The sequence below is a fragment of the Calypte anna genome, chromosome 5 (assembly GCF_003957555.1).
Source record: "Calypte anna isolate BGI_N300 chromosome 5, bCalAnn1_v1.p, whole genome shotgun sequence".
In the NCBI taxonomy this organism is placed as follows: Eukaryota; Metazoa; Chordata; class Aves; order Apodiformes; family Trochilidae; genus Calypte; species Calypte anna.
Window position 1 is genome coordinate 7,007,254 of NC_044250.1, and position 144,179 is coordinate 7,151,432.

At 37.6% G+C, this 144,179-nt stretch overlaps 2 protein-coding genes across 2 annotated transcripts; one reads left to right on the top strand and one right to left on the bottom strand.

Annotated features, from left to right (window-relative positions):
• The first annotated feature begins 1,239 nt into the window (after positions 1-1,239).
• On the top strand, positions 1,240-51,670 carry KIAA1549L (KIAA1549 like). The gene is made up of 20 exons (XM_030451207.1): positions 1,240-1,516; positions 4,333-4,941; positions 6,500-6,612; positions 8,071-8,290; positions 9,229-9,362; positions 10,024-10,186; positions 12,451-12,510; positions 13,210-13,361; positions 14,797-14,968; positions 16,699-16,862; positions 22,467-22,657; positions 25,092-25,219; positions 33,765-33,943; positions 35,479-35,696; positions 39,209-39,338; positions 43,479-43,829; positions 47,190-47,287; positions 48,319-48,464; positions 49,295-49,446; positions 51,389-51,670. The coding sequence occupies exons 1-20, from the start codon at positions 1,276-1,278 to the stop codon at positions 51,668-51,670; spliced, it is 3,903 nt and encodes a 1,300-aa protein (XP_030307067.1). The 5' UTR covers positions 1,240-1,275.
• Positions 51,671-63,145: 11,475 nt separating this feature from the next.
• Positions 63,146-64,756, bottom strand: C5H11orf91 (chromosome 5 C11orf91 homolog). The gene is made up of 2 exons (XM_030451531.1): positions 64,402-64,756; positions 63,146-63,231 (listed from the first exon to the last, which is right to left on the bottom strand). Exons 1-2 carry the CDS (start codon positions 64,754-64,756, stop codon positions 63,146-63,148), a joined length of 441 nt encoding a protein of 146 aa, XP_030307391.1.
• Between the last annotated feature and the right edge of the window lie 79,423 nt (positions 64,757-144,179).

Below are 144,179 nucleotides of genomic sequence, written 5' to 3' on the forward strand. Positions count from 1 at the left end.
CAAGAAAGAAACTTTACTTTAAATTGATGCAGCATGACCCGTTTTCCTCTCCTGTGCTGTATGGTGTTCTGCTGCTGGCTCCTGGCTGTGTGAGCTCAGCCCCTTCAGTGCTGTTGGCTCTGGTGATCCTTGGGTTCATTGCTGGCTGGAACTAAAGCCCAGCCTGGTTTATAACCATGTATCTCAAGGTCTGCCTCTTCCATGCCATCATGGGAGGTGGCATCCATCCTTCTGTGTCTGCTCCAGCTGTGCAGGAGGGCAGGGCCTGGCTCTGTATGGGGCCTCTGTTTGCTCTGCAAGGGGCACAGCCAGGCACAGAAAGAAAAGTGCCTCTACCAAGTTTTGATCTATTAATTTTGGGGGCGTGGGGGAGGAGGGGAAATAACCCCTTAAATTTTACTCTTGAGTGAATCTTTAAATTAGTAGGAATGTGAGATTTCCCATGCTACAATTTTAGAACATCTGTAATCATTTTAAGAAAACAAAGCCTAGGAACATTGTGGTGTTGAATGTAGAGTGAAGTGGTATTTCAAATGCTGTGTTGTACATCTGCACTCAAAAAAGGAGTTTAATTTCCTAATTTGTTTTGGATCTTGCACCCATTTCCTCATGTTCATCCCTGTTTTATTTTCTTCTTTTTGTGTCTATAATTGCATGCATTATTAGAACTGGCAAGATGAGCACCTCCAGATGCATCCTACAGGAACCCAGCCAATGCCAACTCTGTTCCCATGTCAGACTGCATGCCAAGTCAGGGAAGCTTGGTTGTCAAAATCTATTCCCTTTTGACACTGCTTCTAAGCCCATCTTCTCACATAATACTTTGACACAGGGCGACTGATGATTACCTCAAGAATTTTCCCAAGCTTAAGAAGATGACTTTTAATGTGTTGAACCATCTGAGTTAGAAGTATTTTGAAATAGTATAGTTTAGGAAGCTTTCCTTATTCTTCTGTCAGATTAAATTACTTGTAAGTTTATGATCTGTCATATTATTTCGGTGTGTGTTTTTTTGTTGTTTGTTTTTTTTTTTTTAGTTTTCTCTGAATTTTGTGCTCTTTGAATAAAAAATTTGTTCACTAATTTTATTAAAAGTAATGCATTTTGTCTTGTGATTTGTTGCAACAAGAGAACAACTCCTTCCTTTTGAACAAGAATATAATAATTTTTATTTAATATTTTACAGGTATCAGGCAACAGCATATCAACATTGCTCCTTCTGCAGGATCTTCTAACTGGAGATCTATACTATCACCAACACGGCCTTCCACAGAAATGAAAACTTCCTTAGCAGCTGATATTTCTATGGGACATACTTTGGAGAATGCAAACTTGCTTCAGATGATAAAAACAACACTGACTGGCACACGTACCAGGACTTCAGATCAAAGTCATCTGTCACCCACCCTTTATCAAGGCAGTGGAAACAGTGCATCCCAGGAACCTACTGAACTTTCAGCTGAGTTGCCTCTGAGGTCATCACCTCAAGATGCAGATGAAACAGCTGCTCTATCAGGTTTGCCTCAACTTGGTATGTTTGCCACATTGTTCACTACACCACCAGTGACACACTTGAGTCCAGCTGTGCCATTTCAGCTACTACCATTACAAACACCCTCCATTTCAAAAGAAAGCACCTCAGGATCAGACATGCTTGCTGCTGTTCCATCACCATCATTCTCCTCATTGGTAATTCAGTCACCTCATACCATTAACTTTTCTAAACCAGCTCTACTGCCCTTCAAAGTGCCTTTGCCTGCAGATCCTGAAGGTTTCTTCACCACAGATTCAGTCATCTCACAGGTTAGTGAAAGCAGAAATAGTTCTCTAAGCACGGTCCCTGTAGTGCATTCCAGTACAGTGAATCACAGAATGAGTCCCGAGTTGTTTACCAGTGCCATGCCTGTCAGTCTCTTTGGATTAACAACGATGCATTTCACAGAAATAGTGGCAAAAGGGTCTCCTTCAGAGAAGACCTCTTTTCTATCAGGATACTGTGATATTCCTGTGTCAAAAACCATATCAAGTCTTCCCTGCCGGTAACTTCCAGAAGCTTGACACTTTTTCCCAATGAGAGCTTGTATAAAGTATCTTCTGCTGGAGTAAACCCAACCATTCAGCCATTTAAGCCAGTGCTGATTGACAGAATCAGTGATATCACTCCTCTGTCATCACCAGTTTTTCAGGATAAAGTGGTTTCTACATCAGTCTTCCATCCTGTGGGTACTCCACATCTAATACCCCAAACGAGTCATCCTCAGTCTTCCACAGCACAGACTAATGGCACTACAGGCTTTATCAGTGCACCTCTCATGTCACCAGCTTCTGAGAGCCTGGCTGAGGTCTCCAGCTCAAGAGAGAGCATGTCTTCCCTTTCATTGCCAAAATCACTTATTCCAGATGCAAAGCACACTCTCAGTGCTGTGCTGCCAATACCAGCATTTAGAAATGAAACAGATTTTCTCTTTAGAAATGCAACACGCTCCTCTTCAGCGAGCACAAGGTCTCCCTTGCTAAGTGAGACAAATGACACCTTTACCAGGGTAGCACGCACAAGCAGTCCCTGTGCAGCAGCATCTGATGAGGACACTTTGCAAATCCCTTCAACTGCTTCCTCGCAGCACATGGTGGTGACCCTGAATCAGACTTTTGCAGAAGACCTGACTGATGGAGCTTATCAGGAAAGCAGCCTGCAATTGCCTGCTGCTTCTGCTACTAGTATTCCAACCTCTGATGGCTTTTCTGTGGCAACAACAGCACAACAGCTTTTCACAAGAGGGGTGACAGCAGAGATATCCATGGACTTCAACAGTAATAGAATTCTGCCCTATGGATCTTGGCTTTCCAATGTTTCTCCAGATGCCCAAACCAGTAAACTCCCCAAAGGCTCAAAGACACTAGGCACTGTTTTGGGAACAGGCATGACTAGTCCTGATCTAGCTGGGGTGCTGTCAGTTATTTCCAGTACAGGCTTTTCAAAATCTGGACCTGCTGTCACAAATATATCTGCTGCTAGTGTTCTTACACATGTGCATCTTCCCCCTGGCACTGCAGAAAGTCCAGATTTAACTGCAGATAAAGACAGAAATGTGAGAGTGCCCACTGTTTTGATTCCACATGCACAGTATTCACCTCCAAGAGCTCTAAAACATTTTATCTCTGCTGAGGCTTCACGTTCAGTTGATAAAAAGCATCTTGCCTCTGTTGTGCCTCCAGCGTGGGGTATGCAGCCATCACTGGTTTCCATGACAACAGGCTCCAGGTTTTCTGGGATTTTGAGTGTGGACTCTGAAAGCAATTTAGATCCTGTCAGCTCTTCAGAAGTTACAACTTCGGCTTCTACGTGGACTGATACAGCTGGCATTGGTATTCCATCAGTAAGAACTTCAGTCAAAACTGCAATAAAAGAAGTTCCTCCAAGTACTTTTCCATTGGAATCTGAGTACCATGTGCCATACTCAGTAGTTTCAAGCCTGCAAAGGAAAATGACTGCAAATAAGCAGCCACCCTTCTCCACCTCTTCAGCAAATGATACGTATGCAGACTTCAGTAAAAATATCTCAAATTTACCCTTTGCTGAAATAAAGTTGAATGATTTTTCAGAATCCAATATAGACGTATTTGCACTGAAAACATCTCCTGTTCAATATTCATCCCTTTCTCCCACTTTTACAGTGCCTGCCCCACTGCAAAAAGAGCATGGAAACACATCTGAAAATATTGGTAATGTCTTCACTGCTGGATCCATTAGTATCAGTATGCACTATGAAGCACCTCTGCATTTGCATGTGCTTCCTGGCAAGAGTACAGGTACTTTCTCCAGCTCTTTGGAGTCACCAACAACTCATGCTGGAAAGATTAGATTACTGGAAAAAACTGTAGGCACAACACCTGTGTTTCAGCTCACTGACAACTTGACTTTTTCAGCCAACTATCAGAGCAGATCCATCCACAGCACACTGCCAACTGAGCCCCCCTTTTCTATAACCAAGCCCTCTAGCTCAACTGACTTGCATAGTTTTATTACAGAAGAAGACATTGGTTCTGGACATTTTTCAGAATTTGCTGAGGACCAGTTAGAGTCCTCTGGTTATTTGTTAATGGCTGGTAAAAATCCAGCTACATTTAGTGTGGAGGAGTGGGACAAAAGTGCAACAAGACATAGCCTAGTTCCCAGCAATCTATCTGCTAAAGCTACCAAGGGCAGCCCATTGCAACCCCCTACCACCAGTGCTCTGCAGTCAGTCATCATACCTTCTGTCCATGCATCACCAACACCACTAGCTTCACCTTTTATGTCAAAAACCAACTCTACCCATTCTGTCATTACAGTGTTATCTGGAGTATCTTCTGATGCAATACCTACAGTAGGAACTTCAGAAGCAAAACCACTAACAAGAAAATCATCTCCAGCCTCACCAGTGCCAGCTTCTTCCTTCTTTTCTCTAGGCACTGAAAACACACCTCTGCCATCTGTGATGGCTATAAGCACATTGATACTAACAAAAAATAACACTGCCACAAAACTGGCATTGGATCTAAGCTCAGTAGGAACACACACAGATTTTCCTTTTGCAACAAGCAACACAGCTGCATCACCTGTGGACACGACACCTACGCTCATTATCCCTAAAAACCGCACGGTCACAGCTTCCACACTCGCACCCAAAGCACACATACCCTGGCAGATAGAAACAGCAGTAACTGACACTCAGAAGTTCCCAAGCTCAAATATCACCAAAACGTCAACCCCGTATCCATTGACAATTACAGCAGCTTTGACATCTATTACAGCATCAGCGAAAACAGCCACGCTTCCCTCTGCTCCAGTGGAAAGCACCTCTGCTCCCCCCGAAACCACGGCAGCAGCCGCTTTCGCTAACATGACAGCAGCTCCTCCCCTGGATTGCCACCTCTCCAGGAACCTTATGGTTAAAACAGGTATGTGGAGCCATGGAATTTGCTGAAAGGATCTTGCTTGTCTCTGAGGGGCTGGTGATGAGTGGGAAATACGTTCAAGTGTCAAAAAATGTGGGGGTCTTGGGGTATAATCTAGGGATGAGGCTGTTCTAGTACAGGGGTGGCAATGGATTGATTTGTAGCCTGAATTTTACAGTGATGTGTCAAGTGAAGTAGTGAGATGGGGGGGGTGCCCTGAAGTTCACTGGGTCACTACAGCTGAACCTCCTGTGTGGAAGGACAGCCCAGTAGGACATGATGATTTGGTCTCTGCTTTGCAGTAACGAGTCTGTACCACTGAAGAATACAGTGCAGTAACCTCCCTTAGTCTTTGGCCCTTTTTTACAAATAAATACCTCATTCTTTTTATTTTTTTTATATGAACACCTGATTCTATCATTAAAGATTCATTTGCAAAACTCAAATTCCTCCCATTTTGAAGAGTGCAACTGTAAATACTAAACATTATTTTTCAGTGAGCAGTACCACTTCTGCCTTTAGCTGGTTTTTACAGGCATCTTGCCCCTAGCTGTAAGAACTCAGAACTCAAGGGGTCTGGAAAGGTTCCTTGCCCAAGCTTCATATGGACTCCTTATGCTAGCACAGTACAGCACTAGAAGATGTATGTATTTTGGAGATCTCAGCAAAGAAGAATATCTGCATAAAAGGGCTTTGTGTAGAACTGAATCATAAAATGGTTTGTGTCGGAAGGGACCTTAACGATCATTTAGTTCCAACACCCCATTTAGTTCATCATGATCATTTAGTTCCACTGGCAGGATACTTTCCATTACATGAGGCTTCTCAGATCTCCATCCAGCCTGGCCTTGAGCATCTCCAGGGAAGGGGCATCCACAGGTTCTCTAGGTAATGATACTGGGTACAATGAACTAAACAGCTTTTGGACCTAATGTATGTTTAGTAGTTGCTAAATATCTACATCTGTAGTATGATGAGTACAACTATTCCTGAGGATAGAAGTAGCTTGCCTTAATTAAAAGTGCTTAAGTACAGCTATGAAAACCTTTCTCCAAATTGTAAGAGAAAAATAAAAAGCAAGTGATAATGTTAAGATAGGAAGTGTACAGACACTTCTTAAATGGAAAATAATTGTAGCAAAATTACTAATTGTGCTAATTAAAACCATTAGTGGAGTAACACATTTCTTTGTTTATTTAACTCTGGCTCTGAAGGTATGAAGCACACATCCTTTACAGAGTTCACCAGCTCAGCTCCCTGGGCATGCCACACCAGTCTGTCCCCTGGCAATCGAGTGGCACCATATCTCACTTAGAATGGCAAAAGCTTTTTGTTGTTAAAGAAACTGTGTTTATTAGACCTCACTCTGGTAACAATGGGCTGTTGCCAAGGAGTGAAGAGGCACCTCAGGAATGCTGCAGTTTTTGCACCCATTGCAGCTTCTGGAAGTCCTTGCTGCTTCGTGTGTGTCCACCCACCTAGCAAAACATAAAAGAGTGTGAGAAAGTAAACAGTAGCATTGTGAAGTTTCACAACAAGGTGTGCTTTTGTTCTCATACAGTTCTGTTTCTGAGCACGAGGAGAATGCTGATCAGCACTCACTTCAAGGAGAACGTGAGAAAAGGACTCAATCAAGTGCTGAGACAAGCTTTCAACCAAAATGTCAGTGCTCAGGTAAGCATGCTCACCAAAACAGCTCTCCCACCAACAGAATCCCAGCTGTCTGCAGCTCCAGTGACATCTCTGGATGTGAGAAGCATCTTGGAGGGAACCACTGAGCTTTTCTATGTAAAGCAGGCATAGGTAGCACCCACTCTGGAATCTAAAAATATAAGTACTGTCCCAAAGCTTTTCCTATTTTATTACATGAAGTAGAAGGAAGAAATGTAATTATTTTGGGTATATTCTGGGATATGACTGCCAACTGTAGGTTCCTTCCCCTCCCCATGCAGCTCAGGAATGACTCTGGTTCCCATTCAGCCAAGTGCCTGGATCAATCACAAGAGCAGAGCTGGTAAATAGGATGTCAGGGCTGTCAGTACACTCCCTGCTTTGAAAACCCAGTACCTGAAAAGTGCAGCTCCACAGGGATGAAAATCCTGAGCAGAGAGAAAAGAGTGTTTTAATGAAAATGAGTGAGGGCGGTGTATTCATCACTTTGCAGCTGAATTGTGTGAGCATCTCCATTGCTGGGTGTTGGGTACATGGCTGGGGAACTCTGCCACACAGGTTCCCACACAATTGGGCTGGGTTTGTGCCGAGTCCAAGGCTTTTATGACTTACACTCATGCCACTGGGAAGCAAAAGGTCATTTTTCTCAAAATAGAAGGCATCAGGTTGACTTTTGCCCCCATGCTCTATTGCTGCAAGTTCGGATGATATTTGCTGGTTTGGGAATTGTGCATTTCTGAGTTTTAGCAGCAGCAATAAAGACTGTCACACTTACTCTTCTACCTTATAAACCTGAGAGAAACTGTGTTTTTCTGACAGAGGAAACCAGCTAAACCTTACTGTGGAAGATTATTTCCAGAACTTAAACGTCTTTGAAAACACAGAATTTTGAGGTGAAATTCAATTTGTGTTTTGACACAAATTTCTTGTGGTTTGGTATTTCTACTCAGGTGATAGCTGAACCATCTGGTACAGTATAGGGCAAATATTATAGAAGATACAGTTGAGGTTTAAGAAATAAATATCAGAAACTTTTGTCTTTCACAAATCTATTTGCAAACCTGCAATGACATGCCCAAAGTCAGTGAACTTCAGGTATGAAGTAGGAGCTGGATGTTCTCTGGTTTCTCTGTATTTTTATATTCATAAGTGAAATGTATCCATGAGTGAAGCTCCATTCTAAATGAGAGGTACATCAGCTGTGGTAGCAGCACTGCACTGCTTCAATTCGAAGCACGTTTTCCATAGCCTGGGTGTAAAGCTGCATGAGCAGTTCTGCTAATACTATGTCTGATGTGACATTAACAGACCCTATAGGGTTTTTAGGGGATTACAGGATAAGAACTCAGCAAGGGGGCTGTATTCAGGACCAGAAATACCATCAAATACTGGTTGAACTGCATTCAAAATTAAAAAAAAAAAAGAAAAAAAGAAAAAAAAAAGTCTCCTTGTGTGTTTTAGGTTGAAATTCTGGAGCAATCAAGTAATGTAACAGTTGGTTACTACGTTACACGGGGCAGACTGGTTTTTATACCAGCTGCTGTAATTGAGAGGCTTCTTGCCTATGGCATCAGCAACGCCACAGCAGACATGAAGCAGCACATCCCACATCTTCAGTCTGTGGCAGCTCTGGCTTTGCCATGGAAGCCTCTTCCTGCCTACCACTTCCAGCTGAAAACAGGTGAGTGAGGTCCTGCCCGTCTGCTCCTGAGGTGCTGTCTGTGTTACCAGTTCCCTGTGTAGGGACCTGGTTCCTCCTTGTCCCCTTTGCTAAGCTCTGCTTTGGTCTCATGTGCTGATGTTCCTGGTGCAGGCAGCACAGATGGGGTGCACGTCCCCATCCTGCCAGGGCTTTGCTGTCACCCCTGCCTGCACGGATGAGTCATGTCAAGATGCTTGGCTGAGACTTGGTGTTTGATTAAAATGGACTTTAATTGATGGGTTGTGCAGCCAACTGTGCATTTCTTTTGGGAACAATCAGATTAGAATCATGACTATATGATGTGGTCATATATTTTTCTGGCTGGACCCATTGGATCTGACTGAGGTCCCAGATGTCTGACCCAGGGCTGCTGTGTAACCCCCTGTACAGCAAGCAGCAAGCATCAGTGCAGCAGAAATGTGTAAGCTATAGAGAAGGCCAAGAGTGCTGTAAAATACTTTTGTGTGCTTATGTGTTTATATACATGTACTTATTGCAACTACCCAGTTCAGTGTATTTTTCCTAGCACAGAGTGAGGATCAATACTGTGATTGATTTATGTCTTGCAAGAACACGACCTGCAAGATTTAAGATTATAACTTGTGTTTTAGAATGATTTCACTTACTGCCTGAGTAAATATTTGTACAATGAACTGCTCTTACCATTCTGTGTATCACTGCAGAAACAGTCTTCATTTGTTTGTAGAGATTATCAGCTTTAATAATGCAATTTCATCCTTAAATTTTGTCTTAATTAAAGGTAGTTCAGTGCAATGCTTGAATGACATAAACTGCTCTTCTATGGCACTATTTTCACTAGCTTAATTTGCAAATTGGTCATCTTGCTGCCAGAGATTACTGGAATTATGCCACCAAGAATATTATGTCCACATACCAATCTGTTGCTCCTTTTCCAGAGTTGCAGTTTGTGGGCCAAACAGACAATATACAGTCATGCAAATTTGTTCAGACAATGGAGCAACGGTTACAAAGAGCATTTCAGGATGCTGAAAGAAAGGTCTTAAACACCAGCAACAACTTAACAGTTCAGGTACAAAGTTTCTTGCTTTGCTAATGCCTGTAGCCAAACTCTCTGAGTTATTCTTCCCTATGTGTATCCTTGTATAGTTTTATTTACTGTTCTTCTGACACATTAGTTGATCTTAGTGAGACTATTCAGGTATAAAGGTAGTGTCATATGTACTTGTTTGTAAGACCAAAGCTAATGAAATGTATCTCCTTCTTTTGTGTGCATCCCAGTTCTACATGTGCAGACTCAAAATTGCTACTAAGGGCTTTTGCAGGGATTTTTTGCAGAACGTTGTGTTTAGTGGCCCAGCACCCTTATGCACTTTGTCATACTTCAGGAATATAAATAGATTATCCTTATGAAATGTATTTGGTGTGTGATGAAGCTCTGCGCATGTAGCTTACCAGGAGGGGGAAACCAGTAACTCTCCTCCAGTAACTCTGCATGTGCTGAACAGGGATTAAAGTCTCTCACAAAATAAGCACATTGAGTGAGCTGTATCAAATCCATTATTTCAGTTGGCTTCTTCCCAGTTTGTTCACACTTGTTTGTGGTTGTGTGTTTTTTGTTTTGTTTTGCTTTTTGTTTGGTTTTGGGTTTTGTTTCTCTTATTTTGTTGTTGTCTTTTTTCTCCAACTGCACCAAAACACAGCTACATGTTATTTCTTTACCTCTGTTTCAGATTTTGAACACCTCCAATGTCTCTCAAGCTGTCACTCTGTTTTACGTAGTGAACAACCAAAGCACAACTCTCAATGGCACTGTTTCCAGCAACCTTCTTAATCAGCTGTCAGCTGAGCTGGTGGGTTTCTATCTAACCTACCCACCCCTCACCATTGCTGAATGTAAGTATACATTTCACAGTTCCCATCACCTTCAGATTAGCCAGTGCTGGGCTTTTGCTTTGCAAGCACCATAAGCTTTGTCATCCAGCTCACAGATTATAAGTGTTTCTGCTGACTGCTTTTTAGACTTTATTAAAAAAAAAAATTAAAAAAAGGACAAAAAAAATAAAGGGAGGATTAGGTGGAAGGATTTCTGGGTTTAGTGTTGACTTTAGATGGTAGAAACACTGGCAGATAATTAAGAAAAACTCATGTATGATGTTATTACTAAAAAAATGCCTGTGCCAGGTACCAAACAAAACAAAATTCTAGTTTAATATTAGGAATCCTGCAGAATCTCCCCAACTCCCCATTTCAGGAAACCTTGGAGCAGCACATAAAGCTCACATTCAGCATAACCCTTTACTCCAGTGGAAGACTCAGCCCTGGGGCTGGCTTTGGTTGTGGGCTGTGTAGAATGCTTTGAGTAAATGTTTGGGTAGTGGGTGAGTTTCAGCTGCGCTTCTTCATTTAAAAAGTTGTTGGTGTATTTGCTGAATTTATCCTCAGTTTAAAACATGGTCTGTGCTTTAGCATAAATAATGCTTTAGCATAAATAATTTGCTGGCATTTTAGTTGACAGGACGGGTGAGAGGTACAGAGAGGGAGAGCAAGCTGTGTGTCAGGCCAGAAAGTGTGGTATATACTCTGCATGTTAATTTCTCTAAAATGAATTAAGGATGAAGATGGGTGTTCACAGGAAGGGAGAGGAAACAGGGGCATGCTGGGTATATCTGTGCAGGTTTCATCTGATCCACCACTGTGTGCCTAGGGTTTGCATTTTCATCAGGTCCTTCCACAGACAAGGGGAGGTGGAAGGAGGCTGTTGACACAAGGTGTGCTTGTAGACCTAGAATGGGACCTAGACCATTCATCATGAGAATCATGGCTGGTGGTTGAGCTTGTCTGGAGTGCCCTGTGTGCAGGACTTGTCTTCACAGGGCACCCAGAAGCACAAGGAGAAAGCCCAAAAAAGGTTTTGATAATGGCTTCCCTTGATTCAAGTGTTTGGCCTCCAAAATAGGCCAAAAAATGTCTTTAGCTGGTTCTCCTTTAAATACTAATGGTTAATATTTCATTTTGGAGGTCTTGATTTTGTTCCCAGCACAGCAAGTGTATTGCAAACTCATGAACTTAATGCTCACATACTGTCTTCAGACTGACAGCATGTCTTGTGGAAATCTTTACTTTGAAAAGAGTTTGATGCTTATTCATGTGGCAGTGCAGTTGTTTTGGTTTATAGAGCAAATACTGCTCCTGCTCTTGCAGTGTGTTATTTCCCAGTGGACTCCAGCAGCTCCTCCAGAGCCTTTGCAGTCTGTGGTGGAAATGCAGAGCTCAGGAAAACACTGTGAAATCCTTCCTCAAAAGCAGTTACTGATTCTAATCAGATGTGTTGCAATATTTACTATTTCAAGCCAGTTTGGTTTTTAAAATCAAGGCAATGCAGTAGCAGTGTTTCAATGTGCAAGGCTTGGATATTTTCTGAATTAAGTTCCAAGTATTAATGCTTTCCACATTGCATAAATCTATCAAAAAATGCTAAGATCTATAATGAATTATAAGCACATTGAACTTTACTAATGCTCTTTGGAGATGGAATAGATAATAAAAGGCATCAAATCTGCAAATATAATTTTCTCAAGGATGTAAACACATGGTAGTAATGCCTCAAATGGTGCAGAGGGAGAATACCACACTCCAAGGAGCATTCATGTTTTCATAAATCTCATTTGTAATTCACGTGTAACTGCACTCTGTGTTTGGTGGAATCTGATCCTGGTTTATCTTAATATTGTTTTAGGTTAAAATGGTGGCCTGGGTGCAGTAAGGATTAAGTAAGGATACCACAGAATGTAATCTTTTTTTTTTTTTTTTTTCTGGGGAAAGTACTCACAGAGAGAAAGTGACAGAGATGTATATAATCCAGAAATGTTTGTATTACATATGACTTTTTAGTAATGGGCAGTTCTGGGCTTTGCCCCAGGCAATGTACCAGCCAATATTTTGGCAACAGAAGATGGATGTTCTTTGTCTGCTCTGTTTGCACTTGATGTTCTTTTTCAGACAGAAGAAATTACACTCCTGTAAATTATACCTCTAGATCTCTTCCTGGGCCATAGTTTATTTTTATTTGTCAGTATCTGGTTAACCTAATAGTGTCAGAACATATAACATGTAGTATGCTGGAATATTATGGCATAATTTCAACTTTTATTTTAAAGCTTTGGAGTATCCAAACCTTGATGTCTCAGAATCAACTAGAGACTACTGGGTAATAACAGGTACTTTTTAATCTACTTTCTTCTTATTTGTTCACTGGCTGTAGTGGAGTGTTGTTGAAATTACAATGGAGACAGTGTTTTCAAAAAAGTCATGATGGTCCCAAAAGATTTTTTAAAATAATATTGAAATGCCATACATTTGTATGAATAAGCAGTGATATCACTTATTTGAGCGTTATGCAAATACAGTGTCTTTTTAATTTTACATTAATTTTTTTTAGAAAACATTTATTCAGTTTTCAGTGCTCTCAACCATATAGTATTTTGTTTCAGACTGAGCTGTACAAAATTCTGGCTTCAGAATTCAAAATTGCAGGATGAAAAACTGTCATTTAGTTAACAGGAGAGTCTGGTGACAAGTATAAAATCTGGCAGCTCTCACATAGCTTCTCACTTATTTTTTACATTGAAGTTCATAGATTAAGTCCTTTGGGAGCCATTTTGGTAAACTGAAGGCCTAAGAATGTTTTTGGAGGATATTATTCTCTGATGCACTGTTGATGTTATCTGAGAAGAACAGTACAGGAGCTGGAAGAAGCACAGCACATACTCATCAGGAGTTACTGATGGGGTGGGATGGCATCCAGTCATTTTTCTTCTAAGCTGATTAATCCATCCCTGTCCCCAGCTGCCATGTAGGCTGTGGGTTACTTTGTCCATCTAAAATGTGCTGATATGTGGTTTTCTCCATTCCTGCAGTTATTCAAGGGGTTGATATTGCATTACTGGGACTGAACAACCAGAGCTTTGCCAGACTGATGGAGCAGCGTTTGGCTCCCCTCTTCATGATGTCCCAGCAACAAGGGAGACGCTTCCGACGCGCCACCACCGTGGGCAGCTACACCGTGCAGGTGGGCAGTGTGGCTCTGGTTGTGCCTGGATGTGTGTTGGCAAAAAGGGCTTTGTTTTCATGTGTCCTGTCTCAGTTTGTGTCTCAGTTAAAAAACCCCATCTGTTTAGCTGAGTTTAGATTTCTTCTCTTTTGTCCGGAACACCAAGGCCACTCAAGCACCAACAGGTTTCTTTTTCTGAAGTCAGCTGTGCTTGCGTGCCCCCCATCTTCTCGAAACTGTCACTAATTAATTAGTGTTAATAAACATTTTCTCTTTGGTTTCTGTGAGGATTTCTTTAGTGTAAGCTCTCGTATTCAGCATAATGAAGAGTTCCAGGCTTTTGTTCTTAAATTAAAAATGTTTCTTTGGTCTTTCTTTCCTAGATAACTCAATATAGCTAGAACTTCGTATTTCTTTTTGTTGACAAAAAAAAGTATGAAGAAATCTTTATACAGGATTAGTCATCAAATCATAGGGCCACAGATCACATTATGAAGCAGAGATTGCAGTCACGTGGAATTTATTAATAATCTCCTTCTTTTTTAGCAAAATTTCCCTTTCAGTGTTTTGAAATGTTCATATTTTGTTTTCTCAGTAATTTATCCAACTGTTGCTAGTTGTGGGGGAATCAAGAAGGATCTGCCTTCAAAAACTGCATGACCAGTTGTTGCTTTTTTTCAATTACATGTTGTTTTTCAAGAGATGCTTGTTGTGAGATATAAAACACATTTTTCTTTTCTTCTTTGCCCATAATTCTGTGCATTTTCCCACTGAAAGAATATAAAAGACAGAATATGTTTTTCCTTTCTAAAAGTGTGAACCTTGGTAAAATTTTCCATGACAACATAACATATTTTTGTTCATAACATAATGGAGAAGCATCACAATTCTTATTTCCTCTCATCATTAAAGGTGTTCAACACTTCCTCCACTCTCAGGAGAGCTAGAGGTGCAACGTAAAAACTCGCCTGGGGTTCTGTGGAATAAAATGGAAAAAAGCATGGTTCTCATTATTGTCAGCCTGGGTTCAAAAATAATTCTTAAAGAGTTAAAATGTGAGGGAATTTTTCAACTACAACATGCCAGTAAGGTATAATTTTCAATATTAGGGCACATTTTATGATTTCCTTCTTTACAGAGGACTGTAATGTCCAAACATTTGATCCTTTCCTCCTTTTTACTGCATGGTTTTCTTAGTATATGGTTTTACCTGAGAATTATGTTTAAAAAAATTTAAAGTGGCAATCAGTCCTCATTAATCTTAATAGCCTGAGCTATGAAGGGAAGAATCTTTGATCCTCTGAGAATATGTGCATGGATCTTTGGATCTTATATGGGAAGGAGTTTTCTGTGTGCACTGCCCTCAAGTAGCTCCTGGCAGATATTGCAGTGCTTTAATACAAAGAGAGTATTCTCTCATCTTTTTCTTTTTTTTTTTTTTTTCTCCTAAAAGATGGTAAAAATCCAGCGTATCCCAGGACCTAAGGAGCCAGCTGAACTGACATACTATGCTTTATACAATGGAAAACCTTTGCTGGGCACTGCAGCTGCCAAAATCCTGAGTACAGTTGACTCTCAGCGGATGGCCTTGACACTGGGTTATGTTATTCAAGTTCAAGCTGATCGTAAGAGTTCTTATAAAAATTCTGTCATTCAGTCCTTTATTTCTCCTTTTTAATTTTTTTCCTACTGCCATAAACCCATTTACATTCTGAGCAACTTTGTTTTCCCTGAGAGTATCTCTTTAATGTATTTTTTACTAAAGCAGCTATACATAACTCATAGCAGTTTCCCAGCACTTCAGGCAATTCCATGATTTATATGGTTATTTAGGAAACTATAGGCTACTGCTTATGATCTGACTTTGTACTTCTATGATCAGAAAGGCAGCCTCATTCATTTGTAGATTTTCATACAAGTTAAATATGCACAGAGTACTGTAAAAAGTGAATATATAGAAATTGAATTATAACTCCCAGGTAACTGAGATTCTGAAGCTTCAATATTTTAAATGTAGGAGGCAGAATCATGGAATGATCATGGTTGGAAAGTAATTCTGTCTTTATGCCATATTACAGAAAGAAATCAATTTCTTCCATTTTGGTCATGGTATTTGTATTCTGTCTTTGTATTCCCAAAGAAATACTTACTATAATTTCTTTTATATCAGAATGAAAAGTTCTGTACCAAAATGTGGTAAGAAAATAAATCTACCCTCAGGAGCCCAGAGTCTGGTTAGATCAGACAGACTAAAAGTAACAAAAAATATGGATGGCTCAAGCTTCAGACAGACTTTCAGCTGCCTTTTGTAGCTGCTGCTGAACAACATGGGCTGTGTTTGAAGCCTGATCCTGAAAGATGCTGAGTGCCTCTGACAGCTAATAAACTCAATGACATTTGAAAACTCTAGTCCCCTAGGAAATGGGAAAGGATGCTTTATGCTGGTATTCTTACAATTGTCTATCCACACCAGCAAGCAGTGAATAGGAAAATTAATAAAGATAGCACAGTGAAGCCCACAAATTATTTTAGTAAAGCAAAATTCAGTATCATGAAATTATCTCTTGTTTTTCCAGAACAAAATGAAATTAAAAAACAGGGGATGTGTTACAGGGGGTTTTCTTATATGCATACAAGTTGAAGGTTCATACTAAGACACTTTATTCTGATAAAAAGTAATGTAAAGCATTTTAACATTACTGCATTTCTGAAATGTACCTGTCCTGGAACAGTTATAAACATAGCTGCAAGTATTTCTCTCCAACCCAGCATGGGTTCATTTAGACTTTTACCATGGCATAATATTTCTAGAGTAAAGAGAAGCATTTTCTTATTGCCCTGTTAATGTCAATAACATCTATTAGTGTGCTCAGCTTCATTGCTTTTTATACAATTTTCCCAGTTAACGCTTGCTGAGCCAGTAAGTTTTTGACACCAGGTATGGACTCTGTGCATATATTTTTAATACATTACCTTTCTATATGCTGTTCTTGTGTTTGAAAAATAATTAATGATACATTACTTCCACTTTTGTTTGTTTCTTTATTGTGTAAATGAACCACTGGAGTGATATCTTACGTGGCATCTGGTTGGATCTGGTAGTTGATGGCTGCTTTTCCAGCTGGCAAAAACTGAGAGAAGGGTGCCAAGGGATTTGTGAAATGAACATTGTTGCTGATTCTTTTTTTTAAAAATTTATTTTATTATTTTAGGAATAAAAAGGAAGAGCTAGATTACTAGTGATCCTTTTATACTAGTTATTATATGGAGATAGATGAAGGCTGTGTTGGAAAGCAATCTAAATTTTGTGTTTGCACAGTAGAACTTATCAATGTTGCTTTGCAATTGTCTGTAGCTGTGGTGAAGAACCCCCCAAACAACCTATGGATCATTGCAGCAGTGCTGGCTCCCATTGCTGTGGTTACAGTCATCATCATCATCATCACTGCAGTTCTGTGCAGAAAGAACAAGAATGACTTCAAACCAGACACCATGATGAACCTGCCTCAGAGAGCAAAAGTGAGTGACAGACCTCCAGATCCAAGATTTCCATTTGCTTTCTGATGTTTTTAACTGTTTCTCTGCTTGATGTTTTTGAAGGATGTTTGGAATTGAAATGGCCATCACTCACAGGTTAGATCTTTGCATTTCTTCTCTGTTCTGGATACTTCTGGTCACAGCAATTACCCTTTGGTTTTACTTTTGTTTACTGCTTCCTTTGCAGCCTTTCCCTTGGTGCACAGGTAGCAGTGACAGAATGGCTCTTCTGCACTGATATAATGCACTGAGCCATTAGGACTCACCAGAGTGGTTGTTTCCTTCATAAAGTTGAGGAAATGGGCTATGACCCTTAGGTCTTGTCTGCCACACATCTCCTATGGGACCCCACTCTCAAACCCATGGCCTGAGCTGCTCCTGCCTGCTGTGAGTGGCTGTGGCTGAAGATCTGGGCTTTGGCAGCCTTTCAGACCTGGTTCTAACCCCAACCGCTAATTCAGAAAATACATTCTTGGAATATTTTTTCAGAAATATTTTCCACCAATGTTTTTTCTTTTAGAGTTCTTTTAGAACTTTGTTTTATTAGAAATTGTTGTATGGTTTCAGGAAATTATATTTTCCATAAATGTAGTAATTCATACCAATTGCAAGATATTTTTTAAAAAATCAAATGTCTTCCAAATGCCACAGAATATGGATTTGTCTCTCTAGTGAAAAGTCTGCATTCTCAATGCTGCTCTTAAATGGCTTTTAAAACAGGGCCACCCAATGTTAGGAGTTGTTAGCCTACAAAGTGTGTATGTGAGTTGTACTGTTCCTGCACCCTTTTAGCTGGCTTTGTTCCTCTCCATTGGCATGGCAATGAAATGATAATTTTTTTTCTTTGGTTTCTTAATGCTACAGACAGCAGAGTGATTTATTTCAACTCTGTTGCTTCTGCTGAAAAATGTAGATTGGAGGGAGAGCTGAAGGAAGGCATGATGCATGTCATCTCTTTTCTCCTCATCTTTGGTTAGCTGCAGATGAGTGCAGCTGGTACCAGTGGGAAAAAGACATTTGTATAAAAAATGATACATAATAGACATTTCCATTTCACTTCCAGTACGCTCATCTCTTTATCAAACAGTGTTATCAAACTACTGTTAAGAATAGATCTGCAGAAGTGAAACAAGCAATATCACAAACACAAACAAAAATTAATACCACTGCAGTGACATCATATAAAGTCCCACTGAAGCCTCTAACTTGCAAATTGTACTTTATTAGAGGCAATAAATATTATTTGTTTGCAAATATTATGCACTACTTGACTCTTATTCTATGCAATCTTAGTCCCAGATAAGGGGCAAAGTAAGAATAAATTTAGACAGTGTTTTGAGCTAGACATCATTATGGGATGCTATTTTGAAAAACCCAAGATTGATGGCTGAAGCTACAGGTTAGAGAAACTTGAAAGTATTTAAATGTTTTTCTCTATAGTTGTCAGTCCAAAAGGAAAGCTGAATTTTTACTACTCCTGAGAAATCAGGTTTAATTGGGCTATAAGCTACTTGGTCAAGTTAAAACCTTTTCAGTCAGGTTACCTTTGCCTCAGCAGTCCGTGAGGTCAGACAGGAGCTGGATCTGCAGAACAAAACAAGTGTTGCTGAGCTCCCAGCATCTAAAAGACATTTGTTTCAGGAGATTTTCCTTTAGACATTCTCATATTTGCAGCTGGAGTGCAGCAGCCCTAGAGTGCATTTCCCCTTTTTGGTGTATTTTAAGACTCCATAAAATGTAATTTAATTTATGACATGAAACGTGATGCATTTCAAAATGAAAACTAAATGGCTTTCCGTTTAGCTTCACAGTCATGGCTCCATCACAAAGGTTGAGCCAGGTCTAGTTTAGAGTATAGGCTGGTACATGGTCTGTGGAAGATAAATTCTGCAGTGGGATTGGGAATGGACTGGTTTTATCCTTCCCAGTTTCAGGTTCTTTACTTACAGTAAGGCTAAGAAACTGATTTGGGGAAGATAGTGAAATAAAGTAATGTTTTAAAGAATATTTTTATTTTTAATTTCAGCATTAGGGATATCAGGAATAGTGGTAATTGCTTGACCTGTAATTGCTGCTTTCATACCATTTGGCAATAGGAAAAGCTGATGAGCAGGTATCTGTATCGCATTTTAAATTAATATATTATATTTTGTGACTTGGGAAAGTGCCTGAGACTGATTAATGCTGAATCTCTTCTGTAGTGGAGTCACAGCAGAGTGATTTTTAGTTTAAGAAGCAGCCTTAATATTTTGTTTCTGTGCTATTTAGTCACTGGTGCCATTTTTTGATACCTTTTGAGTATCCGGCAAGCAGCATAGAGAGGGAAAGAAAACATTAAGGGGTGCTCAGAGCCTCAGATTTCAGCTGGCTTTGTTTTCAGTGGTGCCATGTGATGTGTTCTGATTTCCGAGGTCCCGTAGCCAGGGGGCTGGGGGGAACTGAGCTCGGGGTCATCTCTGCGGAGCGGAGCTGCTGCCAGGGGGATGGGATGCACCCACACAGCACGGGGGTAACCAAACGTTTTAGTCTTAAATACCCTTCTGTAGTCGTGGGAGGTGATGTAAGGTAACAGCAGGAATGCTGCCTGTGCCTGGTAATTAAGGAATGACTTTGTTGTGGCAAACTGAAGGCTGAATAAATGAAGCCTAAAAAATGACCTCTCATACCTAGTGTAGCAAAGCATTTTTTTTTTTTTTTTTTTGGAGCTGCATTGCTGTTCTGAATTGCCTTAGCAGTCAGGGATGTCTGGACTAAGCTGCAGGGAACAAACAGGGGCTCTTAAATATTTTTCAGTTGACTCTCCAGTTGTAAAATTTAAAGTATAGATTCAAATTGGTACAATTAGGAATCAATTTTATTTCAATGTTCCTTCAATGCTGTTTTTATTTTGAGGTTTTGCATAGGTGCTAGTTTTTTACCTCCCTTGCTTTCTGATTCACAGCATGATTTTTTTGAAGGCTGTAATCTGATCTGTCACCCTTCCTTTCTTTTAGAGCATGAAAGAATAAGCTTGCAGGTAAACAGAGATAAGATCTGCAGTGTAAGACCACAAGCAAAGGCAAATACTGTGGGCCATGAGAAAACAACCACTATCAATTTGATAAAGGGCATGGAAATAAAGATTAGAAAAACTGCCTGTGTACATGGGTAAATATATAGAGGGGAGGGGCCAATCACCTTTTTTTTTTTTACTTCCTGTCTTTTTTTTTTTTTTTTTTTTTTTTTTTTTTTTTTTTTTTTAATATCACAGTCTTTGTCATGATCATTGCAAGGAAAAAAGTCCCAGAAACAACTCCTTATGTTCAGTCTGTTCTTTGCCAGGCAATGTAATTTAATGGTCCCATAATTAATTTATTGTTTGAAAAGCAGTATTCAAACCCCAGACCTTTGGTCTTTCTCAGTATTGTGGCTGTGTTGGGCATCTATGCTTGCAGTGCTTCAGCAGTGCCTGATCGTGATTAAGTCTTGCCAGTTCCCTTCAGGGGTGGCAAAGCCATCTGCTCCTGTGGGTTTTACAGAGCAGGGTTCCAAGACCAAATTTTATTTAACGCAATATTTCTGCTGATGAGGATGGCTTTTTCAGCTCTTCCTTTAATGCAGTTGGTTACTAGACATGGTGGTAAGTAGAACTCAGATTAAAATAATCCTTCATTTTCTTCCCTTGGCAGATTGGAGCTGGGACTCTGCAGAATTCTTTTGTAATTCTCATGTTCTGCTTGCTTCTTCTGTTATTTGTGTGGTTTTGTGTGGTTGTTTTGCTTTGTTGTTATTTATTTATTTATTAAAAAATAGCATATGAAGTATAAGTTGTAAGAACTTCTCTTTAAAAGGGATGGGGGGAGAAATAATGGATTTAATCAGCTGCTTTTTTTAATGTCTAGGAGAGTCTTGACTATCATCTAGTACAGATAATGATGTTGAAAAACATTATTTTAGTTCAAATTAGTGTTGACTAGAATGTTATACAGTATTTCTTCCTGGCTGCCCTTCTCACAGCCTCTACTTCCCATTTCTTCATTCCCTCCCCATTCTTAGTTTCCCCCCTTTGTAGCTAATGAGGTGGCTGCTTTGGTTGTTCCCTGCCTTCAGCAGAGGGCAAGGAGAAGGGTCTGGCAGGGATGATACTGTCATGACTTGCTATGGGGTGGAGATGGTGAATTGGCATTTCTCTGACACATTGCAGTTTCCATTGTGGCAGTGTGGGGAGATGTCTGCTGCCCTGGATCAGCATTAGCCCAGGTAGCATCTCCCTAATGTACTGGAGACACTTATCAGAGGAACACTGCAGTATGTGAGCACATGAGAAATCGTCAGCCTCAGTTCAAACAGGAGATAGGGAATGTGAGATGTAGATCCCCATAAGCACAAACCATGTTTTATCTTGTTTTATAAAAGAGAAGACAGCCCCATTTTTTCGACTTAGAAGGTCTATGATATTTATATTTATAGCTATAGCACAGATTTACTAAGGCATGGAACAAGAGAAAATGTTTTTTTCAGAGCTCATCCTTCTTGTCTGCCATCAGCAGTTTTTTTTAATCCATCTGATTTTCCTCTGGAATAAAAGTATTAGGTGACAACAGAGCAAGAACCTGAGAGACTGTAGAGCTCTGATGTGTTTCCTAAAGTATGTTTGAGGGTTAAAATCATTGTTATTCATCTTTGAAGTGATTTATGATGCTTTTTTAGCATTCTGTCTTTGTACTACAGCATGAATATCCTTCCAGGTTTTGGTAAATTGATTCAATTCAATTTAGCAAGAGCATTTTAATGTATTACAATTTTTTTTTTTTTTTAAATTTTCCTTTTTTTTTTTTTTTTTTCCAATAGAAAATGCAGTTTGGAAAATCAAGACTTGCTCAAATGCTTTAATTTTTCTGTTAAGAGAATCCACCTTTTGGTGACTGCTTTGCCCAGAAGGCACGTGGCAGTTCTGCATGTTCCTTGTAGAGGCAGCAGGGAGAACGTGTCTGGGCTTTGGGGCAGGAGGGGCTGGGGACATGGCCCCCAGCTGCTTTGCTCCAAGGTTTTTCTGAATGCCACTTCCTGAGAGGAACCAGTGAAGTCAGTAACAAACTTCCCAGTAGGCAACTGGCAAGCTAGAGGAAATGCAGTTTCACTGATCTGAAAAGGATCATTTTCTGGAAAATGTCACCTATGAAATGTTTGTGTGCCTTTTTTTACTTGGTTTGAAATAAATAACTCCCCACCCCCTTTGCAAACACAAGATTTTTTTCATAGAGAAAGTTTTTTATTTTAAATATGGCCTGATTTTTCTCCCTCCTAATTTTTTCATCCATGTGTTCATTCTTCCATTGTCTGTTAAAGTAATTTCTGGAGGTGTTATAGAAGGTTACCCAAGGTCGGGTTTGTGCTAATTAATCATCTATAGAATATGCAGAATGGAGATCTTATCAGAAAATTACTTTGTTTTAGGGCTTTCAGGTAGAAATTTACATAATTTCACCTGCTGATTATGGACTTAGAAGTGTTAAGGGAATATTTTATATCAAAATGGAAATTTTATATTAACATATGATGCATACTGGAAATTTCTTTTTTCTCACATTTTTTTTTTTCCTTCAGCCAGTACAAGGGTTTGACTACGCCAAGCAACACTTAGGTCAGCAGGGAGCTGAAGATGAGGTTTTACCTGTAACTCAGGAGACTGTCGTGCTTCCACTTCCAGTTAGAGATACTCCTGCCTCCCAGGAAAGAGAAATTACTCAGGATGGGAGCACCATCAAAACTGCCAAATCCAATGAAACAAGGAAAAGGTAGGGACCAGCATGTTTCCACAGAGGGGTGGAATGGGGTACATGATGCTTGTTGCTTAGGAAAAAACTGTAAGGTTTGGCACTCAGGCTCTGTGCATGGCAGGTGGTTCCTCCAAAATACATCTTGACATAATGCCAATTTGCACTGAAAGTGCAAGATTGCTGCAAAATATAAAATAAAGTGGAGATTTCACAGATTGTACATGCATAGAGGAGGAAATGACAAATGGAAGATGACCATGACACTGGCTGTAGCTGCTGGTGCTGGGCCACCACAGGCTAAAGTCTTTGCAGGAACTGTTCTTTAAAATGTTTTGAAGCTTCTCCAAGCCATGTGTAAATATACACAAAAAATGTAAGCCCAGCCCTATTAATTAATCCTCTAACAAAAGAGATTAAGTACTTCACTCAGTCCTTTGAATGAGTGCAAACCCCCCTCTGCTTAATCTGCACATTTTTAAACAAACATTGATAAGCATACTCGATCCAGGAATTCATTGGAAAGTCACTCTGATTATGAAATATGTCAAGCTCTGGTGCCTTTCTAAGCAAATAACTAAGTTATCTCACCTCCTTCAGGGTGACTACTTGAGTAAGTGAGAACATGCAGAATTTTAGCCTTTTTTCATCCCCAGGAGCTGTGTCTGGGGATGGAATTTAATGGTGTCTGAAATGAAGAAATATTTCTTGACCTTTACATATTTGCTTTTTCGTCCAGAATACTTTGCAGCCTGGAAAGGTCAATTTAAATCAGATTGCTCTGAAGTGGCTGGTAACTGATCAGAATATCTTCCCTGATATTACCACTGAAGGAAACTTCACAGTTAATAATACAACAGCCACTTAAAAAGGAAGAATATTTAGATTAGTGGCAGCAGAGGCTGTTGTGCAAGCTAACCTTGCTTGTTTCTTTTCCTTGTTCCCAAGTGGAGCATGTTTTCTTAAAGTGTGGATCTGTCCCTGGACAATTTTTTGTTTTTTTTACAGGACTGGGATTATTCATTAACAGTAACACACATATTTAAAAAGAAGAAATGCTACTTTTCAAGAAAGTTTATTCTCAGTAGAGCTTCATAAAATTCCCCAGGCTGGGCTGGGCTGAGCTGGCTTGGATGCTGGTTTCTCCTGAAGTCCTTTAGCTGGAAAGAGCATATTTCAATTTATAGGTATTTCTACCTAGGTTATCTTCAACAGCAAGTTTCTAGAAATTACTTTTCTCATATTTGTCCATTCCAATTCTGACCATAGCAAATGCTCTTTGCTTACATGAGACAGGAAAGTCAGTGCTGTAGGTAAATGAATGTTTCAAGCTGGCAGTACAGTATTGGCAATGATTTACAGGATGTTTTTTACAGTTGCTTTGTTTCAGTACCATTTTCTGGATGTAAAGCCATTTTGACAGCAATAGAATTTGATTTGATTTTTTTCTTTTCCTCTGGAAATGAAAATCCTGGTGGCTGAGTCCATTTTTGTTTCTCATTCAAACTCTTCACATTACCTTGTTGCTGGCCATGACAATTCAGTGACAGATTGCAGATAGGTCCATGAGTCACTATACAGGCCCTGTGGATTGTTTTAATTTCTGTTGTGGCAAGGTTCATGCATAGAAACAGTGTGACAATGTGTCTGGATGTGTAGTAGCAACAAATACAACATTTTCTCTTTTGGGCTGACTTCCCCGACATGTACATTAAGATCTGATTAATTTTCCCACCCCAAAAAGAAAATGGATGCTAAGAGCTTGCTCCCAGATTTATGTTGTTCACTTTAGTTCTTGCTTCTTGTTTGGAACTAAACATTCACTGTGGTTCTGCTCTGCCCTCCCTCCTTGCCCTGTGCAGGTACCAATCTCAGGGCAAGGATATGCAATAACTGAGAAAACCAAACATTTTCTTAAGGAGTTACAGCAAATAATGGTACTGGTTAAACCAGGTTATGCAGAAAAACAGTAAGAAAGGAACATTTTCTTATCACACTCTGTGTATGTACATATAAAGTGAGCGAGGGCATTTTCTATTGTGGCTGACAGAGTAGCTGAGTGTCAATGCAGGCTAAATAATAAAGGAATTAGTTTAGCCATATATAGGAAAACAAAGGTCTGCTTTATTTTAGCTGTATAAATGACACTGAATTGATAATAGGAATTTTTGTCCTCTGCAATGTTGTTCCTGTCATTGTGGGTGTTATGCATGAGGAGTGTTTACTTTCCATGCCTCTAAGATGCCATCAGTCCTGAGCTAATGGAGAAGCTGTGTTCACCAGGGCTCTATTTCAGCCTTTGTGGTGTTTCTGTGTGCAGTTTATATGCTGTCTCCTTTTGGTGCAAAATCAGACTTGAAAACTCAGTGATGCAAACTGTGCAAATGAAATAACCTTGAAATGAGATTCATAAGGAAGAGCTCACAGCCTCCCTTGTTGCTATGGTTACTTGCAGCCGGTCCCCAAGTCAGAGTGGCTCCATCATCAGCAATGGGTCAGGAAAGCCCAGCTCAGGACGGAGCTCCCTCCAGAAAGTGATGGCACCACAAAAAGTGACAAAAGAAGAAGGAAGGAAAAGAAATGGTGAGAAGTGTTTCCTAGTAAAAACTGCTCACAGTTACCCTTGTAGCTGTATCTGCACAGGCATTACCTACACTGAAACCACCTTGATTTTCCTTCAGCAGTACTTAGGCATTTTCCCTTCTGCTTGCTTTTTTTTTTTTTTTTTTCTTTTATTGCTGTAATTGTTCCTCAATCTCACAGAAAACAGTATGACACTTACACTTTCTGTGTGGGCCTTTGCAAGTTTTCTTTCTTTCTCTCTTACTTTCTTTCAATACCAGAAAACTAATGAAGACAAGATAAACTGATGAAGACATGATGTTATGTAGTAGGTGGACAGGATTTACAGGTTTTTTGTTTTTGTTTTTTTTTTCCCCTGTATAGAACCCTAAGATAATAATTTCTATTAGAACCCTAAGATAATAATTTCTATTATTGCAGTTGCTGAGCTGGCCCAGATTTGGTGAAGATGAATTAATTAGGTAAAAATTATTTTGAGACTGTGAGATAGCCAGAGCTTTAACTTCCTGCATCTTATCATCTTCATCATACATTTTTGTTATTGACACTGACAGCTTTACTTGATGCACCTAGGATGTTACACTGGATGTTTTTTGCAAGCTTTTGGTTTATGATGGTGACCTTGTGATTTGAGATATATCAGGAACATATGATGAGAGTAGAATGCAATTACATTTTCCCTTTTCCCTGCCCTCCTGCTTATTTCTCTTGAGTTATAGCTTTTCTTCCACAGCTATATTTTCCTTCTTAATAGAAAACACAGTGGTTGAGCCAACTGAACATTTCCCTGTAAAGGGAAGGAATTAAACTGGGTAAACTCAGCAGATTCTGTCATGAACACAAGTCTGTAATACTTCATTGTTAAGAATGTAAGTGTGGAAATGAGGAATTGGATAAAGAGAAAATCTTAGTGTAGATCTCTACTCCTTTCTTAAGTAAATCACTTCTGTGGCTGCTTAGGTGTTGTGGTGATTACTATCAAATCATAGCATCCCTTGATAGCTGTTATACCTTGTACTAAAGAGTCATGACAAAGCTTTCCTGCCTTAGCAGAAATACAGTGTGATAGAGACACATACATAGCACCAGAGATGGCCTTGGTTCTGTACACCAGAATCATACCATATTTTTTAAGTGTCCTCTGTTCTTTCCATACACACACCACATAGTACTGCCTCTCGTGGTGGTCATACAATTGATACAGCTGTGCTATGTTTTTAAATCAGCTTCACTGAGATTTATGAACATTTGCACATTCACACAGAGAAGTTAATTTTCTTTTGTTACGTGTTTGTCATCTGCACTGCTTTGTTCTGACAGACCTGTGACTTTACTAATTGCTCGAGACCTGTAATGAGAGGCATTCTGACTGGTCTTTCTCAAAAAGGTCTTTTTTTATTCATACACAGCAAAAAATATTTAATGGTTTCAAGGGTTGTATTATTTTTTCACTGTTTGAAGTGTAGCTTATTTTACAAGATAACACTGGAAACGCTAAATGTTCTTAAAAGCTGTAGTTTATACTGGTTTTTCAATATTTAATGTCAGGTGATCTTTACACATATAGGCAAAATAACTTAGTGAAGGTAATTTTTCTTTTGTTTTGTTAGATTTTAAGTCTTCAGGGAAGCTGCTTTTCTCCTATTTTTTTGTCTGAACTCTCTCCAGTTCTCTTGCCTGGACGATGCCTTTAGCGCGCATGACGGCAGAAGCAGCAGCACATTTCCTCTGAAAAGCAGCATCTAAAAACTGGAATGAATCCCTTGATGGTCACATGTTTGATTTGGGGACTCCAAGTTAGAATGGCTCATTAGTTGCCATAGTTACAGACCAATTTTAGATCCTATTTCTTGCTGACATTTAGTTACACAGAAAAATGACAGCACTGGATGTTACTTTGGTACACAAACTCTGTAAGGCTTGTGTCAAATCGACTCCAAATGGAGTGAGTCAAAACTGAGAGTAAATGTTAGGGACCATCTGACCCTTGGTGGTTGAACTTCCTTCTTGCGACTCCAAAAAATTTAAGTTACTTTGAACCATGACAATGAACAATGTGAAACCAGTATAAATGGAGAGACTCAGATTAAGGACCTGATGTTTTGCAGGATCAGAACTCTTTAGCTGAGCCTTATTTCTGCAGAAAGCACAAATTAAATATCTATTTGTATTAGAATAACTATAAGTTTCAGGAAGATAATATCATTGCTTTCCCTTTTGTTTTTTAAGTGTCTTTGTTTCTTGGAAAAAAATTATTAATATTCTGGTAGGAAGTCTCCTTTTTGTAAGCTGATGAGTTAGCCTTTAATTTACTTTGGGCACTTAAAAAAAAAAAGGGAGCGTTTAAGCCTTTTTTTTATCACGTGCACAATTGCAGAGATGAATCAACAGGAATACTGGCAATTTCTGAGAGGTTTGTATGGGAACATGGAAGAGAACAACAGGATATTAGCACTTTCACTTATCATTTTATCAGGGGGAAGCAATTGGCTGCCACACAATAAAAAAGTCTTCTTTCACCAGCTCCTCACAAAATGAAGCCACTAAAGTATACAGCTCTTCTTCCAAAGTTTGAGTGCTTGATTTTACAGCCTTCCTGTTAGCATCTTTGTGAGGCTGTGGTTGCTTGTTCTGAGAAAGATGCAATCTTTAGTTTGCTGGCAGTTCTTTATGAAGGATATGACTCCATACCTTTTGGGCTGTATACTTTAGCCCAGTTTTGTACTTGGACCTCATCTCATAAAAGGAAAACATCACAGGTGAATGTTTGCAAAGAGCCAAAACTTCTGCAAGAAATCTTTGTTTTCTTTTCCTAACAGTCCCAGCTGGAGCACTTCTCATCTTCCAAGCATTTGGACATTGTCTTTAAAACTAGATGCAAGTTTTCAGAAGCAGTTCAGTCAGGGGCCTTACTCTTTTTTAAAATATATTGGTCTCTAAGACTAATTGTTTCTGTCCAGGCAAAAGCTGTCATAAGAATCTTTAATTATTTTTCCTTCTGTACTTTGTAGGGATATCTGAAAATCAAATGTCTGCAGGAACAAAGTACTGGGGAGGAAAACTTGGCTGCATTGTTGGCTTAGCTAAAATCAAAAGGATTTTTGGATGTAACTTTGGATGTAAGCTATGATACACTTCCTCCTGTATTCTATGGAAGTGGGAAGCACCAGTTTTCTCAGTGTCAGATGTGACAGCTCAGTGTCAGAGCCAGCTTTTCTGAATTTCTGAGCAGTTGCCTCTAGTGACTCAAATGAAAATGAAATATGGCAACAGCAACTGAATGCAGTAGCAGGGATGTAGCAATCTGCTTTGAAACAGTCAGCTGGAGGATCTGCTGTATCTGAACAAACATCCAGCACCCTTCATCTGCCTTTGTTGTGCTGGGTGGGGTGAAATACAAGTGAGGGTGGAAAGGGCTTCATCTTACCAAATTTTGGCTGTTTACAGTTGGCTTTCTAACTAGACAGACTCTCTGGTGACTCTGGCGGATCATTGCTAATTGGGACAGATCACCTTCCTCTGGAGGTACTGGCCTTTCTCTTCCAGCATGGAAAGAGCTCAGGCAGCTGCATTAGAGCATAAGCACAGATTTAAAGTGATAAAATTACCTTGCATGACTGATGCCTGTCTCTCTGAAGGGCTGAGAAACCAGGGAGCTGGGAAGGATTTATGGTTTATGATCTCTTCAGTTTCCTGGCATTTAATAATTGAAGTGTCAAAAAAAAAAAAAAAAAAGCCACTTGTTGAGCTGAAGCCCCTTATATTGGCAGACGTCTCTGTTCACCTTGAGGTTCCCGGAATCTTTCAACCTATGTGACATAGCCTAATATTTCACTTTACTGTCTCCATTTCTTTAGCTGTATTTTTTTGGTATTCATTTTAAATATAGAGTGCTGTTACCCTGCCAGCATCCTGCTGGGGACAGTGATCACTTTGTTTCTGCAGACATAACCAGTACCATTTCCTGCTGCTTTCTCCACTTGGTTTTGGTTTGCAAGATGCAACCAAGTGTTGTAATCTATTCTGTGAACTTCTGAGTCCCAGGCGTAGTAGAACTTGCATAGATTAAGTGGACATACTTTTTGTTTGGACCCTTTTAGGTCAGCGTGGATAACCCAGCTTGGGTTTTTTGTTGCTGTTTTGTTTTGGTTTTTTTGAGCCAGTCTTTTTCATTGCAGTTCTCTTGACAAGAAAATACCTTAACCCATCTTACTAAGGTACTGCAGCAAAGCTCTGAAGGAACAGGGATCTGCTGGTGCTTGCAAGTATTAAGTATTTCTTAACTCACATCTGCCTTCTCCTCCAGATGAGCTTTACTCTGCCACTTGATTGAGTCTGACAGCAGTTCTCATCAAGATGTTGATGTTCATGCCATCAGATTCAGTGGCTGTCTGGGTGGCTGTGATCTTCCACTAATATGCCAGAAGATGACAAATGCAGGGTTTATTGTGCAAACAAAAATCTATTTCCACAAGACTTTTTAAAGCTCATAGAGCATTACCTTCTTAAAGAAATGTCTCCTGCTCTAAGCTCTCATGCCTTTCCTTTCTTCTTCATGCAGCTGTCATCATTGTCAGCTAAATATGTCCAGGATGGTGTTACAAAAGAGTCAGCCAAGAAAAGGGTCTGATGTATTTTGTACAAACATTATGAAACACTCACTCTTTTTGCAAGACTTGCATAAATAGATGGGGCAGATATGGTTGGAAGAGAAGATGTAATCACAGGAAAAATATCCTTATGCTTATAAGATGCTTATAAGGATGAGAAATGTTCATAGAACATAGAACACAGTCTTTTTTCTAATTAAGTAGTTCTGTGGCATAGTTTGCTCTTTGTCCAACTATAAGTATATGCTATAGATATGGTTACAATCTTTGTGTTCCCTTAATACAGAATTAATCTTTGAACGTTTTTGATGCTTTATTGAATGACCTAAGAAAGGGCAGAGCACACCTACCTGCTTGCAAGTGTTTCCTATATTTTGGCTTTATGCATTTTTTCCATTGGTGTCAGCTTCTGATGACTTTGAAAAGCAGTTGTGTGTTTGCTTCTGAGCAGGCAAGCACATAAATTTGCTGCAAGGTTACCTGATCCACAGGCAGATATTTCAGTCTTTTTTTTTTTTCTCCCTATATATTTTGATTTTGGATGGGGAGAAGAAAGGCAAGGTGGAGGGAAAGAGAGAGAAGAAATCTGGCAGTGGCCTTTATAGTGAAATCTTTAGGCTGAAAAAATTCTGAATTTCTTTTTTTTTAAAATATAGATTAATAGCTAGAGAAAAACAGAATATTCCACATGTCTAATTGTTTTCTAACTGTTCAGAGCTACAGTTCCTCAGCCCCTTTTCCCGAGTTACAAGTGGGCAGCACCACCTGCTGGTATTGCTGGCTTGAAATGGTGAGGAGCTGCTCTCGAATGGCAGACAAACGTAACTGGAGCAGCTTTAGTCTTGCAAGCCTTGTACACTATTAGCTCCAGTAGTGTGGAGATAAAGGTTCAGCCATGGTCCTGATCTTCAAAAACTAGTGCCATGATAATCTTCACAGCAATTGGCACTCAACCTGAATAAATGATTGCTTTGGATACATCTTCGTGTACTTCAGTTACAGGAAGATTAAGAAGAGTAATTCAGTCTCAATGGATCATGTGGCATGAGATATCTAGCAGAAGATGTTTCAGAAATGAAAAATTAGGAGAGAGAGAGAGAGAGATGAGAGAGCAGGAGAGCATTTTTTTGCCCTTTTCTGCTGCTGAAGTTTCAGTGTGTGCACACAGTGCAAGTGAGAGGAGAACAATAAAATCATAAAAATGTTAGTGTGCATCTGTTTAAGAACAGAAATGAAAAGCATCACTTTAAATCTGTGTTGTTAATAATAGTGGTCAAGTGTGCTTATTGTGAGTGGACTATAAAGAAGAACTGGGCAGTTTTCTGAAGTTTCCTGCACCTGTCAGCTGCTCACCCAGCTGAGGTGCTGGCATTGGGGAGTGGTGTGGGGCAGGCAAAACCAAACACTCCAGGACTTCCATTTTTCTCCAAGCTCCCTTTGGTTTCCTGTTTAAAGTTTAGAAGTTGCTGAGGTTCAGTTGTGTTAGAAACACTTGCTGTAAATCCTCTAGTAAAGGGATGGATAGCAGCAAATATTAAAATTCCCACAGTCCTTTCTTATGATTCCCAGCCAATATGCTCATCAGTGATAAAAAGGACAATGGAAGAAGAACTACTTTCATGTTAGAAATGCCAATTAATGCATAAATGTTAAGCCCAGGTGGAGCAGACTTCCAATTTCTAGTGCCATTTGGCTACTGTTTCCATGCCAATAGCACTGCAGTAGATGCAGATGTGCTCACAAGTGAGGGCTGGTGGTAGTAAGGGTACTCTTTCATTTTAATGTACCACATCAGAAGTAGCTGTCGCCTGTGATTCCTGAATCTCTTTATCCTTAATTTTTCTTTCCTTTAATGAGTCTTTGAACCAGAGAAATTATATTTAATTAAGAAACCGTCTTGGTTTCTGATTCTGAAGTCTGAGGAGAAAACCCACACATCTGCAGCTAGTCATGCTCTCTGCGGGTGCCTGAAGAGGACTGCTGAGGCCTTGGCAAGCACAGTCCTTAGGAAACACTGGGATGGAAGTGCAGCTGCACTTCTTGGTGCTTTCTACTTGAAGTAGGGTACACAAGGATATTCGGAAATAATAATGTTTTGCAATTTTATGGTTTGCTAGGGTTTTTGGGCCTGCCTGGTTCAGGCAAATGCTGACTCAGACAGCCAAGGAGAAGAGATTTCACAAGTTGGGTCACTGATGAGATACTGTCAAAGCTGCCCTGAGCTGTTATCATCATGAGAGACCATCTTTGAGGTGAAAAATACTATTCAGGCAAACTTGATCTCTCTTGGATGTAGTGGTGCCACAGAGGAGGTACCTTGTTTAGAGTGGTGTGGAAGTTTCAGCAGTGAATTATAGAAAAGACCCAACTTCCAGAGCTTCATCTGGTGGCTTTCATGAGAGCTGAACTGATTCAAAATGCCCCCAGGGAAGAACATCCATGCTTCACTTCTACACTCACTGCAATGTAGATGCCCTCCTGTTTGAGTGCAGCCTGTGACAAGCAGGTATCTCTTCAGTCATCTGGTTTTGCTGCTGTGGTGTCCTGGTGGCGTGGCCAGCAGTGAGAGTGGGGTGGTTCGTTTCAGTGAGCCAGGCTTGCCATCCCCTCGCTCTGGGGAGTGTACAAATTCAGTGGAATCCTGGAAGGATGAGGGAATTCCAGACCCACTAAAGATTCCCCTCTCATATTGGACAGTTCTGTGGAGCTAGAGGGACAAGATTTAATGACAGAGTGATTTAACCCATATATTTCTCAAAAGCTCAAGTAGTGTGAGCTCCAGTCCACACTGAGTATGGGCAAAAGGATAATAAGCCTACTCAGTAGGTTCATATTTCGTGATTCCAGTGTCAAATATTTTCCTACAAAAATCACTGGCTGTCTAAACTGCTGAGTTTATATAAGTCCATTGTAATTTGTGCAGTGATTAAATATTAAACCAGTGTATTTTCACAGGAAATAAATTTAGAGCAGGCCACTTTGTTCTTTAGCAGAGGATCTCTGCTCCTGTCAGTTAGGAGATGGAGGAAACATTCTTCCCTCTAATAGCATAATTATTCAAAAATGCTTCCAAGAACCTCTTTGTAGAATTTGTGCTCATGCTTTAGACTCATTCTTTTATTCCAAAATGAGGATAAAAGCTATAAGATTCAAGACTTGACAAGGTGATGCAGGTTTACAAACAAAATCTGGAGGAGAAGGGACTTATCCATTTATATAGAAATCTAAAAGTAAAGATACTTTACCATGCCATTTAGTTTTAAAGAATTTGAGAAGCCTTCTCCTATCTCTGAAAAAAATTTAATACTTTAACTTTATACCAACCTGAGGTACTGCTTTACAAAGCAAAAAAACAACAAATTTGGTTACCATCATTTTCTTAAGCATATTGTAAGAGGCAGCAGTAATGCTTTCTTTTTAACAGATGACATTTTTAGCATTAGTAGTTTTTGCTAAAGTCAGTAGGCTTATTTTTCAAACTTCAAAAATGTCCATGCTCTTACATTATAAGACACAAAAAAGCTGCACTCTTGGGTCAGATCATGTGCAACTACTGATGAGTTGTCATGTGGAGATTTCTCTGTGTGTGTGCATACAACATCTTTCCATCTGAAATCTAGGAGATGTGCTTTAACTTTCATGTCAATTTCATAGGGTTTCCCGTGTCATTCTTTTTCTCCTTTTTTTTTCTCCATCTTATTAGTGCATATTGGAAACCAGGCTTCTTGAGGGGAGTGACAGCTAATCCTTGGAACACAATGTTATCTGTAAGATAGAGGGGTCTTTTTTCAGTGCAAAGGTCTTCTGGGTCTGCTGTTTTGGGTGTACTGAGCACATTATTAGTCTAAACCAGTCTAATTCAGTTTGCTGAATTTCACCTTGAGCATGCAGTAGAAATGCCTGTCTTTATGCTGAATAAATTTGATGTGCTTTAGTGCCCATAAGTGATGAAGAGGAAGGAGGCATTCTCTTTGATAACCTTGCCAAGTCTACCATTGACCCCTTTGACACCTCCTCGGGCTCAGTGCAGCTGATTGCTATCAAACCCGTGGCACTGCCCGCTGCCCACGCTGCCTCGGAGAGGAGCCAGGAATCAGCCATCATTAATGGGGAGGTAAGGACTGTCCAACAAGCTCTTTGCATGCCTATGGCCAGAGCTGGAATAATCTTTAGTCTGTCATGTTGAGGACAGGTAGGAGCTTTTCACCCTGATGTTGTGTAAAGTCTGAGTAGCCTTGTGGGCTCTGACATCTGAAAAGTTAAGATCTGTTTTTTCATAATGCAACTGTGAATGCCCATGAGCTTGGAAGAGGCAGCTTCCTGTATTAATTTAAAGAAAATGGTTAAAGAGGGCAGAAAGCAGAGTGAAATTTTTGTCTATATGAATTCTGTGGCTGAACAAATGAATCAAATGGGTCTCAAGCTGATCTCTATATGGAACAATGCATCAGTTCAAGGCAAGAAAGGATGCAACAGGACCATGGCTTTGAGCAGTATGCACTCCAGCTTGTCCGTAGAGGGTGCTGCTTTTCCTGGGAACAAAGTGGGATGGCACAAGCATCTGATCCAGGTGCTGGTGGCTGCAACAGTTGCATGATTATTAACGTTTTTTTTTCTGTAGATTTAATTTAATTTACAAATGAATGAGGCTGTTATAGGTTTGGTAAACATGATGGGGACACTTAATGTCTTGCTTGCAGACTCACACTGCAACAGTCATTTAAAGATGAGCCGGAATCACCCTGATGCTGTTTGAAAGCAACAAGGAGGCCTGCTGCCAGAGATATAGAAAATGATAATGTCATTAGGCTTCCCATGTAGGCCTGGATTACAGCAGTCTGTCAGGATCCATTTTGTATTTGTATGTTAAGGCCTGATATGCCACATAAAAGATTATTTAGATTTTGGATTCTGTTTTCTCTAAGTCAACAGGACGATACCCCCAGTGCTGTGTGCTTTCTTGTACATAAATGTCTTGAAGTTTGTGAGAGGACTGTTGTATTTGAGTCTAGAAGTACAAAAGCCCAAATAAACTGCTCATTTTCATGTACCTGACAAATTGAAGCAGAGGGGAAAGTTTTTCAATACTTAGGAGCTTTCACAGGACCTGACTTTTATCAGGTCTGATCAAACACCTTTTTATTTAAGAATCCTGTGTCTGACAGGGGCATGTAAGAGACTTTCAAGGAAGCATATAAATTGGAGGAGCATATGATGGTGTTTCACCAGAAATCTTCCCCAGCAAACAGTGATTACTTGTGTAAGGTTTTGTGTAGTCAGGGGTGATGTCCCTATACTTATTGACCCCTAGAAGAGTTTTCATTGGTGAGTTCCCCCAGGGTGCCCAAAAGCAAGCACAGTGCTGGGTCATGACAATTGGCTAACAACATTGGTGTTTTTCTTCAGTGGGTGTATCTGAGTCACTGTTGTGATGGTACATAGTTTTTAAGCTAAAATTATTTAACCATCTGCCAAGCCATAAAAATGCAGTGACTCTGTTCACTTGCAGTTCCTTGCTGCTTACAGATGGCACAGTGTGGTACAAGAAGCTCTGGTAAATGACACATGCAGCGCATCAAACACCCTCTGACTATGCCATTTGGAAATAGCCAGCCCAGTATAATTTTTAAACATCTTTTTGCCTTTTAGGTGAACAAAGCTTTGAAGCAGAAGTCTGATATAGAACATTACCGCAACAAACTGCGCTTGAAAGCCAAGAGGAAGGGGTACTACGATTTCCCACAGGTTGATAACAACAAGGGGCTGACAGACAGAAAGAGGATGTATGAAAAAAACCAGAAAGAACTTGACCACATCTTGGATCCGGATGCAGATGTCTCATCTCCATTTGCTGAGCCTAAGAACAGGTGAGACTTTTTATATGTAGTTCTTCATCTGGGTGTAAAGTTGGTGTCCATGGGTTGCAGAAAATCAAAGGGGCTGTTCTCAATGAAACAATTGTTTGCTCTGTGGTCAGCTGGTCCCTCCTACTTTATAAATAAAATCCGTATCACCCATGATTATTTTCAAAAACATGTTATCTGGTAACCCTTGATGGGCCTTGCATTAGTCAGTGAAGAAAATGATGCTGACTTAATTGTATAGTGTAGCATTGCTGGAGGGTCTGGGGCATCATTTCCTTGTGCAGTTTTCCAGTGGAGGGGAGGTATTATTGCTCTAAGTGCATTGGAAAGGTAAGATACTGAACCCTCAGCACACAGGAGCCTTGCTGTCTGTGTAGCCTGTCTAGAAGATACAGATGAAACAGTAGAAGCATTGATATGGACATGTGCTATATATAAAGTGAAAGACTGAGGCTTTACTTTGGTTATTTATTATGTGTCATATGCCACACAGGAAATATTTAAAACATTACACGCAAATCTTTAATGCTATCCATGTGCTTTTTGTTAAAATATGCTAATGTTTCTTTGTTCATGTGCCAGTGTGCTGAAAGGTCCTGGAATAATTTTTCTGTGTGTTTTCCATTGTGTTGTGTAAACCTGTCAGAGGCTGTTTGAGATAGTGATCACTGGCAAGATATAAACTGCATGAAGGCAGGTATAGTGCTGTATAGGAATTATTTTGTTGTGCAGCTGAACCATAAATAGCTGCCTGCTGGATTTATGTTTGAAATATATAACCTGTATCCTGACGTAGGATGACAGAAGAGCCATCTGTGTCTTCTGCACTTCTGAAAAAGACATAAAACATTTAGAGGGCTCCACAGATGTTGCAGATATTTGTGAACAAACCAATTCCAAAGTCAATGCTAAAATTTCTATACTAAGATTTGGAACTGCACTTGATATGCTGCAATGCCTATCACAGCATTATTGTAATTTTCATTAACTAAAACTAAGATGGGTAAAATGGCATACTACTTGAGGAAAACCTTGAATAATACCACAAGGTAATATGGGGTTTGATTCCTGGTAAATGAATCAGTAGGATTTTATTTCTGTGATGAAATAAAATTGCTTCTAAAGTAATCTGGATTGGCATGAAATGGAAATGATTTGATTTCTCACTTTTTCTGCTTAGTATCGTTGTTTGTATCATTACAATTGTAGCAATTAAAAATTGAAAAAATGATTATTTTAATTTTTTTTTAATAATACCACTTGGAGTAAGTCAAAGATTTCAGAGTCTGTAGGGAAAAAAACTTTTCCAGTATTTTCTGAATATTCCACTAACTTAAATCACATTATTACAGCATTTCCAAAATAGATGAGAATAAAAAGATGCAGGTGATTATTTTATCCATGGTCATCTTTACATTTTGAGTTTGTTTTAAAAGTGATTTACAAAACATCTCCACTAAGTAGCTCGATTTGCTCAAGAACAGTGTTGTACTTTTAGTACCTCTGAGTCTTCTGTACTATAAAATTCCCAGTTGTGTTCCCAGAAGGCACTGGCTAACCCATTTGAATACCATTTGCTAGTGTTCATACCTCCTTTCTCATTAGTAAAACTTTCATAAATGAGCTAATTGGCAATCTCAAGGCAGTTTTTGAGAGTCTAATGATGGCATACACTATTCTGGGTTTTACTTTATTGGTTTGCAATCAGGTCAAGAATCTGCATGTGCTAGAGAGCTGTATCTTCGAATCTGTTAGAAATTACATCACAACTGCATCAACCAAGTATTTATGGACATATTGTAAATCATCCATGAAATTTTGGACACTTTTAATGTAGGAACATAAAGATTGCTATAACTGATAAGCCTAGCATGGCCTAGTTCTGCATGTTTTGTTGGTAACACTGACAGTGTAGTCTCGGAAGAAACAAGATAAGGCAGTTTAATTTATTCAATGTCATATTTATAGGGGAAATTTATTCCAAAACCCCCACTTGTGTTTTGCTTTGGCAGTGCCTTTGGGACTTTCAAACATATACATGGAGATTTGTGATTAAAAGTCACACAGAAGTTTTTGACAGTCACCCTAAAGTTAAGTCCATGCTTGTGTACTTAGTTTAATCAGAAGTGTGAAATGGATATCTCTTTGTCCAACCTTTTATCCTGTCTGATCATGTAAATGTCTATCTTTCTGGATTTCTGCAAACCACCTTCTGCTGCTCTAATCTGTCAAGGCAAAAAGTTGTGTTAACCAGCTCTGCAACATCTGAAGAATTATTTCTTCTTAGCAGTGAATCAATTTGATCTGTGTTGTGTTTTCATTTCATTGATTGCTCTTGAGAGATTACACCATGAAGCGTTTGTAACTGATGAGTGGAACAGCCTTACAGACACTGAAGGAGCAGCTCACTTCAAAAACTGTGCTGTTAGTATTCTGCATGGAACACTTGCACAAAGCAGAAAAAGAGCATGACACCTCCCAGATAGCTTCATATTAGGCTTTGACAGCAGTGTAATTACTGTGTAAATAAATGCAAGTGGCATGCCATTTTTTGGTTTGTCACTGATCTCCAATGGGAAGATCATGTCTCTAAGGCATGCAAGAAAATGACTCGTGGCCAGATTTGTTATCAGAACAGCATCTCCTGAACTTCTTTGGGTTAGATGTAGCCATCTCAAAAGATGCAGCTTGATGAAGTATGAAATTCCTATATCACAGTTTGGCAAGCACTTTTGCAGAACTTATATACAGGTATTTTCTGTATATTATGAAGAAATGCTCTGTTTATTTTTGTAATACCAATTTCAAGAAAATAAACATTTGTTTTGGAAAGTTTAGACTATTTAGGGTACATGCTTTTCTTTTCTAGCACCTTTGCTTCCCCTTGCTGCTGAGTGCACAGTGGTGAAAACTCAGTGCTTAGGGATGACTCTGCCCTAGTGCTGCTCAGAGCCATGCTGGAAGTAGTTTAAGCCCAGGGAGTACAGCTTGGATGAAGATGTGGCCAGTTACCAAACTGGTTATTTGAAATCAGGATCTTTCAAGTAACCCTTTCCCACTCCTGTCTCCCCTGTCACTTTGCTAGGTGATTGTTTCACTGGAGAGTTACTCCCCCTCTCTCTCATTGCCTCAGGATCAGCAACCAAGATCTCTGCTCCCCACCTGGGTGTGAGCAAGGTCTTATTTTTTTTTATTTATTGTAACACATATTTATTTTTATTAATTCAATCTATCAGCTGAAGTGAAGAGTTCTCATATTGTCTTTGGACATTTCGTTTCATAACCTTCCCCATATAATGTCCAGGTCTTTTATGTTGCTTTATTTTCTTTCATAATGTTCATAACATTTCTGATTTCTAAGACTTCCATATACATAAAAAATGGCATATCATAAACATCATTATTTTAAAATAAAGGTATTGAAAGCTGCTGCCTGATTTTTTGTTGTTTTGTTTGGTTTTGGTTTGTTTTTTTGTTTTGTTTTATTTACTCTTTTCTTGTTTCATATTTTCTAGGCAACCCCTGAAGAACTCTGTATACAGAAGCAGGCAGTCTCTGAACAGCCCTAGCCCAGGAGAAACTGAGATGGATCTTCTGGTGACCCGAGAAAGGCCCAGACGTGGAATCCGCAACAGTGGATATGATGTAAGTTTATCAGAAATATACAATCACATTTGTATAGCAAAGTCTTCACTTACTCCTAAAGCCAGCAAACTGCTGAAAATCTTACAAGCCAGAATGTCATTGTGTATTTTATATGCACTCAGCATCCTGAAAATGCTCAGAATACTCAGAGCACGGACCTTTTGACATCATTTACTGCTGTACATCATTTTACAGTCTAAAATGTAAACAAAACACTTGCCCTGAAACTTGTTATTTGCAAAGGATTATATTTTGAATTTAGATACTTCATTTAAGTATGCGGCCACTTAAGTGGTACTGAACTTATTTTAATTGCAATTAAAATTCTCTGTTCTGTGCCCCTGATGCTACTCTCCAGATTCAGAAGAATGGACAACCAACTTGGAATTTTTACTTAAATCTAGATCCCAGTCATTTGTGAAAATCCCCTAGGAACAGATACTACCCTCTTACTACATCAGAACTGGGAGAGTTTTGAATAGGTAAATGTCAAAAACAGCCCCAGGAGATGCTGGTTTATGGTCCAAGGAACTCATGTGACCAACACAAACTTGCACAGTCTGATCATACACTGGATGCAAGTTGACACTGTGTGCAACCAGAATGAAGATAAAATTAGGCCCTGTGCTAGGGTGATGTAGAATTTTTTAGTTCTTTGCCATGTGTACAAAATGCTGCAGCTCAGCCATCCCTGAAGATCAGTCCCTGGAAAAGGTCTAAACCATTCTGATAAGTTAGGACGTTCATCTCGTGGTAGCTCCTCCTCTAAACTCAGCAGATGTCAGGAATTCTGTGGGGGGCTCAATTGTCAACTCTCTGGGATGCCAGGGATGTGCTTTTATCAAGGGGAAGGAATGTATCAAGGTCAGGGGATGTCTTCAGGGGAGTTTAAATCTTTTTCAGAATTCTTCAGACCATGTTGTAGGTGTCAGATTTCTTAAATGACTTCCTGCATGTGGACATTTCCCATCAGATCGGATGAGTCGTTTTATGCCTTGTAAGGGGGCTGGCTGGTTCACTGCTTTCTGAGGCATTAGAATACATTGCTCTAGCCTGGAAAAAAAGAAGGGTGTAACCAGTTAATATAGGCTTTACCTTTTGCAAAAAGTTGTGGGTTTTGTGTTTTTTTTAACCACATTTAAATGTTTTCTTTATTATTGGAGCTTTCTTGGATGACAAAAACATTGTTAAGACAGCCTTCCCTAAGTATCCTGAAAGAAAGAATCTTTCAAGAAAGAAAGATTTTTTAATTTTTTTTTTTTAATATGCTAATAGAAGATAGTTTTCCTATATGGTATCTTCCTGAAATAACTTTTGAGAACATTCTGGGAGTAGGAATGGTCTCTTGCTATTAGTTCCAAATTAATATGCCATAAATACATAGAAGAAGATTTTAAAAATATATTTTAATATATTGTTTATACTATATGTAATTTGTAATGTCAAGAAAAAATGCTAAAATCCTTGAAAGTAGTTTAATGAGCTTATGTAGATTCTGAAATATCCTGACAGTAATAACAACTCTGAGCTCTGTGCACATCCCACACAAATTTACCTTTGTCTTTCTTTTAAGGTTGCAGTTAGGTGAGCTGTCCATGGCACAGTCTTTTTTTACTGATCAGTTATGTAAAATTCCTTTTGCCCAATGTGCTGCAAATTCATTGCAGTGCACTTCTTCTAACTGAATATATTTCCTCCCTAAAAGCAGAAAAATGCCAGGGGAAAATGTGGAAGGATGTTGAGATTTTGTTCCCAAGCCTCGGTCTGCAGCGTGGGTTGGTTTCCCTCGCTCCTGTTTGAGGTTCCTCGGAGCCCGTGTCTGACAGGCTTGGTCTCCAAGGACACCCACGGGTGGGCACTTACATTTATGTTTATGCAGGGATTTCATATGGAGCTCAGCAGCAGCACAACTGAACACTTCTGTAAATCTGACCTCTGAAAATGTGTGAAAAACAGCTCTGAGAATGGGCTGGTTTGTGTGCTGAAGCTTATGTCCAGTCTCTTGTTATCTAATCACAGCTTGTATGGTTTTTCTGATATCCACTTTGCTGTTCTAAAGGTTCCAGCCTTCCCAGACTACTGCTAACATCTTCCTCTCAGTATGGTATTTAGCAGCAAGTCCTGCCAACAAGTGGTGAAATGTCTTTTATAAACAGATGCTGAAATTCATGAATCACAAAGCCCCCATATTATGTGAAAGTCATGAGAGCTATTACCCTGTTTTTTTTGGTTTTTTTTTAAAGAACAGAGACTAAGATTCCCCAGATTTTGGGGGAAAAAAAAGAAAAAAAGAAGAAAAGAAAAAACAAAAAAAGAAAAGCCTCCTTTAAAAATTGCTAGACTCATATGGTCAACTTATCCTCTTTCTAAGATTTCAACTGTGGTTTTCTAAAAATAGTTAATTCCTGGTAAATTAATAATAAATTAATGCAAAAAGCTTATAGATTAATGTTCACATGAAGAATTTTACTGATATAATTACAGCAGCAAAGTTATACCAAAAGTTTATAAACTCTATCTCTTGAGTACAGGATTTTGTTCTCCTTCTTCATGTAATTCCAACTCCTTGTATTATACAGTAACTGTGTATAAGCAAGATCTGGATTTTGATAATGGTAATCTTAATGTATAATGGCATTATCTACTTATGATATTTACATGTTTCAAATGATATAAAAGAAAATTATATACATCCAAAAATGATACATTGAAATAATTTTTTAAAATGTGGATAGTACACTATAGCCATATAAATTACATTTAAATTCGAATATGCAAATGATTATTGTTGTTAGTTTCCATTTTTATGGCTGTCTTTTAAGTAGCAAGCATAGATATATTTAGAAAGATAAGAGATAAAATAAATAAAGATCTTTTATTTAAATGTATTGCCAGTTTTTAGGCTAATCATATATCTCTTATCTGGATGGCTGATAACAGAAGAAGAAAGTTTGATATTCTCCTCTGCCAATGAAGAAATATCTACTGTAACTGTCCTGTGGTACATATGACCTTATATAACTTGCAGAAGTTTGGGAGCATGGTTGCTTATCTCGTCAGATATAGGAAAGGACTATAACATGGGGGAAAAAAATATGTCACAGTAGGAGCTACAGAGCCCTCATAAATTATCAGGATAGTGCTGGAATTTTTAATAAGAACATCCTGTGGTATCCTTTTATTTGCAGCTGTATAAATGCTAACACAATTCTAACCACATGCTATATATAGAAGGCAGTACATATCCTATTCTTAGTTCCAGTTATCCTTGCATCTGAGGTGCATTTCACTGATGGTTAAAGAATTGCTTACTTTTTCAGGTTGTGGTTTAAAACTATTTCCCGTTAAACTAATCTTACAGAAGAGAGATGAAGTCAGTTATTTCACTGGCAGGTTCTTAAAATGAGATGGTATTTTTTCTGTCTTGGAGTTACAGGAAAAAAAATCAGGGGGATGATTTCTGTTGGTAGTTAGCTATACAGAAGGAATTAAACTAGAAGTCACTATTCCAGCGAAGCTGCACAAGTACCAGCTGCTTGCTGGTGTATGTGCTTCATTTGCTGTTCCCATCTTAGGTTTGGATAAATTTTTGTTTAACTACTACTTGTTGGCTAGGTGAGATGACTTGAGTTTGTGTCATTGTCTTTAGAGGTCCTCAGTAGGTTAGAAAGTTCAGAGAATCTCCTAAACTTTAGTTCTTCTGAAAACTTAATATGTGAGAAGGGACAAAAGAATTTCAGTCCCTGTAGCTGTAACAAGTGGCCTCTTGTGAAGAGTCCTTCACAGAGATGGTACTATTTAGGAATCTGTATTCCTCCTGGCACAGTTGTACTCCCATTGATAAAAAAAGCTAAGAAAATGACTAAGACTAATTCTAATTGTATTTAAGTGAATAATTGACAATTTAATCTGCTGCAGAATATCCTTGCTATTTTTTTGTAGCAAACAACGTAGGATATAAAAGGCTATTATGCTTGCTAGCATCATAACACTCTTTTCCAATATTCATCATGTGTCTACATTGTCACAGTTCCGACTTTGTATTTGTTAGATCTGTGTTTGATGATATTTTTTGTGCAGCAGTGTAAATCCTGTCCTGTAAAGCTTACCCCGTGTACGTGCTTTTATTCCACCCGACAGACTGAGCCTGAACTTATAGAAGAAACAAACGTTGACCGTGTCAATGAGCCTCGGAGTTACACCAGGTCCCGTCAGGCCAAAGGCCACTCAGAGACCTCAACTTTGAGCTCCCAGCCCTCCATTGATGAGGTTCGGCAGCAGATGCACATGCTCTTGGAAGAGGCTTTCAGCCTGGCCTCTGCAGGCCATGGGGCACAGAGCAGGCAGGAAGCCTACAGCTCAGCACCACACTTGCCCTACTCGGAGGTTGTGACCAGTGCTCCTGGTACCATGACCCGGCCTAGAGGAGGGGGGGTACAGTGGGTACCCACATACAGACCAGAAGTGTATCAGTACAGTTTACCAAGACCAGTAAGTGAAATTTCTCTTAAGTATTCTTTACATTATTAAGATTTACATTATTAAGATATTTCTACTAGACATATTTTTAAAGACATAGCCCTGTTTATATGCTTAAAACCAGACGTAAAGCTATGCTTACCTAAATAAGTATGGGTAGGGGGTTGTACATATGTACACTTACCCATACCCATCTCTTGCAAGCAGACTGGGCATCTAGTTTAGCAGCAAGGCTGTCTTGTCTAAATTATGCTTGAAAGAATGGGCTGCACTAAGCTCCAGGGTGTTCTACAGATCAATAACTTGCTAGTGTGTCTCCTCCTATGCACTAAAAGCAAATTAGGAAGCAGTCTGGCTTTGTAAGACAGCTCTTTATGTAGCTGCATTTAACTTTAAGCTTTAGTTATTGTGTGCTGGTTTCATTTTCCTTTCCTGCATCTTGATAGGTGTTATTGTAGACTTCTGTGGGTTGTAGAATACACTGGTGCAGGTGTCTGCTGGTGTCTGCAAGGTGGTGTTGTATGTTTCCTGGGTCCAAAGGTGAAGTTACTCTGCTAAACTGCGCTTCACACTTTTCAAAATTCTTTACTGGTTTGCTTTTGAAATAGTTGTGTTTTAGCCTCAATAAACTCCTTCACTGGCATTTCTTCCTGAGAGTGGTGCGGAGTCTGCAGTCTAGCACCTCTGCAGTCTATACTGGATCTCAGCTTTGATTACTTCTGCCAAAGTAGAAGTTATTCTTATAAACTTTCTATTATACAAGTCCCCATTTTCCAACAAAATATAGTTTGGAATCCATGCAGAATGCTTCTCTTATTGTTTCATTTTGGGGCTTTTTTGATGAACAACAAAAGTGCTTAACATTTTTTAAAAGGATAAACTAATTTTAAGAATAAAATTAGGAAAAATTTCTGTGAAATCTGCTGGGGTTATCTGGTTTTTGTTGTTGTTGGCTTTTTTCTGTTGGTTTTTTTTTTGTTTGTTTGTTTGTTTCTGTTTTTTTCTGATTTGATTTACAGCAGTGTACTAATTTCAGTTAAGTGATCTTATTTCCACAATGATACCAGTTACTCTGGAACCTACTGGCTGACTAAATCTAGAGCAGGTAGGCCTCTATAGTAAATTAGTTCAATTTAGCCTTTGAACATTTTTTGTCTAGTTAGGTGTAGCACACAGGAAAACACTGATGTCCCAACCCACTGGAGGTATTGTAGAGATTTTATCAGAGCTGCCACTCATAACTATTTTGGTGTTTGTGGAAGCTCAGCATAAAGAGCACTGACTGCTTTGCCCTAGGACAGACTGTTCTGCAGCAGGAGGCAGCAGATCTCCTCAAAAGGATTCCCTTTGCCCAGCCACCAGCAAAATATTCCACTCACTCAAAATCGCTCACCTCCCATGTAAGCAGCAAGGAAAGTGCTTTGGTTTCTCTATCTGACTTTTTAACCTAAATTTTTCAGTGGAAGTCACCGCACATTTGTGAACCTCTCTTTATGGTCCCTTAAAAATGCCTTGTTTGATGTCCCTATTCCAAAGCCCATCCATGACACACAAGAGAAAGCCTAAGTCTCTGCCTTCTGCAACAGTATCTGGTGTCACCAACCACTCTGATACATCAGCTCATGTGCTGTTCCTTTAAAATAGAGGTGAAAAAAGAATTTAATACTTGGTAGAAATGCATGCTGAGAGCAAGAAGTGGGATGAAAGGCTTGTGGAGCCAGAAGGAAGCGCTTGGTTCAGCCTGGGAGAGCAGTGCCAGCTTTTCAGATGCAGAAGAGGCATTGCAGATCATTTCAAGACTGGCATTATTAGCAGAAAACTAATTGAGGATTTCTTTGATGTCAATAGCACTGTTGTTTTTTTTTTTTCTGTACAGTTCTTTCATTAAATATAAGTATTTCCAACCCCTGGCTAGGAAATGTACAATTATCTTTCTGGATTTTTTCCCACATAATAGTAGAAGTACCATTGTAGCAGTGTGAAAGCAAATATTAGGAAACTTTGTAGGTGGAATGAAAGGAAAAAGGATTTTCACAGACATGCCTTTAAGGGACTTTACCCTGCTTTAAAAAGGGTGCCAGTGAGGTGGGAAAAAGATGTTTGGTCTGTATTGCTTTTTCCTTAGAGACACTGGCATAAAAAAAATCAGTATTTGACAAGTTACCTTTCCTCTGTGTTAACACAGTTTTGCAGCTATTTCAGAAAAAAGGGCTTGGAACACTGTCTAAACGTTTATGTTTTAAAGAGGGTTACTTAAAACATAGTGAGTTTTGCTGTTTAGTATGTATTTAGGCTGCCAAATTAAAACAGAAAAATGAAGTTATGAAGCCTGAGCTAATCATGTAAGTCCTGTAGGATTTTTTTACAGCCAGGAGACTGAGAGTGACTCATCCCAAGGTAGGGGGTTTTTAGCTTTTTCTGCTGTTTGTGGAGGGAGTCCACCACTGGACTTTGGACTCTTTTTTTTTGTCAGAATGCCTATTTCTTGATACTGGACAGCCACCTTGTAATTTGTCATTTGCTGTTCCTGTAATTATGTCTTTAACCCTTTGCATTGCTCTGAATCACTGTCAATAAAAGCAGATTTAAAAAACTAAACATATAGTGTGTTGAAGTGTCTGTGAAGTCTCAGACACATCATCCTCCTGTATTTAAGCATGTTTATCAAAAGTATTACCTTAAGCTATAGTAATCCAAATAATTTAGAAGATAAATTGTTCATGTCACTTCTTGGCTGCCAAGAGTCTCATGTACAATGAATACAATTCATGTGTATTAATGATGAAACTGCTACTGGCAAGATCCTTAATTTTGTGACTTAGTTGGCTGCTCCTGTGTTCCTCAAGATTATTTCTCTCATTCAGAACCATGAGACCTTTGCTACAGAGCTTGGGGTTTTTGTGAAGATTTTTATTTTCGTGTCTTCAAGGCTGAAAGGAAGAGCTTGAAATATGCATTGCTCACAGGCAGCTAAACTTCACTAGATGATGCTCTGAGGATGCTTTCTGAATGTTTAAAATATTTTCTTTCTGGAGGAAGTGAAAATACCAAGATCTTTCTTCCAAAAGTGTCTGTTTAGCCTCATAACAATAACAGATCTACTTTCCAAGCAAGGTTACAAATATCACAGAGACAGTGTTAAATAAATTTTATTTTTATTAGACTTTGTCTTGGCTCTGAACTCAGTTGTTTTTCTTTCACATCTTAAAATAACCCAAGCACTGTAAATTCTCAGATGCAGATACTATTGATGCCAGAAAAAGTTAGCTTCCTGTTGGCCAGCTCTTGAAGTAGGTATTAAATTTCTGAGGTTCTTTCGGTCTTTAATGATCTAACGGTGTTTCAGATAATATTTCTTTTTCTCCTTTACAGGCTTACAGATTTTCTCAGCTTCCCGAGATGGTAATGGGTTCTCCTCCTCCTCCTGTCCCTCCCAGAACAGGTCCTGTGGCTGTTGCCTCTCTCCGGAGGTATTTGTTTGTTCTTTGTTTTGGGTATGATCTTTAAAGACCACTGTAATCAGAACTGGGAAAACACTGAAGTGGCACTTACAAACCACTTACAAAGACACATTCATGAAATTACAAACATGGGTCTTTTTTTTTTTCATTTTAAGACAAAGAAGAAAGGAGTAACAATGAGTTTTCTATTAGCTAATCAGAAAATGCAGGTCCAGGAATTTCTTCCTGGTTCTCAGATATCTCATATCTGAGTTTCTGAAGAAAAATCTGTGCAAAAGCCCTTAGCCCAGAGCATACATACTGCAAGGAAGCATACTTTCTTGCAGTAAAACACTCTACAAAATGCATTTCAATGAATGTTCACTCTTCTGTGGTGGATGAATTCATTTAGCCTTCCCTGTTGTGCTGTTAGGCGCTGCCGGGTGCCAGCTGCAATTCAAGGCACCACAGACCTGCTGAGAGCTGCTGTGGAGCCAAAGGAAACTTTTCTGAGTGGCTGCTAATGACACTGGAACTGCATCCAAATATTCAGGATACAGATACTGTCTGTTGACCTGTTCTTGTTTAGGCATTACATCTTTGCTCTAATGCAACTGAAGCACATAAGCTTTTGATCCTAGGACTTCCCAAGTGCAGTTAATGTTACTTACTGTTAGTAAGTCTCCTACTACATGATACCATGTCAGGTATACTCTAGTAACATGATATTGTCTGCAGTCTTGTTTTGATGAACTAAGGTAAAGCTCTTTTTTTTTTCTGTTGCATGTCAGAGGCATTTGAATCAGTAAGCAAAGGCCCTGTGCAATGGCAGCACATACTTTGGCAAAGTGGTGGCCGTGCTAAAAATGTTCTTCTCAGACTTCTCCAGATTTACTATTCACCAGTTGTTCTCCAAACTTCTGTCATGCCAGAGAGAAATCAGATAGCTCATTCCTGTCTGGCTTCTCATACTGTAGCTGAGAGGCACACATGTGGCTATGAATCTCATCCCTCAGTTGAAATGACAAAAGTTTCTTTTTTCTTTCTTTCTTAACATATAGGTCTACATCAGATATTGGCAGCAAAGTAAGAATACCTGAGTCCAGTGTGGCAGATCAGGCCCAGCATCATGAGCAAGCATCTTTTGCACCTGGTTCAAGAGCTCCGATGTCTGTTGGTCCACTTGATCAATCAGCTTTTCACTCAGGTGAAATATTAGTGCAGACTTAATTTATAGCTAATAGAGTGTTATAATTTATTTTGCATATCAGTGAATATACAGAATATGGCAAATACAGATGATTATTTGGAGAAAGACAGCATTAGGTGGCTTTTTTTCTGGTGCAACTGAAGGAGACCTACAAAGGATTTCCCCTTTGTAAGTACAGTACTAGCTGCATTGTAAGATACTACTCATTCTGCAGAAGCACCACAAAATGGAAATTTCTGAAGGTAAGATGCAGCAGTAATGTCCCAGGTGGTCGTTGTTCAAGTATGACTATTTGCTGGCTCTCCAATCAGGTCTGTGAATTGTTAAAGCCCAGTAGAACTGTCCATCTGAACCACAAAATCCAGTGGAATTCTTAGGGATGGCACAGAAGCTGCTGTCTGGCAAAAGCACAAGCTGAAGCATTTGGACTGCTGTGTAACTCACATGTTGTGTTGTTCCATGTCCAGAAACAACCAGGAGAAAGAAGGAAGGCAAGAATTGTAAGAAACTTGAAATTGTAGTGCTAACAAGGATTTTTAATGTTCTGGTTGCCTTATGATTCCAAATTTTGGTGAACATCAGTTGTTACAGGGATCAAGTCCTAAGGACTGAGTCCACAGACAACTGCAAAGCTGGCCTTCTCCAGTATTCTCCAGCATCAGAGAGATGCTCTAGTATTCAACTGGTGGTGATCACATTCTCATTAAAAAAGATCTAAACTGAAGCAAACAAAATCTTGACTGAAGGCTGTTACTTTGCAAGCACTACCTTCTAATTTATAACTGAAACTGTCAGCTATGAATTTTATCTACTGTCTTTCTCAATAGGAAATACAGTACCAGCAGTGTTTGCTATCCCAGCAGCAAACCGCCCGGGCTTCACAGGTTACTTTATCCCAACGCCGCCCAGCGCCTACAGGAACCAAGCCTGGATGCCCTATGCTGGAGAGAGTGAATTACCTGGGCAGTGGGCAGACTCAGTAAGCATCCTTGCTTTTCTAACTGCATATACTTCCTGGGGATGCTGGAGAGCATCTTTCCCTCCTAGAGTGTTCTCTCAAGACAGCCCAGCTTCCCAGTCTTAGTTTCCAGCTCTGCCACAGCCCTTGCAGGCTGGAGTGACAGGTAGTAATTTTAAATCATTAATTGTAAAATTCTAGTCTGGGACAGATGTCATTTTTAGCCTAAATCACATCTACATTTCAAAGAAATAAACTACTCCAATTCTTTTAGGATGTTTCAACTTTATCATGTTTCAAATGGTTTCTAAAACGTAGGGCATTTTTGTACTAGGAAAAAAGAAAAAAGAAAAATTCTGCTGCTTGAGATCACATCAAGTATTTGTACACCAAGTAATTGTATTTATTTGAAAATCATTATTGGAGGAACTAGGAATAGTGCTAGCAACATAATATAATCAGAAAGACTGAATAAAGTTGAAAAGTTGAAAAAAAAATCCAATGTAATACCATGAGTATGAGCTTCTGGATGCTTTCTGGTTCCTTAGCCTCTAGATCACAGCTTGATTATGCTTCCAAGGTTTTTGTGACAGTTCAGAAAAACAGAGGCTTAATGTCTGAAAGATGAAAACTGAAATCTATTTTTCATGCATTTCCACTCGCTAGACCATAAACAAGAGCACACAGAGAACAGGAGATTTGACAACAAAAGAGTTATTTTATAATATATATTTACTGTAATGTATTAATTTCTCAGTTAAGTGGTAAGTATTGAAGCACTAAGTTTTGTGGGAGAAGGGTACTGGTATTTGACAAAACATTTTCCAAATCGCTCCTGCTGCTGCTTAGTGAAGGTAGCAACCCAGTGACCTCTAGTGGCGTGTTCACGTGTACTGAACTGTTTTTTGAACACTCGTTCAGTGGGGTAGAAAATTATCAGTTACCTTAGTCTGAGTATAGTGTAGATACGTGTGGTTTTCCAGAGTCACCCAGTTCATAAAAAGCATCATTGAACTTTCCTTAGCTGTCATTGGCATGGACTTGCATGGTCAGCTGGCAAGCTTTTCCTCAAGGAGAAGTTACCCAGTCCTAGATACTAACCAGGTTAGGGATTGCCTTCTGTAGCCACATAAAACCTTCTTCAAAATGAAGGGCTGTAGACTTCTGTTTTATAGACTTTTTAAAAAACATGAATACTATATACATTTGATAGGTTAAAAACTTCTAAGAACTGGTGTCATGTTTCATAGATTTGTGAAGGAAATTTAATATCTCACGGTGACTACTAGGCCTACTTTAGTTTTGCTTCAGCCAGTTTAACTTGAGGCTGAAATCAGTGAAACTGCAACAGAGTAAATTTGTGAATCCCCCACATAATTCTTTTAAATGTGGCCAGAAATCCTGGTATTTCTGAGAAGCCAAACCTCAGTGCCTAGTTTCCAGGTTGGCATATCTGAGTTTATCCACGTGGTCTGAATCTTACTGATTTTTTGTTAGGAACAGTAAGACCACAGACTTGTCTGACTTGGATTAGGTAATGGCTGCAAAACAGCAAACACATTTTTTTTTTGTTATAGGCTTTTCAGTGTCCTGAAACATAGTGGTGGTGTCTGTTAAAAACTAAAATCTTAAGGAGGAATAGTAACCAGAGGACACATGTTCAGAAAAGCTTTCTTCTTTTTCTTTTTCTTTTTTTTTTTGCAGTGATGAAAAATTAGGACAGGCAATGTTTCCCTTGCTGGGTGGTTCTGTTGCCACAGCCTGGGGAGCTGAGTACCCAGTGATACATGCACATAAATGGCACATGCCTGACATCTGTAAACAGATGTTAAAGGACATGAGATTTACGTCCTCTTCATATCTCTTACATTTTATTCTGCCCTGGGGAGTTGTGTGTTACCTGGCAGGTGGCATTATGGATCAGCTGTACTGGATAATCTTGTATAATTATAATACTTCTCAGGTGCCACTACCTGGATACATCGAGGCTTATCCAAGGCCCCGCTACCAACACAATTCTCCTTCACGACTTCCTCGCCAGTACAGCCAGCAAGGGAGCATCCATCCCAGCCTGGAACAAGCTCCTTTGCCCTCCACCACAGCTTCTCAGCAAAGCCTGACAGAAAATGACCCATCTGATGCTCCTCTCACCAACATTTCCACAGCTGCCCTTGTAAAGGCAATAAGAGAAGAAGTTGCTAAGCTGGCCAAGAAGCAAACAGATATGTTTGAGTTCCAGGTGTAAACCTTTTGTGCCAAAGGGATGGCATTTTTCTCTTTTTGAAAAGTCAACACTTTGAAATGACATGTGACAAGTGACAAGTAGAGCAACAAGACTCTAAAGATATATAATACTGCTTGCCAGCTAAGGAAATGCTGCAAGGTAACTGTTTGGTACAGTTTGGTTATATGCAACTGTTTGTCACTTAGCTCTTGTCCTATGATCCATAATCACTAGAGATGCTGCTGTGAATATGTCTGTGCCACATGATGTTTCATTTGCAGGCCCAAAGGTAAAGCCATTGAAAAGAACCTCTGCATGTCAAAATTTTGATTAAAGAAGAAAATGCAGTAGAAGATGGTTAGCTAAAGGCCACAGGAAGTGTGGTGATGGCCATGGTAATTGTTTGCTGTGGGACATTGTATGAGGGATACTGATTTCAGCAATGCAAAGTCATTCAGCCTTTTCATTCCAGAGACAGTATTCAAGCCAAAATAATTTGAGAAAAGTAACATAAATAAATGTCCTGTAAATAGCCCTGATTCTCCATACCCTATTAACAGTACAAAGAAGTGAAAGAAGAGAAGACTGTGAAGAAGGTCAATGATATTTTGATAATCAGTGGCTACCACATGCCCCTGAATGCCACCGATGAGTAATGGAGGAGATTTTTTTCAGCATGAGAAAACACAATGCACAAAGAGCCAACAAAGGATATTGGTGCTAGAAGCTTCCAGGAGAAATGAAAAAAGGTTATTGGCATTTGCTCTGTAATCAGGCTTTTCACTCTGGATGCATGTGAAGCTGGTAAGCCTGAGAACTTTGAGCAAGTCTTTCCAGCCTGGAATAATGAATACACCTGTTTGGACAAGAAAACCTCTGTTTAACACAGTGCATTTTTCTCTTTCTTAAACAATGATATCTTTTAAAGTGATGCCAGAAAGTGCTACCTGAAGCTGCAGTTGATTTTGATTACACTGAAACAGTGAATGCACACCTAGGAAGTTCTGAATGTAGAGGACCTGATTACTGTATTAACTTGTAAATAAGTAAATGGTTACATGGATTAACAAAAATACTAATGTTCTGTGAAAAAGAGAGCATTTCCAGAAATTATGCTGACTTTATATTGTGCAAGATAAAAGTCACTAATTATTAAACTGCATTGTTGTATGAATCCGATTCCAAAAGAAAATCAAAACAGTTGAATGGGACTATAGTTCGTCTTTTGCAGTCGTAAACACTAGTTGGAGACCATGAACAGTTGTTTTCAGTTCCTTTGGCAATTATCTCTGGGAACTGGAGTTGTTGCAAAACACATTGTGTTGGGTACGTTTGATGTCAACTGGAGTTAAAGGTAATGTCCTTCATTTCATTAAGTTATTTAGTCATCCTCAGTTGCTTATTCTATTTTGTCTGATCATTTCATTTATCTGAGTTTCTTTGGTCTTTACTGAAGTGAGAAAGGGAACTTGGTTTAGCTTTTTGACCATCAGTTAAAAGAGAGGAGGAGAGAGATTAGAGTAGGGGATAGAACAAGTTGATGAAGCACAAGCTTTTAAGCAGAGCTATTTTCCCCCTAAATAATTATACTATAAACCCTTACTGAGGTTGTGATACATAGTTATCCTAGAATATACAGGTATCTTCTGCTCCAATACTTTAGATATTGCAGAAGCTTTTGGAATGCTAGCTAATCTTTAAACAAATTTGAAATTTCACTTTTATTATTTAAAAAACAAATATAAATAAAATGTATTTTTGTAATTTCTATGTATATATGGCTGTATATTTATAGGTGACTACTCTGCTATAGTCAGAAAATTTCCATAAACCAAGTGGAAACCCCCACCCCCAAAACGAACTCCTCCTCGCCCCCCCACTAATTTAATGATCAATGTAAACATGGTATGTGCAGAGTACACAAATATACATTTGGGTGACTTGGATACAAAACAACCAAAGAAACTCTCTTCATGTAAATACAAGTCCAGTAAAGACAGACTGCTGTCTGTTGGCTGTCAGCTAACTAATCCTGATCTCACCAGTGTAATACAATGCATCCAAATGTCTATTTGTGTTGAATTAATAGATGCCTAAGAATGCCACACACTAAAATAACAACTCAAAAATACTGGGATAAACACAGTGTGCCATAAAAAGAACTAGTTCTGCTTGGCTTCAGTAGGAATTTCACTCACTGAGAGTGAGGCCGAGTTTTTCTATTAGGATTCGTCTAGACATGCAAGTTTCACTAGAATGTCACTTGAATAACATTCTGCTTTTTTTTTTTTTTTTTTTTTTTAATAATTTAAATCACTGTAGCATAATACAAACATAACTGAAGAATTAGTTGCTTTTATTTAGCCTAAGCTGGTTTGTAACTAGCTTAACTTGGTAAGTGAAAGCTACACTAAATTGTGCTAGCCCCTTTTTGCATTAGCTTTATTACTTCATTAATGATTCCTCTATTTAGCCCAGTGATTTTGCAAGTAGCTAAGCCCTTCTATACCATGGGAATGAAATGTGCTGCAAAAGAAATTTCTGAGTCCAGTTTTGCACAGTTATCCTAAAGCTGTAAATATTGGAAGCAGCAGCAGTTACGTGGATTGGAGTCCTGAAGCCATAAAGCTGGGAAGAGTTATGTGACAACTGTTCCTGAAATAGTCACAGGAGGTAAGACATACCAGATTTAAACAGCATTTTTGGAACACTTAGCTTTGGTTTTAAATCTTAAATTATCCAATTCTTGAAGGGATTTAGCAGTTCTATTGAAAAAACCCAACAAAACAACAACAAAAAACCCCCAATCAGAAAATAACTCAAATGAAAACCCCAACAACCCTCTAGGATAAATCGAAGCATCTATCTTATAATACTGGAAATTAAAAAGTTTGGAAATTACATAGATATACAAGGTTTGAATGTCTAAATTAAAACAAAATGAACAAATAGAAAAAACCCCAAATGAAAATGTTTAAATAGCCTTCTAGAAAGACAAGCCATTTCAGTAAAGTTAAACGAAGTACTCTTCATACCTGTTAGACTCTAAAAATTAAATTTTTTGGTATTGTACCAATGATGTGCAGTCTATTGAATATTCCCTCAACCATCACTCTGAAATCATTGTGGTGCACTTTATTCACAAAGACATTTCACATTCTTCATTTATAATGACTCTTTATCTTGTTTTTAATATGTTTCTGTATTTTTTTTAACTATAAAGTAAGATTATATCAAGGGAGCAAGGACATTCCTGGGAAAGAAAAATCATGCTGTAATATTTATACTGTCTGAGCACAAAGCAATGATAAAGTGAAAATATAGTGTACAAATAATTTGTAATATAATAAACATTTTGTATGGCTACAATTGCAATATAGTTTTTCAATATTGATTTCAAAGAAGAAAGTATACCTATTTAAAGTTATAACCCTATTAGAATATTTTCATGCCATTTTTACTGAAAAACCTTAAGTTTTTATCATTAAGCTTTATCGTTTAAGCTTTTCTACTGGATTCCCCAATTTCCTTTGAAATTATGTTGAATGTTTAGGTGGAAGTATTGCTTTCTGTGTACAAAAATGTTAATGTTCTGACCACTATTTGTCTTCAGATTTGTAAATGATCAGTGGAAACACCTGCAAATGAAATGCATGTAAAATTATTTTTCAGTATGTGTGTGATGTCCACTCACATCAGGCATCTTGTGTGTGACATTTTTAACATCAGTACAGCAGTAACTTTAAGATGATAAGAGGGTACTCTTAGACAGATTTTTCTGAGAAAAACCTGACCTGGAATTGAGAGATGTTCTAACAGTGTAGAAATATAAATAACATTTCTGTCTAATTATACGGATAGAGCTTGATAGAAGTGTATGTAGATCTCATCTGTAGGAATGGGGAAATTATTCTATGTAACGAGAATTTCTTTTTCAAACTTTGAGAATATAAGAAATGTAAGGTAGTGTAAGATAATATGGAGCAAGTAGGAAAAGTAACATTGGATTGAGTGGCAGAACTGTCTTGTTTAAGGGATGTCACATGCAAAGCTAACTACAGTTTTCATTGTATTTCCAGATGTCTGACTGCTAAAGAATTAATTAAATTTAATGTACTTTTTTTTTTTTCCTGCATTGCAAATATAAGAGCTAAATGCCAGCTTCTAAAAGCCTGGGGGAGCTTGAAAGCAGCTGGTTTTCTGAGCTAATAGAAGTCAATTAATCTTGGTGACCTTGTTCTTCCCATTCATGGGTGTCCAAGGATGCTGTAAACCCATCATGGTTCTGACCATGCATTTCTTGTACATATAACAGCAGATCTCAGTGGCTTCCCATGCCTCATTGACATGAAATAGGACAGGAAGAGAACAAGTGTCAAATAATATGAACTGACAGATCAGGAGTACTTTAAAGTAAAATTTTTTAAACTAATTCTTTATCCATTTGTCTTCATACTGTTCAGTTTCCTTAAAGTGTAAAGAGGCAGTTATGAAGACTGAGTTCCCAGAGTTTTTTCTGCAATGAAACCAATGAAAGATGAGAAATGGGTTTTAAACAGTTAGGTGGTTAAATGTATAGCTGATGTCTCAAAGAGTTATAAAGACCATGAAGGGGATGTTTCAGGAATTAGATTTTTTTTTGCATTTGTTAAAAATACTTCTTGTTTTAAGAAGTGCCTGACTTTTTGTGAATTTCCATGTTAGATTCATTCCCAAGGAGTAGCTTGTAACTATATTACATTCTGTAAATAACTTTGTAATTTTATAAACACACTTTTGCATAGTAGGGAATAATGTGTGTCCAAAGGACTAAATTATAGAAGAAGTTGATTCCATTGAGTGGAGTATTTAGAGAGAAGGTGAGTTGTTCTTCTGAAGTTCATCCCTCTTCATTGCAGCTAAGTGCATTCCTGTGCTCTGTAAACCTGTGTATAATCACATAACATACACTGGCATCAGGTAAAATCTCAAATGTCTGGCAAGGAGCACTGAGTTTTGCAGCCTCCAATGCGACCTTGTAAAGAGTGCCTGTGTATATGATTAATTTTTTAAACTATTAAAACAGAAATTTGTTGATCTTTAACTCTGGTATTTTTCAAGGAATTGGTGGCTTTAAGTTCCTGCACCACCAGCAAACTTAACCAATAGATACCTTGAGTAGTGATGCGGCAGAATAGAGCAGCCTATGCCAGGGATCCACCAGCATCTGAAAAAGGGACTGTAGTACAAGTGTAAGTGGTAAATCTTTATTTCAGCTGTGGATGGACACTAAATAACAGTGAGTTGATTCCTATAACAGGTCAAAAATCTTGAAGTTAACTGCTTGGAATCATATTTGGATAGCTTTTGACTTCTTTATTTGTTAGAACAGTGCAAAAATAACAACATTAACAGCGTATTCTGTTTCAGAGTTCTAAACATGGGAGATCTGATTGTAAGTAAACGTGAGGTTTATTCTTTCTTCTTGCCTTTATCTACTGCTTTCAACACTGCAACTAGGAAAAACCCCACTTTACCCTCTGCCAAAATAATACTAATATTTCAGTCTATGTCAGTGAGTCTGGGAAACATTTTTTCATTTCATGTCAATATTGGGTTCCTCAAACTGTATTTGAAGTTTTATTCAACAGAAAAAATGACAATGAAGCCAAAATTTTGGAAAATAAGATAGAACCTATCTTAATGCAAGCTGCACTTTGGTTTAGCAACCAAGAAAGAGCTCAGAGCCAACAAAGGCTGGTTCTGAGCAATTTTGGATCTTTTTAAATTTTTTTTTTTTTTTAGACAGGATGTGTATACCACAGATACTCCTATTCTATGATTTTTCATTTTTATTTTATGTCTGTCTTGCTGTTGCTGTGTATTTTGACTTCTCCATTGGTGTACACGAAGAGGTACTCTTTTTAGCTCATTGATACAGGGCTGGTGTGAAAGAAGTAGTAACAAATGTGTGATATAATTTTTAATCAGCTATGGAACTATGTAGTTTTGGCACATGTTCTGCTTTCCCATACAGAGAGAACTTATATTAGTATTAAAGTGCCATGAATATAGATAATGTCTTCCATTGAAGTTACTGGCAAAACACCTGCCAACTTCAAGGAGGGCAGGACTGGTCTGGTATTCATTCTCTCAGTGAATTAACTATCAGAAGGATCTCTAAATTGAACAAAGATAGGAAGGAAGCTATCTAGGTATGGGTAGCTGGAAATGGTGAGATAAGAGGTTGATTGTCCCTTCTTCATAATTTTGGATTGGTCCTTATCAAGGCAATTAAACTGCTTACACCTCAGTGTTCCTGTCCATAGAGCAGCATGAAGGGACTGCCTCATCTCACATCCCTGGTGAGAGATTGAACTAATTGATAATATTAGAAAAACTGAAACTCTTTGAGTGGAAGTGGATACTTTAATATGAAGCACTATTTATTATTTTATGGAGCTTGATAATTGTTCAAGACTAAATTCCTTGTTCCTCTGATAGCATTTTTATATACATGAATTTACAAGAAAAAAAACCCAAACAACAAAACACCTCCTGGTACTATTTCTGTATGTTCTAGGAACCTTTCCAATAACAGCTCCTACACCTATTTACAGAGATGTTATATCAATAAATTGACTCTCTTCCCATGAAACAGATCTCACTTTCTGATGAACTTACATCTTTGAATTAAGGAAAGAACTGGCTCTGCATCCTTACAAATACCCGTGTTGATACTTTGTTGTTCACAGCTTGATTCAACTGTCATGGCTGTGGCTGTGAAAATTGCTCAAAATTTGTAAGTATTTCAGCTGTAAATGGAAAAATTAGTTTTCTGACACCAGTTAGACCTGTAAAATTGAGTGTGATTTGTAAAGCCAAGTCTACAGATTAAACTGAGGAAAGAGGAAGAAAATAATTAAAATTTTATACTATGCAATCAGAAGGGTAATCTTGCCAACAGCTGGTTCCTTTTGAGATTAATTTCAGGCATAAAAGCATACCAGTAGTAGAATTTTACATATCACTGAAAATGAGGCATTTAAAATGTTCTGGATCATTGCCAGATGGCTGTGTTTTTACTCTAAACCACAGGGTAACTCTAGAAATGAAGCTTATGAGTACGTAGAATAGTTTCTTTCCTGTTAGTGGCTATAGTTTAGTTGAAGTTGTACCTGTTTTTTCTTGGCAATTTTGCACATTTAATAAAATATGTCTTAAAATCTATGTTGCTACTTACTGGTTCTTCCTGCTGTGTCCTTTTCTGCAGATCAGCTTCTTTAAAGCATGAGCATTCCTTTCCTTTGGAGGTTCCAGGCTTCTGGGATGTACAGAGGTCTTTCTTGCTGCTCATGCTCTTGAGGCAGAACCTGGCAAACGACAGGAAAGGAGTTTTAAGAACTCCACAAGTTAAAACAATGCATTTCAGCAGTGATGTTCCTTCTGGAGACAAAGAGTTGTCTGTCTTACAGAGGTGAGCAGAGCAGTAACCAGGAAAGTCCATGGCTTTTGAAGGACATCTTGTGAGCTCATGTTTACTTGGTAAATTTTTGTTCTCTTTCACATTCTCTATGCCCTTCACATTCAGCCAGATAATATGGTTTGTATTGGTATTTACTCAGGCCTAACATTGCTGCTGTCAGTCTCAAGTGAAAAGAAAAAGGAAAATGCAGGTTTGTGCTTTTGACAGTAATGCTTTTGTGTAATTTGTGATGTAAGAAATTTGGAAAAGTTCATTTTACTACAAGGAAAACATCTAACCCTTCCTCCCTCTGTTTGTAGTTTCAGAACAAAAAAAGAGGGAAAGAATCTTCCCAAAATAGAGCATAAATGAAGTTCCTAGTGTGCATAGGAGTTACTACTACAGAGTAGTTTCTAAGTGTGCACTACTAAGTTTCTGGACAGATATTATATCTAAGATATAGTTATATAGGTATAACTTGTGAGTGTGAGGGCTTTAACTGCCTCAAGGGGGTTTTCTGGCTTTTTTCAAGATACATCAAAATCTCCACTTATGTTGCAAATGTATGTTTTTTAGTGCATAACATGAAACAAATGACTATTGTTAATAATAATTATATATTTCCTTAGAAAGGCCAAATGCACCACTCATCAACTGCTTCCCCATTAGTGCCTCTTATGGCACCTCTTTGATTCAGTATCAATGATCTTAAGAAACACTTCCTCCCAAACAAACAAAAGAGGACAAGTTTCCTAGAATTAGGTACTCTTCATTTCCTTACTTTTTGTTGAGATATTTGCTCTGAATTTTCAGGAAAGGGGAACCTTTCACACAACATTCACTGCTGAAAACAGAAAAATAATTTTATGATAGCTTAGTGCTTTTGGATTTCCTCTGTAATCTGTCCCTGAGCTAATTAAGGCAGCTTTTCTTGAAGATTAATTTACATTCTAATGATCCATTGTAATAAGGCTCAGTGTCTATTTGGAGAATTTTAATGTAGCAAACGTTAAAATAAGGCAGTCTGAAATTTGAGGAATCCAACTGTTTTGATTAAAATACTTTAAAGCTTAAATGCAATCTTGCTTTAAATGGCTTTGGAACGAACTTTTCCCACCATAAAGCAGCCAAGAGGGCTTCAGGTTTCAGAAGTGAAAGACCTGAGGACACTCCTTGGGGAGCACAGGACTATCACAGTAGGTGCAGACATAGCTCTTCCACTCAGAGAGCTGTCATTGCTCAGCCCTCAGGTTGGCTGAGGTGACATTCTGCTTTTTAAGGAGCCTTCTTTGTTAAGAATTTGAAATGAGAGCATCCTACTAATGGCTGAGAGTTCTGCCCATGAATCAAAGTTGTAGCCAGTTGTTTATTTCTTGAATGATGGATTTGTTGAGTCACAAGAGACAATGTATGAAAGAAATCTGACTTAAATGTCAGGTTTAGCCTCCCTAAACAGTCTAAAAGAACAGAAACTGTTGAAAAATAGATGATATATTCTTTGTGAAAAAATATAATGCAGTAGGAATGCTCATTCTGTTTCATTTAATGTATATTAAATTTTTAATATTTTTTTATTTAACTGAACAGTTTTAAGATGCACTGAGTTGAAAGGTGAAGGTAAACATGAAGTGCTGTTTTAGCATGAAGGCCGTATGACAGAAACTGAACAACAGATGGAAAAAAATTTAAACTGTGCTGAGAACCAAAGCTCTGCTTAAGCCAAGGAAACCTGAGTGAATAACATCTGATGAGAGCTGGACGCAAAATACAAGAGTTGGTAAAAGGTGAGGGAAACTAAGTTAGGAAGCAGTGATCATATGCAGTGGAAATCCTTGTAGGCCATTTTGTTAATCATGGGAAAGTAGTTTGGAAGTAAAATTATAATTCCTTTATAATTCATAAAGATAGTTCCTCTACTACCTAATCTGATTTACAAGCTCTTCTGTGCAAAGCCTTTGAAGTCTCCTGTATTGTCCCTTTTTGTGCTAAGTTTGTCTTGTGGTATTTAGTTCAGCCAGTAACACAATTCCCATTTTCACACCAATTAACCATTACAGCACCTGTTCACAGCTTTAGCCTCAAAACTCTTTGTGAGAGACCTTTTTAACTGCATTCTGTGAAGGAGCTTTATAATACCAAAGGGCAGATTTCCAAGGTATTTTGTTAAAAGATTTTATAATTATTACGGCCCAAGTGTGTATATTCTAACCCAAGATGGGTTAGAAAGTGAAGTAATTTGTGGTTCTGTGAAAATTTCCCATCAAGTGTAAGAATATCTCTTTTAAGAAGCTCACTTTAGAAGTTGCTTGCGATACTCTGTCTGAGGTAAAATAGATAAAACTCTGCCAGCCAGTGAAAACAGAATGCTTTAGCCAGAAGCAGTGTCATTAATTAGGCTCTAAACAGCCTAGCAGCAACTAAATGCTGCCAGGGTGGATCTAAAGAGTAGATTTAAGGCACTGATAATATTGGAGTGAATGCTGCATTTGTCAGGTAAAGAGAGAAGCTCGGCATTGCTCCAATTGCCCTGTGTGAACGCAGCCCAGTGTGCAGGCGCCTTTCTGGGCCTTGGGCCCGCCTTGAGGTGTTCTGACCAGGCCCCCTCAGGCCCCCCCAGGCCCTGCTCTCTCTCTGCCTCACAGGCCCGGGAGCCCCGTTTCAGCTCAAGGCCCGGCTCCCGCCCTGCTCTGGGCTCAGTTTCAGGCGTACCTCAGAGGGTTTCCTTCAGGTTTTTGGGCTGCCTTCCTGTATGGTGCCTCATCCTCTACCTTGCCCTGCCTGGGACACACTGGGGTTCCAGGACAAAACCTGGCCTTGCCGTGCTCTCCCTGGCCCTGCTCAGGCTTTGTTTAATTACAAAAAAACAATCCCTTAGCAGATGAAATTATGAATTTCCATTATGGCGGAGACACCCAGCAGACAGCAGCAGTCGTGAATGGTAAGGTCCTGTTTAAGATCACCTACTTGCTTATTTTAGTTTGCCGATTGACAAACAGCTCTAAGCTAGATATTTTTTTAATGTAAACTCTTTGTAAGGTAAATCAAGATCTGTCTGGAAAGTTTCACAATAGTGAAAGAGTGAATGCTTCAGTAGGCCGTAATAGGGCATAAAAATTTGGTATCACCTGGTGTTAAAATGCTATACAGTCAAGCAACTTGAATGCTGTTTAAAAAATAACCCACACAGATTAAAATATCACTCTTTTTAAAAAGAAGCTATTTGCCAAAATATGATCGCTTCAGGGTTGGTAACTTCATTAGTTAGTGCTGCCACCTACTGCTCCGCAATGAAACCAGGAAAAAGCCAAGGTATCTCTTTATCAGCCTGATGAGCCTCTTTGCTACTTAGTTTCCCCTCAAGGCCCTGCATGGCATTCAGGACTCTCTCCTGGTAGTTCCAGTCTGTCACGATGGAAGCACAAGCCTTCCAAACATAAAGACCTCTTCAGTCCAAAAGTTACCCCAGGTTTTAGCCTCGAAACTATTAGTCCTAAAAGAATATGAAAACATTAGTCAAAACACAGCGTTATGTGGCTGTTATGTAAACACTACCTCAGGCCACAACTTCCATAATTGGTAAGGTACACTAAGAAAAGTAAAACAGTGCACTGTGATTGTAACATTTTATGCTTGTTTACGTTATGTTTGTAACATTTAAGCTTGTTTACAGGATTTTTGAGGATATCTATTTACTCTGTTATACTTAACATGCTTAGAATTAAAAGAAAAACCGACATGTATTTTATATCGGAATTGCTGTGTTGCCCTGCTAAATATATCTTGAACAGCATCAATGCTAGGAATCCTAACATCAATAATATTAATTTCTTAGTGTTTATGAGGAAAACATCCATCCTGTTTGCCTGGAGTAACTGTAGAAAAGAAGTTAAAATACCTAATAGTAGCAGAAAATAATATGCAAAATAAGTCAGAAAATATACCATATATTTTTATTTGGTAGGAGAACAGCTGTAGTAAGTAGAAAAATAATATTGAAGATGCATTAAAATACTCTATAGTGATAAAGTGACAATATCCAGCTGAAATAATCCTCATGATATTGGTGGCCATTTCTTCAGCTTCTGCCATGCTTTCATGCTTTGTATCTTTTGTTCCTTCAGTGCCTCCAGAAGTTTATCTAAACAGGAACAAAATGTAATTTGCCATTAATTTTGTCTTTGTACAATACTTTCAAGAAAGTCAAATAATGATATAAGCAAACTAGTAATGTTCCTTAAAATTTATTGTCTAGCAAATATCTGAAAACTAAAGTTTCTCACATATATTGAAGATAGCAGGTATTAAAATGGAAAAAGGTATGTATTGCCATGACAATGAAAAAAAACCCCCATTAATTTCTTGTTCTAAAAAGAACAAGAAAAGCAGGCATTCTAGTTACTTCGAGATCTTTCTTTGAATATGTGTTTCTGATTGACATTTTTTCTGTGTTCTTGCAACCTTTGCACTCCTTGAAAGTTTCCTGACTGGCACCCTGTGGCCTTGAAGGAAATGATGAGGGTGTTGGCCTCCTTATTCGAGGAGGCCTCTATCTGCACAACTATTTTATTTCCTGTATTTCCTTTATGGCTAGTAGGGTTTTAAATTAAAATTGCAACGTGATTTTATTTTTTAGTTATTTTTGTTTAGAGCCTCCAACTCTCCGTGGTCATCAGTGGCCTTAATTTTACATCAGTGAGTAACAACCACAGGATGTCAGTAGTAGTGGATACATTTTGCACATAGAAACCGCCTCTGCTTTTAGCAGTGTCTGATTTAGGTTTTTTGCTAACTCTTAATGACTTTAGGAGTTTTATCAGTTTGGGGATTATGTAACCACACCTCTAATTCCGTCATTTAATTTGCGTCCCTCGCCAGTTGCCTGTGGCCTGTGGTGGATGGGGGCAGATGATGCCAGGCAATGGCTTTACTCTCTGCACCCCAAAGCACCTGTGGCTGGGAGCTGTAGGGTGCTGGGTACCAAACCCGGGGCTCCTCATCCTAACCTTGCAGGAGCACCGCTTTGTCACCTCGGTTGATGTACGGCAGCGGGTGCAGCCATACCCACGATCGCCCCTGCACATCAGGTTTGGGGGGTTACCGATGGCGGAACCTGCGGGCTTTGAGGCAGGGCTGCGCTCGGAGGCCGAGCGGGGGCTCCCAGCACGCTGCCCGCGGAGCGCAGCTCCACAGGCCGGTTCAGCCAGCGGTGCCCGCCGCCGGTCCTTCTGAGACGGCCCCGGAGCATGGAGAGCCGCGGCCCTCCCCGAGCCCGTGCCTGCCCCCCCGGCCCTGGGCGAGGGGGACGCACACTGCCGGGCGTCGAAGCCTTCGCCGATGAGCGCCAGCAGCTCCAGCTCCTTGAGGCGGATGCCCAGCTCGCAGATCTCGTCCTCCAGCTGCGGCTGCTCCTCAAGCCGCCTCGCCGCCCCCACGCCAGCTGCTGCCGGCGGCGGCCCGAAGAAACGCAGCGGCTCGTAGGCGATGGGCGCCAGCCCCGCAGCCCAGCGCGGCACCGCGACGGCAGCCGGCGGGGGCGGCCGCGGCCAGCAGAAGGCCGAGAAGGGCGTCCAGAGACCGCAGCCGTCGGCCGGGGGCAGGACGGGCTCGGCGCGGTCGTGGAAGTGGGGGAAGTAGGGGAGGCGCGGCGGGCGCTGCTCGGCCATGGCGCCGGCCAAGCTGCCCCTGTCCGGTAACGGCAGCTGCCCGGGACACGGGGACGACCTCGAGTACGGGCTCGGGACCCGCCATGCCGGGGGCAGAGGGCCCGAGGAAGCCCTGATGGAGGCGAGCCCGTTCGCTTCCTCCCATCTCCCCGCCAGGTGCCCTGGGAAGCTATAGGAGCAGAGAGGTAGTGGCTGGAGTCCCTCAAGTATTTTACTGTTCTGAGCCCTGTCCAAGGAATGTGGCTTTTTTTGTGTAGCTAAGCTGACCATTAGTGATATAAAAATCAGAGTTTTGAAGCAAAAAATCTATATACTTGTAGTGCATATGCTACTCTGCATTTTGGCCAGCAATTGCAACATGGGTAATTGCTATACAGATTTGATCCAGTAGAGGGAGTAATATGTCTACGGTTGGTAGCATGTTTTATTTGATAAATTTAGCACATTCATCTCTGTATTTAATTGTTGAAATTTGAAGTGCTTATTAAAATGTTACTTCTGGAGAAGTAAATGTTTTATTTATCTAGCCAACAAAGACAATAGTAACAGAACCCAGCTACCAGTGCTCTACAGTAGTTAAAATCTTTTATAGAGGCTTTTCTAAGAGAAGTTAGTTAAAGCCATGTAGTCTGAGGGCATCTAAACCCTTCTCATGTTAGTGGCAGCAGACAGTGCAGCCTGGAGTGTCAGTGAGAACATAAACATTTGAAATGGTGGGAATGGTAAACTGTGTTGTGAACTGCCTGGGTCCCCATGTAAGCTGTATAGAGTTCTTATGCACATTCAGTTGTATTGACATTCAGTGATACCAAGGAGGTATCTTGCATTGGCTTGGTATTTAAAATTTAAATATTACAGCTGCTGGCAACATGCAGTTTAAATACTGATTCTCAGAAGTGTCCAGTGTGCATGTCCGTGAATTCTGTTCTCACAGAGATTGCTTGAAGAGTCTCTAAAAGCCAGAGACATTACAGCTTTTCTGCTTTTACAATGGATTTTGTATGGCATTAAAAAAAAAAAAATCAAAAAACCAACAGATTTTCATCACTGAGATACTGTTAAAAGTTATGTCAAAAATATGGATTTAACATATCCACTTGGTTGAAACTTGATTTTCCCCAAGTCCAGTGTGTTTCAACAGACTGTGGTAACTGTTGAGTGATTTCCCCATACTTATCTTGGCCCATGAGCCTTTAATCATATTTTCCCTCCATTGTCCAGTTGAGGAGGAAGACGAGTGATAGAGGTGTGCACCTGGTGACTAACCAAGGTCGACCTGCCATGATTAATCTGTATTATTTGTTATAAAAAAATGTAATTATTTTTACTGTTCATAGTGGTTTCAGTTTAAAATCCTTAAGATTTATTAGTGAAATTGTTTTCAGAAACATGCCATTCCCTTCCCTCATGCATGTGTCTGATCTGCTAGTTTTGTCACAGCAACACTAACCAATATGCAGAGGACTATTTATAAAATCTCAAAGGACATGCCAGAAAACTTATAATTGTTAATTAGTTGCTCACTTAATTTTACAACTTGGAAGAAGTGCTAATTAAAAAGTTTTTAAGAAATAAATTTTCAATTGAAATACAAAATTAGTCAGACACTTAGTGCTTTAAATAGAAATTTGGACTGATTACCAAAATTGCAGAAAGCACTAGCTGTCTAAGAAACAAATTTTTAATTTTCTCTTCAGGTAAGTCTCTGCCAGTCTCTAGGATGAGAAGAAGATACACTGATTTGGGTAGAAAGTGTAGATCAAATTATACTTTTCATTGTTGGTGTTGTAGTCTTACCCATGTTTGCTGTGTGTTTGACCACAGAAGTTGAAGATTTTCATAGAGGCTGTGATTCTCTGCATCTCTGCTACTGAGTTCAAAATGCCTGCCTTATTCCAAGAACACAAATTGAGGTAAGAAACAAGAAGATTACATTTGTCTGAAAGGCTTCAAGCTGCTTGTTTAGAGGCATTCAAGTCTGGTAACTTGGGGGAGCTTTATATGTATGTTTGGGTTTTTTTCTCCTCTTTGCCATTATGTCCTCTTCTATAGAATGTCAAGAATGGGAGTCCAGTGGCTTCAGAAGTGGTTTAGGTGGTACATTTTCACCAGGCAAAGTGATAAAGGGTGCATAAATAGAATAAATGCAGATAAAAAACCAATTACTTGAAGACTTTCTGAAAAGTTGCCTCAAAGTCGCCTACTTTTCTATGTTGTATCTTATGGATGAGTATCTTTAGGGGTGATAGAGAATGAATGAGATTATTTTTATAAAGCACAGTAGTGCCTGTGTATTAATTCATGAAATAAGTACTTTGATTACCTCTGTTTTCTTCTGAGCTCATGATAGTTGCTTTTTCTTTAAATATGACTCTCTGTCACATCCAACTTTTTGCCACCAAATATATCTCTAGGATGACCTAATTTTTTAAATGCTGCTTTTGATAGTCTGTCTCTTTTCTGGAAATAATTGTTTTAGCAGGACATTTGTCAATCTAAGGGAAGTAATGAGACCTCCTGTGGAGTGAGAAAGCAGAACTCCTCTGAGCATTAAACTAGAGATCTGGGTGTGGTGCTGTCTCACCAGTGTATGAAGAGTCATCACATCAGATAAAGTTGCACAAAAAAGGCAGAATTCTTCACATAAAAAGTTAAAGACAGCCAAACCATGCTAGTTTTAAACTCGTGAATAATCCTGAAGGCAGTTTTGTGCCTTGCTTCTGGCTGTTCCTATGGCACAGTCCAAGCACCTGTAAAATTCCTATTGTAGAGATATTTTGTGTTGGATAAAAAATGCTCATAGGTTTGGCAGTAATACAGTTTAATAGTACTGGAATGGGTTGCATATTTTGTTTTTTTCTTGCTGTGAAATGTAAGAGGTTAGAAGAGAATATAAACATTACCCAAATATATTTCTTTGGGTATTGGGAGTTGGCAGCATCATAAATCTGATCCCTCTCTGATAATGATGTAGTCTATAGATCTCAAAATTTATTTGGGAGATTTTAGGGAAATCTCTAAAGTTCAAATGGATTTTACTCTGAAATGCATATGCCCATAACTTAATGTATTAACAGAAAAAAAATTTGTATGGATAGGTAAGATTTACTCTGTATTAGCTTACACAATACTCACAGCCTATACACACTGCTAAAAAGGTGTGACCAGTGTGGTCACATACAAAGTGAGTATATATATATATATATATTTATGTATATATTTAGCAATGCTTACTGTAACAAAGTAAGCTGCAGTTATACTTGTTTTTAGGATTGCTGTAGTTCGGGGATGTAGATGATTTCTAATTTTAGCAGTATTGGAATGTGAATGGTCTCTGACTGAGTAATAATATTCTTCAAACCTGCAGCCCATCTTATCAAGGAATGTGAAATCATATCAGGAAGTGCAATCAGGTCTACTTACATTAACTACTTAGAATAACGGAAATAATGGAGACTGACTCATGCCAAACATAAAAGTACAATGATTGCAGTGAAACTGTATTATAATGGTACATTGAGTTTCATTAAGAGGCATTTTCATCTTGCAGAGTAGCTGATTCAGAGCAAAGATGTTATTCAGTCCAATTTGCCTTTGCTCACTAGTACTAGTGCCATGCATTGATGAACAGAAATAATGAAAAAGGTGGCATTTTCTTTGAAGCAACTTAAGGCTGATTTTTAAAAATGTGCAAACAAAACATATATTTCATTAACAGGAATAGCAGCTGGCATATGCTGACTGATTATTTAAATTTCCCCTTTTATTTTAAACAGTTTAAATTAGATTAATCCTAAACAGATTTACAGTTTAGACACTATTTGTTCTTGGGAAAAATCATCATCTGTTTTAGCTATGTTTCAGACTTTTTGGATGATCATGGCCTTGTTGAGTTTCTTTTTGCTTGCAAGATCCATCAATTTAAGTATCTGGAGGACTTATGGACTGTATCAATAGTATATCATGGTTTAAATAGAGTCTGTGTGGTTCCATCTTCATCTGATGTGACCTCATTCTTTCTGCTAGGAGATAACTTTATGGCTAGCAGTGCTTTTGGCAGTTCTGTATTTATCTTTCTGGAGTTTATCATGACAAACCAAATGATCCAGCAGAGAGATTAACCCTGTGTGTAAGGAATCTGTAGGAAAAAACAGAGCAAATTGAATCAATAAAACAAACAACTGCCTTGAAGCATCCACACACTGAAACATGCAGATTATGTTAAGGGATGAGTATTCCTCTCAGAAATACTAATTCTAGTGGGTAGCCTATTGTCGTGTAAAATGGTTACTTCTGACAAAAAACTGTTGGATAGGTCTGGTTCCTGTAGTAATGCTGTTGATGTGGGTTGTGGGGCATGGAAAGAACTGGAGTAAAGCTATAGAAATAGCTTTATTCAGTCGAGTAGCCCAAAAGGCATTAATGCATCTCCTAAAACAAGAAGTAGTACTGGACATTTTAGGATAAGACTATAAAGGAAGCCTAGGAGGAATCTTGCATTTATATCCATAGGAGTGATTTTTAAATTATGTAGTTGAAATTATTAAAACAATTTGAAACAAGTTTAAAGCTTCTAAAGGGAAATGATTGGGGATTTACCACCCCCCCTCCCCTTTCATAAACTTTGTTTAAAATATGTTTTTCCTGAAGCATTAATATTCTCTCTAGGGTTTCTTACTTTTTAGACAGCTACTGTCCATTTTCTGCTGCCTCTTGGAAAATGGTTTTCCTTTCTCTTCAACTCCTTGTTTGAACAATAGCTCAAATGCCCAAATGCAGAGGAAGATGAACTTCCAATGAATTCTGAGGAGCCTCTGCTCTTTTTTTACTTTAATGACTAAACTGTAGAAAGAATGCAAAAAGGGCATCTAATTTAAGCAAACATTTGTGGGTAGGAGGAGGGCAAATACAGTGAAGACTTGCTGGCTGTTGCCACCTTGTCAAAAAAATATCAAAAGAGGCAACTGCCTGTGAAAATGACCTAAATGGAGAAAAAAGGTGGGGAGCAGGAGGGGACAAGGAGGAAGAAGCATATGAACAAATGCAGTACCAGTACTGATTGATTCTGTGCCTTTAAAACATTCTGTGCTGGGCAGTCATCAATATTTTGACACCTGCAACACATTTTCTTCCTTGGCTCTTGACAAAGTTCAAAATATGAATACTAAAACATGACTTAAAATAAACCAGGCTAACAAAGCTGTGGCTGTCATTTTTTGACACTGGTTAAGAAGGTTTTTCCTTTATAGCCCACATGGAAATTGTCTAAAAATAATCTTTGCCCTGGTTATAGTGAAATATCTTCAGTACTGGAAAGCTGGCTGTAGTCTCACCTCACTGGTGTTGTGCTCATGTTTGTCCTTCCTCTGGCTTCACTGCCATTGCTGTGGAAGCTGTTATCATCAGTTTGGTCATTTATTATTAATTGATACATATTAATTACTTATTGAATGGCATCCTTCTGATTGATTTGTTAAAACTATTGTGTCTACAACATACCTTGCACTCAGCTGATATGCTGAAGCTTCAAAACAGAGGTATGATCTTTGTGGTAAATAAATGCCTCTTGTATTGTCCTGCATCTCACTGACATTTGAGAGGCAGTTTAATGTAGCAGATCATACCCAACATAAACAGATGAAATGCATTATGAAGCAGGATGTATCTGGAAACGGTGTAATGAAAGTAAAAGTATGATTTCAACAGACTGGTATTACTGATTAGCCCCGTAGAGTTCATTTTGACTGGTAAGTATGTATCTGCATAATGAAGTGTTCAGTGCTTTCGTGGTAGCTCAGGGTCAGTGCTGTTTCCTCTCACTCCAGCAGATGTCTCTCTTGAATATTGCTTTGCCTCACATTTGGTACCCTGAACTCTGCTTTAAGATCCGTGGGTGGGTCGTTAAGTACCTCTTTCTAACTGGTTCCCAATTAACTGAATATCTCTACTGCTCTGTGCATCAGTGTGGTTTTGCACACAAGTATCTAGAAATATAATCAGTTAGTGGTATCCATAACAGGAATGCATAAATGTTGTCCAAGTGAGCTTCATTGCCATAAAAAATAATAAGGGGATGATACACTGCAGGAAAGACTATTTGAAAAAAAGTCTTGCTTGATTTTTCTGGTGAAGATTACAGAAAAGTGAGGGCTCAGACAAGGTTTGAGTAATATCGCAGAAAAAATCTGGTACCTTAAGCTCAGAGAAAACCTCTTTGGTATAATAATGAAGTTACTTATATGCCATTGTAGATCCTATTCCCTAATTCATATTCTGAGATGAAATAAGAAAGTCTAAGCAGGGATGGCAAGTCCATAGCATAACCTTTTCTATTTTACCCTTACTAGTACCAAAGTAAGATTTTGAATGAAAAAGTGGCATTTGAGGAGAAGTTTGAGGAGAGTAGGATTTGAGTAAGTCCAGTGTACAGTATATGGGAAAGACTTACAGGGGGAAGCAGTAAACTTGTTGAATTTTGGGGGCAGGAAATGGAAAGTTGTGGAGATGTTGAAAAGTTGAAAACAAGACCTAAGTTGTCATGTTATCAGTAGAGGGACAGATTGGAGATGCAAGGTGTTTGACATAGCAGCTGCTGTGTTGAGTGGCAGAAATTCTGGCATGTTGAAAAGGAGTGGTACATACTGTAGAAGTCCACAGAGAAGGGGAAGTCACAGTGGAGGTTCACTCATTATGGAACTCTTTTGGCAACTAGATGTGGAAATTAATTAATAAGCATATGTAGCAGAAGAAGTGGTCTGAAAATGAGGTTTAGACCAGACATGGATTCACTAGGGACATTCTCTTGTTAGCATAGACTGGTGCTTCAGTGTGCTTCTTAGATAAAGGTTCACAAGAAAGATAAGAAACTTAAATGGAAGGTATTACTGAGTAATGAAAACAGGATAATGGAAAGGTTCCAATTTTAACATGCTGAGTATAAATGGAGGTGATGTATCCAAGCAGCTTTCTCGTGAAAATACATGTCATTGAAATGCAAATCCATTTTACACACTGTTTACTCAATAGTGATTGAGATGAGGGAGGCCTGTAAGGGCAGAGATTAATTTGTTTACCAGTTGAGCCAAGTAATTTTTCCCACTGAATACTCCTCAGGAGCAACATGAGAGGAGTGCTAGAGAGGAGGATCTTGTCTGCTACCTTGCATTCGTTTGTAGTGTAGCAGGAGTTTTTTCTATTAAAATATACACTTATAGAAAAATCAGTTAGAAATTAAGTCTGATAGATTCCCTAAAGAAACCTGCTGTGGATTTTAAAAGTGGTTTTTAAAACAAACCCTTCAGGAAACTTTCATACATCTCCAAAAGGACAGATACTTCAAAAACACACTGCTAGAAAGAAATTCTTTTATTGTGTTTTGTGTTACTTTTCAAGTTTTTTTAGTTTCTTTTACAAAAAGCTATTTCTCTTTTGCTGTGAGAGTATTTCTGTGAGAAAATATGTATCTGATATCAACAGATTCCTCATAGGGTTGTTTCAGGAATATGTGTAGTTTCTGAGGGCATAATTTCTATTCTAAAGAAAATGAAAGCTCTCTTTTTTTAAAGAACTGCACGATGTAAGAACAAAGAGGCCCTTGATAACTTTGTAACAAAGAGAAGGGGAGAGAGTCTTGTTTCCAAGCCTGTAAGCAGCAATTTTGTGATGGTAGAATTCTAGATATGCAGGAGGAAGAAATATACCTGGATGGGAAATTACCTTTAAAATGAATGCAGAATGGATATCCATTTTCCTAGCTGGCTTTGCAAATACCAACCAGGGAGTTCTCCTTAGGAATCTAACCTTTAAGAGAGGCTGCTTAGAGCTGCTGTCCTGCTACATCCTGCTGCTCCACATACTCCAGGAGATAGTGAAATGTCTCTCTCTAGATTAATGTACATTTGTTGGAGGTTATATTGCTGCACAGCTGGTCAGTCTCATAAAATTTTCCCTCTCTGAATGGAAGTAATGAAGAACATACAGTCTGTGTTCACTATTGGCACATGTTGATTTCTGCTGTGGGTTTTAAGATACAGGAAGTGATTTCTGGGCTTTAAAAGAGAAATGCAGTTCACAAAGATGGAAAAATTATTACCAAATAATGTTCAGAATCTCTGCTGGTTGTCTTTAAATGGCAAACAAAAGGAATTTTTTCCCTCTTATTTAGTGCTGCAAAACATGAACTGCACATAAATCTTTTGTTTCATTCTCTGACTCATTCAGTATTGGCTTTATCTGATGCACATACTTGTGACTCTGTGCACCCTACTCTGTGCAGACAGTTGGCCTCTGGTGATCTCTTCCCACCTAAATTGTTCTGTGGTAAAAAACTTCCTGTACCATTTCAAGTGATGAAAGCTACTGAAACAAGTTATGCAACATTGGTGGTCCTTTGCTACCTCATTTGTTAAAAAATAAAAATTAAACTTGAAAACCAACTTAGATAATCAGTCCAAAAATATTCTATTTTCTATGGACCTTTTGAAGTGAATGAGAATATTTTTATTGGGAGCAATAAGGATTAGGCCAGACTTCTTTACACATAAATCTTCACTTACTGTAAACGGTCAGATTTTCATGTAATTGCATGTAATTTTCATTCATGTAATTTTCATGTAATTTTCATGTAATTCCTTTTCTAGAATTTCATTTTAAGGTAAAAAAAGGCAACTGGAAAATAGTATAAAAACACATTTAGTGTGAAATGTCTAATTAATAGTTTAAGTTATTAATACTGGTTGATATTAGAAGTCAGTATGGTTTTCACCCTAAATGATTTTGTTTTCATTTTATATTTCATCTGTGAAGTTAAAGTAGGTACCTGTATGAGTATAAACACTGTTTTATTACTTTTACACTTCACAATACATTTTTCTTCAGTTTTGCAGGAAAGTATCAAGTTAAAATAAGCCTTATTTAAACGCCTTATACTGTAATTCATATAAGTGGTGTCATTGCAAAATCAGAAATAATTTTTGGAATGTTTTGTTAAACCTATTATGTAATATAAAAAAAAAATGCCTTGGAATTATTTCACTGTATGATTTCTAAATGATAGCAAAAGCATGATCCAAAACAAAAAGAGCCAAGAAATTCCTAACTAAGGATGCCATTATTCAGGGTTTCATTCACATTAAGATGAAACAAGGTGACTATTATTTCTTTGACCTTCATTGTTCTGTGTTCTATTGGTAATAGACTATTTTAATATAACTTTTGTCAGTATATGTGAACTTAATGTGATACTGTATTCCAGTAATTGCCTTAATAATTCTGCAAATTTTAATAAGTATGTACTGCAGTCATAGTTTATCCTGGTTCATAATTATTCAGATGAATTTTCTTCATCATTTCATCAATATTCAAAGCTCCTTTTTAGAAATTTTTAAGGTGGCTATGAAAATTGATTTAGTAACTGAAAAACTGAGTGAAATGAACACAATTACTCAAGATGCTTGAATATACTGTTAATGCAACACTTAGAATTTACAGCAATTATGAAGATCAAAGCAAACAGCCTGGTTATTTTTGTAGTTATAATTTTATATTCTACAGGGAAGTGTATTTTAAGCTTGTTGCTTCTCATATGAAAATCATAGTAGTTCTAATCAAGTCTTTCCAGGAAAAAAACTAAAATCCTTGTAGTTAATGTTGTGTTTTCCTTTCTGGAAATACCCAGTCCACAGCACAAGTCATGTATGTCTTTTAAAATGCTACAGGAGCAGTGAAGAGGCATTGGGAGCTGTATGTTTTGAAGGAACATGACTGGTAGACAGCCCAGGCTTGATCTCTTCCCTCAGGCAGGGGCTGGATGGGAAAGAGCTGCCCAAGATAAGAAAAAAGTAGTCTTACTTTCTAAAAACAGCAGTAAGATATGATAGGAATAACCTTGCAATATAGGAATTTTGATTCAGATTTAGAGCTTATTTTTCTGCTTTACTGTAAAATGATCCTTAATACAGAGATGTGCAGACACTTCATTTTCTGATGCTCTCCTGTGGGGCAGTCACAGCCTTTTTGGACCAGTTTAGCTGTAGCTACCCTTTCTCACAGCAAAATGTTACTTCTGTTGTGCTTGAGAATACGAAAGTTAGAAATGACTTCAAATTTTCAGTTATAACCAAGAAAAGCTTCTGTTGCTTCATATGTGTTGCTGGTACTTCATAGTATTTGTCCTGTCTCCCAGGCTGTTGCTAGATGTAATTTAGGAAGTTTATTTTGTTTTGTTTTTGTTTTATTTTTTTTTAGTGTTATTAATGTGAGGAGCCATTTGTCTTTTTTTTTTTACAGCAACTAGGATCAATTGAGGCAACTGAATTTATCTGCTCAAAGTATGGAGGAAACCCAATACTGTTCTGTTCTGATGTGACATAAAGCATATTTCATTTGAAAATCAATTGTTAAAATGTGTTAAATTTTCAAGAGCAGAGGCAAGGTCCATCCTTGCAGCTACCTTGGCTTCTTGCCTGGCTAGAGCTGAAATCTATAGTCATTTCACAGTATGTCAAGTTACTAAATCAGGATTTAACCTAAGAGGCATTTACAAGAATCTAAAGCAAAGGATGGGACAGCTACTGCTCCCCATATGAAAAAAAACTGCATATAAATCTGTAGAAAAGTATGAAAAAATCTGAAAGAGACTAAATTCTTTCTCTGTGCTACGTATTCTCCCTTTCACTCTGCTGCAGCCTTTGCACATGCTGTTGTTTCAGCTGAATGGAAATGTACATCAAAATACAGAATACAGTCATTGTCATCCAAGATCTTCCTTTCCTTCAAGCGTGGTTCAGTTCTTCCTGTGGAGGACTGAGCTCCAATTGATACCCTGATGGGTATTGTATCCACTGTGCTGTGGACCACAGATGCCTTTTGTGTGCTTTCCTAGGCTGTGACCTCCAGGGTCATGGAGCCTTTGCACGTCTGGTAGTGGGGTCCATGTGTAGCTGGGGACTGAGATGCTGTCCAAATGTTGGAAATTATCTGCAGCCTTTCTTGGTCTGACTTCCTTCCCCAAAAGCATTTCTGCAGTCTCACTGGGATCTGAAGCTACTCTGTGTTTTGTGAGGATCACCTTGGATTTAAGGCAGATTTATTTTCCAGCTTGTTTCCAGGAGGGGGCTGCTAGTCTGTCTTTGTGATAGGAGAGTTTTTCAATCTGCTTTGCAGTATGATTGACTTCTTGAACAGGGAGTATCTCTGATTCATGGCAGAAGATTCTGGTAAGCAAGGAGAGTAACCTCTCTCATTTAATCTCACAGCAGTTTTTGTCTTTGCCCAGCAGTGCCATCCTGGTCTCTTCTTGTCCAAATTCATCTTTCCCTGGAGAGCTTTTGTGTGCCAATGAAGCTTCTAAAAAAGTGACAACACCTCAGTGCAGTCAGGTTTGACCTGTGCTGGAATGCATCAAGTTATGCACCTACCTAATTTTCTGTTTCAGCTTCCTGTGCATGATGCACAGTTGTAAGTTCTGAATAGTGAGTCACTGGCTTTTAAAAGCCCTGCGTGTGTTTTGGTACAAGAAATTCTACACAGCTGAGCAAATGGACTCCCAGCTGGGAGATCCCTTACCCCTGTCATGGACCATGTTTGCAGTGTAGATGCACTCAAGGTGGTGAAGTTGCCACTTCCCAGCTGATGAGACATGGGCAGGCAACTTAATCCTATGGTTTATTTGATGAAATTGGATGAAATTGTACAACCAAAGCTTGGGAAAAAAAAGGAAGATCTAATTGTGTAAGGACTAAAAAAGATATTTTCTTCTAGCTCAGTGAAAAGTTCACAAGCCAGCTTGGTTATGGCCTGTCCAGGCTTGAGACTGTAACCAGAGCTCTGCATGATTACAGTCTTTTTAACCAGCATTTCTTGTTCTGAATTGTAAGTTATTCTCCACTATTGAGAACTTACTGAGCTCTTTCCCTGGTCATCTTTAATCTGGGTTTGCTTAAATTATTTCTAGATGAAACTCTTACGTTGTAAGATGTCCTCAATTTTGTGTATTAATTTCTAAGATACATTCCATGGAGAATGTTTTCTGCACAATCAGAACACTCTCTTAATACAGGAGAGACTAGAAATGTCAAATGAAGCTCTAATGAAAGGAGAGCTATAAAATAAAGATTCTTATTTTTTCTAAAAGAGAAATTATTTCCCCTGTCTTCTATCAAAATGCTCAGTGCCTGCTTTCCACAATACAGTGAGTTTGCAGTCTCGAGCACTTCACAACTGCAGGTCCCAAAAGATCAATAATAAACATTTATAGTCAATGCTGACGGTTTCATTTTTAGAAGGAACTCTTTTGAGTGTAGAAAATGAATCTCTGCTGTTTAATTTAATATTTATTGTCTGACTGCCTGTCTCTGCTTTGGTGATTCTAAGAGCAATGAAGATTATTGCTATTATGTCTTTTCCTTTGCTTCTTGATGCTTTTAAAGCAGCACAGTATGGAAGGTGGGCACTGGGCTGTGTTAGAGATGCATTGGTTGCTACAGTCAGGTTAATTTTCATTGGGCTTAACTCAAGTGACACAGGGTGAGGAAGGGCACTTAGCCTCACAATTTTTTTATCCTGAATTGTAGAAATGGTAATAAATTGTAAATGTAAGACTTTTTTTGTTGATGTTTTCTGAATGAACATTTTTTCTTAGTGTTCACAGTAGCTGCTATAGCATAGATATTTATTGTATTGAAGTAATTTCCATTTTGAGGTATAGAACTACTATTGTACTCTGTATTTTCCTGAAAGGCTGCTGCCAGTGTCACAGTGTAATTACAGTGTGGTGGTAAAAGTCCAACATGTAATGGTGCCCAATCTTCTTTGAGGCAATGTAGTCCAGTGAATGGAGTCTGGGGATCAAATTTGTTTCAGGCTTTGCTGATGATATAGGAGACAAATCACCTAATGCATTTCCATCTCCTTTTGCTAATTTGCTTGTTCAGATCAGCAATTCTTGTAGTTTTTGTGTTTCAGCAGTGTCCAGCACAAACTGACGTTGGTATCAGAGTAGGACCATAGTATTTATTATTGCCAGCTATAATATTATGTTTAAGAATACAATTTATATAACCTCTATTTAAAGACCTTGTTTTTATTGCCTCTCAGATATGCAGACATTTTGATAAATAATAGATTATTATAAAAATTCTAGGGGCTGGAATTGCCATTATCCACGTAATGACTATAGATTTATCTAAAAATAAGTGAATTCTTAAAAAAACCCAACTTGCCAAAACAGAAATTAAGAGTGGACTGTAGCAATACTGATGATGTAGTTCTAGTTAGGACTTTATAAAAATGGGAAAGTTATATAGGTTCTTTCTGTTCATCAGAGATATTAAAGTATTAATTTTGAAGTGGGTCCCTGGTGAATTAAAATATGAAACAACAATTTTATTTGGTGCCAAGTCTGAATATGTTTCCATGACTTTAGCTGTTTGAAGTCATAGCTAGAAAAATGCTCTTCATTTTAAATACCCAAGGGATTAATGGTTTTTCTGGGCAAATACTGCACTCATGCTTATTAAGAACTACATTTGAATATGGAGATAGAGCCCATGTTGTTTGCATACCCTAGAGGATATATGTTAAATGTTGTCCTGTGTATGAATGACCTAGAGGATCCATGCTTGTTTATGAAGACTTCCAATTTTAGAATCCAGCCTTTTCAGTGATACTCTGGTGAATCATGCTTTAGAAAATGCTTAAAATATTGTCAAGAGCAGAAAATTATTTTCTTTCCAGGTGTTTATATCAAATGAATTGTGAGTCATCCTTGCTGTCACCTGATCAGAGACACTAAGGCCCCAGTAATCAGTAACTATTGCACCTGTTGTAAGAGGTGCCATGTACAAGACCAAAGGCTCATAGGATTTATTCTGCTTTATTACCCAGCTTTCTTGCTCAATATTGAAGGACAGTGATAGAGCTGTACTGAAAAGTGGGATGAAATGCTTTGTTCTGCCATTTATTTTACTGAAGGCAGGATCTGAACCTTGGCTTTTGAGAAAGGAATTAAATATTATTTGGGAAAACATTATTTTTGTTAACTTGTCCCATCCAACTCTTCTTTCTACTGCTTCTTTTGAAATTCAAATTTGTCAGTTATAGTATTAAGCACAGAATGCAGTAAGAGATTTCAAAAGGCAAAAAAGCAGCAACAGCAACAAGCAAACAATTTACAGATAGTGGCAGTGGAAAAACATCAGAGCTCTCAGTGCCCCTATGCTCTGCTAACCATGCTAAAATAAAGTAAAAGCTTGTTTTACACCAATGAAAGCAAAGGAAATTCACGTTTATGTAGAGCATCCTTCCCCTGTGTTGAAATGTGGATTTCTTAAAAGTGTATTTGGGAGAGGAACAGGGGTGTTGTGAGAGGGAGAATGAGAAATCAAGTTGCTGCCTGAACTCTGCCTGGTTAGCCAAAGCCACAGGGATATAATTTTTGACACTGTGCACAGTGGATTATAACTTCAGCTCCCATTACTTCTAATGGGATCTTTGCTTGCAATCTGCCACTGGTACAGGGATGAAAATCTGTCCCCTAATGCTAATTTACTATTCCATTTTTTTGTGTTTAACTGTATTACATTATAATTTGTTGCAGCATCTGCACGCTTCCTTTAAGAGTGCACTAGAAATGCTTATAAATTTTTATAAACACAAGCTGTGTATCACTTTAAATCTCTCATTGTTTTTGTAAACTACTTTATACTGCCTTAATACACCATCATTTTTTATCCCTTGCTGGGTAAGCACCATCTTTTACAGTGTGGCCATTTTGAAAAGCACAAGGATGCAAATGCTCAGATGCCCAAACCTCTCGTTAAGGCATTGATAACTTGTGAGAAAACACTCAGGTGTTGCAGCCTGCTCCCACTAGGGCCAAGGGGAAGAAAAAACCCCAAGACACTATTCTGTGAACCAATTCACATGTTGCTGATTTTTTCTCAGACAGACAAGCACATTTAACTGATCTGCAAAATGATGAAATTGTGAGGTATATCTAAAAGTTACTGGGTCTGAATTATTCACCAAGCTCTGTCCTTGTGCAGGCTGTCATCAGCTCTACAGCCCTGCAAAGCTGATTCACAGAGAAATAAGAAATGAGCATGATAGACCTTTTTCTGTTTTTTTCCTGCAACTTAATTTTTAAAAATCACCACTCCCTTCGCATACTGTATGTATATATAAATATTTTTGTACATATGTGTGAAGAGACACTTCTATGTCTGGAGAAAAAGCAAGATTTCTTACGCTCCTTTGAATTTGTTTTGGAGGCATTGCTTACTGGGGACACAGCATGTACTGAACAGAGTGTACTAATTAAGTACCAGAAGGCAGACAAACCCCTTTACTGAGATTTCGCCACAGATGCATTGTTTACACATGACTTTTTTTCCCCCTTTCCTTTTTGAACCATCTATGTCATATATATATATATACATATCTATTGTCTGCCAGCAAGGTGATCAGCACTGCTCTCCTACCTTGTCAAAAACAGGGAACATTCCTACTTCTTTTGGCCAAGGAATTGTTTTCCAGCTACTTTTCTTTTTGGCAGTGACTGTAGTGCCGGGGTGATGATTTGCACTAGGTGTCTGTTGTGCTGTGGGTACACAGTGTATTCAAGTTGTTCAGTGCTGAAGGGATCAGTGAGAAGTTTTCTCCATTAAGGACAATATTCTAATCTGTGCACTGATTAAAGAAGCTCTCATTCAAATGTGTAATTTTACTCTGGAATCTTCTGGAGCTGCATCCTGTGAGGTGGAATATGCTGGGGTTCTTTTCTTCTTTGGCCTTGGGGCAGTGGTGGAGGGGACTGCATTAAGCTAAATTCGTATTAGACAAGGGATGCTGGAAATTTTCAACAGCTGTGTGTGGAGTGATGTTACAACTCTTTGCTGAAACTAGGAGCAAAACTTTCATCCCTTGCCTCCAAGTGGTGACTGCCATCTGAGGCCTCCCAAGGCAGGGTGTGTGATGTGCATGGCTGTCCTACCCAGCCTCGGGCAAAACACAGTCATGGGGTTAGGGCACAGGCCAGTGTGCATCATCTTGAGTAAACTGAATCAATGTTTTTTAATGATCTGAATTGCTTGTTTAACTCCCTTGGCAAAACATGAACAGTCATGTTTTAAGGAACTATTTAAATAATGAAAAAGTGCACTCCTAAAAGTAACACTTCTAACAAGCAGAAAGGAGCAAGTTTCTTGTGGAAGAATCTGTTTTTGCTATGATTTTTATCCCAGTTTAACAGGATGGAGGGGATGGCTCCATCTGATTTCATAGTCTGTCCTTATACCTATCTAATTACATTGTTTTAACTAGGAGCACTTCTAGTTAACAGGGCACTAAGAGAACTGGGACTTGGACTGTTTGAGAGTGTGCTCAAAATAAAGGTTCTGACTTATATCTAGTGCCAAGTAATTAATTTCTTCCAAGGAGAGAAACAAAACAGAGACCTACCACACTGTATGAGTGTGTTATGATTTCTTCCCGAATTTGCTGGATACTTTCATATATCTCCCTTCAAAGAGGAAGATAACTGTATTGCTTATGACAAAAACCATTATATGTTCACTTTTAAATATGCATTAATACAATTCCGTAAAATATGCTAACACATAATGGCACCTGCTTTCAATCATAGGAAAAGAAATATTCAGTAAAATGGTAATAATTACTTTCATGCAGTTTATATATACATATTATTATTTTTGTTTATTCTGTGTATTATTTTGGGCAATATATTGCTGTTGCTTAGGCAGATGTCTGCACTACATCAACACTTTTATCACTCCTTTGCTTTGAAAGTAATTGTCTCACTTAAAAAAAAAAAATCTAGATTTCTCTGTATTGCTTACCTATCTAGATTTGAAGACTTGATTTAAAATAATTATAAGTGACATTAATAAATCTCAGTCTTCAGGAATTCGATACTTTTCTTAACAACACTCATTTTCAGTAGTTTTTGTCTGGTTCTTATCCTTAGGTTGAAAATTAATGATTAACAATATTTCAGAAATTGATGAGAATTCTGAGTCCTAATGTAGTGAGTGTGACATGATTTGACTTGATCACAAGCCCTGATAGTTTTGGTGTTCTCTGGAATACATAAATTATTGAAAGAAAACAAAGTTTAAGAAATTGCTAGCCAGTCAGAAAGGTAAGCAAATTCATGAATAGCACAGTCTAAGGAAAGGATTTTTAATTCCCTTACAGATGACTGAAGAGCTGTTTCTGCTCTTGCCTCATTGCTTTGGCTGCAGTAAACCCTGTATCTAAAATGAACTAAGATGAACTACTGAGGCCATCCCTTAAACTGATCATTTGTAATTCATATCGGAATTATTGAAGCTTTGGGGAACTGAAAGGCAGAATTTTACTAAGTGAATCTATCAATTTCTAATGAGGAAGAATTGAGAGTATATTTCTGTTGATATTTAAGGATCGGAGAATAAAAGTAGTTACATTTAAGAGGAAAATACTATCAATAATTTAAAAAGCTGTAGCTTAAAATTGAAAAAAAATAGAAGTAAGTCTTTGACCAGCAGAATAGTTTCTGGACTGCAGATGGTGAAATGCAGACCACAGATCTTGGTGTTTCTCTTCAACACCATAAAAAGACACATTTGAAGGTCTGCAAGACAACGGATATTTAATGAAATATGAGAAGTAGCATTATTGAGGAAAATAAAACAACAGGTAAGGGTAGTTTACTTCAATACAACTAAATATTTCTTAACAATTAAGGAACCAGAGAACACAGCAGGTAATTTAGTAGCTCTTTTCCAATTCAGATGTCCCTGACACTGCAGTTTCACTGTGATTAATTAATTTTTTAGACCAAAACAACAATATGAATTTGATCTTTAGTCTTTAAGATGTTTTATTTCCTGCCTATTTTATCCAGTTAACACATTTAAAGGAAGAAGAAATGCAGTGCTAGGAATGACCAATGTGATTGAAAGGAACCTGGAACAATAATTCACATAAAATCAGTGTAAAAAGTCTTATGAATCAGTCCATTATCTGTGAGCTTAATAGATCTATGCCCTGTATCATAAGACATTCTAGACTGATAACGACACATGGTAATTACTAATTAATTGTAGAGCAATATTTTATGTAGGAGCTGTTCAGACAAAATCCGATCATTCAGCCATATTAAAGACTTCTGTACTGATAGCCTATTTGCTGTGGTTAATAGTTTTGATTTTCCTGTGTCTGTTGTCAGAGAAACTGAACCTGGTTATTATCAACAGTTGGGATTTTCCTTGAACACTTGCTTCAGATTTTGTAATCGGCAATTATGGGCCAGCCACTGTCTTGGTCTGTAAATTGTGTGCTTTAGAACCCATGTGAGAATTAGATACATAGAATTAAAATAGAATGGTGTGATTTTCAGTAAGTAGATGGGAGATACAGATCGTATCTCCTTTTGGATTTCAGTCCTTGGTGTAGTTTCAAATATGCAAATAAGTGATCTAGCTATGATTGGCTTTAATGGCAATTGCTCTAGACTGATGTAGGTTGGTTGGATTTATTCTATCCTCTTGAAGTGCTCTAAGTGATGCCTGAGTGATGAGATTCACTAGCTGTCTAGGCTGTGTTGGCTTTAGAGCACAAAAAGAAAGGTGTCATGGATGAAAGATATTGAGAACACCTCACTGGCACGTTGAAGAGAAAATTTCTGGACTCATTCTTTACTGCTGTTTTTGTTTTTGGATTACTTGGGTTACCCGTGTTTGTTTCTGCTTGTGGCTGCTTGCAGTGACCACATGGGGCACAGGACTATGCCCCATAGTCTGCACTATCTCCTTTCCCTCCCCTTCTCTTTCTTGTGTGCAGCATCCTCATTGAAAACTAGGAGGGAAACTGCTCAGCTCTGCATGTAGCTGATCTGGTTACAAATTAAACAGCATCAGGATGCTGGGAGAGAGATGCATTAGAGGCATTTCAGGGCAGCCTTAGCTCAGCAGATCCTGTGTAGACCCAGAGTCAGGAGTTCAAGAAGGGAAGGGAACATTGGGAAGCAGAAAATGGATTGCAGACTGCAGCAGAGGCTTTGTAGTTGGTTTTCTTGTTGAAAGATCTGTTGCTTTCTAGTTTAGATGCTGCAAGGCTGTGCAGAAGCTCAACCTGGCAAACTCCAGCTGAGTTGGAAGTGCAGATGGAGGGAAAAGGTCTTCCATTTTTCAATGGTAGGAATGTACTTGGCTTTTGCTTTGGTGAGACTGTTGAAAACATATGATCTATCTTCTCGGTAAATAGGAACCATGCACATTTTGTCTGTTGAGTGGGAAAAAATGAAATGTGAGTTTTGTCCCCTGGAGGTGTCAGTCCTGCAATAAGGAGGAACATCCAGAGGAGGCATGAGTGTGCCTGCCTTACCTGCTGCCAAGCCCACCCTGGTTCCACCAGGTGGGGAAGCACTTATGGCTCTCTGCAGCACACACCACAAGGCTCCGAGTACAGGTGGAGAGCAAATTACACCAAAGCAATTACTTTTCACACAGTAACCTAATTCTACAGGTTACTAGGACATGCAGTCATGAGATAGCCAGAACCTGTCTGTAGCACAGAAGTGGATGTGAGGGACATTATTGTGTGTTGGACTGTCAAGGTGCTTTCCTGAGCCATGTGTTACCTGTCTTCCTCCTGCAAGCCAGAACTGGTGGCCCTGTCACCAGCTTTTTGCACAGTCACCTCAGACTCCTCTGCCTCAGGATTATAGAACAGCTGCCAGGATTTGCATGTGCATTTTAATTCCTCGGAGGAAAAATATGAGTGGAAAAAGAGAATTTTTCAAATAGATTGTCACTAATTGGATATTGCTCCTTTTTCTTTAAAAGATAAACCAGGATTAGTTCAAATAAAGTTACAAAATACACTCAATGGAGCTTTCTAGCTGATCTGATCTCTTGGACGGAGTCCACTGCATTAGGATAACCTGCTTTCCTCATTCCTCATTAGGATTCTTCATTTGCCTCATCACACTGGCACATTCTCTAGCAAGGGTCAGGTTCCTTTAGGAGGTCGTGATCTTTTTCCACTACCGTGCTATTTTCTTCTCCATCATGGAAACTTCGAGCATGGTCGAAGCAGGCTGAAAATAGACCCTTTCTGCCCTGCAAAAGTATGTTTGCATCCTTCTGTCCTTGTCCAAAGCATATAGTGCTTTATCTTATCTTTCTGTCAGTTCCTGTGTTGTCCCCTTTGCTTCTGTAGCTTGCTGCTGATAAACATCCCTGCCCTGCATTTTTGGGTCTCTTCTCTTATCACCCTCCTCTACTTCCAGTAGACAAAAAGTCTCTGTCCTACAGTGCCGAATATCTGTAGTGATGATCTGAACACTGAAAATAATCACCCTTGGAATGGTCTTTTGTAGGAACTCTTAATTCTGATGTATTGATAAGATTTCCACAAAATTTGAGTTTAAAAAGTTAGCTGCTTGCCTCAATAAAAAAGCATTTTAAATGTGTATCAAGGTAATATACATTGTAATGTACCTTAAATATTCTTAAGATTTGCTGTTCCAAGATTATAAAAGGATTAATTCTGGAGCTTCTTTTCCTTCATTGTCTGTTTTTCTACCCACCAGTACACTTTTGGTGGCATTGCTAAGAAGTTCTAAAATTAAATGCAATAAAATTTATTGGAAAACTAACCTGAAGGGGACCTTTAGTTCAAGTGACTAAAGTATACACAGCAAATGAATACCACAACCCTTAGTAAGGAAGACTTGAAACATATGCTATTACTCTGATTCTGTATTTCTGTATATCAAAGTAATAATTCTTGATCTTGTACACAGAGTGGTCTTTAATTCTTGTCAGTGCAAACAATTACATTAGAATAATCTTGACTATTTTATCCCTGCTCTCCGTGGTGTTATGAGTTAGACTCTGTTGTAAAAATGTACAGATAAATAAATTAATTGGATTTCAATTCTTGTGAAATTTGCCATGCTGACTGCAGTGCAGAATTTCTTTTCATACTACTTAACAAAAGGCTCTGTGACCTCCAGGGGTCATCGTTGCAGTTGAGGAGTTAATTGTCACTGTCTGTGCCTACTGAAGACTAAGACTGTTAACTTGGGAACATTCAGTGGATGCTTGGTTAATGAAGAAGCCTGAAATCCCATTGTGACACTGAGTCTGTTCCCTTATGAAATTAAAGGGATAGTTGTGGATAGTTGTGTGGATCCAGATGTAGAGTAAAATTGCATTAAGGATCCCACATCCTCACTGTACACTTTTTTGGTGGTTTTACTTCAGCCTGGCTGTGAGTACCGATTTGTGGCTGGAGTGCACTTCCCAATTTAGTTTCGCTGGCAGGAGTTCAGCTCTTGTGCTCTGGAGCAGCTTGCCAAAGCAAACAGGAATGCTGAGAGAGGAGACCATCAGGAGGCTTGTTTCAAGTGTCTGTCCTCATCCAAATTGAATGCTAATGCAGATCCACCCCCTAATTCCACTTTGTGCCATGCTAATCTTTCTGAAAAGCTCTAGCCCATTGAAAATCAGTGCTGCAAGACATTAGGGTATTTCACCAATCAATATCTTGATTGCAGAAATGAAAAACTGCTGGGGAAATATGTTTTATTCAGTTGTGTCTAGGCTGCAGATAGTACCACTCCAGATAAGGTGTCTTTCAACTTCTGTTGGAAGAGATGAAATGTAGGCTTCTGTGTCACAACGTTCTTGGACAAGATCCTTACCAGTGATACAGAAAAAGTGTTGTTTATTGACCCTATGCAGCCAGGGTAGGCACACTTCCTTTACTTGCTTGATTTGGAGTCTCAGAATTTTTTACTGAGGATTTGCTTTTACTGCAATTTATACAAGAATCAGTCAGGAGACAGGATTTTGTACTTACCATACTAACTTGAATGCCAAGTGACTTCCCTCTCGCTCATCCCCATCCCCCGAGCTCTGCAAGGCACCAGCTGTGACAATGCCATTGTGGGCACCCCGGTGTGATCAATTTGGCTCACAGCTGTACTCAGTGTCAGTAGTAATTATAAGGGTTAATGTGATTAGTTTCACTTGTAGTATTGGTGGGTATCTGTTGTTACTGCCTTTGGCAATAAATTTCCCAGTATAAGTTCTCTTGTATACTGTTTTATGGTACCAATTGCGGTCATGGTAGGTAGGGAGCAGCTATGAAAAGCAAGTTGCAAATAGATGAAGAGGAGAGTGTATAGGTAAAATCTCTTTTATATGAGGTAAAAAATAGTGAGTGCTCACTGTAAGAGTATAAAGAATTCATCATATATAAGGCTTTTACCCTCTGATATTTTTTTTCATCTCAAGATAGTGGAAAATATGGTTTATTTCACTCAGATTAATTACTAACTATTGGTACAATCTGGGTAATACCAAAACTCATAAGAATATATTTGCTTGTGTTACTTTCTGTCTCTTTCAGGTGCTGGTGGCACAAAACCTCTGTCCTGTGCGGTAATTCAGAATGTATTTAAATCCATTTCATTTGCCATTTTAAAAGGAATAAGTAAGAGGTGGTAGGTGAAATGTCTCTTTTACCTCTTGCTTTTATGAACTGAGCAGGAAAGTGAGATGTATTGAAGTAAAATGTGAGAAATCTTTTCAACCTTAATTTGCCACCCAAGAATGATATAAGCACAATAAATAATGTGAGTGAAAGTGTGTTGGTGAGGGAGAGAATCAGCAATTTAAATGAGTTTATTCACACAGGGTGAGACATACAGAATTAAAAAGACTCAGTTTGTTCTGCTGTTGTAGTTTAGCAGGGATGTGTGGAGTCACTTGGATTTCTGAGGTTTTAGGGATTAGCATTACTCCTGGAAAGGAGATTTGTTCCATTGAACACTGCTTGTCATATTTCTGTTTAGCACGAAATACTACAGAGCTACTTATAGATGGTATGGTTTTTATCTTTACCTGAACCATGTGCCCACTATATGTGCACATCTGTCTCCTTTGCTTTCTGCTTTTAGTCTCCTTCCTTTCCCTTCCTCTCATCAGGTACCTGGCTCTCTCCAGTATGACCTCAGCCTTTTGCCAAGTCCTCCATCTTTGCACCAAGTATCCACATTACTGTCAAGCTGCTGAAATTGATTTAAAGCTGAAAAGATAAGAGAATTGGAGAAGAAATATTTTCAAATCACAACTGAAGATAAGAAAGGAAACCCTTTTCCTAAGATTAAGGGACCTTTGAGCTCTGACATACGGGAAATACGTATTCAGCTGTTCATATGGACATTCTGCAGAAAGGACACATATGAAAAGTGCCAGTAAAAAAAACAAAATGAAGAAGTCTTTAAACAGAAAGATAAGAAAAGTGAAGTTAGTCTATAAAATTGAGTCTTTCATTCATCTGGGTGCATGTAATTTCTATCAAACTGGCACTCTTTCTAATACAGAAATGAGAATGATGTTAGGTTTATATACAGATTTTGGATTAAACTGTTAAAAGGAGACCTGTTTTAATGCACATGTCAGAAGTTGCAGGTAACCACTTGTTTAAAGCACTTTTTAATTCTCATATCCAAACAGAGATTTTATTGGAAAGCTTATAAATAGAAACTCTGTGAGAAGAAGCCCTCTCATCCTCTTTCCCAATCCTATTTTTTTAAATTTTATGATAAAATTCTGTTCAGCTATCATAGAACAATGAATTATTGCAAGCTATTTAGCATGCTCAAGTTCTCTCCGACATCCTGATGCATATAAATTGCCATCAATAGATTCTTTTAATTTTCAAGCTAAGCAAGTGGTGGATACAAAAGGAGCTTGCCTGTGCTTTAGCACGAGTCGGTTATGCCTCACTCGGGCAGGCTGGAGCAGAGGGGGGGGGAACTAAATCTCTGTTACCCAGCAGCCAGACCTGAGTGCCTGATTCCTGCTTTGGCAGCTGGAGGAGCTGAGATGGCAGGGCTGGCCCCAGCAGGCAGAGACACAATGCTGCAGGTTTCTCTTGGCAGGATGGAGTTCATTTATCTTTATGCTTCAGCTTGCATTTCTGGGAGCTGGCGTTGCTTTTTCAAGAGTGGGAAGAGTAAAAATGATGGTTTTGGTCCCAGTTTGGCTGTAATACAAGCTTTCTGTAAAGCAAACTTTTCTGGGGCCTCACATGATGTTTCCCCCCCTCACCCACCCTATTTTTTATGTTTGGGAAAATACCATATGTTTTCAAAGGAATAGTCTTCTACCTGTGCATCTGCAGTGCTGTAATCATGAGAAAATATAGCCAAACCAGGAGTGTCCTGGGCTCCTAAAGATATTTCTCTCAAAAAACAAATGAAAGAGAAGACAATATTACCCTCCCATGTTTGCTACATTGCAATAAGACACTTTCTGTGCTGTTTTTGCATAGCTAGGTGGCTGTCAGGGCCAGTGGCTTCAGAGCTCTCCTCTGCTGAACAGGAACACAGGGCAAAAGTATTACTTCCCTGAAAAGTTTGCAGGAAAGCTTGGTTAAAACTATATGCTTTATACTTTCCCCCCTCCTAAGTAGGGGTTATTTCCCTGCAAGCAATTTTCCAAAAGTCTGTTTGCAACAAACTACTCATCTTAAAGGTTTTGCTTCTTTTTAGGAGAGTACCAAGTTATATAGCTTTAGTTGCATTTATCCAGAGCCTTAATTTCTGTATTTTCATTGTGTAGGGAACTTTCCCCCTTTGTTTTATTTACTTGCAATTTGTCCAACCTTATGCTTGCAAATGGAAATTAAAATTAAATGCACTTGAATTCTAAAATTACTTTAATGAAATTGAGTTCATAGGAACAGGTTTTTTTGTTTTTTAAGTTGGCACTTTTCACTTAAACTTAATGAACAAAGCAAATATACCAAAGCCAGCAAATGAAATGTTTCTGGTCACCGTGTTCCCAAAGTTTAAAGCTATTTTTTCAGTTCTCATTCACATTTTGAAAAGTAAGAGGCACTGTACTATTGCACTCGTGTGTATATCAGTCATGATGAAAATGGTTTTTGTTTCCATAACTTTGCTTTTTTGGCTCTTTGTCACTCTGTTGTGCTAAAGTACACACGGGATGAAGTAGCCTTTGAGGGTAAGGCATTTGGGGTCTTGGTATTGAGTTTCTTTTCTTGGTTCTAGTGATGCACAGGAACATGGCGTCCACTTGTCATTTTACATTTGTAAAACTTTTAGTTTTAACTCATTTTGTTAATGCACATGCACAATCATTTTTGGGTAAAGACATTTGCAGCATTCAGTACCCAAGCTTCTCACATGTAGAAAAGGATATGATGGTCATGTTAAGTAATTGTTCAGTTTAATGATGTCAGGCTGCTACGGAGCCCTTGACTGGGAAGCAAGTATAAAACATCCACAGAGTAGAGCCTGTAGAGATTTTAATGGGTTGTTGTGGTTGGGGGCCTCTTGACAGACAAACTTTTCTCATGATTGCTACAGAATGAGCTCCACAGCCTCATTTATGGTAGTAGATAAATATCAGGAGATATTTCAAAGCTGCCTGGTGCTATCAGTTTGCCCATGCAGTGATTCATACAGCTTGTTGTACTCGTTAAATTCAGAAATGCAGCAGGCTGAAGTTTACAGTATTGATCCAGTTTCAGTCCTGGTAAAAAGATATATGGAGAAATTATTACTTGTTATATTATTGCTCATTGTAAAGCCATGTGCAAAGGGAACAGAAAATCCCTTAAACTCTAGTATTACCTAGACTATATAAAGTGCACAAAACCAAAGGTATGTTTATGCTTAAAAGCAGGGCAGATTTTTATATTGAAAACAAACTTTACAGCACAAATAATTACATTGTAAGTCAGTTGTGATTGCTTCCTTTATATTGGGTATAAGTGATTCCAGATTTTCCACGGTAGATGCAGAGAGTAAATATGACCTGGTGGTCTATTGAAAATGGCAGGTGCAGTGAGAAGTAATGAATCTCAAAAAGAAATATTCAATTAATACCCTTTTCCATTCCTTTTCATCTGGCCTGCAAAGGTCCACATCAGCTGACTGCAACCTGACATGACATTTCTCATCTTTCACAGTCTGGGCTTGCTGTGGAGCAGCACCAGTGACTAGAAAAGGTCATTTTCTTTCCCTGAGATAGTGTCATTTCCCTTGCACAGTGTTGCTGTGTTTGGGTTGACACTGCCTGGGGCAGCCTGACTGGGATGTGCACTTCTGGGAGGTTTGACTCCCTGCTGTGCAGTTGTGCAACTTCACAGAAATCACCAAACTAATGAAACATGGGGGGATTTCAATATTTCCAGCTGACTGGCTGGGTCCTTTAGAGTTTGTACTGTTGTATACACTGTACTGTATTTCAATTATTTCTCACTGCTTGGTATGCAAAGCTGAGCATTTCTGGTTAGCATTTGATTTCCAATGAAAGAAGCAAAGTGCCTGCTATGAGGAAATAATTCCAGTGGGGCCTAAAAATATTGCTGTGAAAATTCACTTGCTCAAATACAGTATGTTGTTCTGGCAATTTCCAGTCATTTTGAAGCTAATGAAAATTGAAGCTATTACATCCATCTGTCAAAAATAGGACTTGCTTTGGAAAAAGTATCAAGAACAACGTTTGTGTATCGTAACCTGGGGAAGAATTTACAGCAGCTTGGCTGAAAGCAGGCAGTTTGGTAACTTCACCTGTGCCACGGCACACAGTGTGGGCAAGAGATGCAAGAAGGAGAAAAAGTGAAATCTGTTTTCCTCTAGATTTCATTTCTGCAGCTTTAAGAAGAGTGGGTGCTGATGTTCAGGTTTCTGCCATTCAATTAGGCTGTTTACTTCTGTGTTTTCATAAATAAAAGCCACTATTTGCAGACTGCCTAGCAACGTTCTCAAATTTGGTATTGTAACGTTAGATGTTGGAAGTCATATATTCTAGACATTATAGGCATGTTGCAGTCATGATAGAGTGCTACAATTTGCCTTTTGTTGTGAATCTTTTCCTTCTTCCATGCCAGGAGAGAATTTGCTCTCTGTATCCAGTCCCTTTATGTTTCATGCCTTAACTTTGACTGCTTTGTTGCCACGGCAACTCTGCTGCACAGCATCCTTCCATTACATTATAGCTACTCCTATAACTAAGGACTATATCAAATAAATTAAACTTTTCAATGGCATCTAAAAAAAGATTCTGAAGATGTTTTATGTTTGTTTCAAATATCATAGCAGAAAGCCAATGCACTAGTTCTGGACTCCAGTCCCTGCCTTATTTTCTTGGTTCTGATTACACATAACAGATGCACTGAACCTGGAGGGAAATACTTGGTGGCTCAAAATATAACATCCTCTGGATGTTAAAAATGCTATCACTGTTACACTTTTTTACTGGAAAATATATTTTTTAAAACAATATTCCTAATTATGGAAGTAAATTCCATAATTCATCACTCTTCAATTGTTCGTGCTTAAATTGTCATGTGAAAACAGATTGCTTAGGTGTCTGGGCCCTAATCTGAAGATCAGATATAGAACAAAGCTTCTCAGTTGCTTTCAAGTTGTGCTCTTTCTAACATTAGAAAGGCTTGCACTGGTAATTTTTGTGATTTTTATTTTGTTAACCATTGCAAGAAGGCAGATAGTTAGAATATATCTTCAGTGTTTAAACATTGTGGGATCTCCATTAGGGAAAATAGAACTATCAAACTACATCCTGAGTAATCTGTTTATAGAAGAGAATGACTCTTGAGCAGGTAATGAGTATTTTCCTTTTTATAGACTGGGCAGAGTAGTGAAGTCAGCTCTGACTGTTATTAAAGCAGTAGAAATGCAGAAATCCTCATAGATATTGAATTTCTGTCCTGCAGAGAACTTTTTCTTCATTTTGTCCTGTCACTGGGGTTTGGGTTTGCATGTGGGCTCAGTAAACCCTCCTCTAAGAACAAAACTCCACTACCTAGAAGACACCAGTTAGGCTCCTCCATCATTCAGGACAGATTTGTGAGGAAGGCAGGGTGAAATCTGAACTATTAGTTTGAAATGGTATTAATCTAATATGGCAGCAAAGTTTTTTCCTCTTACATCCCAAAGTACAATTTCAAGTGTATGTTTTGATGCAATTCATTTTGATTGCTCCTATGCTGAACTATCCTGACAGAACCATGTTAACTGTGAAATGTTTAATGTAGAACAGACACTGGTATATAACCTTCCCCTTCCCAGGGAACTCAAGAATGTCTTTTGTATTTTTGTCATTGAAATTCTCAAATAAAATGCTGTGTTAGTATCAGTTTCTGACAAAGAATAATATTCCTGCTGATCTCTAAAGCCTCTGCAGACCCTGAAGCAGGGATTATGCATTCTATTCAATACCACAGAAAGTTTATTTTAAAATAAGCTATTTTCTTTTATCAAAGGAGGTGATAAGAAATACAATAAGCTTTGTTATAGCCACTATCATAATAAGGAATCATGCTCTTGGAACTCTTTAAACCGAAGTATTATAAAAATCTTCTTCCCTCTAGACTAAACAAACAATTAACAAATACTGTGGAATAAGTGACAGCTTTGCAGGCTCTCTTGGTGCTCCTGGGAAAAGGAATTTATGTTTTCTGCAGCTCAGAGCATGTATAAAAATAATTCAAGTCAAGTAATGAAAAATATGAGAAGTTTCAGGAGAAGTTATATCAGAGCAAAAGAAGTGTGGCCAGCAGGTCGAGAGAAGTGATTCTCTCCCTCTACTCTTGTGAGAGCCCACCTGGAGTATGTCCAGTGCTGGAGCCCCCAGCACAGAAAGGGCATGGGAGGCTTGGAGTGAGTCTGGAGGAGGGCCATGAAGATGCTCAGAGGGCTGTAGCACCTCTCCTATGAGAACAGCCTGAGAAAATTGGTGTAGGAGCCTTCCAGTACCTGAAGGGGCTTACTGGAAAGCTGGAGAAGGACTTTTTACATGAGCATGTAGCAACAGGACAAGGGGAAGAGTTTCAAACTGAAAGAAAGTAGATTTAGATTAGATACTAGGAAGGAATTCTTCACTATGAGGGTGGTGAGATGCTGGAACAGGTTGCCCAGGGAAGCTGTGGCTGCCCCAGCCCTGGAAGTGTTCAAGACCAGACTGGATGGGGCTCAGAGATACCTGGTCTAGTGGAGGTTGTCCCAGCCCATGCAGAGGTGTTAGGAACTGGATGATCTTTAAGGTCACTTCCAACCCAAACCGTTCAATGAATCTCCCTTAGGAGCCATTTGAGAAGCTGAGTCAATCCATGATATAAAAATTTTAATACTATTTTGGTTCTCTTGGAGCTTTGTCTTATTTTTTTGTAAATCTGTGTTTTTGAAAAAAAGCATTAATTTTTACTTAGTGATAAGTCTGAACCATAGAAATCTGTCAAACTGCCAAATGCTCCTTTCCTATATGTTTGTGACTCGTTAATTTGTGACACTAAATCATTCATGTGGCACTTGAAATAATTCAAGAATATGCAAAAGCAGCTCCTATGGTATATAATTTATTAAGTTACACCGTGACAGCTTGCAGGCAGACATGCAGACATGTACTTGTTAAAGGTACTGTTAATCCGTTCTCTTGGTCTCTGACACAGCTTTGGCTTCAGCCCTTTGGGCAGTTCCTGGGTGTATTTTGAGAGTTAACATGAGCATCCCACAGGAATATTAGTGGGGCCTGCTTGGTGCTGGAGGTTTAGTCATTTCTTTATCTGGTTTTCATCATTAATTTCTTGTTGAGGGTCTTGTTAAGCTCTCCTATTGCCAACCAACATAAAACCTTTGCTATAGCAGAGCAACAGTCACACTCATGCAACCTACTTGGACTTAGTCTGGCTTTATGATTGTAATCTGAATGGATTACAGGTGGCAGATAAGAGCAATTTAATTTTTGTTTACTGCAGTTTCTCAGATTCTTTTGAATCTTACTCTTTTTTTGCCATGATAGTCACCACCTTAAGAAATGTTGTTGGTTTTAGTAGAAAAGGTCTTCATTGTGATAAGCAAGCAGTATGACTTCATCTAGATGATCTGTTGCAAATACAGCTCTGTCTCAGACTGCTTTTAAATGCTTACTGTTTTTGTGATGCTAATTACAATGCAATGATTTTAATGGATTTCAGGTTGAACTGCTGCTCTAATTTGAATTTAACCCCACCATCAGTTTTGTAAAATGCTGCCAAATATTAGCTACTAAGGCTAAATTTTTCATCAGCAGGTGTTTGTGTATTGAACTAATATAGCAAAATATGCAAACCATGCACAGAGAGCATCAGAATGGATGGCTGAAAGGAGCGGATTAGTGGGAAATAAAATTCATGCTGACAATCATAGTTTTTTCAGAGTTTTTTAAACTCTGGAGTTTAGCTGTGCCAGCTTTGTTCTCACTATTTTTGTGTATTATGCATAAAGTGTACTCAGGAAAGCCAGGAGTTTTGATACACTACTGAAAGGTCATCCAAGGTACGGGGACTTTCCCACTACAGATACTGTGCAGCAAAGAATTCTCAGTTACTCTCACTTGGAGCTAATTTCATCTAAATCTGTCATCAGGGAATTATGCCCAAATGTGTACATTTGCCTCTACATGGAGCCATGTGAAAAGCTGTTTTTAAAAAATTTCATTTAAATTTCTAATATCTTGAGAAGTGTTAGAATCCAAGGAAATAGTTGTGATACCTTGCAGGGGATGTCTGCCTCTCTTATGTTTGTTTGCTATTGTTTAAGTGTTTGTTACTGGAGAAATACTAAAATTCCTTATTACTCAGTGCATTAATCTTCGGGTTGCATTACACCAGTACTGCAGTGCTTAAGCTTCTTGTTTCAGATGTCAGATGATACACATTTATTTAGTTATTTATTTTAATCTGTTTAATTTGGGACTTCCGTGTCCTTGTAAAATTCCAGCTTGGATAAAAATACTAAATTGTTTCTTACATTAACCTTCCCCTGTAGTCTCTGCTGAGCACAGCATTATTTTATTCTTCTTGTCTGCTGGCAGTACCATGTATTGCTGGCAACATGCCAAATGTAAATGCAGTTTACAGTTGGTGTTTGTAAGCAGTCTTGGTTCTGTATGAGAGGAAGACATTAAATGCATTCTGGATCATTTGCTTCTCCTTCTTAAGTAGGCAGATGCAGTGGGACTCAAACATGAACTTAGGGATGTAAAATGGAAAGTAAAGGGTTGTACATATAACCGATGATACTCCTTTGAAACGGTACCTTTAAAGTGCCAAGATATCATAACAGAAGACATCTATTTCCTTAGGCAGCTTCTGCTGTAGCTACAGGGATTTTGGTGTAGCCTTCAGAGGATCCCACTATACAGCACCAGATCAGACCCTGCATGAGCTATTGGTTCATACCCTCCTTGGATTAGTGGTTGTGTTTCTTGAATAGGATCCAGAATTAGAATATGATTTAGTGACATAAATACGTGGGCAGAAATCAGCAGCTACTGGTGCTGTTATGCTTGTACTGCTGGGTGTTGGCATGCCTGTGTCTCCCCAAGCTGTGGTTCTGTAGCTAAGGCAAGATTTGACCTCAGGGCTAGAGGATCAGTGCTAGATCAGCTTTTTGTACTTTAAAAGCATATCTGAAAACATTCCTGAGAGGAATTCCTGAGGGCTCTATCATGTGCTTTCTAATTTCTAGATTCTGCTGTCCCATTAGAACATACTCAAAATCTGTTTAGGATTTTTCTGAAGCTGAAGATAAGTTGATAAGTTCTTCAAGTAAGGAGATTTAAACGGCTATCTCAAAACCTCAGGGGCTGTCATTCTTTCCTAAAACTAAGAAAAGGTTTGCAAGCATGGGGCAAAAACAAGCAAAAGGAAAAATAATTTTCCTGCTCTTTTGTACTGTTAAATAAATGTATATTTTTCCTTTTTATCCTTGCTATGTCTCCCTAATTGCATAAAAGAGGCAGGGTATTTTCTGCTCTAATCTTTGGAAGAGCATCCTGATGAAGACAATTAGGCACTGACTTTCAGTAATGCTAATCTTTATCTTTACATTTTACAGTTTGCTACAAGCTGCAAACACTGTTCTTAAGGACATGAAAACTGGACATATCAATTGCACTTTGCATGCAGAAGTCTGGTTCAGCAAAATCTCCTATGAACCTCCTTAAAATTCCAGGTATTTTCTCCACAGGCTTATTCAAATGACTACATGAAAATAAATGTGTCTGGTTTTAAAAATTGTCTAATCAAGAAACGAACTATCCACTACATTAACACTACTTAACTTCACATATTGATTGCCAAACTCAGTGCCATTGGTTGACTAATATATACGCAGGTTACAAACTGTGAAATATTATTAATTTTTAATAACAAAAGCATTAGTTCTCAATGGCAAAAAGGACATGAAAGAATCGCCTTTCATCCCCAGTATTTAGAAGTTAAGGCCTTTAAAGTAAGATATATGATTATCAAAGGTGAAAACCGTTTGACTTTTTTTTGCATAAAACATCTAAAATATTCATTCAGTGCCAGAAACGTTATCCGGCAGAAACATCAAAGGGAGCAGAGCTCATTAGAACTCTCCTGACTTTGACACATGCCTCCAACATGCTGAGGAACTTTCAGAGCATTGTGAAGGGATTTATCATCTTGACTCCCAGAAATGTCAGAATGAGCTGCACAGTTAAATCACTGCAAACCACTTTGAAATTCCCCTGCAGTTTTAGGGAAGTTTAATTGGGATGGAAATACAGTCACAGCAAACATTGGGATGACACTTTTCCTCAGTTGCTTTGTGGCACCTATATGTGACAAGCTGATTTGTTTTTTCTGATACCAAATATCTTTGATACCAGATATATCAAAGGCCACCAGTAAGTTAACCTCATTGCTAAGAGGAGGTTGTACTCATGTGCCTAGCGATCTCGTGGGTAGAATACAGATTTCTATGTACTGAGATACATTTAAAGAACTGCAGTCCAATATCTGCTTTATTTTGAGAAGTTCTAGGAAGCAGAGAAAGTCATGTTTAGTTTGGATAAATTAGTCCAAAACACATTGTCTTTCTGATTTTTCTGAGGTGCTTATCTGCTCTTTACTGTATTTGGTTCTGAACATACCATTTTTCATAACACACTTGCCATGTGGGAGTGAGTGTTGTTTTCTGCATTTTAAAGAAAAAAAAAAAGAATAGCGGATTAAGTGGGATTTTTTGTTTGTTTGTTTTTGTGTTTGCTTGTTTTGTTGGTTTTTTGTTCTTCTAAAAAGGGACACAGATTCTTATTCAGAAGTGCCTTAATAATTAAGTGGAGTCTTCTTCCCTGAAGATATTCAAAGTCATCTGGACATGGTCCATGGCAATTGGCTCTAGGTAGTCCTGATTGAGCAGGGGGCTTGGACCAGGGGATATCCAGAGGTCCTTTCCAACCTCAGCCATCCTTTGCTTCTCTGAATAAACATCCATAGACCCTGTGCTGATGGTGCCACACATTGTAATGACAGAAGATGTGGTGTGAGGTTTGCTCCTAGTGAGGTGTAGCTCATTAACTTCAGGAGTGCTAAGGTAATCAGTTGTTATTATAGGAACCTAAAGGTTTTACTGGTAATAAATGTGATAAATATACAGTATTAGCAACATAAAGCTGCCCATTTTTATGTATGTATGATTATAAAAACTGATCTGTATTAATATTACCTCAAATCCTACTGAGAAATCCTATCCTATCCTACTATTCAGGATAATAATTTTTAGTTAAAATTGTCCTCTTTTCTTTGCAAATTCTATTAAGGAGATGGGTAGGCCAGATTAGTAACTGGATGAAAAGAGTAGCTGAGCACTATCCACTACCAGAAGCCTTGATCAGTTGAGGGGAACCTTCCCTTTTGAACAATAGTTGAGTACTCTGATGCAGTAATTCCTGCATTTTGTATGCTCCATGGAACTCATATTCTTCCTGCTTGTGTCCATCAAAATGTTCTTAGCAATTTTCTCATAAAGCTAGAAGTCTACTCTTAGATTTCTGATTAAAAATGCCTGAAAGTGTAGCTGTGTTTATGCAGCCACATTGTTAATTTGGGTGAAAGCTCCTACATATATATGCAAAGCATCATTGCTCTTAAAACTGGTTGTTTACCTGCTGGATTCAGACTTCCTGTGTGTTTTTCTTTTTAAAACAGAAAACAACTTTTCTGCAAAATCTTGCAAGTGTCAGCAGTTTCCATGGAGTTAACTTTTCTCTCTTCCTGGGAGATGGCTAAAGTCACTTTCTAGAAGCCAAAGAGTAAGTAATTGTGTTTCTGTATCACAGAGCTGCTGCCAGGTCTCTGAATCCTCAAACTACAAGTACTAGAGCCAGTCAAAACTCACCTTCAGCCCTAGAGAGCTGCAAGATTTTTCTGAGTTATTTATATCAAGAAATTAATATTAGCCTTGTAACAGCCCTAATGGCACTTATTTGCCATGGATAATTTAAATGCACTTGGTAGGCAACAGTAGCTACTGGGGATGAATGTCCTGAATATATCAATGCTTCCAGGAACAGGGAGGATTCTGAAGAGCCTGACAGCAGCAGTCACAGCTCATTAGAAATATCAGATCTCTGAAATGCTTTCTGCAGCTGCATACTTCCAAGACACTCTGGAATAGCCAGGGTGACAGAGAGAAGTTTCCTAGCGAAGTGGAGATGCAAAGCCACACAACTTCTGTGGCTTTTCAACAGGCAGCTAATGGGAGCTGAGGTCTTGATATTGCTGTAACATTCCATGGCTTCTAATGCTGTTGCAGGCTGACTGGCTGCCACACATGGAAAATGAGCTTAGAGTTTCATCCCTAGCACTGCAATAGCCCCTGCCTATATGACACCCTGATGGTCATAAAAGAGTTATTAAATCATACCTTAAATGAAAAATTTGCAACTTAGTGTATGTTTTGAAAGATTTTGAAATCTGGACAATGTGTGTCCAGCTGTTAATTCATCCTGGAGCCTTCTGAATACATTCAGAAACAGGTAAGTAATGCGTTGCTTTGGTAGACCAGTTTATTCTTCACATGCAGCAGCCTGCTGCAGCTCTGCCTAGAGGAGAAATAAAATGTGTTCAGAATATCAGATGGATTGGTCTTTGGTTAGTATTTAGTGTTATTTGTTACAAAACATACATGTAGTATATAAACAGGTAAAAATAAATAAAAATTAAAGAAAAAATTGAAGTGAAAAATTATAAAATATTAAAGGAAAAGGTTTTTTTACACTGAACCTTAATTGGAAATATGCACACTGTGTGCTCATGTACTGCCTCACATACTGTCAAAAGAGAGGCTATTTCTCTAGACTAATTCAATGACCTATTAAAAACCTTTTTACTCCCCCTCAGTTTTTCTGTGACACTGCTTATAACCTTAACAGTTATTGAATATGATGAGCTCTCAAGGTACCAGACTGGTTCCTATTCTCAGGGAGATTTAGTTTAGTTCCCTAGGATTGCAGCTACTATTAGGACTCAGTCAGTAGGTCAAACAAAAGGGCCATAAGCAAAAAGAGGTGAAGTTGTTAATGTAATTTTGATAAAATTGTGATGATCTCTTATTTTTTTCACTTGCTCTTGAATAGTCTAAAACTAGTAATTTCTGAAATTTGCCCATATTTCATTGTGCTGCAGTCACATCAGCACTTGACCAGAGATAATGCTGCAGAAAATACCAAATTAGTGAAAGGCAAATGTGCACAGTACATAAAATTATATTATCAGAGACATATATATATGTATATATATATAATATAAAAAATTCTACATGTAGCAACTCTTCTCATTGCTGCTTCGCATTTTATCCTTTGTGAAATGTTTCATCTTGTTGAGGAAAAACAACATCCAGCAATTATCCCATGACCTGCACATGTTGTGAGGAAGGATCATGGCTCTTGGAGTGTTTTCAACATGGCTTTATCACTCATAGGGTCACCCAAGAAGCTCTGCACAGACACAAAACAAGGCATTGCAGAAAATATAAGTACATGATGGGAAAGAAAATGCAAACAAAATACAAGCTGTTTTCTGCAAATGATCTGTGCATTTGGAGGTTTGAAAAGTGTATTCTCTCTAGGACTGCTACAATATGTCAACCATCTTCTAAAGGGCTTTTTGTGTGATAAAAGTTGCATACATTTTTTTAAACTGGTAGTAATATTGTTCTGTGTCTGATAGGCTGCTATGTATTATGAATGATCCTAATCATCTCTTCAGATGAAATTTCAATTTGATCTGTTTCAGCTATTAAAATGGGAGATCAAACAGAATTCTGAAGGCCATGTTGACTTTTTCAAAAAATATCTTTGGCCACATGGCATATACAGATACTGTAGTAATGACTGATAGAGTTATGGATGTTTAAACTGTTAAACATACTTAGCTAAAACAATAACTTTTGTTGAGAAAAATATTCTTCCTCCAGAACTCTTACATTGTGCAGTCTACAACAGAATATAATAGAAATTGGAAAAAAGCTTTTAAGTCAATCCAGGCCATCATTCCATGGAGCCAGTGTTATTTGCAGCATTGAAGTTTTTGGCTTTAATTGGAGCTAGTTTTCAATTTCCCATACAATAGGATTTCAGTTACATCCCTTGGGAGATTGTTTCACAGTACAATAACTCTGCTGAGATGTTTTGCTGATATCTGGCCTAAATCTTCCCTCCTAATTTCATCCCATTGTTTGCTGTTATAGCCCTAGGTATCACACTAAACAATTCCCCTTCTTCCTAAGTGGTAAGCTTGTCAAATATTTCTGGACAGCTACGTTCATGCTTAGTTCAGTTGTTCCTTGGTTAGTATCTAATCTTAACATTTCTGTATAGATTTGTGCTCGGTCTCCTTAAGCTTTCTGGCATTGCTATTTTGTCACTTTTTTTTCTCTCTTTTTTCCCCCCTTCTCTCCCCTCCCCTTCCCCACTTTATTTGTGAATTACACTTTTTTACAGCTACTGAACAATAGCATCATCTGGAATGTATTACAGAACCTTACAGATTGGTGCTCTCTGACCACTCCTGGAGAACTCCATAGGTGCATACGGTTTATTTTTTTTGCCCTTCCACATTTTCATTTAAATGGAACTGCAGATACTCTTCTAAGTTTCTTTTTTCCCAAGCCTACAGCTTTCCAGATCTTTATTTTCTATTGCAGATATGTTTTGGGTTTTTTTTGGGGGGAGGGGTGTTAGGAAATTCAGGAACTACACACAACTAAATGAAAAACTGTTGAGGTTTGTCCTTTTCAGTTTTTCTGAGGACTTGTAACATGGATGAATAAATTAACATTTGTCACTTCATTCTTCAGTACGGCTAAAGTACTGTTTAGGGTTCTCATATCAGTTGAGGTGGTAAATAAATCAGTCTCCTTGTTGTGATGTGTTACTAGATAGAAAAAATATGTACTACATGGTAATGAAAACTGTCTTGAAAATATCAGAGAGGCTGCTACTTTTTTATCTTTCAAAATAACTTCCCTCTAGAAACCAGTGACTTTTGGAAAGTCTTTTTGAACTTACTGGAGTACAATTGAGTCCGTGAATGGAATTTATAGAAGTTTCACATCCCTTCTGATGTGATTGGCATTGGAATGGGCTGCGCTGGGAGGTGGCTTTGTCTGTCCCTGGATGTTTTTAAAAAGAGACTGATGTGACAGTTCCATGGGCTGGGAACCACAGTGACAGTCAGTTAAGGACTGGGCATGATGATCTCAAAAGTCCTTTCCAATCTGGCTGATTCTGTGATTCTGATTTCATATAAAATTACTCTTTAGGTTCTTTTGTTGTTGTTTTTTCATTTTGGATTGGGTGGGGTTTTTGTTTTCTTTTTTTGTTTGTTTGTTTTAGTTTGGTTTTTCTTTTATGAGTCTTGCCCTATTCCTCACTTGCTGAAGGCACTAGATGATGTAAGAATCTCAGCTTTCATTTTCAAAAGAATTGCCCTTTCAGACTTAATTGACTGCAGAAGAAACTTGAAAATATCACTCAGGAGTTTCCAAAAACCAAAACCAAAATGCAGATAAAATGAACAGAAGCCTTTTCCCCCCCCTCTTAATTTACTGATATTTAGGCAAGTTTCAAAATATTTATATTGCCCTACAGTTTTTAAAGTCTGCCATCTGAGTTCACAACTATATCAGTGTCTGTGGTCCTCTACCTGGCTTAAAATGAGTAGCTGGCTCAAGAGCTTTTATTCTGTGACCCTATTTATTGACAAAAATTGACCAAAGTTATGAAACAGGAGACGCTGTTTTGTCCCCAAGAAAGCTTCCACTCACCTTGATTCCTAGTTCCAAAGACTTAGTTGCCAAGATTCATTGCTGGTTCTTACTCAAACTCCTCAGGTTCCTTCACTGTGTCTTCCTGTAATGTTATTTCTCAGCAGCATGCTTCCAGTTGGATAGAGATAGGCAGCATTTAAAATGGCCACCACAATGGGATGACAGCAACATTTTAGGAAGGTTTGTGTCTCAGCATATCCCAAAGCTGATCCTCTCTATTCATCCTGTCCCAGGAAAGGATTTCACATTATTTTCATTTGTTCACCTAGTCCCCTTCCTCTGCTTTACCTCTGGGATGAACCTTCCCCTGACAGGGTAAGTTTTCTCTGGCACACAGATTAGGTGAATAGCAGAACAGTTTGAGAGGCTAGAAGAATATGTCTTTTTGTCTCTATATAATGCATTTGAATATATAATCTCTTTTAACAAGATTTTTTATTCTGAGTGATGAACTGAACTAAAATGTTTTCCATGTCATAAAATGAGGTGCTGGATTCTAGCATTTAATACTCCTATAAATATTCACATTCGCAACACAGATAGTACTGTGTATTCTGCACACAGACTGTAATTTGCATGCAATGCTAAGTAGATAACATATTTGTTGTATTAGGAAAAACTTATGTTGTATTTCTAGAGAAAAGTTCTTATGAACATCTACAGCAGCTCGTGTTATGTGTTGCAGTTTTCTCAGCTACTTTATGGATTTTCTGCAGCAACAACTTTTAAAGGACAATATGGCACAGTAGAGGCAATTCTCTAAGGCTGCAGTTACCAGATCACTAAATACTCAGAAGCATAAACTCTTCATAGGGCTGTCAGCTTCCACTCCTGAAGCTATGGGGCTCTCATCTAGAGACAGGAAAAAAGACATTGTTATAGTCATCACCCATTTTGAAAGACATAGGAAGCCACACATCAAAAACTGTTTTAAGGGGTGGCATGCGAATTGAAATGTCAGTAATGTTGCTTGTATAGTTTTGAAAGTAACTTCAGAAGCTTTGAGAAGATTCATTATATCATCTGTAAGCTGTAGCAGGGACCACAGAAATTAGTTTTATTCACCTTACATTTAATCATAGCTGTTTCAAACTGCCAACAGCTGCAGCTTCAAGATGAAAAGAACACGAGCTCATGATGCACCAGCAGAGAGCAGGTACCTGAGCTGTGAACACAGACATTACTGGTTACTGACTGGACAGAAGTGAAAACTAATGGGAGATTTTGATTCCAAAACCTCTTTACGGTACTTCATTTTCTTGGCTTAGTTATCATGATGTAAAATTCTGCATGCGTCAAGATACATCTGGCTTTTAATCATGGTACATTGAAAAAATTAGTTGTGTACCCCATTGGCAGGAATTTCTCTTTACTAGTTGAAATCATAAAGATATGGTATTGCGGGGTTTTATTATGTAAAAACATAGGTCTTTGCTGTAAAGATATGGCTAAAAAGAATACTTAATGTGGCTTTGGTAGTTTTTGGTGATTGAGTAGAATTAACATATTGTGCATCCATGAACTGTAGAAGTAAAATATCTAGTTTATTTCAATATAGAGAGTTCTGAATAGGCTTATTCTTGAATAGTTGAGTTCTCTGTGTGTAGGAGCATATGTTACAAATCTGTTGACATCTATAGGCAACATTTTTTCTATATCAAGGTGCTCTGTTATCAGATATGTTCATCCTTCCACAGCTGCAGTTTGTTTATTCATGGTAAGAAGCATAACAGTACAAATAGTGCAGTAACATCTGTATCAATATATCAGGCTTTCAGAGTAGTTACTGTGGGCAGCAAAGTGTTAATAAGAGGGAAAGTATGGAATGGTTAAGTAAAACACACAAAAGCAAATATCTAAATCTTAGAAAATAAACAGTTTACAGAAGATTGATAGTTCCAGAAAACAATATTTATAAATAAAACATTAATGGAGATCAAATTTGAAAATACTGTTATATGCAGTCTGTTAATCATACATGTGCTGAGTCAAGGTTCAAAACATCCTGAAGTAATCTAGATTTGGTTTTTACTGCTGCTTTTACTGCTCTCAAGATATAACTGCTGACAGTAAAATGTTCATATAAACAAGTATACTACTGCTATTACAAAACAGGATTCAAAATATTCCAACCTTAAACTTATATTTGTATTGTATAAGAGCACCGTAGGATTTAAGAACCTCATTGCTCTTGGAAAAGGTGCTGTTTGCATCTGGTATGACCACCTGCCTGGTGCAGCCTGGCATTGGCATTTCTAATACTCCTGCACTAAACAGGCCAGTCTGTTTTGGTGTTGGGACTACTGCTGATAGTTACATCAAAACTACTTGTAAACAGCTGCTTTTTTTTTTTTTTCCCCCTTGTTGTAAAGTTACTTCTGCATTACTGAGATCACCAGAATTACTTCTGTGTCTTTGGATAAAATATATGAGAAGCTGTGAAGATTCTAATTTGTATTGGCACCTGCAAAAGAGTGTGTAGGAGTAGTGACAAAACAGATTGTCTGGTTAAAACACAGGTAGTTACATGACTGTGATAATGGCTGTTACTTGTACAGATGGGAATAGCAGGAAAACAAAGCCACAAAATGAAGAAATTAAGCTGTAAATACTATGTATGAAATCCTAATGAATATTCATATAGCAACTAAAGCAACTGCTGGCACAGTGCACAAATCCTTTTGCAAACAGCAATTAGCAGTGAGGTTGTAAAATGGGTGTTAGTTTGCACACTGTATCAAGAGTCAAGAAATCTCCTGGATAAACAAAGGATTTCTTAATCTGCTGGAAAAAAACGTGCACTGTGAATTAGATTGCAAAGTAAAGAAAATCACATTCCAGTTTCTAAACTTTCTGTATTGGTATTTGGAGGAATTGTTTCTATGATGCATGCCCAAATATTTTGAATCAAATCATTTATAATTTTTAAACATAAGAATGCAGGAGCTGCATGGCTACTCTGTCTGGGTTTATCCTGACTGTGGGCATGGATCAGGTTTACAGAGCTAAATATATATATTACCAGTTGAATTGGCATTTAATATAATCCTATCAGACATTTAAGTAAATTCAGGTACCTGACTTAGAGATACTCTAGATTTTGATTAATTCATTCCTTTTAAAACACTATCTATCCAAATACATGCCTAAGTACTTTTAAGAAGTCGTACTCATGACAGTAAGTGTTATTTACTTATGGAGCTGATAGGGAAAATTAAGATAAAGCACATTGAAATGTTACATTATGAAGACACACTTTTAAGATTACAGTTGTAGATGAAACATGTAATTTGGAGAAGACTACATCCGAGGAATGTAAGAACCATCCCAAAGGGCTCTTGGTATCCTATGCAAACTGTTCCAAAAGAGAGAGAGAAATAAAAAATGTGTGAGGAAAATCAGACAGGGTGAAGTGCTTTGTTTTGTTTTGTCTTGAATAATTACCATCTAATTATCAGTTTAGTGGGCTCATCTGAACCATGCTTAATAGCCACTGAGGGACAAGATCTCTTTTCCATAATTTTATCTAATCCCTTTTTAAGCCCATTTCAGTGATATCATGTCAGTAGTAGGGCTGTCTCCCACTGACTTCCATATGCATCCAGTCTGTTAGCAATCCAGCATGCCCAGCAGTGGCTGGTGCTGGTATTTCAGTGATTTGATTGTATTCGAGTTTATTCTTTTTCCTTCATTTTCCACTGGCATTTATTGGGCAAAAAATGAGTCAAACCAGCTTAGTGATTTAAAACACTGAGGAATTGATATATTCGTGGTATTTTACTGATTCATTGCAGTGTAGTGATTCACTACAAGGAAAGAAAAAATCACATCTTTAGAGAAACACCTGTACAAGCAGATATTCTATTATCTTACCTTCTTTCCCGCCCCCCCAAAAAGAAAAAAAACATGCTAGAAGACATTTCTTTCTGATAGTTCAGTACACATGCTGATGTGATGCAGACTTTTTTAGCTACATGGAATCAGTGTAATACTGAAAAAAAACCCCAAAAACAAACAAAAAAGAAACCCCCTCCCCCCCCAAAAAACAACGAAAAAAAAACCATAAAATGGAAACAGGGAAACAGTTCTACAGTTCTGAGTGATAGTATCTAAGTATTGTTGATATAACTGCTTCTTCAGTAGTGGCTATGTAGGGAAAAAAAAAGCTGAAAAGTTTTGGCATACCAGTACAAAGTATTTTTTTAAATTACAAAAGTGAAATTTCTAAAAATTCTTTTAGGCCAGAGCTTAATCCAAGTTCCTCAATAAAATACACTGAAAATTGCAAGGCACTCCACAAACATGGTTAAACATGTAATGTTTTTTTTTGAGTAATGGGTATGGTGTTATCCTAGTGGAAATTATATGCTTTAAATCTCAGTTTGGAGAAACCATGCAGATTTTTCAGACTACCTATATAAATCAAAGTTAGAGGGAAATGGTTTGACTGACATTTTGAAATGGAAGTCACACTTGTAGTATCTTTATGATACGATTTTATGACAATTTGTGTTTTAGACTTCAACTCAGCAATGATACAAAAATCTTCCTTTCTTCTTATTCAGATGAGTAAAATTGCTTAGATTGTTTAAATGGAATTTAATGAGGAATTCCTTAATTTCTCAAGGAATGAAATTGCCTTGAGAAAGTTACTTTCAAGATATCAGTAAAATGTTTGAGTTAAATTTGCTTTGTGCTGTCAGTAGGGTTGAAGCACTGCAGAAACTTGAAGGAATGCAGTATTTCCAGAACTGATATCATAAGGAAAGCAAAGCAGACATGGAAATAATCTTTCCATCAGAAATATTATTTGCTGAGATGTATAACATTATGCAGACACAGGAAAAGATTGCTCTTGTTAAGATAAGATGATTATAAAGTTGTTGGTTACAACATAATATATCTGACAACTTCCAGGAAAACTATAAATGTGAAATATGATGTTCAAATAGCCATGCATTCATGGTTAGGATGCTGCCCCCTTTCCTGCAATGCCAAGGACATGTTTAACTTAGGTGTGTGATTAGCATAGATAAAGCACCATTAAATTATTGGGTAAAATTAGATGTAAATTCATTGGCTGAGTGAAAGTGAAAAAGGCAGATGTAAACAAGTGTTGTTACTTTCCAGAGTAATTTCAGAATGTCTGAAAATGAGGTGTGATATTCTTTACATGACCATGCAAGAAAATACATAATGTTTTGCCACGCTTTTCTTAGCTGGCTCTTTTGTGTCACTTCCAAGCATTGAAGTACACAGAACAAATGAAAAGAAGAGCAGTAGTTCTTTTGTTTATTCATTAGAAATATGTGATATATATGTTGGACAACATTAGCTAAGAACACAGAGAATAGCTGAAATGGAGCCTTGGAGTAGGAAGAAATGACTAATAGTGCTTTATTCCTGTGTGAAAAGAACAGAGAAATTTTCTTGGGTGAGGTTGTGGGTGCCACGTAGGCTGTGGCATTAAAGACCTAAACCTGCTAATGAGAGGCAAAGAGAGACTGTAAAAGGGATGGGACAAAGAGCTTGAGCAATAGGAGCTTGACTGCTGTTCTGTCTGACAGCTCAGATGACTCCTGGGTGTACATATTATGTATGTTTTAGTTATAAATAGCACAGGAACTTTATTGGGACACAGCATGGCTATGCCACAATGAGGAGCTTCATTTCCAGAAGCCCTGGAGCATACCAAGTGCAGCAGTGGTGAAGGAACTGCTGTTCTCTAGTTGGCCATTGTTCAGTTGTATTGGTTGTAGCATGAGGTTTCAGGCTTAATATATGACATCTATTTTTTCAGCATGGTTTTTGTTTTAAAGGGAAGTAATGTGTAAAGCTTATGTTCACATCTTGTCTGTTTTGCCCACTTTGGAGGGTCTGCTTACATCACAGTGATGGGAGATTGTGGTATCTGTTGCCAGATCTAATCCATACAGTACTTCAGTTCTGTAACATAATGTAGGAACATAATAGTTTGTTTTTTGGTTTTTTTTTTTAAAGATTTGGACAAGAAAATACTGTTCACCTTGATGGACTAATTATGGAACATCTTCTCTGATATTTTCTCTCTCCTCACTTTTGGTGTCTACTGTGAAATGTCTTTTTCTGATATCTATGTCTGAGCTACTAAGCTCAAGCTCTCTTTAAAGAAGGAAGAGAAACATTGATGGGTATGATTAATTTAAATGCTGCCCACAAATGGAACTTAAGAGGACTAAACTTTTTTTTTCATGTAGATTTTTTTTTATACTCTAGGTGTCCACAGTTGTCCAGAGTAATCTGAAAGAGCAAGGCACTTTTTCTAATTTGGGAGAGAAATTTTTTCCCCTTAATGATGTTAACACATAGTAATTGAACTGTTTGATGCTCTTCATATCTGATCAATTATTCATTCAGTTCTTTCAGAGGATTCTATCGCCACTGATAAAAGTATTTGGGTATTTCCTGTAGGTATTTCTTAGCTGTAGTTCTGCAGAAAGTAGTCATAAGCCCATTCAGTTCCAGTAGTATCTTTGTTAATGTCTTGAGGTAAGTGATTCATTAACTTGAGCACCCATAAGCCAATGGAGTATCTGGATGCTTTTAACACTATATCAGGAGGGGAACTGATGGAGAAGGCTCAGAGGAGAATTTCATTAAGTTTTAAATGGGTGAAAGGCAAGCCTGCAAAATAAAAAGTGAGTGTCTTGACGCAGTCATAATCACAAGAAAAGAAGCAATGATCCTTACACTGTTATGAAAGCAATTAAGAAAGTTTAGAAGTCTAATTCTCCTTAAGTGCAGGAGTTTAATGTCTACATTTATTTTTAAATTGGCTTATTAATAAAAAAGAACTAGAAACTACTGGAAGTCTGCAATAAACCCTGAGATGTGATTTAGAATATTTTCATGACTTAAAGAGCAGGGTTTTACGTTTATCTCTCTGTGAAATGACAGGAGAGAAGTGTTGGTGTTTTATGCTGTTTCATCTTCTGGCTATCTCCATTTAACTTATAAATCTGTTTAGTTTTGAATTAGTTACATATCTAATTTTTGTTTTTCAAAGATAAGGATAGATTTCTATTTTTTTGGTGTTATTATATTTACACTTTTTATTGCACTAATTTGCATTTCTTTGTCTCAGCTGCTCTTGATAATTCTGTTTCCCCAGGGCAATTGTTTTTTAGAGGTCTGTGTGGACCAGGAGTGTGATTGTTACTCTTGCCTCTTATTCATTAATAGCTATTATTTCATATTTCAACTGCACATGAAGAAATAACATTGTGAAAGATCAGCATATTTCAATATTAGTTTTAAAAGATGGCATATCCATTCCTCAAGCAATAATATTTAGCAGTTATATTTAGTAATATAGCAGAATTCCATATTTATGACTTCAGCAGGGTTGTATCCATTGTATATTACTAGCTATGAACCAACTGGGTAACCTTGCTTCATGGTTTACTTCTGGGTTTGTGATTTAATCTGTTTTATGAAGCTACTTGGTAGAAACCAGAGACATTTCTATTTAGAAACATCGAGCTAGGGATGAAGAGAGTTTTTCTTTTCTGAAGAGTGTACATTTCTCCTGACTAGAATTAAACATCTCTGCTGAGAAGGAACATCAGATTGAAAATAAAATAATAGTAATCTTCCAACTGAAACATTAGTAACTTTTTTTTTTAATGCGACATTTGATGTTCCAGAACAGGAAGTCATATAACATAACCAAGTTCAACAAACAGTACAGAAGGCAAAATGTTTATTATTAGCATCACATCACCATATGACAGTGACAGGTGGTGATCTGCAAATGCCATCACAGTCATCAGAAGCTATGTGGGGAAATGAAAGGCTTCAAAAAGTGCAATTTTATAGCAGTCTAAGCCAATTCAGATCTCTTATTGGTAGATAACTGTAAGATACATTTAAAATTTAAAATTTACTGTGTCTGAAAACACACTTCTTGAATTATTTGCTAAGTAGGATGCTGTATCCTGTATTTGCATCGATTTGCAAGAGCACTGGTTCTGTAAGCAGACCTAGCAGTCGTGTATTTTAGAGTTACCTAAAATAGCCCCACGTCCTAATTTTTCAAGATGTGACAAGAAAGAAATTTATGTGAGGGTCTCAATTAGAAAATGTAAAATTATGGTTTAAATAGAATCCTGTTTCAGATTTTTCCCACAATTTCACTAATTTTTTTATGTGCAGTTAATTGTTTTAAGTAATTTCTTTTTGAATATATGAAAATGCCTATTTAATTCATTTTATGATAAGTGAAAAAAATGCATTTGTATTGTTTTCTTCTAACATATATTATGCTGTGCATGCAGTGTTAATAAACACAAACTCCTGTGTATCATACATATACAAAATGGGTCATTAGAATTTGCCAGTTATGAACTACAGAGAAGAACAGAGTTCTAGATTTGGATGGAAGTCATTCTGTGTTGCTGATATGCTTTTCTTTCTGAGATGTTTCAAATGGGAAGATATCAAATTTTGTCCCCCCACTTTTTTTTCTTCTTTTTCTTTTTTTCTTTTTAATTTTTTTCTTTTTTAGTTTTCCTTTTTTTCCTTTTCCCCCCTATATTTTAGAAACTTAATGATAAAGATGTATCTATGTAAGCAATCACTATCACAAAGAGCTCTCTGAAAAACAAAACAATATCTGAGAACTAATTGTCCTTTCCTGCTGGTGAATACTGAGAGATGTGAAATATTTCTGCAGCTCTTAGAGTTCATCCATGAATGATTCATTAAACTCTATAAGCTGAAATGTCCCAGATTTTTAGGCTTGGTGAATTCTTGAGTATGAATGCTGGTTTCTTTGCATTTGGTTTAGTTTTTAGGTTTGTTTGTGGTGGTTTTTTAGGTTTTTTTTCATGCAGGTAGCATCTCATTGCAAGAAGCTGTCATATTCATTATGGGAGGTACTTTTTTTGCAACAAATAGCAAGACTTGTGTAAGTCTGGTGTAGGATTAGAATGAACTACAAAAAGTTATTATAATGAGTTGTCTTTTTCATTTTAAAAGGGTTTACCAGCCATGTCATATCTGAGGAGTCTCATGCCATGAGGTTTTGTGAAACTTCTGGACAAATTCTGCACAACATTCTAAGAGTAACTAATGGTCAAATGATTTTCCCTGTTCTGAAATCTTCCTGTCTCTGTCCTTAGGCATATAGCTTTATTTTTCTTACCTTTAGAGGTGATTTTTCTGGCTGGCTTTTAAGAGATTTTTATCTCCAGTAACAACCTCCATTCAGTGTTGCTGTTGAGAAGAATATTATGACAACCAGTGAGATGAGCTTTTAAAACATATCTCAGTGGAGGTGTATAAGCTTATCTTCAATCTAGAATTTTATTGTAGCAAGTGAACTTTGTCTCACTGGTGACTGTGGAATCTGATCATGCTGCTGATTTTAGATAAGCAAACTTGCATTCTGTTCATGCCAGTCATAAATTTAGTCTTTAAAAATGTCCTTGTTTGATACACAAAAAAAAAGTCATAGATTCTAAAGTAAAAGATTTATAGAAGGAGCACTAAGCATAGATTGAGAAAGCTGTTTTGGGAGAAGGAAGCTTGTGAGGACAATATTGCCATTAGTTTTGAAGTCAGACAGGAATACTGTTTACTTGTTCTGTGTATGGAACAAGAACATTTTTGCTTGTACCATGTAATTTTGAGAGTATCAAAATGAGAAGAACAGTTTATCACTTCAAGAGGATATTTTCTACTTCATCATTATCACACTACTTGCAATGAGTGGTAGTTTTTTTAGGCCACTAACACATGCAGTGAGCCATAAATGTGCCATTTATGTGACAGCGTGCCAAGTGTGCGCGTGCTCCACAGTTTTCATCTCCATCTACTAGGGCTTCCCTACTGGAGTAGCTCCATCAACCTCCCTGGGAAAGAAAATATTTCTCATTTTGCTTTTGCAAATCTCTTGCAATCTTGTCCAGATGTGTAGGTGTGTGTTTTGCCAATGGAGTATAATAATTTTCTTCTATTTACACCTGTGCCTAGCAAAGCTTATACCACATGTGCTGTAGCTGCATTTCAGTCTCTCTCTTTGCCTTTGGCTTAATTCTATGATTGATCTTGCTCTGGTAATCCATGAGCCCATTTGTAAAGGCAGTTGTATACTGGTATGGCAGGAAGGCAGTACTACTTAAATACTTAAATATCTTTTTTTAAGCATTTCTTAATGAAAAAATATGCTCTATGATTTAAGTCTTTTCTGTGACATTAGTTTCTAATAGAGATCCATTAGTGTATCTTCTTTAATAATATTATACATGTACAATCTGTGGCTTTTATTTTCCATAGAAACAACTTGTGGGTAGTGTGTGTAGAATAATACCTTGATCAAACAATGCCAATCGCTAGGAGTGTAGTGCAGTCCATAATACACCACCAAAGTGTACAAACTGCCTTGCATTATAGTACTCTTGGTTAATTTGAATTGGGATCTCTAAGGACAAGCATGGCATGTACTTTACCACTGCTGAGCTGAACATATTGCTGGTTTTCAAGATGCAGCAATATTACAGCATTTTTCACATGTTGATCTTTGTAATTTAAGGAAAAGGACAATAATATATACATATTCTTAAATCTCAATATGTTCTGCTACAAATGAATATTTAGAAACAAGAGAAATGAGGTGGAGGTCATTTACCAGTGTCCTGTATTTCATTTTCTTAAGCCACATAAATACTGCTGACCTGAGCTTCACTGGGCTGTGGATTGGTCAAGATGGTTTCTTACTGTTCCCATTAAAATAAAAAATTACCAATTAAAATGAATAATTTAAGTACCTTTGCACACTATTAGACTGTGGCATACTGTAATGAGGTATTTAATATTGGTAATTGCAGATCAACTAATATTTTGTTGCAATGTATATCTATTATTATTATTATTATAGTACTGTATTTAGTTGGTAAGGTTCTTTGAAACTTCCTCTGATGTAAGAGGGAGTGAACCTGGAACCAGCATCACTGTTTCTGATCTTCTTCAGAACCATAATGTGTTAGCAGATTTACTATCAATGTATAAAAACTAATGAACCACTTCAAGCCATGTCATAAAACTGGAATTCTTTTGTACTTAATTAGGTATCCTGAAAAAAAGGAAATTGGACAAAACCTCTGTAAAATTAGCTTCATCAAAACAAACTGGAAACAGATGAGCAACCCACAGTAACTCTACAATAAAGTTGCTGCAATCCTTACAACCCTGTATCTAGGTTCATCTGGATTGCTTATTCAAGACCCTGTTTAAGTCTTCCCCACACTGTTAATTTATTAATGATAGCTGGAACTGCTGGTGATACTTATGGTCAAGATAATCTTATTCTCATAGCCTTGTTGGACTGTAATTATATGGGCAAATTTTTTTTTACCATTTTCTAAGAAATGTACTTAGGAATAACAGGAATTTCTAGGTAAAAGGACCTAAGTGTTTTTGAGAATAAGACTGAGTGAAACCAGTCTTTTGTACATAATTAAAAAAATCATTTGTAACATGATTGAGAAAGATGCAGAGAAAACTGGTGCATTGATAATTTGGAGCGGGGATTAAATTTTAGCAAGGCAAAAACTGAAAATAACTGAAATTTGACAAACTTATAACTTTAAAAAAACCTGCAGTTTGCACATGTGCCTTAAAGGTGTGTTAGTTTAGCAGATTAAATCTTTTAAGTCTTTTCATCTGTACTGGGCATGTTTGAGGCCAGAGCTGCATAATCTAAGCAGGAGTTTCCCTCAATCAGTCCCAGCTGGTGGGAACTGAAGCTGAGGAGATGTCTGCTGCCCTCTTTCCTGCTAATGCTGCCCTAGCATAAGAGGGGTGCCATGGTGCTCTATAACTTGAAGCAGATGACTCAAGAACATAGAGTTTGGGAGTTTCCAGCTCAAAGTAGATGCCTATCAAAGTTTACAAAATTAAGTTGATTAAAAAAAAAAAAAAGAAGTGAAAATTAATTCTGTAGTATATTTTGATAGCTCACGAAATGCTATGAACAAAGAAATTACAGTTTTCTCTTATTAGGACTTCCTAATTGTGTTCTTTGAGGTTTAGAAACATCTGATATCCAAGGTGTTGAGTATTCCTTGTAGCAACAGGAGCAATGGAAACTGTGCAATGAACTTACAATGTAGTGTTTTATATAATGAGAGTTACTCTAAAAGATCCAATGGGAGGCATTAAAATTGTATTCACAAATTAAAAGGCACTTCTGATCATAATTTCTGCAGGTGTCAGCTTTCCATTTGCAAAATGGCTCTACTCTGCCCTTACTTCCTAATATCTGAGAAGCTCCATTAGTATTTGTGAAAAGTATCTTATAAAATCCTTCAAAGAAATGAGTTATTTTATCATCCAAGTTTGAATAGTGTTTGGTAAGCAGATGATAGAGCTGCTTAGCAGTAAAATAATTACTAAAAATACTCAGTGGCTTTTTCCTTAATGAGAAGAATCCATCTTTAAATGGAATTAGACATTGATTCACTGGGAAAATGTTATCATAATGAAATTACAGTACATAAACAAAAACAGGTTTTATGCTGGAGCTTGCCAGCCTGTACATGATTGACTTTTGCTACTTTATAATGCTTCTAGCGTTGGGTTTGGGTGATGATTTAATAACCATCAAATCAGGACTTTGATTTTGTACATGGGCTTGTTCTTGCACATTTATGGACATATGATTATGTATTTGTGAATCTGATTATTCACTTGAGACATATATATAAATGCGTTGAAAGATACTGTACACTAACAATTTGTTAAAAGGTAATTTACTGTAATTTCATTTCTTAGGAACTTTGCAAGGAATATTTTAGGAACTAATATTTGCAGTTCAAGAAATTGATCGTTAGACCTCTTAAATTTCTGGACTTTCTGGTGAGTGAAAATTGAGTTTTCACTCAATTTTTTTAAACAATGCTAATGATTTCTGACTGCAGTTGTTGATCTTACTTTCACCAAACCATTAAACATCTTCCAAAGAAAGATACCGTTTTTTAGAATTTGCCTGGATTTCTGCCTTAGCTTATGTAATGGATAGATGAGGACATCCTGTAAACATGTTTTGAGCTGTCTTGGTGGCTTAAAGCAGATCTGTCCTGCTGACAATGTTTTGAGCATTGTGGTTCCTCTATTGGTAAAGAAATACTTTAAGCAGCTTATTATTATTCTCTTATTATCATCCCTTTTATGGAGCCAGACATATGTGCTATTTTCTATTTGTGGCATAACTATTACAGGGGCCCTGGGTTCCCTGTCTGGTAGAACATCCATGATCTCCCCTCCACAAAAACCCCACTGCTGGTTAAGTTAGCAACCTCTGTGTGTTTAGTACCTTACAGCATCTTGGAAATTTCTTTTGCTCCTGGTAGAAGAATGACAATAGTAAAGATAATAGAAAAAGTCATAAGTAGAAAAGCATTTTTGAGCTAAAATTTAATCAGAATCATTAATGAAAAAAAAATTATTTTGCAAGATTTTTCATTTCTTCTCTCAGAGGAACCCAGAGTTTTAATTTTCTCCTTTTTCCATGTGCACTTTCTTTTTCTTAGGAAGACAATAAATTGGGTATCCAGGGGAGTTTCCCCTTTTTCTTCTATTCTGAATATCAGTGGTTCAGAAGTGGTAGTGATTAATTGTGAAAGATTGATGCCTGTAGACTCCCACTTCTCTGTGCTGTAGAAGGTCTTGAAAAATAAGGATGAAAAACGAAAAAGGAAATTAATTAAGGGAAAAAACAGTGAAAGATCTCAAGCAGGTATTGCTACAGAATAAGGAAGTAGGGTCAAATAATTCAAAATGTTCCTTTTAAAAATATTTCTAGGCTTTGAACAAATGGAAGTATTTTCAATGAAACAAAGAGAATAGTGAACAAAGAACAAAAAATTAGATGTACTTGAAAACTTTTCCCTGTATGTTTTTAATGAGATCCATGTGAGTCTTTTTAAAGGAGTAAAAAAAATATTAAATCATACAGGATATAAATTCTGCATTATTTTCAGCAGTTCTACAACCAAAAAAAGTAAGATGCACTTATATAGATTAATACAAATGTATTACAATATCTGTAAACCCAGCTATTTTGGGGCATGTGCTAAGTGATGCATCTTATAATCCACTAATTTTTCCTTTGAAGGGAAGTATGACCATGACTACATTAATCCTTCTGTGCTGTTAGAATTAAACCTGTCCATAAAATAGATGGGAGAGAACACTGAACCATTTCAAAGGAGGGCAAAGTTCCTGTGATAAATTAATACCCAAGTCAAACTGCCAGCCTTTAAAGACTCTGCACACTGTGATTCCTATTCACTACCCATTAAATATACATGATGTCTTTAAATGCCCCAATACAGCAGTAAACACATTCAGCTGAAATTTATTCTCTTTAATATTTATCTACATCTGGATCTTCATACTGTTATATTCTTTTTTATGAAAGTTTTATATTGTAGTTGTGAGGGACTGCCCATTATCATTACACTTACATCAGTCCCTTCAAGCTACAATATATTATTTCTTACCACCTCTGTCACATGGAGCAGTTTCTAATAATTGCAATCTAAATGTTTAATGTGACAGAAGAAAGGATGAATGGGAAAAGATGTGGAGTGTGGAGTGTTGTATAAGCTTGAAAAAAGACAACAGTGGTTCTTGCTATGGTCTTTGTATGGTGTAGTCTTGATCATGCAGGTGAAATGCTGTGAACACAGGGAATTAAGTTTTGTCCTCAGTTTCCATCTTTCCTGCAGAATATTGAGGTTTTGTTTTGGGTTTGTTTTGGGTTTGGTTTTTTTTTAAGATTAAAAACACTGTATACAAAGAATTCAGAATACAAACAACTTCTTAATGGCTCAGCCTTACAGGACTATTTTTTTTAAGTGAAACAGGTTTTGTTTAACTGCTTTAAGAAAACCTTTTTTTTTTTTGCAGGTCAACAATTACTTCTAAGTTGCTTATTTATATTTTCATATGACCTTTCTAAATTCAGCAATTTTGTCCATAAGAAGGTATGATTGTAAGCAAATTGAAATAGTTTCTTTATCTTATTTTGTGATGCCAATTTCTTGTCATAGCCCTATGGTTTATTATGATTAATATTTTCATAATAAAAATAGCTTTCTTACAGTGCAGGTACAACAGTTTTTTCATAATCAACAGTTTCATTTTTTTCAATTAAAAAATGCAGTTTTTAGAGACTCTATTTAAGAAAGTGGATACTGCAGTGCAGTTCAGTTATGGATTTTGCTTTTATTGGTGAGTGAAAACCAGATTCCTCCTGTGTAGGGCAGCCTGCTGAGAAATCCTCAGGCTGGTAACTAAGAGACAGTGCTATAATACACAAGTTTTTCTGAAATCAGTCATCTATTACAATGCATAGATGTGCATGCAGACATGCAAATGAGAACGATTTGTCATGAAACCGCTGCAAACAAAGCCCTCATTTAAGGGAATTCTGCAGTTTCATTCTTTTCATTTTTTAGAGAGTTAATAACTTCACGACATGTTTCTATTACGAACTACTGCATTTGGACAACAAGTTCCAAGGAGTAAGAGGTGATGAAATCACCTCCTGAATAGCTATTCTGTGTTCAATAGCCAGCAGTTTAGTATGTAATTTCAAATGTTCATTAGTCTCATGAAACAGAGACCTTATCTCAGCAGGTTTTATAATTGAAGATGTCTATTGGGACTGAAGGAGAGATTGCAGAGTGTTATTGTAGATGGAGAATCTTTGAATGTATCTTAAAGGACTAAGACATTTTGCTGTCCTTTTAATTTTCTCTGTATATCTTTTGGATATAAGGAATCTCTGTGTGCAATTCACTGTGATCTTAAGTATACTCCCTGTTTCTATTTGATTTTTTGATTCTGAGTTGTACTTTTTGTTCCTTCCTAGTATACAAAAGGGCTGAAAAAAGTTGAAGGTTTTACTGTCTAGAATTTACAGTGCTTAATGCTAATCTTTTTTGTAAGTCTTTGTGTCGAAAGAAAAAAGGGATGAAATTACCAGGGAGACCTTGCCACCGTGGCCCTCCATATGTATCAGAATAAACAAGAAAGAAAAAATGGGTTTTGTCAATTTTCCTGCTAGCAACTATGAAAAGAGTATTCCCCAAGTCTTGCCATTCATCACAAATTCCAGTCATGTCTGAAGGAATCTGAGGGTCAAATGGCTGTTCTTGATAACGTTAGTCTTGTCTGTTGTGTGCAGAAATGTGAACTTCAGTCAATATCTTCAGCTTTAAAGGCAGAGGCCCAAATTCTCTGTTGTGCTGGATTACACACACTGATCTGTATAGCTGAAATATCAATGTTCTGTATAAGCTGACTCGTGTGTGTAACAGTTTCATATTAAGGGAGGGTCAGAGAGAAATGTTTTAGCATAAATAAGAGAGCAAGAAATCACTAGGAACTCTTTCAGGAGTCTCTTGAAGCAGTCCTTGTTTCTGCAAGCCAAGGCTGTTTGATGCAGTTATAGCAGTATGTTCATTTGGTATAACTGATCAATAAAAATATATGTATCAGGCTTGTCTGAATTCTGAAAGGAAGATAAAGGTCTGACTATACATATTTTCCCCCATATCCACTCTCACACACACACACAAGACCCCAAAGTTTCCAAGCAGTGGCTGTTGCAGCAATATTTCTAGGCTCTATACTGGTCCCAGGTGATGCTTTTCTTTTAGATAGTCTTGCAGTGACAGCAAAATTTAACTGAAAAACATTTTTTACTGAAGCCTTCCTCATAAAAGGCTGAAAGAGATAACACAGTAAGAAGATGGGCTGTCAAGAAAATTGATGGTGGGAAGGAATCTGTTTTTTTATTTTACCAAGTGTAGACAAAGTGCCTGATCAGTTACTTAAACACTTCCCACTGTTCCAGTGCTCAAAAGTGGTCTGTGCAGAGTAAACTAAATTAATTAAAAATAGCACTTCCCACAATGGAACAATGAGCCCACTCAAACAGAAATCAATGTACCTGCAGTGTTGTGAGAAGGTGTTTTCAAGTTTAGGTTTGTACAGTTGCAAGAAATGGGTTTTCTTCTTCCCCTTCACAGGCACAGTGAAAGCAGCTATCCAGCATCTCAGCTCAATGAAAATGGCACTGAATATGTGCTTGACAGTGAAGCAGTTTCAGGGGCAGCAGTAGAAGTAGCAGTGTTGTGTTACGGCACAAGAAAACCACTGCTTTTTTTGAGGTGGGAGGGAGGTGAGAGAAAGAATACAGTGTGGAATTTTTTATGTATTCTGTCGGATAGCCTGGATTCTGTACTGTGGTTTTGCTTACATATTTTTTATTACATACCTAAATTTAATGCCACATTTGTGTGACTGACAGTGTCCCCTTGTCACTCACTTCTGAATAGGACTTGGACCCCAGCTTGCCCCATGCTGTTGTTAATATTAATGACCACATCCCTGTTGTGTGAGTAGAATCAGAACAGCCAAAATTAATTGGCAGAACGCATACAAACTGGTCTGAAAAATCTCCATAAAATTTCTTGTCTCCATTTGTATGTATGTGCATGCGAGCACTCCCTGTTTATTAAAAGCTGCTATTCTTGGAAAGAAAGAAAAATGGGGTTACCCAGGGAGTATAATACTGACATAAATTTACTGATTTCAGTCATGAGTTCCTGCTTGTTTCACAATGAGGTCTCACTTTTCTGCTGTACTGTCATTCTTTAGAGTTGTCTGTAACTGTTGCCCAAGAAACCTTGAGTTCAGTGATTGCTTTCAGGTAAAAGATCAGTGAGGGGGATGGAGAATGTGAATACATAAACCCTTGTGCTGTCACTGTGCTGCTTTTCAATGCTCCTTATTTTTCTTTGTGTTTATTCAGCTTCATTATTCTTCTCAGGACTTATTTCCTATCTCATTGCCTTTTGCTAAGTTTTCCTTCTTCTGATATGTGGACTGCTTTTTTTGAAAATTCCTCTCAATAGTCAGAACATAGTTTCTACTGATTGTTTCCCTTGGAACAGACTGCAAAGAAGCTGAATCTGTTATGACTGAGAGATCTAATTCTCATCCTTTCCCCCTTTCTTAAAGGCTTACAGTAATGTCCACAGACCTTGCTAGGAATGCTGTGCATCATGAGAAGTGAAGCGCAAACCCTGCAGAGATTCCTGTAGTGGATCTCAGATTCAGCACTCAGCATGCTTGGATTCAACAAAATCCCAGTTGTTCAGGCTCTGTGTCACACATCCTGTAAAAGCCAGGCTGCAGCTATCACTGCAGGACGGAAAAATTATTCCGAATCCCATTTCTTTTCCTGCTCCCACTGTCCTACATAGAACACAGGGAAATTGATTTTCCAGAGCAGCCTCCAAAGACAGAAACTTCTCTGAACTGATGTCTCCCAAGACAGAACAAAGTCAATTGATTAGGAGGAATAATCCACTAATACAAGTAGAGCCAACCTAGATCAGATTTCTATGGGGTGGCTCAAAGATGAGAGGTTTCTATTCTCTGAGGGACAGGCCTGAAGAGATTTTTCTAGACAACTAGAAGTCTGATGTAACTGAAATAACATTTCTTCTTTACATTAGGAGTAGGTTACTATGTACTAATTACATTCTTCCTAACACAGATGGACAAATTGCAATGGATCTTTTTCAGGAATGGTAACTCTGAGACATTTGCAAGTTGTCTTGTTTTGAGCGTGTATAAGCAGTTTAAAGGTGCTTGTGTTAGTTATTTCTCCAAACACTTTGACACTTGGAATTCATTTCTGTAGTGCCTCCTTCCTCTTTGGCCAAAGCGCAAGCCTAGGGATGGCGGCCTTGCATTAAAGAGTCATTTTGAGTAGAGCTCATCTTTTAGATTTTGTTGCATGAATAATTGTTTATAACTCATGTATCCGGGTCTTATCAAATCTTCAGCTGAGTTTCCAACTTCCTCATCTTTGTGTTTCTATTGGTACAAAAACTTGATACAATTTCTCCTGCATTTTCTCATTATTATAAAGTACTTATCCCTCACCCCAAGCCAAAATTCATCTGAAATATACCTAAGGAAAAGCTTAACTCAGTGGAGCTACTTAGTAGAACTTTGCATTGACTCAGTGCAAGTGTATATCCCGTGGGCATGGTATGCCTTTAAGAAAGAAACTATTCCTTTCCTGCAATATGCTAAATTAAATTTTTCTATTCTCAATGGACTGACATCAACACAAAATTTTTGGGTTATATTAAGATTTGAATGTTGATGATGACATTGTTCTACTTTTTCATTGAGTATGTAATACTAAATAAGATTTGTGTGTGTGTGTGTGTGTGTTAGAAACAGATGCAAGAAAGAAAAGATAGAGGATTTCCTCCCAACAAAATAGTATATTTTTTGTTTGCTAGTTCTTTTTTTATGGGGGAAAGAGGGAGGAAACAGAAAGCAAATATTGTTCCGCCCATGCTATATATAAGCTTATCTAAAGATTAAGTAATTTTGTCTGGTTGGAAAAGGGTGAGTAAAACACAGCTTCAGGATATACTATATATTTTTTTTCCATTAAAAAATGAAGTGTTTCTCTAGATGTAAATTTTAAAAGACTTCCACATGTTTTCTTGTTCTTGGGAGACCGATTTCCAAATATTTATTAGAATCTCAGAGTTTCAATTTTCAAGAATAGAAATAACTTTTTTTTTTCTTTTCCTTGTTGGTACTTGCAGAAGACTGAATATATCAGTTTCTTGCTAATTCCAGCTTTCTGAATTCTCTTTCTTCACTGCAGCCTGTTACTAGTGTGATACCTTGCATGCATTGTGCCAGAGGAAACCTGGAATAAGCCAGAATTCCATAGAGCTCCTGGCAGCTTTCTCTGTTAAACATGCTCAGGGTCTGGTTTGCTTTATCTAAGCACAGTACTTTAATTGTAGATAAGGCAGATGTTATTGGTGAATTTTGTGGGAAAGAGGATTTATGTTTGACACAAATTCTTAATAAATTCTTTTTCAACTCTGAAGAATGCTTCCTAGTTAGTTACTGTAAAACTTGATTTTTCTTTTCATTATATGCTATGTTCCATTTCAATAATGTTCCTTTTATAATTTAGCATTCCAGAAAAGAAACACTGCTCTCTGAAATGGAGCTTCTGACCATTAACACATGTAACTTGGCAAGTGCAGTGACTTCTGAAGTTTCTTTCTTAGTTCTGTCCCACATGACCGTAATTTATGGAAAACAAGTGAAGTATAAACAGAAGTTGTCATGTATCTCACAGGTCTATTTCATTTCTCTGCGTTGTGGTTGTGCACCTAAGATGAAAGGTATATGTATCTTTTTAGGAAGCATTCTCTGAAGGGCATGAAGGGAATAATGTGGCAATTGCAAAAAATCTGAAGTAAAACAGGAAATACATTTTATGCCTACCTATCCTGCTGAATTTACCTGTGCAAGAAGCCAGAGAAATCATCTTCCCTTCAGTGCAAAAGAAGACAGAAGAGCAAATAATATTAAAGATCTAAAAATATGAATCAAATGGAAACGTCCATAAAGCTGATTTTTATGAGCCTTCCCAATTATCCAACACTGCACGAAGGAAGAGAAGCTCATTAGGTATTATTTTAGCATGCCATGTTTACAGAACAATTTATCACAGTGGTAATTGTCTATTTTAAGATTAACTCATTGCCATATGTGGTTTCATAATTAAAAATTAAACACAGCAGCCAGAAGGCAACTTGTTGTCTCTGAAACACCGTTGTTAGTGAGGTCCTCATCTGCAGATAATTAAATAATGGATCAGCTATGGCTTGTTATGAACACTGGAAATAATTATTAGGGTCTGGTCTCCCAAGCTGTTATTAAAAGGTTGGAGTAGCAATGAATTGCATGTGAAGATGGTTAGAAGCATTTTAACACAAGAGCTACAGAGGCAAGTTTTTCCCTGATTTAACTATTCTTCTATTGAAGTAATTCCTATTTCATTACCCAGTGATGAGAAAAAAGACATGTTTTTTTCATTAAATTTGTTACAGGGAGCAGGAGAATGTGAGGGCTGTAATCTCCCCCACAGTGTGTATAGCCCTTTGTGCCAGTTCTTTATGTGCTCTGAACATCATTGCTTTGCTCAGAGCTTTTTACTTTTAGCATCATACTTCAGGTATATAAAGTCTTTTGAGAGAGGTCAAAGAAACAAATCTGATAGACAGAAGCTTAATATCTTCTTCCAGCTTAGTTTTCCATTTCTAGCTCTGCAGTCTTACTTCTCTGTTAGGGGATGTTAGTGCTCTGTGCTTCTCCAGAGCAGGGCTCTGAGGCCCAGGCACTTCCCTGCTGCAAACAACTTGTGTTTTCAAGATGGTGAACTCCTGCCTTTCAGGAAGATATTTGTTATGTGGCACAACTGACAATATTATAAACATTCTATATAGTATCCATATGAGTCAGTGAGATAAAGGTGTCCCAGCACATCTCCTTTAGAGGAATTAGAGAAATAACATCAACATATCATTCCAACTAGATTGTCATAAGTGATTACTTAGGGATAAGAAGAAACAAGTTCAAGCTATTTATTGGAAAAATAACAGTATAAAGAAAAAGCACTGAAGGATAATTAGATTGTATCATACTGTGAAGGAAAACTAGCAACTGGGTTGTCTTCATATGGCATTCGACAGATAACTGTTTTGTAATTCTGTGGTTGTTAAAACAGCAGAAAAGTCATTGTATCTGGGTTCCTTTTTCCTTTACATTATACTCATTCAGAAAGCACTTTAGTCCACTGGTCACATAGATGCAAATACTCAGCTATATAGAAATGGATTTAAACCTCTAATGCAGTATTTTCCTGAACTCAGAACACATTTTAAACAACTCTAAATATATGAAGTGAGGATATTTGGCAGCAATGTGATTTTCTGATCGAAATCCTGGATCAGGTTCTGTAACCTGGATTTTCTGAAATGGTTTTAATATCTTAAGTCTCTTTCCATCATAACTTTAATTTTCCCCCTGCTCAGTCCAGATGTTACTAAATTTTTTATGTGTGTTATTATATAAACGTAGTGTCTTAAATGTATAGTTTTGCGTCTATATCAGAAAAGTATCTAGAAATAAACATGTTTATCCTTGTTTCTACAGATGTCATCAGGCATCTGTAGAGTGCATGATGCTCATCATTGCTTGCTGAATGTGTTACACATCTGGAGGGAGGAAGAACTTAGATCTGATTCCTGATCCTTGTCTTGTTCTGAGAGCTGTTAATCTATAGATCCCAATCTGCTCTGTTTCATACAGTTTATATCTGTTGCAGCAGAGTGTAATTCCTGTTTAAATAATTTCACTTTATGGATATTGAGAGGGTATACAGATGTGCAGGAGAATAGCATTTGAATGTAAAAATAATTTTTGCAAATTGGCATAGTAATTTTAAAATTAGTATTAATTTTGATAATAGCCATGTGCAGGATAGTACTACAGCACAAACAAGGATGGGAAAATAAAATTATTAGTAACAGTTATTCAGGAAAGGATTTTTGTCCTACAGTGGTTTGTAAATGGAATATGACTTCACAGTTTTAAATTATAGCAAGAAGGACAGGCACCATGCTGGGCTGTATTGAAAATTACTGTAGCTTAGATGAAGTGTAAAATGATGTCTGTTGCAGAGCATTAGTAATATCACTATTATGTCTAACAATGCATTTGAGGCAAAATAGGAACCATGTGAAAAGAGCTAAAGAGCAAGTAACATAAGTTTAGAGATTCAGATAAAATTTCTTAAACCTAAATGACTTGGGATTATTTAGGAGTAAGAAATAATTTGTTCTTCATGTGTATGATAGAAATATTGAGCTTAAATTGCAGTGAGGCAGCTGCAGGTAAATAGTGACAACTTTCTAGTGGTAAGACAGAAGAGCAGATTTTTGAATCTTAATTCTCAGAGGTTTCAAAGTCAGAATAGATAAATACCAGTTAGGAAGGACTTAGATATGATCTATATTTGCCTTGAAATGGGGCTGAAGTCATAAATGACTTCTCAGGATCTGTTACAGATGTAGTTTCTATGACTGTAGAATTCAGTGGCAGACCCACTGAAATGAACCATCTAAATCAGCAGCCCTTGAACTGAAGATCCACCATGTTCTGTTATTTTCACTACCTTTGTCATCATATGTGAAACTTTATTTCTAGTTTACTGGATGACAGAGAAATAGAGAAAACTTTTTTGCCAATAATAGTTCACAGTGACATGAAACTGCAATGCTATTGTGCCTTATGTTGCTAAAATGACTCGACAGCTTACTTTTTTTCTCAAATAAAAGCAGGCAGATTTAACAGAGAGCAAACAAGTCTCAAATAATTCTCTTATCATTAAAAAAAGATTCACAGATAACAGTATTTATATCTAAACAAAAAATACATTTCACACCCAAATTCTTGCTCTTCAGAACATGTTTAATATGGAGATAACTTAAACTATTTGCATAATTATAGTCTGGAAATTGTTGTTCAGTCTGTTAAAATCATGAATGTAACACAGGAATGTAATGCTTCCTGAACCTGCTATTCCCAATTTTACCAATTTTATCTACAGTAAATCTCATCAGCACTACCAGTAAGTGCTATAAATTGTGTCTGATGTACTTTCAGATTAATCACCCTTGTGGCAATCTTTTCTTTATAACCGGAAGTAATGAATTAAAAAATAGCAATTCTTCCTGAATTCATTTCAAGTGCCATTATGATGGAATGCAATTTTGGGAATATTGCAAATACAGGTTTTAGTAGCTGGAAGTTATTATTTTTAATGAGATACTCCAACATATACCACTGGCATGGTAAAGTAATAAAGAGACAATGAATATGATTACAGTTAAAATTGGTGTAATTCATCTGAAGCTAAAACTAAATTTAGGTAGTTGCTATATTTTATTTATGCAGATGACTCAAAATAGATTATTTCTGTCAATTTGTGCCTTATTAAGGTTGAGTATCAAGTTTAACTTTTGTTATAGGCAGGATCTCAGTGCTTATTTCAAATAAGGAGAGCTAGATATATTTCAGGAAGGACAAAACACAGTTCAGTGACATACATGACCTAAGGCAAAATCTGTCTGCCAGGAGGCTGAAAAATGAGGAACAGGTCGCCCTACAAGTAGCTGTCATTTTCAGAAGCATCTTGCCTGTATGGTGGAACTTCTCCTGTTATTCCCTGCTATGGAAGACTATGGTAGACAAGTTGTTGTGCTGCTGTACCATCATCAGGGGCCTTGCTTTGGTAGAATAAAGTGAAACATTACAAGTTGGGGAAGTTTCTGTTGTGTAGGTTTGGATCTTTTCTGGATTTGGACCAGAAAAAAGTTTTATAATAAGCTGTAATGCTTGTAGGGAGCCATCCTTTTGAATATATATTCAGAACACATTTTTAATCCAGTGCAGTTTTCATCTTCAAGTCTGTCTATAAGTGTGAAATGATTGATGCTGTAAGAGAATGTGAGGACTTTATTGTGAGAGGATGTGTTGTTGCACATGGTGGTGTGTGCTCTGACACTGAGTGATGAGCTGAAAGCACTGCTGGGCACAAAGCAAGGCAGTGTAAAGAGGAAACCTCTGCATTTGAATAATGTGGTACTATAATAGTTAACATTAAGGAGGCTTGACTTCTCTGAATGAAAAAAAGTAATGAAAAACTAAGCATGTTTAAATATTAACAAACTTTCTTCTATAACCAGAGATTGCTTTTTTTTGTCTGTTTTCTTCTTTTAGCTCTCAAGTTTTAAGAGATTTTACTTTGGTTGGGATCCAAGGTGACTTTTAAAAATTAATAGCAAATAGAAATCACATTTTAAATCTTATGTTCTGTGGCACACTGTATCTTCCTCCCTGTGTCTCTACTATGAAGCTCTGCATCAGTTATCTCTATCATTTGGAAGTCAGTCCTTCTCCCACTAGAGCTAAAGACAAATTTCTCCCTTAATGGAAATGAAACTTGGTCTTTTCATAGAGTATTTAATTTTCATATTAAACTTGTAGCTGTTTCTGTTCATTCATCATTAGCTATCAAGTTCAGCCTGGGATCAAAATTGGATAAACTAAAGCAATCATATGTTTGAGATTATATTATATGAAAACTTTTCTGACTTTTCAAAATTCCTTTGAACTTGGTTTCTGGCATGTTACTCTGTAAATATTTGAAATGAGCTATTGTGTGCCAGAGAACTGAAGGATTGCAGTTTACAGTGAAATATTTGAAATGCCTTTTAAATAATTTATGATACAGCAATACAATTCGAAGTCTATTAAGCTTTAAGTTGATGCTTTAAAATCATACAACAAGAATGGTGAAGTAAAATACTGTTAAGTCCATGAGTACCAGAGGGTATTTAGCCTTACTTCACAAATAGATCAGCTCAAGTATTGACAGTTTAGTTCTATAAGCCTGTAGGTCTGCTTAGCTTGGCATGATAGTAGGGGGTTTCCACTTCTTTATAATTTCAACTAGCTTGAAAAATCCCTGTAGGGCATCATTGCCTTGTAGTGTACAAATCAAAAATGAAGATTTGGGGGAGTGAGCAGTATCCATAATTGTAAGAGGGAAACTTTCTGCAGTAGGATGGAACTATTTGAAGCATTTTAGGGGGAATATGTGTTTTAAATGAAAGGGGCATAGAATTTTTTTATTTAGTCCATTACCTAAACAAGCATCTTCTCCCCTCTTAGAAATATTGCTTTTCCAAGAAGTAAGTGATCTTCCCCCCATGCCCCCCCATGTGTCCTCAAATGCTCATTTCTTTCGTTTACAGCTGGGAAGGCCTTTCATGTTCTTACTCAAAAGTGTATGCTGTGCCAGAGGCAACTAGGAAAGTTGGGAAATCAGTATTTAGCAAAATATTTTGAGAGCTTGAAAGCTGCTGGAGGGACTTAAGACCGTAATTCATATGCATTGGAGTTATAACTGTAATTTGGAGGATATGTTTTTGAAGACAGTGCTTTCCTGCAGTCACATAGTTATCAGTTAGACAAAATAAAAAATGTTACTCCAAATCCATGCAAAAATTAGCTTTAACAAGTAGAAACTGACATTTTTTTCACAGAGGAACAAAACAACTTGCTATATATTGTAACAGTTGTATTCTCTCATTTTTCATTGGATGGTTGACATCCTTTCAAATTCCAGATTTGCCATAATAATTTTTCTGGCTTGCCTACACTTAGAGTATCCATATTGTGACCTGTTTTTTACAGTTTCTGTACAGGCTTCAGGATGCCTCCTGTCCTCTGATTCTTTCATGGGTTGTTTTGCTTAGACAGCTGTAGGCTGTGTAAGGTTATAAGGAAGGACACAGAATTGTGCAAATGTATATTTTTTAAATATCTAGGAGTAAACACATTGTCTAGCAAAGCAAATAAGCATGGTTTTAACAGTTACTCCTTCAGGAAAGAATATAGATATAGAGAAATTAATTACCAATTTCCTGTAACAGAACATGAAAAATAAAAAGCTCATAAAAATGTAGACAGCAGAAAGAGATACCTGTTTTCAGAATAAATCTACAACCATGCATACTAGTTGGTTTTGTGAAAGTTAAGAGCAAATGGTTCAGACTTAGCTCAGGCAGTTGGATCAGTCCTGAATTTTTAAGTATATTTATTATCTTGACTAAATTCCCTAAGCCTTTGAGATGTTCCCATTAGTGGAAAAAAGCCACTGTTCCAAATTATAGCTTCTAAGAAAATGATGTGCTGCCAGGACTTCACACAAGAAAAAAACCGGTCTTGGAATTGAAACAGATCTTTTTTTCAACAAGTCTAAAAATCTGAACAAACTGTGCTCGTTCACTTTGTGAAAATCCACCCTTGTGACCTAAGCAGGCTCTGCTAGCCATATGCTGATAGATATTATGCAAGTGCTGTATGTGCTCTTATTTGATGACTTGAATGCCTTCAGCTCTGTGTAAGATTTATCTGAAGCTCAAAATAGAGAACAAATTTGTCTTCAGCTGGCAGAAGTGCTGCACTTGCTTTTGAAACAACATTAATCCTGAGCAGAGACTACCCAACTGAGAACATTTATGAAACTATCATTTAAAGACCTGCCTTTAGTTAAGAGAGAGGCTGAAGACAGACCTACTGAACCTTTGGTATGCAAAGCCCTGAGATGAGAGTGGGTAGGATGGCAGGCAAGAGTCTGAGTGTTAAAAGAGAGAGAACTAAACCTTGATAGAGTCAAGATAAATAGACAGAATTGAAGGAAGAGTAGCTGTCAAACTGAAAATGAAGTCTGGTTGTTTAATTCACTGTATATGCTCACTTATTAAGCACTCAGAATTCTGCATTTCAAAGTTAGAATAGGAATTGTGTTGAACCACTATCCTGCAGCTTTTCTAATCTCTGTAGTATAGGTATAAGATGATCAGAGGGACAGGAGGTGCTCAGTTTGAGAGGGTGTAAGACAGGCCTTGTGCTCAGTATTGCCTCTCCAAAAGGCAGATGAGGTGCATTTGGGTGGGAAAACTTAAATTGAGCTCTGAGCTGTATAATGAATTTATAAGTGGTATCCAGATAAAGCAGCTTAAAATTAACTTTCACATCTCATTACACTATTGAAACTAATCTTGTATGCAGTATAGGCATATTGGTAGTAGCTGTCTGAGAGCATTCAGTAAGAAATGCAGAGTTTTTTTCAGTATTCAAAGTATCCTATTTGCAGCTCTCAAGTTAGCTTTATACCTTTAGGCCACGAGGCCTCTTTTTTCTTTTTTTCACAATTTTGATTCTGGAATCAGTCATTTAAAATTATCATTTGATGGGAAAGACAAGAATGAAAAAAAAAATAGCAGAGCTTTCCTTAACAGATAATTCAAGGATGAAACACACATCAGCATCTAAAAGAAAATTAAATTGGATTTGAAGAATACGAGCAGTGTTATCCAAAAGTTTTGAGGGCACAATGTACAACTGAAATTTGAAGGCAGGCCTAATGTTCAAAGACAGGGAGATGCTCAGAAGGTTATCAGAATAACCTCCCTGTGTACAACATAAAAGTCACTGCCAGTATTGACATTTCTTAGTCTAGCTCAGTAGAATCAAAATTTTCAGAGACTGCCTGATTTTCCCCAAAACATTTTATATTATGTTCTGTTCAGGCAAATTCATATTTTTCTGCTTAGACAAAACCACTTCTCGTTCTAGGTGATGCTCCCTTCTAATCTGGCCTACAAAAAATGTTGTACACCCATCAGCTATGGTATGAATTTGCAGTCCTGTGACAGTGAACTCTTCTTCATGCAGACACTAAGAATGCCACTTATGGTTTAGCTTTAGTATATGAAGAGTCTCAACTAAATAGGAGAGAACCTCTTTTATTGCAGAATGTTATATTAATGTAAAAGATAAAGCTTCCCATATAGAGACAAATCTGGATAGAAAAGTCTTGGTGGTTTGATGAATGTGCAAAGCATATAAACTACCAGTAACAAATTACTAACAACGTTCTGCACTTTATGTGCAAATGGAGAGACATTTCCTTTAAAACTCTTTGGCAGCTTCAAATTTCACTGGAGTAGTTCTAGAAAAATCCTGATAGTAACAGATTTTAGTAGTGTTGGACTATGGATGAAAACTATCTTCTGTAATTTAAACCTGCTTGAATGTGCTTGAAGTACATTGGTACTTATTGTAAATGCAGTTTTCAGTTCTGCTTTTGTACTTTCTAGAAGTTTTTGTTATTTTCAGTTAGTCTGCTTTGAAATTACAATTTCAAAGATGGAGTAAAGATAAGGTAAAGCTCAGCTAAGGAGGAGAAGGTGATTTTGTGTCTTTGTACACTTGGGGCAAGTAAAGAAAGCAGAGCAGATGCACTTGGAAGCAAAAAGACTAAGTTTATTAAGAAAGTTTGTTCCTTGTGACTCTGTGTAACCCTGGGGAGATTCAGTTGTATGCTGGCCTTGGCATACACATCATCCAGCCTTCCAAAATGCAATGTTTTATGTTTTCTTTGTGTTTTGTTTTATTGCCTTTTTTTTTTTATTAATTCACCGTAGGCAACTAACAGCGTCAATGAGCTCCCCACACAGTCACAAGAGAGTTCTCCACAGTGGTACAGTGTATATCTGAGAGTTTGCTCCTTACACCTTCAGTTGGCATATTGACTCCTACATGTTTGTTTAAAAACAGTATATATTAGAATAGTTTCACAGAAATTGTGACTAGCACTATTAGTCAGTAATCTTAGGAAAAGGAGGGTATAAGTGTGCAAAGTTGACACTTTCTTACAGTAAACTATAAACACTGAAAATAGTCATCTGCTGCTAAAGTCTGAGTTCTATAGAAATACAATTTATAAGATATCGGAATCCAGTTAAGAATTGTAAAAAACCCCTAATAATCTAAACTGAAAGAGTCCAGTTGTCATCTGCAGTGATGATGCAGAACAGCACCAATGAATCATGAATTGCAACCTGAAAGTGCTGTTGCTACCACTGCAGTAATCAGATTTGCCAGGAACTGGAAATCTCCCAAGTCAGGTAGGAGATAAGAAATGAACATGGTGTCTCCACTGCTGCCTCTCCTTCAGAACAAGTTAAATTCATAAGCACCAGAGCTAGGAAACTATTTGCCTGTGTATGTATGTTTTATGTCAGTTTACATGCTTTGTCTCAAGTTTTATCTCTGTCTACAACATAAGTTCTTTTTCCTGGAAATTCTCTCTATTTTAAGAAAACATATGTGTACTCTGAAGCCTTTCTCTCAGTGTGATATGTAATGTGATTACATAAAGATCTCTCTCTTCTTGCCATCTGTTTAGTGTCATGAAACTTGTGGGAACATAATATCTCTAAAGCTGTATCCCTGTGTCAAATTTTGTTACAATTGAGGAATATGCTCTAATCACAGAATCATAGAATGTTTTGGCTTGGAAGGGACCTTAAAGATCATTTAGTTCCAACACCCCTGCATGGTCAGGGGCTCCTTTCACTGGATCAGGTTGCTCCAAGCCCCATCCAGCCTGGCCTCGGACACTTCCATGGATGGGGCAGCCACAGCTTCCCTGGTCAACCTGTGCCAGTGTCTCACCACCCTCATGCTAAAGAATTTCTTCCTAATGTCTAACCTAAATTTGCCCTCCTCCAGTTTAAAGCCATTATCCCTTGTTCTGTCTCTACATGCCTTTAGAAAAGTTGTTCCCCAGGTTTCTTATAGGTGCCCTTTAAGTACTGGAAGGCTTCCTGGAGCCTTCTCTTCTCCAGGGTGAAAAATCCCAACTTTCTCAGCCTTTCTTGATAAAACTCCAGCCCTTTGATAAAGGAAATCAAGAAGAAAATGGTGTTCCAGATCTCTATGACAGAAAAACTACTTGACATGATTACAAAATTTCACTGCTAGATTTTTGCTATCTGTGAATTATATTATTGCTGGTTCTGTGTTACTGAACTTTTGTTTGAATGGAACAGTGTAGTATTTGCTACTTGGGCACTGTGAACTGCCTCCAAAGTGTACAGCTCTTGTCACATCATTAGAATTAGGGAAAAAAAAGGAAAATTTGCAAACAAAAAATGGGTTAATACTGAACACTAGTCTTACTTTTCTAGTCTCTGATGGCTAAACTGGAGAGGCCACCACCAGCACTTACTGAGGAAAAAATATTGCTTATTACTTTTTTCTTTTCCAGGTAAAACATTACATCTGGCAATGCAGTCAGTGAGAAGAAGCACTGTCAGAACAGATGCATAATATGAAGTCTTTCTATTAATTGTTTTTGTCTCTCTCTTTAGTAATTATAGATTTTCTTTCAAACCATAAGTTTTGAAAATCTTGACCATTAAGAATTTTTCAAAGCATTAAAATGAGCTACTGGGGAAAATGAATAAATGATGATAACTTTAAAATTGCCATCAATATTCCATTGAACAGTTTCCAGCTTCAACAATTTTGGTTTAACTTGATTAGGTTGGTGGTGCTATGTCTCAGTTCTACAAATTCTGTGGTGATTCTATCTGTTCTCCATTAAATTACTGCATTTGCTTTCTTATTCTCTCTCTGCAATTCAGCATTTGAGTTACTTTTCTGTCCCTGTTGACACTACCTGGAAGTCCTTCACAAAAAAAGTTTCGTAGTTGCTAAAGTCATGTATTAGATTATGTTACTCATTAAACAGCACACAGTGCAGGTTTCCTTTTGACCAGAAACTCCAAATGATGATGTGTAGTTGCTGGGCCTGCACTGATGGAATCTCTAACTTCATTTTACATTGGTGGAAATGATCATTGCTGTGTTGCTGGGGTGGAAATATTTTCCTGCTCTTAATAAGGAAACAACAATTGCTTTGCAACACTGCAGATGAAGATCATCAGCATAATGACACTTCTCTCAATAATTGACAAATTACATATGTTTGACTTTTTGCAATTATAATGAAAGCATTAGTAGAGCTTATTAACACTAAACTATTTAACAGCAACATGTAAATTGTATGCATAAAATTCCTTTTTCCTTTCATTATTTGAGTTCTTTACATGAAAAATTGCCAAATAATCTTGGCATTTGTTTTTGAAACTTGAATTTTGTGCACTACTGTACCTCAGTATCAGTCATATATATACAGAGGTTCAGTTAAAGAAAAGACTTCTTTATAAGGTTTTTTTGTCTTTTAAAAATACTAAGGCATATACATGGTTTTAAATCAATTGCTGTATGTTCACAAGATCTCTGGAATGATGACCAGTACATTTTGGTTTATCCTATGTTATATACCTAAGAGACAAGTCCTTTCCAGTAGCTAAGCTGTCCTTGATGTAAATAAACACAGTTCATGCAGAATATTAAAGGACAAAACTCCAAAATCACAATTTAAAGCCAAAGGTGCTGATGCATTTAAGGAAATCATGGTGCATCAGCCACTGATAAAAATGTAATGATGTTTTTATTCTAAAATAAAAATGTTCCAGTTCTTTTCTTGGGGTTTGGCCTGTCTTACGTTAGCTGCTTATATTTACATAGCAGTGTTATCAGAAGCTTAAAATGCTTTAGTGTAAAAAGTCCTTTTCTTCTTTAAGAGATTGCAATATTTCTCTTATCCATTGTATTTTGGGAGGGTTTAAGCATGAATAAATGTCCTTTTTTTAATGGCAAATGCTAGTTATTATTCCAGCTTTTCTTTTTATTTTGTGATTTCCTGAACACAATTCCCGACTAATGGAGCTTTTGCTCATAAAGTTTTCAGTCTTTGATACAAAAGAAAAAAAAATTAACAGGTCACATGTTTTGGTACTCAGCTGTTCTTCAGATTACATTCTCAAACTCTTTTTTAATTTATTCAGTTTTCTGCCTTTAGTGAAACCTCACGATGTCCTTGAGAGTGTCACATTTTTAAACCAATAACAAGTGGTCTTTTCCCTTGTACTGTTAAATTGTATTGGCTCCAGTGCATTTACCTCATTTTCCTATTTGCATATTCTCTAGTAATGATAATTTTCCTCTGTATGGTCTTTCTATTTCTTATTCATTGTCTGCAGTCTGTGACTTTATGAATCCCAAATGAGAGTTAACACAGGTTTGGATATGTGTAGACTTTCAGATACAGCATTCAGTTGCTGCTTTCAGTGATTCATCTGAGGAGAGGTACCAGTTTCACTTTTGTTTGTACTTGTAAACAACTGGAAATCAATTGCATATCTCAAACCCTTTGATGGATGGCACTGGTGTCTTATCTGTAGTGGATGTTCCACATGCTGCTTGTGTTTGACCCTGCAGTAGCATTATATGGGCCATTCTGTCTCAAAAGCTTGGGATTTTTTGAGGCATTTTAGATCCTATCTTCTAGTGTCTGGTGATCCTTTTTAAGAAGTGTAATATCATTAACTTTACTCATTACCTTTTCATCATGCTTAACAGACTATGCAAAAAAACCCAGCAATCTGAAAAAGCATCTTTTCTTCTGCTCTTTGATAGACAACTCATTTGCACTAAGACTGCAAAACTGACTGACTGTTTAATCTGAGGTGAGCACAAGATTCTCTTGAATTTTGACAGTTTTTTGTTTTATTGGAAAACATCTTCTTCATGTCTCAAGTTTTTATCAAGGCCAGTAGTCTTCTGATTTCTTCAGTGCACTCTTAGTTAATGCATACAGTAGAAAATAGATAAGAAAACGCTTCAGCATAGCAGTGGATTCTGAATCTGGGGTTTCTGTGTGAGTGAGTTTATGTAAGTCTGGGGAGGAAAAAAGAGTTACAAATGAAAAATACGTTTTTAATTTCAACACTCATTTTAGATCAGTAGGATTACCAAAGACTCATGTGATCTAGCTTTCCTAAAAGGCTTTTTATATTATTGAAATGCCCTGGTTGATGATGGATTGATCAGAATGTGCTGTTTCACAAAGTGCACACTAAAGGGTCCATAGTGTGTGTTTAACAGCAAAAGCTGACAAATTGTTTCTGCTTTGTTTGCTGCTAAATCACAAGATTTTGCTGCTTCCTTCAAATGGAAAAACAAGCGTACATGGTTGGTGTTTAGAGAAGGATATAGCTTTAGAACTGGATTGATAACTATGATTGATCCCTAGAGAGGAAAACGTGTCTTTAGCTTGCTGTTTAACAGGAGCAGGAAACCTTGTCTGAGTGAAAAATGTTGATAGTTTTATTGATAGGGCTCAGTAAACTGTAAAGTATATGCTGCCATCCATTATATATGCTCTAAATTAATATATTACCTTAATAAGTTTAAAGCCACAATACACTCATTTGTATTTCATTTTTCTCAAGCTTGTTTCAGCTAGTTTTGATTTTCCCATTACTTCCCTCACATCTGTGGTATTTGAGAGAAATTTAAAGTTATTTGTTATTTTAATTTTTGTGAGTAGGTTAAATATTGATTTTACTCTTAAAAAATAGAACTAAAATTACTGAAGATACTCCAAAGTTATCCAAAGTTACTCTTTCCAAGCAATTTATCCTACATACAGAGTTTTTGATGAAAGAACATGGCCAGTGTAACAAGATGATGCCAGCAAAGTCCCAGGCAGTGAATTCAATTGCAACCTGACATTGCAGCAATCAAGGGTATCAATGGTTTCAAGAAGGGATTGAGTAAATTCATTATGGATAGGATTTTTTAACTATTTCTTGAGTTTTGGGAAACAGTTTTGTTTACATTTCTGTCTGTAAATGTCCTGCAGGCAGAGAAGCTACACATAACCTCTTGGACCTTGCTGAAAATGTGGTAAAATTAGTTTGGGCCTACAAAAATGTAGGCAGCTGAAGTTCTGAGCAATTGCAGACTTGTTTTACTGAAATGATTTTGTGTCTGACACTTTTGACCTGTAATTGTCAGAATATTGACTGGGGTACAAAAGTTTTTCAAGCTCTGTTCAAAAGCCCAATGGGATTTTATCTGATTTTAGAAAAACACACTGCTTTACCTTGCTTAACCTACACCATCATGGATTTTGAAGAAAAAAATCCAAGACATTAGAATGGAAAAAAAAGACATTAACTTAATTAAAAAGATAATTAAATCAACAATAATTCAAAGGAGTGAAGACTAAGCTGCCTATTTTAAGGTACTATGGATTACTGTAATAGTAAAAGAAAAGATTAGACAAATAGGTCAAATGAAAATTCAAACACTTTTTTTTTAGGGCTTTCATAACTTCAAAGAGCTTTCATAGTTTCATGGTAAAAAGGAGGCTTACCACAGTTTGTATAAGAAGCAAATATTAGAACATAATGCTGATTTAAACCGAAATCTTGAATCAGCATTGTAACTCTCATCTTTATTATAATACTATTTTACTAAACCTCATGTCAAGGTGAGGTTTACCATGCTTCCTCACTGAAGAAAATACCTTCAGCTGCTGCATTTGGCTGAAGAAGTCGAGTGGTTTTTCCAGAATAATTTTGTCAAATTGCCTCTGGAAAGTGCTGTAACCCATTTGGCAGGAGATCTTTCCTTCTCTCCTTGCAGCTGTTCAATTTTGTATAAATAATTAACTATTCATTTGAAAAGGTATTGGCATGGAGAGGTTGCCCCTGCCAGCTGAGTGACCTAACCCCAAAACTATAAACTCATTTTTATGCTCTTTATTTGCTCCAATAAATATTTCAGTGTTTCCTATTAAACTGAACATCCTAGAGAGAACAGACTATGAGAGATCTGCTGCAGCAGAGTAAAAACATTCTTCCTGTCATGTAAAAGAGATGGCATGAAGTTTGTTATGGACACATTAGACACAAGGTATATTTGAACAAGAGTCATCTCACACCCTGTATAAGAGTCATAATTGCTATAAACTGAGGTGTAAGAGGAAGGACCATTGATTTCATACTGTACTGTTTGGGGATTCTTTTTACTGAAGTCAAACCTGTTTTAAGATTCTCTTCTCTATGTGTCATGTCAGTCAGTATTTGTGATAAACCTTTTTTACATATTAAGTTGAAAACAAAATATCTGACTCAAATAACTTTGGAGTTATTTAAACCAAGATAGGTAATTAATGTAATTTCTTTTGCTTCCATGTTCAGTATTGCAAAGGTTATCTATGCCATTCATTAAATCATCAGGGTATTATTTTCCATGTCTCTACCTCAAAGATAAACTTACTCCTTAAAAGCTGTAGGGATCCCAAGAGCACAGAGCACACAGCCTGATCTTATTTTAAAGTGATCTTTCTGCCATTCTAAAGAAGAACGTACATGTCAGTTTTACAGTGAGTTCTGTCCTAGTTTGTATGGCTTGAAAATAAATCAACAATTCAGTGTAAAATGAGTATAAATTAAATTGAGTTGTTCAAAGGATTTCACTGAATTTAGATTACAATTACAGTATATCAACTAACTGGACACTTCATTTTTCCTGGGCAGTACTTCAGACATCTTTAAACTTTGTGCCTGATAGCATCCTTCAGTGTACTCAATTCAAATGAAAAGCATTTTTAATTAGTATGCTTAATTTCTTATGTAAAATATTCCCAAGTACAGGAAAAGCTTTAATATTAATAATTTTTGCTTTGTACTTCACAGATTTTATCTGATAGAAACACATCAATGGGAACAAGATTTAAGAGTTTGTTAGAGAACTGAGTGTGTCTTCTTTATGATGTGCATACACTGGATTTTTATTAAGGCATTCTATAAACAAAGACATCTTTGGTGTATATAAAATTATTTTAATTTTAATTTCTATGACCTTCTCTTTGATAAAAGCATTCAGATTGTGCATTCTGGCATTCTGGCCTTTAAGAGAGGACAGAAAACTGTCATATATTTGTTGTTCATTGGCACCATGCTTTGATTCTGAAATGGTTTAAATTTTCATCCAGAATTGCAAGTCTTATTATCAGAGTGAATTTATATCTTCACATCTCTGAAGGAGTTAAGGCTCTTGCAAGTTCTTAGCAGAATAGCTTGGGCTCAAGATACTGATTTTTCAAGCCCTCCATTCTTCCTTCTTTCATCTCCATGTAATGAGTCTCACCATTATTCCTACAGTTTTACCAGACTTTGGGGGCTTAAACAGTATTTGTTCTGTTAGCTTGTTCTGATGTAGCTGGGAAAAGGCTTTGTGTGCTGAGCAGAGTAATAAATACATTCTGTGAAAAGAATGAAGCAGAAGAGCAAAGAATATAATAGATAAGTAGAGCAGTGCATGGAATTGTCAGCTCTTAATTCCCCATGTGCAGAGACTGCTGCACGATATGGAAGGTAAAAATCAATTAAATGCTTGGTCTGATAAAATACCCATTAGCAGAATCTTAAAATTCTGAGTCAAGAGGGAAAGTAGGTCTTGAAGAGAAGGAAAGATGGAGAGAGAGGAGAGGGAAATTTCTTTGGAAAGATTCCTTGGAGTGTCTTCACTATTGGTCTGTACCAATGTATTTCAATTTCTTCCTCTTACTATTGATCCCTGTAAAACCATAGAGGAGTGGGGATTTCTGATGACTGAATTTCCACTTTTCTGATTTAGGTAGTTGCCTTCCACAAGAAAGAGTTTTGATGAGAAACTTGTTTTTGTTTTCCCTTCAGCAACTGTACGTGACAAAATAGAAGCTGATTGACAAGATCCGTTGTCTGTATTGTTCCACAGGTGACTGGTAACAGGCCAAGAATGACAGGGCTCAGACACACGAAACAACAGATTGGTTTTGCCTCTGCATCTCTCTAGTGCTCGGTGATTCTGCCAGAAACTGTTTTTCTGCTTTTGCTTGTGTAGGATCATGTCATTCCCAGAATGCTACTGGTCAGAAAATGGATTTGAAGCTTTATTTCAAATGTGCTCTCACCTTAACTAAGGGAGTAATCAATCCTGCTGATGGGAACGAGAGGAGAGAAAAGGGATGTGGGATTGATGAGCAGAACGATTGAGTAGCTGCCATTTCCCCATGTAGGAAATAGGAATCTATCTGAAAAACAGCTGTTGGTGCCAGTGGTTTTGGTTTTTTTTTGTTAAATGGAAAACTAAACACTAGGAACATGTAAAATCAAAACAAGTACATGACACACGCTTTAGGAGGTATCCTTAATTTGAGAACAAGGATCTCATTAACAATTTGTGTAACTATCCTTCTAAGTTCCATGCTTCCAATATGGGAAAGAAAAGCCTGCTTACTGTTAAAGCCAGTAAAATACTTTGTATTTAATATGCAATTCTGCCTGTGTTTCCTGTTAGTATGAATGTCCGTATCCAAAAAAATATTCATATGCAAGCCATTATAGATTACAGCTTAAATGGAAATAAAAATGGCTTCTCTTCCTGTAATATTCATTACTAGAAAGGCAGATTAATAAAATTATAGATTGAATAATAATAATTTAAATAATCTCTATTTTAAAAGAGAAAATGTTGGATTAAACACTATTTTTCTTCACTATGTCATCTTCTCTCAAGTACCATAGCAGATGTCAGAATATGTTGCATTATGTAAGGTTTCCTTTAATATTTCAGACTGATCCTCAGGATACATATTTTAAGAAGCAACCCTCCTTGATGAATCTGGAAGACAGATGATTTTAAAAAAATCTTTACCAGCACCTGACCTTATTAGCTGAACCAAGGTTGTGCAGTCTTTGGAGGGAGGTTGTTATGGTTTGCCAAATGGCAAAGCTGCTCCTAAGTGTGTGTGGTTAGTTTTGTTATGAGGGGCAATGCAGGGGTGTATTTATTTTTCTGTCCTTTTCTCCCCGTTTGGTATTACCTGAATTTTCCTTTCTTCGTCTCTTAAAAAATATCTCTGAAGTCTTGGTTATTACCTCTCTATGGATGTGTTTATTACCAGCAATCCTTGGTAGGGAGCTGAACAAGGAGGTGTAACACCTTGGGCCAAAATAAATACAGATTATCACATTACTGTAAGGATATTCTAGCAGGATTTAAGACTTCAGTGGAATTGCTGTGAGTTTCCACCAGTGTAAGTGAGATCAAAATCTTGATCTGAATCTGCCGAGAGGTTCTTTCCTCTAATGTGATAAAAGCTGTCAAGTGCAAAGGAGATTCTGTCAACTAATAGTGTGGCTTCAATGCAGGCTATACAGAATATTTCCTTGGTTATCAAACTCTTTTCTCATTTTTTGATCTTCAGACAGTAAAATAAATCTTGTCTTCTTCAATAACAAGAAAGAAAAAAAATCTGTCATAAATTCTGGTAATGCTTCTATAGTTTGTTCTTCAGTATATCTTCAAAAAAAAAAAAAAAACCACAAAAAACACCAAAAAACAAAACAAAAAAACCCCAAAAAAGAACTTTATGAACATGAGAGAAGAAATTAGCAATTGTGTGGCTCAAAACTCTTGGAAACTTCCAGAGTTCAGAGCATTAAAAATGCTTGTTTATTACTGTCCAGAGGCGTTTTTATTTTCTAAATAAAGAAACAAAGTGGTCATTAGTAGGTTTTATTTCTGTAGTAACTATTTCCTGTGATTCTTCTTTCCTGTTACTCTGTGTAGTATTTAATGGGGCTTGGTTTCTACATTTTGTGTATTCCAGGCTCCTTAACATTGGAAACAATAGAAACTAGATGAGTAGAAGAAAATTTATGGTCACATGAGAGGTTTTAATCTACTAAATATGTTGGTGAACAAAACTAAAGCTTCCTAAAAAATCAAATTTCAGAAGATGAATGAATAATAAATTTTAATGCTAATGGCCAAGTTCATTGCTGGAAGAGTTATTGATTGGATTATTTTTTACCTCTCAAAACACATTCCTGTGCAGGTACTTGAAGCTGACCCCAGTGGCAGCTCAGCACAATGTAGCTTGTGGTGCTTTGTCTGTTCTGTTGGTTCTCATCATAGGTATCAATACTTGCAGAGGTGTCTTCCCTGTTCTTATTCCCACGTGAAATGAATTTTGCCAGGCTTGACTGCTGTTTTCTAGCATAATAATAAAGTTTTATAAGAGCCAGCAATATCTCATGCCTATTCCTCAATTTAACAGCATTGTATCTCAGTACTTTTTACATTTGGTTTGTATCCAAGGTAGAAGCTTAGAACTTTTTACTTGTCATTTCTGTCAGTTGTTACCTCATTTTAAAGTTAGTGTTTTCTGGTAAAGCTTTAGTATTTGCTTCCCTTCTAGCACATTTTTGTTATTATATCGTTCACTACTTTAAAAAGATTCCTCTGTCTCTTCCAAAGCCTGTTTAAGATGCATTTTGTTTGTTTCTCCAAATAAATAGCCTTTGCCTAGCATTTCTTCAGTAAATACTTACACAAAAGTTTTTCACAGTCTCTTATCAATAGTCTGAATGGGAAGGTAGGTCTCACTTGATAAAGTGATAATCTGTAGTTATTCTGAATATGCTCAAATCAAGGTAATGCATGAAATCACAAGTGAATTTGTCATTCCCTCTTTGTAACAAATATGGTTTAATTCTATCTCATGATTTCAAATGCCAGTGTTTGAAAAGCTGCCTTATTGCTTCTGAAATTGCTATACACTGATTTTGTAATCTTTGTATAATATAAAAGCATCATGAAATTCAGTAAAAGAAAACAGAAAAGACAGTCAGGCCCTGGGTGGCAGTGATGGCTATAGATGTATCCATGAGGAAAATCTAACTAGCCATGACTGGAAAATCAGATGATTTTGAGTTTCTGCCCCTGACAGCTGCAGCTGTTTTCCACTGAATTAATGGGATGTGGACAGGGTCCTTTGGGTTCTGCACATTTATCTCTACAGTGGAAGATTTTAAACCAGAATATGTAATACTGATAGTTCTGAGAAATAGTATTTCTAAAGCCTCAATAGGATAACTTTTTCACTGTTATATTTAGCACATACTAAGAAATAAAAATTCTGTCCATAGCCACATAACACCCAGATTTGTGTACAGCTATCTTTGTATCCCTTACTAAATAGTCTGATATCTTCTGGCTTTGATGACAAGAATGTCTTTGCTTTCCTGCAGTATATGGAAGCAAAGGCATTGAAGCATGTAGGGGGTGGGATTAGGATTATCCTGTGTTTTTTATTAATTTAAAATTTGATTTAAGTATTCAACTCCGAGTCAGGAAGTTGAAATTGTAAATGATTTGTAAATAATTCAAATCGATTTGTCTAATTCATTAGAGTAAAGCTTATACAACTGTTAAAGTAAAATTTATATCTGAGATGTAGTTTATGCTCTGGTTCTTATAGAAATAATGCTTAATGGTCTGTACTGGATGTGTTACACTATTTTATTTCAATCATTTGAAAACTGGAGAAAAATTCGGTGTGTGGCTATTGAGGGATTCACGTGGGGATTACCACAAGTGGGCATTGGCCCATTGCAGAACGTGTGTGTAGTGATTATAGAGGGAGATGGAACAAGAGGTAGAAATAGGCTTCTCCTTTAATTCTTATTTTGATGTGAAACCTGTGTGTATGCATCTTGTGTAGTTGTTACAGAAGTGTAAAATATATAGTCAAACAATCCAACAGTATTGTATCTTATTTTCTCTTGAGGTCTAGAAGTAACATTTGCCATAAAATGTTGATAATGATAAAAAAACAAACAAATCTCATGACAACCATTCCTCAAAAGTCTGGGAAAACTAGACTAATTTTCAGTATATGAAGGAGACTGGAAAAAGTCTGGATTTCATAGGATTTCATTGGAACGTGTGTGAATGCAATGCTGACAGTTATCTCTTGTGTTGGAGAATTTCCAGTTCCGATGTTTTCACTCATCTAATTCAGTAGTGTGTTTTGGGAAGAGCAGATTCATCTGATCCTATGCTAGAGAGGAAAAATTCCCTGTGTTTTTGCCAGGCAGCTCAGCTCTTACA

Bases quoted from the DNA above. Each gene is read 5' to 3' on its own strand.
- KIAA1549L (XM_030451207.1), top strand. From the start codon at position 1,276: ATGAAAACTTCCTTAGCAGCTGATATTTCTATGGGACATACTTTGGAG. The intron at 4,942-6,499 runs GTATGTGGAGCC...GTTCTCATACAG, and splicing joins GAACCTTATGGTTAAAACAG to TTCTGTTTCTGAGCACGAGG. The intron at 6,613-8,070 runs GTAAGCATGCTC...TGTGTGTTTTAG, and splicing joins ACCAAAATGTCAGTGCTCAG to GTTGAAATTCTGGAGCAATC.
- C5H11orf91 (XM_030451531.1), bottom strand. From the start codon at position 64,756: ATGGCCGAGCAGCGCCCGCCGCGCCTCCCCTACTTCCCCCACTTCCAC. The intron at 63,232-64,401 runs GTGCGTCCCCCT...GTTCCTGTTTAG, and splicing joins AGGCTTCGACGCCCGGCAGT to ATAAACTTCTGGAGGCACTG.